The sequence below is a fragment of the Nylanderia fulva genome, unplaced genomic scaffold (assembly GCF_048542155.1).
Source record: "Nylanderia fulva isolate GAGA-0341 unplaced genomic scaffold, ASM4854215v1 Scaffold135, whole genome shotgun sequence".
Lineage (NCBI taxonomy): Eukaryota > Metazoa > Arthropoda > Insecta > Hymenoptera > Formicidae > Nylanderia > Nylanderia fulva.
In genome coordinates, this window is record NW_028189569.1 from 184,026 (window position 1) to 321,848 (window position 137,823).

The 137,823-nt window shown below is 33.0% G+C and overlaps 12 protein-coding genes and 2 long non-coding RNA genes across 23 annotated transcripts; 9 read left to right on the forward strand and 5 right to left on the reverse strand.

Annotated features, from left to right (window-relative positions):
* Positions 1-9,786: 9,786 nt before the first annotated feature.
* On the forward strand, positions 9,787-12,856 carry LOC114928925 (uncharacterized). Of its 2 annotated transcripts, none has more exons than XM_029300289.2 (3): positions 9,787-9,966; positions 11,915-12,256; positions 12,573-12,639. In XM_029300289.2, coding segments are annotated over exons 1-3 (486 nt in total). In that variant the 5' UTR covers positions 9,787-9,824; the 3' UTR covers positions 12,575-12,639. The 2 variants fall into 2 exon arrangements, with proteins under 2 accessions (XP_029156122.2, XP_029156121.1); XM_029300288.2 differs by lacking the exon at positions 9,787-9,966 and adding an exon at positions 11,198-11,301 and having other exon boundaries at positions 12,573-12,856.
* A 2,880-nt stretch (positions 12,857-15,736) lies between these two features.
* On the forward strand, positions 15,737-17,651 carry LOC146724385 (uncharacterized). Its single transcript, XM_085479961.1, is given in 2 exon segments — positions 15,737-16,913; positions 16,915-17,651. Coding segments are annotated over 2 exon segments (1,779 nt in total). The 5' UTR covers positions 15,737-15,761; the 3' UTR covers positions 17,542-17,651.
* Positions 17,652-21,149: 3,498 nt separating this feature from the next.
* On the forward strand, positions 21,150-23,746 carry Xpac (DNA repair protein complementing XP-A cells homolog Xpac). Of its 2 annotated transcripts, none has more exons than XM_029316296.2 (6): positions 21,150-21,323; positions 21,780-21,939; positions 22,153-22,261; positions 22,340-22,464; positions 22,627-22,903; positions 23,050-23,746. In XM_029316296.2, the coding sequence occupies exons 2-6, from the start codon at positions 21,794-21,796 to the stop codon at positions 23,209-23,211; spliced, it is 819 nt and encodes a 272-aa protein (XP_029172129.1). In that variant the 5' UTR covers positions 21,150-21,323; positions 21,780-21,793; the 3' UTR covers positions 23,212-23,746. The 2 variants fall into 2 exon arrangements, with proteins under 2 accessions (XP_029172129.1, XP_029172130.1); XM_029316297.2 differs by lacking the exon at positions 21,150-21,323 and adding an exon at positions 21,333-21,415.
* A 2,172-nt stretch (positions 23,747-25,918) lies between these two features.
* On the reverse strand, positions 25,919-27,719 carry Trmt112 (tRNA methyltransferase subunit 11-2). Its single transcript, XM_029316299.2, has 3 exons — positions 27,501-27,719; positions 26,481-26,582; positions 25,919-26,321 (listed from the first exon to the last, which is right to left on the reverse strand). The coding sequence occupies exons 1-3, from the start codon at positions 27,576-27,578 to the stop codon at positions 26,127-26,129; spliced, it is 375 nt and encodes a 124-aa protein (XP_029172132.1). The 5' UTR covers positions 27,579-27,719; the 3' UTR covers positions 25,919-26,126.
* Positions 27,720-43,437: 15,718 nt separating this feature from the next.
* LOC114934411 (uncharacterized) lies at positions 43,438-44,932 on the reverse strand. The gene is made up of 4 exons (XM_029307087.2): positions 44,921-44,932; positions 44,617-44,822; positions 44,313-44,535; positions 43,438-44,199 (listed from the first exon to the last, which is right to left on the reverse strand). The coding sequence occupies exons 1-4, from the start codon at positions 44,930-44,932 to the stop codon at positions 43,438-43,440; spliced, it is 1,203 nt and encodes a 400-aa protein (XP_029162920.2).
* A 147-nt stretch (positions 44,933-45,079) lies between these two features.
* Positions 45,080-46,039, reverse strand: LOC114934410 (uncharacterized). Its single transcript, XM_029307086.2, has one exon. It carries the CDS (start codon positions 46,037-46,039, stop codon positions 45,080-45,082), a length of 960 nt encoding a protein of 319 aa, XP_029162919.1.
* A 1,168-nt stretch (positions 46,040-47,207) lies between these two features.
* LOC146724386 (uncharacterized) lies at positions 47,208-48,426 on the forward strand. Its single transcript, XR_014924088.1, has 2 exons — positions 47,208-47,638; positions 47,785-48,426. It is a non-coding gene; the product is annotated as an uncharacterized LOC146724386 (long non-coding RNA).
* Positions 48,427-59,088: 10,662 nt separating this feature from the next.
* Positions 59,089-73,915, forward strand: cert (ceramide transfer protein). Of its 2 annotated transcripts, XM_029316439.2 has the most exons (9): positions 59,090-59,515; positions 59,611-59,664; positions 59,795-59,914; positions 61,563-61,800; positions 67,741-68,024; positions 68,596-68,763; positions 70,342-70,773; positions 71,662-71,794; positions 72,824-73,915. In XM_029316439.2, exons 1-9 carry the CDS (start codon positions 59,399-59,401, stop codon positions 72,949-72,951), a joined length of 1,674 nt encoding a protein of 557 aa, XP_029172272.2. In that variant the 5' UTR covers positions 59,090-59,398; the 3' UTR covers positions 72,952-73,915. The 2 variants fall into 2 exon arrangements, with proteins under 2 accessions (XP_029172271.2, XP_029172272.2); XM_029316438.2 differs by having other exon boundaries at positions 59,089-59,664.
* Positions 73,388-80,028, reverse strand: Arp2 (Actin-related protein 2). Of its 7 annotated transcripts, none has more exons than XM_085479966.1 (10): positions 79,932-80,028; positions 79,642-79,805; positions 79,428-79,538; positions 78,836-78,853; positions 78,301-78,318; positions 77,838-77,917; positions 77,616-77,751; positions 77,159-77,518; positions 76,691-76,969; positions 73,388-76,594 (listed from the first exon to the last, which is right to left on the reverse strand). In XM_085479966.1, the coding sequence occupies exons 2-10, from the start codon at positions 79,687-79,689 to the stop codon at positions 76,424-76,426; spliced, it is 1,221 nt and encodes a 406-aa protein (XP_085336092.1). In that variant the 5' UTR covers positions 79,690-79,805; positions 79,932-80,028; the 3' UTR covers positions 73,388-76,423. The 7 variants fall into 7 exon arrangements, with proteins under 7 accessions (XP_085336092.1, XP_085336091.1, XP_085336093.1 ...); XM_085479965.1 differs by having other exon boundaries at positions 79,642-79,772; positions 79,841-80,028; XM_085479967.1 differs by having other exon boundaries at positions 79,944-80,026.
* Positions 80,029-86,141: 6,113 nt separating this feature from the next.
* On the forward strand, positions 86,142-86,837 carry LOC146724387 (uncharacterized). Its single transcript, XR_014924089.1, has 2 exons — positions 86,142-86,684; positions 86,776-86,837. It is a non-coding gene; the product is annotated as an uncharacterized LOC146724387 (long non-coding RNA).
* A 4,899-nt stretch (positions 86,838-91,736) lies between these two features.
* On the forward strand, positions 91,737-92,327 carry LOC114941449 (uncharacterized). The gene has a single exon (XM_029316434.1). The coding sequence runs from the start codon at positions 91,737-91,739 to the stop codon at positions 92,325-92,327; it is 591 nt and encodes a 196-aa protein (XP_029172267.1).
* Positions 92,328-94,247: 1,920 nt separating this feature from the next.
* LOC114941451 (uncharacterized) lies at positions 94,248-96,361 on the forward strand. Its single transcript, XM_029316437.2, has 2 exons — positions 94,248-94,685; positions 94,868-96,361. The coding sequence occupies exons 1-2, from the start codon at positions 94,299-94,301 to the stop codon at positions 95,087-95,089; spliced, it is 609 nt and encodes a 202-aa protein (XP_029172270.1). The 5' UTR covers positions 94,248-94,298; the 3' UTR covers positions 95,090-96,361.
* Positions 96,362-105,209: 8,848 nt separating this feature from the next.
* LOC146724388 (uncharacterized) lies at positions 105,210-108,295 on the reverse strand. The gene is given in 4 exon segments (XM_085479962.1): positions 105,210-105,815; positions 105,818-105,983; positions 105,985-106,852; positions 106,855-108,295. Coding segments are annotated over 4 exon segments (3,081 nt in total).
* Positions 108,296-119,335: 11,040 nt separating this feature from the next.
* LOC114934245 (uncharacterized) lies at positions 119,336-121,685 on the forward strand. Its single transcript, XM_029311563.2, has 3 exons — positions 119,336-119,419; positions 119,714-120,057; positions 121,149-121,685. Exons 1-3 carry the CDS (start codon positions 119,410-119,412, stop codon positions 121,683-121,685), a joined length of 891 nt encoding a protein of 296 aa, XP_029167396.2. The 5' UTR covers positions 119,336-119,409.
* Positions 121,686-137,823: the final 16,138 nt, after the last annotated feature.

Genomic DNA, 137,823 nt, shown 5'->3' on the forward strand with positions numbered 1-137,823 from the left:
CTATTCTTCCTATTTTTTCCTCTAGCTCCTCTTCAATCCCCTCCTTCCACCCCTCTCCCCACTCTATTTCCTCTCTTATTCTTTCTCCTCCCCTCTTTGTCCATCTCCCTCTTTTTCTTATTCCTTTTCCCTCCCCCCTTTTTCCCTTTTCAGCTCCTCCTCTTCTTTCTAGCGTTACAATCAATGGGTGATGGTCCGATTCTATGTTATCTCCCACCTCCATTCTCTTTATCCTTTCCTTTACTCTATCCTCTCCCACCACGTAATCTATTACCGATTCCCCTCTTCCTCCTGTATATGTGTACTCCCCCTTCCTATCCCCTCTTATCCCTCCGTTAAAAATTCCCCATCCCACCTCTTCCAACTCTTTTATCAACTTCTTCCCTTCCTCATTAACTTTCTTGTCCTTTGATCTTCTTTCTTCTTCCTCCTCCCCTCCTATCACCCCCCCCTTTCTACCTGTCCTTGCGTTGAAATCTCCTCCCAAAATCGTCCATTTATTTTCTTCTTTCTCTTCCATCCATTCCTTCATTTCCTCCAATTTCCTTTCCATGTCCCCGTTGATGTATACGCCTATTACCCTCCACTTCTCTCTTCCTACTTCTAAATCCGCCATCATTATTCCCTCCGCCTTTTCTCCCATTCCTGATACTTTTATCTTCCCCCTCTCCTCCCTTACCCCCATGATCATTCCCCCCATCGGTCTTCCTTTCTTCTTTCTCTTCTTTGCTGCTTGCTTCTCCCATCTATATCCTTTCGGTAACCTCCTTTTAATCGCCTCCCACCCCCTTTCCTCTATCCATGTTTCCATCATCACCACCACCTCCCAATCTTCTATTTCCTTCCAGAACTTTTCTTCCTTATTCTTCAGCCCTGCCACATTCCAAAAACCTATCTTCCATTCTTCTCTTACTTCCCCTCCTTTTTCCTTTCTCTCCTGTTCCTTTCTCCTTCCTTCCTCCGTCCCCCTTTCTCCTTCCTCCTTTCTCTTCTTACTATTGTTCTCCCCTCCTCCTTTCCTCCTTTCTTCTCTTCTCCCTTCTTCTATCCCTTTTTTTCCTCCATTCCTGTCTTCATACCCCCTTCTTCCCCCCTCATTTTCTCTATACCTTCTCTAATTTCTCCTTTCCAATTTTTTAGCACACCTTCCTCCTCTTCCCATCTCCACCATACATCATTGATTTTTATCCTTCCATAGCTCGTCCATACATTGTTTCCTGTCCTCCTTTCTATCTCCGCGATCTCCATTAGTCTCCATTTTATCTTTCTCTCTTCCCATGTTAAATCATCTTCTATTCTCACCCTCTTTCCTCTTAATATCTTCTTCCTCTCCATTACCTGTCTTTTCTGTTCTCCACTTCCTAGTTTTACTACCACCATTTCACCTTCCTTTCCCTCCTTTCCTTTCAACATCCTTATCCATTCTATCTCTGCTTTCGCTCCTATCTCTTTCATTAATTTCTCTACTCTTTCCTTTACACCTTCCTTCCCTTTCTCCATTCTTTTTATTATTATGTTGTTTCTTCTCTCTTCTCTTTCCTTCCATTCTAATTTCTTTCCTATGTCCTTCACTTTTCCTATTATTGTCTCGTTTATCCCCTTACTCCCTCCTTCGCCCCCCTCTCTTTCTCTTACCTCCTTTCTTCCTCTTTCCTCTACTCTTGCTTCCAAATCTATAACTCTCTTCTCCAGGCTCTCTATCTCTTTTCTCAATTCTCTTCTTTCTTCTCTCCATTCCCCCTCCTTTTTCCAAATTTCTATCTTCAATTTTCTCATTTCCTCGCCTAACTTCTCTGTTATCTTCTCCCCTATCTCTTCCATCATTCTCCTTAACTCCTCCTTTTCTATCCCCCCTACCTCTCTATTCAGCCTTTCTGTCTTCTTGCTCCTTCTTAGGCTTCTTTCCTTTTCTTCCTTATCCTCCTCTCCCCCTTCTTCTCTTTTCCTTTTCAAAAAATCCTCTATACATCCCATACTGCTCCTCCTCTCCTTCCCTAACTCCTCTACTCTTCTCGGCCTCCCTGCCTTCTTTTTTATTTCTTCCTCATCTCCCTTTTTTCCCCCTTCCTCTAACATCCTATCTCTATTGATCTCTATCCTCCTATCTCTAATATTCTCTTCATTAATCATTTCCCTCTTATCGCTTTCTTTCTTCGATTCACCTACTCTATGCTCCAACTCGCTCCAACTCGCTAGTGAATTACCTAGTGAATTCCTTATCTTTTTACTTTACTGCACCTACTCCCTACACCTACTCTCCTCTACTCTCTTTCTTCCACGTGTCTACGTGTCCACGTGTCTCACCTTTTCCTACTTTCTCCTTTCTAACTCCTTACCCCTTTATCCTCTCCTATCCTTTCAATCTCTCCTCCTCTTTTTTCTACACCCTCTCACCTCTTATCTCCTATTCACCTCACCCCTTTTCTCACTCTTTCCTCACAAATACCTGCCACGCTTTCACACACCTGTCACTCACTCTCTTACCGGAACCGGAAGCCCAAATTATAATATATATTGATGTTATTCTTTGTATAATATTTCCTGAAATATATAATATATATATATATATATATATGTAAAATTATTAATAAAATTACATGCCAACAGGGAGACTCAGGACTCAAAATAAAAATCTGAAAAAATTAGAGATTTTTTTTCTACATTTAGAGCTAATTTACGATCATCCAACATTAAAATTCTGAAAAAATATTAAGTTTTATATATATATATATATATCCAACATTAAAATTCTGAAAAAAGAAAGTTTTATATATATATATATATATATATATATATATATATATATATATAAATGTTGTAGCCAGATTACAAAATTCGTCGTTTTATAAAACGTTTAGCCATTTTATTAAGTGCAGCCACATACATTTTTAAATTATGATTAAAAATGAAATATTTTATAATCTGGCTAAGAATTTTAGTTTTTATATATGAAAAGAAACTCATCGCCACATTGTCAAATTCAATGATTTGTACGTCATTTTAAATTCTGGCTGGTTCACTTCAATCATTTAATATGAACGACGCGTTTTATCCCTATTAATTTTCTATAAACAAACGACTCATATTACTTATCATAAAATCTCAATTGTAATAAATGTGTTAATTAGATTTTATAAAAAGTACTATAACACAGATTAATAGACAGATCGTCAAAGGCCTGTTTAAAGAGGAGACCGTCATTTTTGCCCCTTACCGACACACTTTACCTCTGGTTCGAGTCCAGGCTAATAAAATCCTTTATATTTATCAAAAAACTTTGCCTCTAGTGCGAGTTCAGGCTAAAATCCTTTGATTATACGTGTAAAATAAAAAGATTTTATCCTGAACTTGCACCAAAGGCAAAGATTTTGGTAAAATCAAAGGATTTTATTAGCCTGGACTCGAACCAGGGGCAAAGTGTGTCGATAAAAGGCAAAAATGACGGTCTCCTCTTTAGACAAGCCTTTGGCGATCTGTCTATTAATCTGTGACTATAATTTATAAAATTTATACAAATACTAAAATTTATATAAAATTACTAAAAATAACATTAGTCATGCCGATCATTAAGGGTCGACAGGCGACATGGTGGAGACGCCTATCGGTCGGCTGGGAATTACGGATTCGTTTATCCCAGATATTAGCCAAAATACTTAATAAATCTTATTAAATTTACGATATTCTTAATCAGTAGGATTGTCCGCAGGGAGGCAAAGATTGATTTTTTGGAAAAAAGATGAACATAAAATTTATAATATAACTTGGGGAAATGCGCAGCTAGCAGCGGGTAAGGTTGGGTTAGCCACGAGATCGTATTTAATTTATTATAAATTTTTAAAAGCAATAATGCAAAATTCGACTCTTTGCCTCCTTGCTTTATTATATAAAGAATATATTAAAAAATATTTCACGAAGCTACGTAACTTCTTTTTATGTAATATCTGAGATGAACAAATCTCACTAGATCTATATAAAGAGTAACTCATGGGGAAGTTTCCGTAGTAACATACTGACAGCTTGATAAGGAGAGAATATCATTCTTTGTCTCTCTTGCATCAGAAAATTCGAGTTCAAGTCTATCTGGTATAATAATATAAATGTTTTTTTTCTATCCGGTATAATATTTTTATAATATACAGGGTGTCCGGTAATTGTCGCTTCAACCATCATGTGCAGATAAAGTGAATTAAACCAAATAGGAAAATCTTCTACCGTTTTGCGATTTTTGCAATAATTATTGAGTTATTAAATAAAAAAGATCGTCTAATCCACGCGAATAGAAGCGCGCGACGAGAAGAGACATCCTACTGTAACACGATACACGGCACGTCGCAAAGCGGAAGGAGGAGCAAACGATGACTGTCTACGAATCGTGTTCGAGAAATCTTCGTGTATCGTGTTACAGTAGGACGTCTCTTCTCGTCGCGCGCTTCTATTCGCGTGGATTGGCCGATCTATTTTATTTAATAACTCAATAATTATTGCGAAAATCGCAAAACGGTAGAGGACTTTCCTATTCGGTTTAACTCACTTTACCTGCACACGACGGTTGAGGCGACAATTACCGGACACCCTGTATATTAGAATATATAAAAATTATTTTAAAAAAATATATTTTTATAGGTGAGTCTTAAAAATTTTTTAATATTGAAAATAATTTTATAACTACACACATTGCAAATGCAAAATAATTTCGTAAATAAATTAATTCGTAATTCCGTAAATAAATAGTATTTTCTATATTTTGAGAATTTTTCAGTTAATTATTTTTATCAAAAAAAATATTTTTAATCATTTTTATATATTTCAATATATTATTAAAAAAGAAAAAAGTGTTGATACCGATAAATTTAAACCCGAGTTTTCACGATGACAGACCTTTGCCATTATGCATACATATATTAGTGTATAAATTTACGACATGTTCTACAACAGACTAGAATTAATAGTTGTTCTCTCCTTGTCTCTCTATCGCGTTGACGATATGTAAAGTTGACGAAAAAATACAAAATAAAAAAAGCAATCAATTGCTAATAAGTTTAATAAGCGCCCGTGTCTTACATTCTGTACATTAGTTCACTCTTCGAATTATTATTTTATTATTATTAAGTATCACTGTACAATTTGGAAACATATGTAATTTTTGATATTATTTACATATATATACATACATATGTGTATAAGCATATATAAAATTTGCAAAAAGTGGGTGCTTATTAGCCTTGCTACATTACTGCCTTCTGCTACAGAAGGCCAGTGCGACGTCCTGCCATTGGTCGAAACCCTAATTTTTTCGCGCTAACATCATTTCTTGCGAGAACCTACATAATTAACTGTTTTGAGAATGATCTAACTTAAAATTAGACGTTTTTATCATTTATCGTTAGTAATACCGGCATAGGGAATCTTTTAGTTGTAACTAGTCTAGGGACTAGCGACGCGACCAATCCAACACAACTAGCGCATACCTATAAATTACTAGTCGTCGGCATTTCTTACAACCCTAACGGTATGAACGATAAATGCGAAATATAATCAATGTGTGCAAACCTATTAATCAATGTGTGAACCCTATAATCAACATGTTTGAAATTGAGTAATCTTATTTATGGAATAGTTAAAATGATAAATTGTCTGAATAAATATCTTAATCACACAATGGTGAATAAATTATAAAATTGATAAATTCTAATGACCGACTATTTGTCATAAAATATTTCATAAAATTTTTTTTTTAAATTATAAGATAACGTAAACGATGCGCCTCAATTGTAATTATATTTATGGAACCTTACTATCTTTATCACTATTATCAATGATTGAAACTACTCGGATTCTTGCAACTCAGTATCAGAGATGTTATTCTCCTTTTTCAATATATTCACATAAATAAAGATTTCATGAATATAACAACATTTCACCGTAACTATATAAGAATATACCACGTTGTGAAATCATAACTATACATATAATTTAGCAATCATAATTTTATTTCATTATATTAAATTGCAATAATTAGAATATAGCAGAAAATTATATAGAGAACGATTTCAGAAACGTATAGAAGCTAATAAGCGAACAATAGAACCCCTACGCGCGGCTACCGTTTGAACTTTCTTTGTCGCCCGGACCGCCTCCGATCTTGATACGATAAGCAACCTCGCGCCTTTCGGGATAACATCTGCAAGTCATGAACCTCGAGAACCACCAAATTATAGACTTTTACGACTTATTCTCTCTTAAATTTTCTTGTCGCCTATCACCATATATGGTTATGATAGATCCTCTTGACCATATTTGGTCAAAAGAAAAGCTCACTCGTTGCCTTCTCAGAACCCCCAAACCACCCCCTTCTTTTATAAGAGAATTTATTATGATATCTTTCTAGAAAAGCGGTTTTGTGGGAATCCTCCTACTCAAAAATTCGCACACGACACCAAGATTTTTCATTTTCGAGGGGTATATAAACCCTAGAAAATCTGGCCACACGACGGCATTTCATCATAACAGTAAAATCACGCGACGGCATTTTATCATAGAAAGTTACAGTGTACATTTTAAATTGTCGCTAGCCAAGAAGTGCAGCAACAATTTCGTACCATCCTAAAATCATCATAACGATCCATAACGCAAATCTCGGAATATATATATCTTTGTCAACGACGCCTAATCACTGTAACCCCGCGTAAATTTGTAACTTGATATATTGTTCAAGTCACGGGTTAGCCGTCGACCTCGCTGACTTCTTAATTCGCGCACAATTTGTAACCGGGTCAAAGACGAATAAAGAACTTTAGAGCATCGTACAACCTAGTGTTTGATTCCGCCATAAGCACCCTACGACCGAAGTCCTTGCAAGGGAGCGAAGCTGGCCAGGCACATCACAGGTCTACGAAGAGTTCGTCGTCTTAAAGGTAGGAATCTGTTAAACACACAGATTATCCAACACTCCAGCATTACATAAAAATTCGAATGAGTTTCGAAGGTCGCGCAGATTTCCTTCAATCATTATTCAATCATCTTCCAATTGTCCTATCAATAAGAAAATACATCAATATAAGATATTAGATTCTAACTTAAAGACAGACCTCCTGTTATTATTCTAATAATTCCTTTCATTCTCATTCTCATATTTCCATCGCCCCGAGCACTGAATAACGCACCAAAAGCCATTCTCCCACCAACACCCTTTAACTCCTCCCCCTCAGAGAATGCTGCTGTTTATGTCGCGCACCTCGCTGCCCTGATGTAGACGTTTCCTCCACCTCAGAGATTGCTATTGTCTATGTCGCGCACCTCATCGCTACCCTGATTGTAGACGTTTCCTCAACCTCTCTCTTTCCTAATAAAATGATACCAGGAGATCAATAATTTAACAAATATTATTTTGATGAATTCTTTAGTTAATTGAATTTGGTTCAATAAACGCAATCTCTTTCAGTACATCCTCCTCATTAGTATCCTTATATTAAATTGATAACCATTTTCCTACTATTCCATAACGTATTATAAATGAAAACATTAAAACAGAAGATCGCACGTCGGAATAAAAGTAATCACAGAGCTGGGAAAAGGGTTTGTGCTAACCGCGCCGCATCTACTCTACGTTGGCTCAGGCGACGGTCACCAGATAATAAACCTCGCATCAAAAAAGTGTGAAAAAGTTACCTTTTCTCCGGAGACTATAAGAAGATTGAAGACTTCATCTATTCAACTAAATCTTGACAATAAGTTCGTAGCGAACAAAGAAACTCCCCCTCATATTGAGACCGAACCCTCGATCAACCAACCTCTTAATTCCTTTGAATTCTCAACTCCTGAACTATCAAGTTCAATCGATTCCCTAATAGAAGAAACACTTAATTATTTTGACCTCAGAACTAACTTCTCAGAGTTATCACAAATCTCAGACAAAGGAATTTCCCCTGACTCCGGAATAGAATCCTTGCCAAACGAATCATCATTATTCACAGAACTGTGCGATTTAATGTCGGAAATAGAGGAGAAATCTTCCAGAATCTAATAAAATTCTTAGAAGAACAGTGTCCGAATATCTCATTTAAAATCGATCAATATGCTAGTTATTTAAATATTTGAATCATTTCTTAAATGTCATCAGAATTTACTATTAAAGAAAATCGGTAATTAAATAATTGTTTAATAATAGGACCCCATGAGGGATTCTCAAGACCTTAAATTTGAGAGCTATATAATATTTTCGGTATTAAATTTATTAATTAACAACTATTTAAATGAGGAAATTACAGTCGATCAATTGATAAATTCATTAAATAGTTTAGAAAAAATTGCTAGTAGAAATACTTTTTTCACTAGTAACTAGAATTCTTTATCCCCAACGTCCCAATACTCGGTCCCTAGTTCCACAGTATAGTTCGTGCTCTTGGCGTCCCTGAGATATAGCCGGTGTATGCAGGTTGCCTCATAAAAAATAAAGAGCGCCCTATTCTTTCTAGCTTAGGAATAGAGAGAGTAGGAAGGTCACTAGGACGTGACACCAGAAATTTGTGTCGATTTTTCTCACTTTTCGCACATTCATTTCACGTGAAGAAATACACGCGATTGGCTATGAGCAAGATGAAAATACGATATCCCTAGATTCACGGGAGCACAAACCATAAAGGAACATTCCGTAAAGCGTATATGCATGCATATATGTTTCAGTGATACCAGAGAGAAGAATGAGAGAGGCCACGCCGCCGTTTTTCGTCAAACGCTTTTTCTAGGCTGCTCACTAGCGTCACGTACATCCATTTTACGAGCGTCTGGAACTACATGGCCACATCCACTTTCGATGTCGGTAAAAGAGCCAAATTTAGTTCATGTCCGTGCTACATCCACAATTGATAGACCAGAATACGACGAAGATCAGAGTTCAAGACCATATGTTTTCTTTTTTTTTTTTTTTTTTCAGAATTGTAAATGAATAAAAAATAAGAAATAATAAATCAATTGTATTTATAAAATATTTTCAATAATTTTATATTCATTTACAAAAATAACATCCCTGAAAATTAAATTGATTGCACAAAAAATATAAAAAAAAATAAGAAAATAAATATTGAAAATAAAATAAATATATTTGTATAAAAATAACAAAAAATTAACATAATATTATAAAATAAAAATAATAAAAAAAATAAAACTTATGGAAAATAATTTATCATAAAAAAAAATTTCTATAATAATATATATTTAAATGAAATTAAATGAATAATTAAATATACTTTATACTTTAAATTATACAAAAATTGTTATATAATATAATATATGTATATTAATATTTTTTATTTAATACATATACCACGTGTACAAAAATGTATATATATATATATATATATATATATATATATAAGGTGTCCCGAATTTTGCGAATTAAAGTACCATAGAAAGAAAGTTTCTCGAAAAAGTAAATTATGAAAATTGCATGGCAAATGCTCGTGTACAGATATACACATGCGCATACGCATACACACACTTCGATATTGAGATATCCGTAAGAATCTGTAAGAATTTTCGGAAAGAACATCTGAATGTGTGGTAGGGTAGAGGAGGGAAGAGATCATATTGCGAGCAATTGCGAGTCGACATATCACTCGCTATCTTGATAATCTCGTGAGAGAAGTATACGCGCTGTTTTGTGTTAGTCGTGCTTCGCGATTGTCCGTAAAGGATTTTACACGCAAAATTATCTGTAAAGGATTTTTTGTGTTTGTGTGCGAAGTGCGTTGTTCTGATAAGTGCAAAATTGTTCACGTTTCAATAATATTATAAAAAATAATAATAGTTATAAAAAATAAAGAAAAATGTTTAATCAGTGCCGTTTAGATACTTTTTACGATAAGTGCATGTATAAAAACTGTACGAGTTCAAGATCTTTAGGAAAACGTTTATATAGATTCCCATTGCAGACTGATAACAGATATCATTTATGGATAAGCAACAGCGGTAAATTTTTTATATCATCTTTAATTACATATTCTGCTATATTTTGTACTTGCATTTTTTATTTCTATTCAATTTTGTTTTACTTATATTCAGTTTGTTTTAATAATACAATCATAAGTATCAGAAAATTATAGAACATAAAGTTTATTTTTATATTCTACAAAAAATGTTATATTCTTTTTTTATATATTTTAATAGTTAACTCTAGAATAAATATTTAATTTTTTTATTATTTCGTGATAAATTCCTTTTCTTTCCTTTAAACTGAATAAATAAATAATTGATACTGCTCTTTATATTGCCTACTTTAAAGCTCTTTTGCACTGCCTTTTTACTAAATTTAGACTAAGACAACGATAATAAATAAAAATAAACTAAAATAAATGAAAGTAACCTTAATTAAAATAGATCTCAATAATTAAACATTTAATTATTTCGTGATATAATTATGTGCATTTATTTATTGTACTATTATCTGCAACTCGTGATATCTAATTATTTAAAGGTTTTATATGAAATATTCTACAATATATTTTGTATTAATTGATAAATAAATAATGTATTATTTTATATAATTTATATTAAATATGTTTGAGTAAGATTCATTTTGTTTTTGAGATGATATTTTGTATTTATTCACGAATTTCTGCAATTTATTCACATTAATTGCGTGTGCGTATACGACTTTTATTTTTGATGTTTAATATAAAACAAATATTATTGTACATAATATAGTTATTTAACATCAAACATAAACATTATACAGAATCGATTACTAAATCTATTAACACAGTATCTACATTAATTATACATATGTTACAGAATATTCTTTTTGTAATTTGCCTACAAAATTTGAGATAAGTTTTGGACAAAATTTTCGAATTAATTTCAAATATATAAATTGAATTTTTATGCTCTTGTTTATAATGTTTATGAAAAGTATTAATTTAATTTATTAATATTATTTTATACAATTAATGTTATTATTTTTACAATTATTATTTTACAATATTATTTTATCAAATTAATTTTTTTATTTTTTAATATTTCTATCAAAAGATTTTTAAATAAAATTAAGAACAAAAAAAGTGAAACAATATTGTGTTAAGGCTGTCTTTTTATTGCTCGCGATCTATCGCGCTTGAATTTAATCAGTACTGCGCGTGCGTGACTGACAAAATTATCGGCAACAGTGCGGACATGCTAGCATGCGTAAGTACATGTGCTTCAGTTGTTTAGTTGACGTGAGTCCGTGCCGTCCGTGGTCCGTGTCAGTCCTCAGTCAGTGAGCCTGGTTGGTCTGACAAAATTTGTCTGTTGGGTCATATTGCGATGGTAAGTACGCAACACATATCTAAAAATATTTTTTAATTTTTATGATATAAAAGTTTCACGTCGTGTGGTATAATCTAATGTTAGAATAGTAATTATAGAATTAATATTATAATTTTGAGTAATATTTATAAAAGAAAGCGACAATGAGATGAAAATAAGAGCGAATGAGATAAAACAATATTTTACGAAATCTATTACGTTTCATTCTTTTCGGTTAATAGCCTTCAGATTTGCTTGCTCAAGGAATTACTCGTGATCTTTTATCGAGATACAAGATAATAACATTTTGTAACACTAATTTTTGTAAAACTCTACTAATAGTAATGTTTTAATAAATATATTTAATTTTATATAATAATTGCTCGTCAAAGGCCTTATTTAAGATACTGTTAAGATAATAACGTTAAAATTAGAACTCTTTCGAACGAGCGAGCAAGCTTCGATGAAATTTCTATATTCGGAATCTTTTTTCAGCGAGTAGTGTCTCGATATCGAAACATATCTCCTTCTCTCTCACTTTCTATTTATCTTTTTTTTCATTTTCCGACAACCGGCATCCCTGTTTTAAGTATTTATATACATATACAGTATATTTTTTACAATTTTTTTTCAGGAAACTGGAGAGAGAATATTGGAATTCTCTCCGTTGACAAAACAAGTAACACCGATGATGACATCGTTGATGCCGATATCAACGATGTCGGCAGAAACTGTGTCAACAGTGGCATCGGTGACATCGGCATCAACGATGTCATCAACTATGATGTCGGCGGAGGCATCGACATCGACACCGGCATTGGCACCGGCATCGGCATTGACACCGGCGCTAGCACTGGCACCAGTATCAGCACCAGCACTGACATCGGCACCGGCGTCGACATTAATGGAAATACCGGCACCAGAGAAGGCACCGGTACCAGCGTCAACGGAGGCGTCAACGCTAATAGCATTAAGTGTAAGTTAGACATTTTATATAAATACAATTTATATTAAATATAAAATTAATCATATATACAGAATTGTATTTTACATACAATATTATTAGAAAAAATGCAAAATAATCCTTTTAAAACATTTTTTATTAAGTCATTTTATTATCTTTCCGGTTTTAATATAATTTATTATTAATTAATATAATTGTTATATTTATTTTTGTTATATATATATATAATGTAAAAAAATTAATCTTTTTAAAATAATTATTACAATTATTACAATTTATTACGTTTTTTATTATTATTTACTATATTATATTTACTTTTTTGTTTCAGAGAGAAGATTTAAAAGGTCTTATTGATGCAGCTGTACAATCTGCCATGAGAGGAGGACGAGGAGGAAAAGGACGCGGGATACGAGGAAGCAGAGGAAGAAGAAGGGGAAGAGGAAGAGGACGAGGACATGGATATCAAAGAACAGGGATTAATATTAATAATTATTATACTGCTCCTAAAACATAAAACTATATATATATATATATATACTATACATATAACTCGCTATTTTATCACATATATGTAACTTTATATAAAACACTAATAAAATGTAATAAAATTTACCTTGGTCCATTCTTTAGCTGATTTACACGGCCCACATCCAGTTGTATTTAATATTTCCGTTAATTTTTCCCACAGTTCATCCTAGTTAGAAGTTATTAATCGCAATATCCATTAAATATTATTTTAAGCCATATTACTAAACAAATAAAGTATAAAAAATGTTTAAAACTCATTTAAAACTTATTTTCAAAGATATTTTAAAAATGTGAAAATATTTGGTTCCCCTTTTATTCATTAAAAGAACGTTTATTTTAACGTCAATGTAATATAAATATTTATTTAACGTTTATTAAATATTTATTTTTTGTTAATATTTTTTGTTAATATTTTATTAATAAAATATTAAATATTTAATAAACCTTAAATAAATATTTATATTACAGTAATGTTAAAATAAATGTTTTTTTTTTTAATTTTAAAAGAAGGGACTTAATCAATTTTTTCACATTTTTAAAATATCTGAAAATGAGTTTTAAACATTTTGTTTGCTATATTTGTTTGTTACTTAGGAATATTAGTAAAAATATAATAAGGATAAGATATAATAATGAAAGTAAGCAAAAAATGGTAAGTATTATAAATAGTAATAATTATTTTCAACTATCCGTTAGTCATAATATTTTCCCTTTATTTTCTTTTGCTTAAAATAATTTTTCTTACACAAAACATAAAATACATAAAAAATAGTAAAAAGACATTAATAAATAGGATGGTATTAGAATGGATAAAAAATAGCATTTCGATTTTTTTATCCATTCTAATACCATCCTATTTATCAATGTCTTTTTACTATTTTTTATGTATTTTATGTTTTGTGTAAGAAAAATTATTTTAAGCAAAAGAAAATAAAGGGAAAATATTATGACTAACGGATGGTTGAAAATAATTATTACTATTTATAATACTTACCATTTTTTGCTTACTTTCATTATTATATCTTATCCTTATTATATTTTTACTAATATTCCTAAGTAACAAACAAATATAGCAAACAAAATGTTTAAAACTCATTTTCAGATATTTTAAAAATGTGAAAAAATTGATTAAGTCCCTTCTTTTAAAATTAAAAAAAAAAAACATTTATTTTAACATTACTGTAATATAAATATTTATTTAAGGTTTATTAAATATTTAATATTTTATTAATAAAATATTAACAAAAAATAAATATTTAATAAACGTTAAATAAATATTTATATTACATTGACGTTAAAATAAACGTTCTTTTAATGAATAAAAGGGGAACCAAATATTTTCACATTTTTAAAATATCTTTGAAAATAAGTTTTAAATGAGTTTTAAACATTTTTTATACTTTATTTGTTTACTACAATACTTGGGTTATATTACTTTTTTTCTAATACTTATTTTGATACTTATATTGATATATAAATAGTATGTAAAATGTATATATATTTAAAATTAATAATAATAAATGTATAAAATGTATAAAAAGAAAAATCTAAAAATATTTCTTTGTCTAAATATTTCATTAATTTTATGTAGACAAACATATAAGAAGATATATGCATATCTATACTCATATACATATATGCCGAATAAATTTCGCGTAGTAAATAATATTTTTTACATATACATATAAAATAATACATGTGCATATAAAATTACATGTACATATAAAATAATTTAATATTAAAATATTAATTATTTCTTTTTTTATTGTAAAAAATTAAATTTTAATTCTACAAATTTTTAATACAATTACATGTGTAACATATCGAGTAAATAAATTAGTTTTTAAATTTTCTTTTCTTTTGTTTTTATTACAGGAAATACGAAAATAGAAAAATGGTCTGCCAGTTCTATTCGACGTGCGGGATTGTGTGTGAAGATCATTTTCTTGAAGACTCCTTCACACATAAAACGACAAGAGGATTAAAACGCAGTGCAGTACCGATTCCTTTCGAGTCTCTAAATAACGTAAGTAATGAACACAATGTATTGATTTCTTTAGATTCTCATAATATTAATAAAAATAATGAAAATAAGAAAAGAAAAAGTATGCAAATGGAAGAAGTGCTTTATTTACAAGAAGAACAAAGTATAAAGAATATTGTATCAACATCTACTACATCATCTACGTCTACTGTTGTTAATGAAAATGTAATAGACGAGCATCCAGAATCACAAACTTTTGAACAACGAACAAATTCATTGCGATGCTATCAGCCACGACATTTAGATTTTAATTCTTCCATAGAAAATGAAGATATAATGGAATGGATGCACATTGAGCCATCTATGCATCAAAGAGTTCTTACGCCTCCTCCGTCTAATAATAATAATAATAATAATAATAACAATACAAATATAATAGAATCGGCGCATCTTGAGCCATCAATACATGAAAAAGTTCTTTTTCCTCCGTGCAATAATACAAGAAGTACTAAAAATAGTACAGAAACAAATACAAAAAATGAAATAATACATAAGTTATGTGCAAAAGTTAAATATCTAAAATCTGAAAATATACGATTGCGAAGACAAGTAAGATATCTGAAATATCGTTTACGTCATATTCCACAAAAACGTAAAACGTCAAAAAAAGATAAACAAAAGAAAATAATATTAAACAAATTGGTAGACGAACAAGATCTAAATCCTGTTGCAAAGGCGATGATAAATTTGCAACTGCATAAACGCAATGCAGCATATACAGAAGAAGAGAAAAATCTGTCAAGACAACTATATTATTATTCACCTGCTGCTTTCTGCCGCTTAAGAAAAGCAGGTTGCAATTTTCCAGGGCAACGAACTATTAGAAGATGGCTGGAAGAATATGACGTACGGCCAGGATTTTGTGATTTTATTTTTCAAAAATTAAAGGAAAAGATTTCTTATGTACCAGTAGAGGAAAGAGTGTGTGCCTTAAAATGGGACGAAATGGCCATAAAACCTTATGAAGAATATTCGCAAAAATTAGATGAAATAGAAGGTCTTGTCGATCTTGGTCCTCTAGGAAGAAAATCAGAAAGATCTAAATGCGTATTTGTCTTTTGCCTAGACAGTTTAAATGCGCGTCACCCATGGCGACAGCCTTTAGCATATTTCCTTCCGGGAAAATGCATGAAAGCAGAAGAAATAATAATATTATTAAAAGAATGTTTAGACAGATTGAGTACAACGGGTGCTGATGTGCAACTTTTAACATGTGATCAAGGCACATGTAATCAAAGTGCGTATAGTGAACTCGGTATTGATGCACAGAGGCCATGTTTTATACATAATGGAAAAAAATATAACGCATCTTTTGATTTTCCTCATCTGGTAAAAAGATTGGCAAGTTTTCTTAGAACGCACAAAAACATTTATTGTGATGGAAAAATAATCGCATCGTATTCAGATTTTGAAATGACTTGGTATATTGACAATGCCACAAAAGGAGGCTCAAATTTATTATCCCATATAACAGAAGCACATATTCGTCCAAATAATTTCGAAGCGATGAATGTTAAAAGAGTTTTTCAATTATTTAGTCACACATTTGCAGCTGCAATAAGAACAGCTGGTAATGCAAAAGAATTAAATACGAGTACGTGGGAAGCTACAGCTGACTTTGCAACACGCTTAAATAATATTATTGATGCTTGTAACAGTTACAGCCTTAATATTACATTTGGCGGAAAACGACCATTATCCTTCAGAAATTCAGATATTGAAAATCTGTTAACAGATTCTATCGAATGGTGCTCAAGATGGTCAAAATCGGCGGAAAATCTAGTTCAAATTCCTTGTTTCAAAGGTTTTCCATTAACTATACGAGCTATTCTTGCAACTTATAAAAAACTTGCAAATCAATACGAAGGATTTGAACTTGCGACAGGATTGTGTAATCAGGATTCTGTCGAACATTTGTTTTCTAAATTGAGACAACGCGGAGGTTTTAATCCAAATCCAACCGCAAGAATGATCCGATTATCTATCAGACATATACTTTCCACAGGATATATTCAGACTAGCGACAAGGGCAATGTTCAATGTACAGAAGGTGTAACTCTTATTAATCGACCAAGTCGACTTGTTAAGACAATAGAAAAATGTCATGAATACGAGCAATGCGACTGTAGAATATATTGAACATGAAAGTGAATTGCTTGACGAAGATGTTAGAATTCTTCTCGAAGAATATAATATCGAACAAATTGATAATATAAATCCGATTGATAGCAATTACGATGAAAATGCCATTGCATTTTTTGCCGGATTTGTGGCACGGCGAAGTATTGCTAAAAGTAACTGTGACGATTGCCGCAACGCAATGATGAAAACACCAATGGATGAACCTGCAGCAAATGAAAAATATATAGAATTTCGTGAATATCCAAATACAGATGAAGATGCTCCAACAGTAACAAAATTAGTACGACCAACAACTCTATACACAAATATTACTAAAACGCAATTAATGGCGTTTAATTGTACATGGCAAAGCCATTGGTCATCCACACAGATGCTTGAAAAAATAGTGACGGAATGTGTACATGCAACGAATCAAATTCATCCAGATTGGTTAGATAAAAATAACGAATGTTATAATCATCGGATGCAAGCATTAAAATACATGATTACTGTAAAAATATATTCCCGTACGAGATATAACAATCGTACTGCCAAAGTAGTTAGTGCATCATACAAAAAAGTTAAGAGATTTATAAATAAATAAAAGTATATATAAGAAAAGTAAAAAATAAAGGATACTAAATGTAAGATCATCTTGAGCACTATTATATTAATTACAAATAAGAAAAAAATGATATGAAGAAAGAAAAACCACAAAGGTCTAAAATAATATCATTATTAATAATTCATTAAAAAAAAAAATATTTAAGAATTTTATATAAAATTTATTTAATAAATTTTATAAATATTTTATACATTTATTTATTAAATATTTTATATTTATATTTATTTTATATTATTTTATTATTAATTAATAGTAATTAATATTAATATATACATCTTATATTATTTTATATATATATAATAATATATTAATATTTATTAATTTTAATATTTAAAAAAATTAATGCAAGGAATAGAAAAAACATAAAATAACGTGGAACGTAGTAAAAATTATCTAGAAAAAGAATTATTTTTTAATATGAGTATTTTCTATAAAATAATATAATTTCTTTATTTTGTAATTTTGAAAAAAATTTCTTCATTTTTTTATTGTTATATATATCTTGCATAATTTTGTCATTGAAAAGAAATATTTATACTGTGTATCATGAAATTACATTCATTAAAATATGTTTGCAAATCATGTTACATTTAGTAATGAGTATTATTTTCCTGTAATGAGAAAAATAAGCATGAATTTTTCAATTTCTTAGAAGATTGCAATCACAGTTGAAACAAATTACATAAATCGTTAACTAGCAGGTTTAATCACGGACTAAATAAAATATTTTTATGCAATCATGCTAAGAAATTGTAAAATCATGTATTTTCTGATTACTAATGACATATAACACGAGATATATATAATAATAAAATTTTAAGAAAGTACAGTAACACGGTACAATAAATGAAATCTATCGTATATGTATTTGTTGGCATACGGTATTCTAATATAATCATAGAAGATACATATGAATACCGTTAATAATATAGTATACAGTAAGTGATTTTGACAAATCACTTACAATAATAAGACGCCTTAACAGAAATAGATAACAAAAGACATCAAAATATATAACTGATTCTTTTAGTTATAGAAAATCTATATTATATGTAGATTTCCCGTGATAAGACCTGTTAGTTTGAGCGATTTATGTAATTATTTCAACTGTGATTGCAATCTTTACGTCATGCATATCTAAATGCCAACTAAAATACATATACACATATGTACCTAAATCTTTAATTACAATATATTATTAATTTTTTTAAACATACGTTCCACGTTAACATAGTAAATATGATTAAATACAAATTATTTAACAATATCTTTTTTCACAAAATATATGTTTTATAATAATGAATACTTTTAATTACAGCTTTTTTTTAGAGCGGAGGGTTTTTTAGTGGGTGAGAGTCCCACATACCCCCGTCGGACGGCCGATGGGAAATGCATAATGCATTTTTCCCTTCCTACAAAAAAAAAAAAACTGATATATACAGGATTCCAAAATTCGCGAGTCAAAATAGTATAGCAAAAAAGTTTTTTAAAATAAATTAAAAAGTTTAAGCTATTTCTTATTCTAAACAATAAAATTTTTGAGGTAAAAAAATTTTAAATTGGCCAATTATAGATTACGATTTAATGGACACTTGAAGTGCGTAAAGTGCATGGTCACTACCCAAACAGCACACATATCCTAAAAACGTTCAGAGAACATTCTGAGGATGTTCGAATGTCCTCTGGATATCCTCTGAATATCTTTCGGATATGTTGTGCTATTAGGATATAACATAATCGACTCACGGATAGGCGTCCGTTTAATCGTATTCTGTAATTGGCCAATTTTAAATCTTTTTACCTCAAAAAATACTGTTTGGAATGAAAAATGGTAAAAATTTTTTTAATTTACTTTTTCGAGAAACTTTCTTTTTATGGTACTTTAATTCGCAAAATTCGGGACACCTTATATATATATATATACATTTTTGTACACGTGGTATACGTATTAAATAAAAAATATTAATATACATATATTATATTATATAACAATTTTTGTATAATTTAAAGTTTAAAGTATATTTAATTATTCATTTAATTTTATTTAAATATATATTATTAGAAATTTTTTTTATGATAAATTATTTTCCATAAGTTTTATTTTTTTTATTATTTTTATTTTATAATATTATGTTAATTTTTTGTTATTTTTATACAAATATATTTATTTTATTTTCAATATTTATTTTCTTATTTTTTATATTTTTTGTGCAATCAATTTAATTTTCAGGGATGTTATTTTTGTAAATGAATATAAAATTATTGAAAATATTTTATAAATACAATTGATTTATTATTTCTTATTTTTTATTCATTTACAATTCTGATTAATTAAAAAAAAAAAAAAAGAAAACATATGGTCTTGAACTCTGATCTTCGTCGTATTCTGGTCTATCAATTGTGGATGTAGCACGGACATGAACTAAATTTGGCTCTTTTATCGACATCGAAAGTAGATGTGGCCATGTAGTTCCAGACGCTCGTAAAATGGATGTACGTGACGCTAGTGAGCAGCCTAGAAAAAGCGTTTGACGAAAAACGGCGGCGTGGCCTCTCTCATTCTTCTCTCTGGTGATACCTTTATCTTTATAACCTCTGCAGTTTGAACGGTGTGAATAAGAATGAATGTTACAGAGAAACAAAAAGAAATTATGTTAAATTTTATGAATAAACATTCGGATTTCGGTCGGGGGCAGATACATTTTTGAACATGCTTGAATAAAATTGACGCGGCGTGTTATGAGAATTGATCGATATAAAACAATACATTAATAAAAAAGTAGTGTTTAAAAATCTTTTATTATAAAGTTAAGAAATGTACTGTGATAATCTTAATTATTAATTTATTATAAGATTATGAAATGTACTAATTTTATGTGATACAATTTATGTGATAAATATATATATAAATATATATATATATCCTATTCAAAATACCATCACACAATATTTCTTAATTCGTACTTCTTCTGCTTGCATTATATTTATATCATTAAATGGTATCGGCACTTCTCCTTCTTCCTCCAAATATACTTCATTTACTGGAATTCTCCATTTATAAGCAATGTTATGTAAAACACACCATGCATTTACAATTAGAGCTGTAAAGAATAGATTTAAAAAATACCTTTTCTTATCTCAATTATGCACTATAATTATTTACATACCAGCAAATTCTGGTGTATAATGTAATGTCCTCTCTTTTAATACGTATTTTAATCGCGCTCTACTCTACATAACATATAATGCAGTAGGATATACGACACATTTTGACATTATTCAACACAATAATTCTTGTCGAATAATCTCACGTGAAATATTTTGTGTTTTCACTATAGTGAAAATTAGCCAATCAAGTGAATGCTCACTTTTGTCATTTTCACTAGGTTTTGAGACACACAATCGACCCCCTTGGCACTTTTTACGGTTCTTTGGGTGAGTTTGCTCACGAGGTGAAAATCACAAAAGTGAGAGATTCACTAGGTTGTCTACGCTTCTATTGATCAAAATCTAGTGAATCTCTCATTTTTGTGATTTTCATCTCGTGAGCAAACTCACCCAAATAACCGTAATAGGTACCCTTGTCTCTCTACGGTGCGTCCGCGTGAGCAATGCAATGGCGTATGTACGTGTATATACATGCACCACTACATAAAACCCGAGAATTGGTTTCTCGGCGTTGGCAACACTGAAATCGGAGTTTCGCGTTGTCTCCAACATCAATTCGGAGTCTGGCCGGACGACCTGTCGACCCTTAATCTGTGATTATATTAATTTATATTATCCTATACGATTTGATTCTATAAGTCTAATAAGTAATAACTCAGTATTTAACACAAATATGTGGAGATATGTATGCTAAATAACTTTTACAAGCTAAAAATATTATTTTGTTAATTAAATGAAAGAACATATAACGCCGTTTTCTTATTTTCACACGATAAAATTATGTGACGTTTTTTCTGCATTTATTTACACGTTAAAATTACACATATTACTTAAATATTAAAGCTTTTATTTAAATTTTGTTGACTTTTAATTGTTTATCTGAAAAAGTGTTTACAATTTACAATGTGTTAATACAACTATATGTAATGTCTTTGAATCTTTCCTATGTAAATGTTGGAAAACAATTAGAAATTTTCTTATTTTTAAATAAAAAAATCTTTCTTTCGAAATAATGTAATCGACACAAAGTATATCTATGCAAATTTTAGGATTTTACAAGAGAATGGCTAGCACAACTGCGGAAAATGAGTCTACTAAAAATGGAGGTAATATTGATGTAAAGGAGCAACTTAAAGAAAGGTCTGAAAGGAATCGACAGAAAGCACTTATGTTAAAAAAGCTTAAAGTTGTAACTCATCCATATACAAGGTATGTCAAATATATATTATATATATATATATATATATACACATGTATACATGTATATATGTATACATTTAAGAAAAAAATTATCTTAGAATATAATGAAATTATTATTTCTTTTCAATGATCAACTTTTTGAAAACTTTAAAGTTACCTTTTTATTTATAAAAATATACTTAAATAATATTCTTATTGTAATTAATAATGTGGTTGTTATAGAGGAAATAATGAGTCCACAGTAGGAAGATCGCTAAAAGTTCAAGGGCAGTGTGTTATCGATAGTGGTGGAGGCTTCCTGATAGAAGAAAATGACAAATCAGAGCAACAGGTATAAAAATATATATTTATATTTGTATATGATCATTATTGTTATGATATTTACAATATTACATGTTTATTTTATTAGTTGAAGATCAGAACAGAGCCAGAACTTGTTATTGGTAAATTTAATGAATGTGAGGAATGTCAACAGAAATTTGGAGATTCATATCTTTTACAAACATTTGATCTAGTTGTTTGTGATAAGTGCAGGTACAATAATAGCATTTGAGTTAAACAGTTCTAATATTTATTTATTTTCTGCACATAATTGATTATCATATATATATATATATATATTATATATATATATATATTATATATATATATATTGAAAAATTACAATTATATATAAACTCTTACACATTGTTTTAGAGATAAAGAAGGAAAGCACTCTTTAATCACCAAGACAGAAGCTAAACTAGAGTACTTACTGAAAGATTGTGATCTCGATAAGCGGGAGCCTGCACTGAAATATATCGTGCGAAAGAATCCCCACAATGTGAATTGGGGCGAAATGAAGTTATATCTACATTTGCAGATAGAGCAAAGAGCTTTAGAAGTTTGGGGTTCGGAAGAAAATTTGCTGAAAGAGAAAGAAATTCGCGATATGAAGCGGGAGGGTGCCAAGATTAAAAAATTCAATAAAAAGGTATCTTGTTTCTTATATATATTTTTTTTTATAAATTGTATATATACGTATATATTGTATTTTACATATATTAATATATTTTATAAAATTTTAATAATACATCTGATCTCTTACTATAAGAAATTTTATACTTTATGGGAATAAAGATTAAACAGCTGCGAATGCAAGTAAGAAGTTCGTTATATGATAAAACGATGAAAGCATCACACATCCACGAATTTGGGAAAGATATATATAATGAAGAAGATGATACGTATAAGCATACTTGTACAACGTGCAGTTATGAAGAAACATATGAAAAAATGTGAATATTTGAATGAATAGTAGAGCATATAAATAATTGTACATTTAATATCAATAATTTTATAATTTAATATCAATAATTTTATAAAGATATAATACGAATATTTACAAATAATAAGAGATTAGTTATTCTCTCGCAAACTTGTTAGAGCTATGCATTTGATATCTATATTTCATTGAAAAGTACTTGATTTATACATTTGTTATTTTATTAAATAAATTCAATAAAACGATTTTATATACATAACTGTATATATCGTTACGTCCGTGTTCCGACTATTCGTTTATATGTCCCTGAATTGATCGCCGAATATAGTCTTTTTTTTTAATTCAAGTATATCGCGGATCGAACATCGTCGTCAAGAGGCTGTTTATGAATATCGTCGCGTCTTTGTTATTTAGCGTTGCGTTTGGGTTCTAGTCCAGCTGTCGTGCGGTGAGGACGTTTCTTCTGTCAGCTGACTAACTTCTATTATATATTATATTGTAAATAAATATATACTTCTTGTATTGCATTATCATTAAATATTATTTCTCTTATTTGCGAGTACGTTCTTTGCGGGCGAATAAGTGAGAGTTCGTGCGGGACTTATACGAATCGGTCTCGAGGACGTAACAATATATTTTTCTATTACTACGAACTTTTATTGGGTGCTTTTCAGCAAGCAACACAAGCGACTAAGCGACACAAAGTCACATTGTATGCGACACAAGTGCTTTTCTACTATCACACAATATAACACAATCTTACTCAGCTCTTTAGCTAACAATAAGTCGCTTTGTGCTCAATCGTGTTACACCAGTATTACACAGTGTCTATCTGTGTCTTTCTTGCTGAAAAGCACCCATTGGGTAGTGTGCCGACTTCTTTATTTCATTTCTCTACGTGCTACGCAACGTGCCACAACGTGCTTCATCAGCGTAACCGCTCTTCGTTATAAAACGTATCTTAATAATATATTTTATAAAGGCTGAATTTCGATATTTACTCTGTCAGTACTGAAAATCTATAGTTTACGTCACGCATACTATTGATTTTTAGTATTGGCAGTGAATATCGAAATTTAGCCAAAATATGTCTTTTATAACACATATATAAATATATAAATTGCTTTTTTTATAACATATATATATATATATATAAATTGCTTTATTGAATTTTAAATATTTGCTGAATTTAAATATATATATATATATATATATATATATATATATATTTGAATTCAGCAAATATTTAAAATTCAATAAAGCAATTTATTCTTTCTCATCTGTTAAAAATTGTTAGTCGAAGATTAACGATAGCTATATATGGCAAATTTTATATCAATCAGTATATACAAAATTTGTTTTCTATTGTATTTTTATTGACAAAGAAATGACATTCTATTTTAGAAGTCCTTACAAGAAGTGATCATTTTTCAAAACCACAAATCCCAGAATTTAAGGATGCTATAACAGAAGGCCTTTGCAACGCTAAACAACGCGTGAGAAATAAAGAAACATAGAAATGAGAAGAAAGACAAAGGAAAAAGACAGGCTTTAACAGAAAAATTAAAAGAAAATTTAAACATATTTAAACTAATTAAAGTTCTGGACAATTTTTTGCAATTATTTTGTGCAATGCTAAAATATAACTTTTTTTAACTTTGAAAACTTATTTTTATTATTATTGTTAAATATTGTTTATTTTTATTATTATTGATAATACCAATATTAGCAATATTGTTTATTTTTATTATTAGTGTTAATAAATATAAGTTTATAATAAAAATTTTTAATAATAATAAATTAGAAATATATAATATAATCAATAGTAATACTTAATTGAATATAGTAATAATAATAAGTTTAAGCAATAATAATTTAAGTAATAGAGTTTATAATAATTAATAATAAGTTTATTTTACATGTAAATAATATTAATAATTTAATAAATACAAAATTTATTTAAATATTTAAATGCTACAAGTTATCAAATTTTCTCTCCTTATTTAATTAATTTAAATATTTTATCTAAAAAAATGTAATAAAAATAGAACAAAATATTATAGCATTACTATTGTTCAAATATTGGGAATTGTGATGTTTTTAAATGTTAAAATAGTTGTGCAAAATTTATATTCGAAATTATATTTTACAATATTTTAGCAAATACTATTTAAAAATTTTATTCCCACAAAATCATTGCGTTATGGCGAATCATCTTAATGCAATTATTGTAAAATCCATTTCTCTCCATTTCGTGATGCAAATATTGTATAATATTTAGATAATTTTCCTATATTTTCGGGGAAGAGATTTAAGAAAACAAAATGTTACATTTTATATATGTTAATATACAAGATGTTTGATAATTCGCAATTGCACGTCTTTATGTAAATTAAGTAGAAGTCTTCTATCATTTTGCAATAATTAAAGAGAAATTAATTTAATAAAGCGAATTGACTGATTTTTTAAATTTAATTTCTTATTAATTATTGCAAAAATCACAAAATGATATAGAACTTTTCTACTTATTAGTTTAACACGTTCCATATGCATACGAGAAGTGATTCGCGAATTATCAGACACTCTATATAATCTAGCTAAATGAGCTTATTTTGAAGGTATTCAAACTAAGAAAAACTCTTTTAACTCTGTATAATTTAGCTAAATGAGCTTATTTTGAAGGTATTTAAACTAGGAAAAACTTTTTATACATACGTACATATATAAATTTAATATATTTATTTTACATATGCACACATACAAAAGAAAATCTAATTTGTATCAACTATTACTGAGTTTGTATTAACATAAATAAAAACTTATACTAGGGTAGAAGTATACATAATGTATTTAGATATAATTATTTAATAATTATAATTAAAGAAAGTAACAAATAGTATTCTCTCTCTGAGGAATTATTTGGTTCTGTTATTTAAACTTCATCTTCGTTTAGAAGCATATTTGGAATACCATCATTAATGGGGAATTTCCTACCGGATTCTGGACATAATAAATGCCCATTTATAACTTCAACCTCCAACAGAACATGGTGAGCTTTCTTCAGAAAATCTTCATTCGTCTCAAAGTCTTCTATTAAAACCTGAGGTAATTCACCAACATGCCCTATCTATAACAAAAAACTTGTATTAATATATTAAGAATATTATTAATATCTATTATATGTATATTTATATATATTCATGTATATAAATTCATGAAAAGATTGCATAAAAATATGTAGAAGATATATAGAAGATATATAAAAATATGGAAGATAAACACTTACACTATCTGCAGCTTTCCACAGCACGGTCCAATCCACTTTTGGAATTATTCTAGCGATATATTCTGGACTAAAATCTACTTCAGATACTCTAATGTCTTTGGCCTGTGAATAATTTTTTTATGAAACATTTGTATGACAATTTCATAATAAAAATGTATAAATATATAATAATAATGTGTGTATATATGTATATATGTGTGTGTTAGTTAAAGTTATCAGCTATTAGATTGATTTTACTATTTTTATATTATATGATAATTAATATATGAACATAATTATATAATTACACTTATATCATAGTTATTCTAATATTAAAAATAGTATTTTTAAAGTTTATAAAACATGTTTTATAGTAGTAATACAGATAGATTAATTTAAAAAATATTTGGTAATTGTTTATAACTATCACAGAAAATGATTAATCCAACTATTGAATCATTTGTTGTATAAAAAAATTAGAAAAAATTGCTTTAAAAAATTAACAGCGAATAATAAACAAATCAGTTATATATTATATAGTTATTAAAATAAATATATTTATCAAGTGCAAGGATTTACTAAATGTTAGAAACATCTTAATCTTGTTTACTACATTCATACCATAAACTCAAATATCACAATATAACAATAATGTTCAACATAATAATAATTTAATTTGATTTGATCTAAATAATTCATACTTAAAACATTTTTTAATATTATGCTATCTTTTTCAGTTTTTAAATAATATTGAATTATTTTAGAATGATAATTGTTTATTCAGCAAATGAAGATTTTTATTGAGTTTTTTGCATGTAATAATTAATGTAAAAATTGAAACATCAAAAATTAAAGTTAAAAATTATTTAAAACACTAATAAATTCTTTTATTTTTTTTAGTCTTTTTTTTTAGATTACATCCAATACAATTTTTTTCTTTATTATTAAACATTATCTGAACTATTCCCAGACCAACTTTTTGCAAGTGTAAATTAAAAGAAAAGCAATTTTTTTTATAATACAATTAAAAAAATAACTTACGATTATTCTCAGAGGATAACCAACTGCCACGCCTTTTATAGCCTTGGACGTTAACATATTATGTGTGAGAAGTTTCATTTTTTCTACAATAATTAGTTTTTTGTTGTGTGAAATATCCAATTATTTATTTAATTATTTGTCAGAGAAATAAAATATTGATATAGGAGCTCATGCAATAGCGCGTGTATACAGAAGTTTAGAGATTGGGTTAGGTTTATATAGTATATATAAAGCTCCTTGCACAATGTCAAGCAACAGGCAATAGGAATAAAAAAAAATATCCACCAATAGGAGCAGAGAATAATATCTATCTCTTTTTCCGATTGGTTGATATTTTCTATTTCTTAAGATGCAATGTTACGTGCCGCTAAAACAAGTGATTCAAGCGACAGATTTGTCGCTCGTAATCCAACATCAACAATTTTGTAGTTTGAATCAGTTCAACTACAAAGCATTTACTGCTTAAACCATCGACATATAGAATGGACTGAGCATCGCGATGGGTAAGCGCGCGCCTGCTTTAGAGTGAGAAGTACTACATCTGAGGCCTATGTTTGTCTCTCTTTTTGCAGGGCCGTCTAAAAAAATTGCGGACCATGTGCATTTTTCTATGAAATGTGTAGTCAATAGATTTTTTTAGATTTTATGCATGCATCTGTATATCCTTTTTATTTTTATCATACGTAATTTTGCACACAAAACACCTTAAAACCATTTTTTAATTTTTAAAGATAAAGATAAACGTTTCACGTTATTCCAAAGCGAGTAGGCGAAGGTGAGGTGTCAAAAATTTAATGCTATGTTACTGCTAGAATTCTGGAGGGGGACGAAATAACAAATCAGAAGCTTGCAAGAGAGACAAACATAGGCCTCAGATGTAGTACCTCTCACTCTAAAGCAGGCGCGCGTTTACATATCGCAATGCTCAGTCCATTCTATATGTCGATGGCTTAAACGCTTAACTTTCAATTCTGTCGCGCTGCCTATCCTTTTCATGTACAAAAATGACCACTGTTTAAAGCGGGGAGCACACACTTTTGCATAGGCGCATAAGCGTAAACATAAGAATCTTGATTGGTCTGTGAACATATGCATAAGAAATTCGATTGGTTGAATTCTTATGCATACGTTCATAGACCAATCAAGATTCTTATCTTTACTGTCACGTCCTAGTGACCTTCCTACTCTCTCTATTCCTAGGCTAGAAAGAATGGGGCGCTCTCTATTTTTTAAGAGGCAACCTGGGGGTCGATTGTGTAACTTTTTCTAAAGTGAAAACGTGAAAAGTGAAAAATTTCCACCAATCACGCATTGATTTTAAAATGAAATCGATGTGTGATTGGAAGAAATTTTTCACTTTTCACATTTTCACTTTAGAAAAAATTACACAATCGACCCCCTGCTTACACCAGCTATACCTCAGGATCATTATTCACAGAACTGTGCGATTTAATGTCGGAAATAGAGAAGAAATCTCCCAGGATCTAATAAAATTCTTAAAAGAACAGTGTCTGAATATCTCATTTAAAATCGATCAACATGCTAGTTATTTAAATATTTGAATCATTTCTTAAGGGTCGACAGGCGACATGGTGGAGACGCCTATCGGCCGGCCGGGAATTACGGATTCGTTCATCCCATATATTAGCCAAAATACTTAATGAATCTTATTAAATTTACGATATTCTTAATCAGTAGGATTGTCCGCAGGGAGACAAAGATCGATTTTTTGGAAAAAAGATAAATATAAAATTCATAATATAACTTGGGAAGATGCGCAGCTAGCAGCGGGTAAGGTTGGGTTAGCCACGAGATCGTATTTAATTTATTATAAATTTTTAAAAGCAATAATGCAAAATTTGACTCTTTGTCTCCCTGCTTTATTATATAAAGAATATATTAAAAAATATTTCACGAAGCTACGTAACTTCTTTTTATGTAATATTTGGGATGAACAAATCTCACTAGATCTATACTCATGGGGAAATTTTTGTGGTAACATACTGACAGCTTGACAAGGAGAGAGTATCATTCTATCTTTGTCTCTCTTGCATTTGATATGTGTAAAATCAGTATAAATACAAAAACCAATATATTACGCACACGAATGAGAAATATTTTACATCTGCTCATTATATAAGAAAATATAAAAGTAATGCAAATTAAATTTCACATTTATTTATAATAGTATTGTGAGGTAGTAACACATATGGAAATCTTATAAGATAAATGCTGTACATCGATTAGCGTAATATTATGATTACAAGTCGCAATAAATGATTTTGCTAATATATTATTTTGAATAAAAATTTTATAAAAACAAATAAAAATAAAATGAATAAATTTTATTCATTCTTTGTTTTTTTCTATTATTTTTTCTATTATTTGAATAAAAGGCGTATCGTATGTAATAGATAAATAATAATTTATATATATGTATATATTGAAATTAATATATATATATATATATATATATATATATATAAATTTCAAAACGTATAATTATATATTTATATAAATTATCTATCTATTTAATCTATTACACACGATACATCTTTTATTCAAATAATAGAAAAAATATTTAATAGAAGAAGAAAACAAAGAATGAAGAAAATTTATTAATTTCATTCTTTTTGTTTTTATATTTTTTTAATTTTTATTCAAAATAATATATTAGCAAAATCATTTATTGATTTGTAATCATATTATGCTATTCGATGTATAGAATTCATCTTATATGATTTTCATGTATTAACTACCTCATAATACTAGTATAAATTAATGTAAAATTTAATTTCCATTACTTTTATATTTTTATATGGGATGAGCAAATGTAAAATATTTCTTATCCGTGTGCGTAATTTATATTAAAATATAATTATTATATAAATAATTAAATAAAAATATATATAATAAATAATTTATTATATTTATAAAAAAATTTATGTAATAAATTGTCTGTATAATATTTTACTTATTTATAAAATGTATTTTATAAATAAATAAAAAAATAAATAAATTAGATAAATATGATAAATTAGTGAATGTGGTAGGAAATGTCATATTTATTTTTTAGTCAATATATAAATTAAATGTTTATTAAATTTAATATTAATTTAAATTATATATTGATTAAAAAATAAATGAATTAGATAAATATGATAAATTAGTGAATAAGGTAGGGAAATAATTTTTTTTCTATAAATTAATTATAAAATTTGAATATAAATAAATTTTTATAAAAAAATTTTTAAAAATTTAAATAATTTTTAATGATTTATTAATATTTAAAATACATTATTTTAATAAAAATTATAATAGATAATTTTATTTATATTATTAATAAATTTAGGTGCCAGCAATTGCGGTTAAACTGATGATAAGAATAAATAATTTTAATAATTTAAAGAATATAAAAAGGAGATTTAAATATTTTTTTTTTAATTTTATTTATAGTGAAATGTAATAATTTTAGTTAATAAAAAAAATTTATTTTGGAAAATTTATTTCTAATTAAGTTTAAAAAGAAATTAGGATTAGATACCCTATTATTTAAATAAAAATAAAATTAATTAAATATTAAATGTAAAGCATTAAAAATAAAAAATTTGGCGGTAATTTATTATATTAGAAAAACTTGTTGATTAATTTGATAATCCACAAATGGATTAACTTAATATAAATATTTTATATATTGTTGAAAATTAAATTAAGAGATTTTAATTATAAATTTATATTATAAATTAAATTCAAATCAAAATGTAGAATTATTAAGATTTAGATGAGTTATATTGAAAAATATTTTTTTTGTAAATTATATTTAAATTTATTATTGAAAAAGGATTTAAATGTAAATTTATAAAAATTTATAAGTTGAATTATATTTAAATTATGTACAAATTGCCCGCCGTTCTTATTAATTATGATTTGTAAGAAAAATCGTAACAAAGTAAATATATTGGAAAATGTATTTAAAATAAAAAAAAATTTTAGTTTATTTAAAAATATTTTATTTACATTGAAAAGATTAATGATTTAATATGATTTATTAAAATTAAAAAAAAATTAAATTTAAATATTTATGAAAAATTTAATATGATTTGTGTGTGTGATTATTTTAATTAAATAAAATTATAATAAAAAATTAAATAGAGTTAGTTTTTGAATTGTTGAAGTATTAAAAAAATTAAATAAATATTATAGATATAAGTAATGTAAATGAAAATTTAAAATAAATTAATTAATTAAATAAAAATAAATTTTATTAATTGTACCTATTGTATCAGGGATTATTAAATTTTGTTGTTTATTGGAATAATTTAAATTTCTCGGAATAAAATGAGTTAAATAAAATATTAAAGTTAATGTATAAAAATTATTTTAAATATTTATTTGAAAAAGATATTTTAATCCACTTTTATGATATCTAGTTTTTTTTATATAAATTTAATTTATATATAAATCATTTACAATTAATTAAATTAATAATAAAATTTAATTAGTAAATTTATGTAAAAAATTTATGGGATTAACTATAAATTATAATTAAAATATTTTATGAATATAAATGATTTAAATAGAAAAATATTTTTTATTTTTAAAAATTTTTTATAAAAATTTAATAATTTATTATGGAATAGATTATTCTAATTTAAATATAATAATAATTTGAAAATTTGATTTAATTAAATAAAAAAATATTTTAAATAAATTAAGTATTTTAATAAATAATGATAGTATAAGTATATTTATATTAATTATATAGAAATTTTTAAATTTAAAATATATATGTATATATAATTAAAGAATTAGGCAAATTTATTTTATTAAATTAAAATTTTAATTTACTTGTTTAACAAAAACATGGTTTTTTGATAATTTAAAATTATTTCTGCTCAGTGATTTTTAAATAGCCGCAGTATATTGACTGTGCAAAGGTAGCATAATCAATTGTTTTTTAAATGAAAACTGGAATGAAGGAATTGATGAAATTAAAGCTGTTTCAATTTGTAGATTTAAAATTTAAATTTTAAGTTAAAATTCTTAAAAGAAATTATGGGATGAGAAAACCCTATTGAATTTAATATAATTTTTAAATTTATTTAAGGAAATAAATTTTATTTTAATGATTATATTTTATTGGGAGGATAATTAAATAAAATAAACTTTAATTTAAAGATAATTTTAACATTAATTAATGAAATTTTTATAAAGGATTGATTATTAAATTAAGAAAATTTTTTTTTTTTTATAATAATTATTATAAAAATTAATTACCTTAGGGATAACAGCGTAATATTTTTAGAAAGATTATATTAATAAAAATGATTGCGACCTTGATGTTGAATTAAAATAAAAATTAAATGAAGAAGTTTAATATTTTAGTCTGTTCGACTAATAAAATTTTACATGATTTGAGTTCAGATCGGTGTAAGCCAGATCGGTTTCTATCTATAATAAAATTAAGAAAATTTTGTACGAAAGGACTTTTTTTCAAATTATATTTTTTTTAATGAATAAATTTAATTGATTAAATATATGTAAATAAATAAAATTACTTTGGCAGAATTTAAGTGTATTAAATTTAGAATTTAAATGATGTATAATAGAAAAAAATTATACAAGTAATAATTTGTCAAAATTTAAGATTATATTTTTATAGTGCGTTAAATATATTAAGATTGTTAATTTTGTTATTAATTATATTAGTTGGGGTAGCTTTTTTAACTTTATTGGAACAAAAAATTTTAAGATATGTACAAATTCGTAAAGAACCTAATAAGGTGGGATTTATAAGATTATTTCAATCTTTTAGTGATGCTATTAAATTACTTATAAAGAATTATTTTATGTATATAAATCTAATTATAATTTTTTTTATGTCCTATAATTAGATTTGTTTTAATAATAATATGATTAGTATTTCCTTACATTACTAATATTTATTTTTTAAATTATTCTATTTTATTAATAATTGTTTTATAACTATTAGAGGGTATGTTATAATTTTTATGGGATGATCAGCTAATTCGATTTATTCAAAAATAGGGGCAATACGATCAGTTTCACAAATATTATCATTTAAAGTAAGATTTATTTTAATTGTTTTAGTTATTATATTAATAAGAGAGAGATATTCTTTTTTTGATTTTATTAATTATCAATTTTATTTATGATATATAGTAGTTTTATATCCTTTGTTTATTATATTTTTTATTAGGATTTTAGCTGAATTAAATCGAAGTCCTATAGATTTTATCGAAGGTGAGTCAGAATTAGTTTCAGGGTTTAATATTGAATATTTTAGGGGTGCGTTTACATTAATTTTTTTATCTGAATATCGAATAATTATTTTTTTTAGATTAATTAGAATTTATATATTTAGAAATTTATTAAAATATTCAATAATTTTAACTTTTATTTTAATTAATATTTTATGTAGAATAGTAATTTTTATACATGGAATACTTCCTCGAATACGATATGATGAATTAATATATTTATGTTGGAAAATTATTTTACCAATAATTTTAGTTTATATTTTATTAATTTTTGGATTTAAATTTATATTATAAATAATAATTTAGTAAAAAAAAATTAAATGTTTAAAAGTTAATAAAAAATTAAAATTTCTTTAATATGTTTTCAAAACATAAACTTAAATTCAAGATCATTACCTTAATTTAATAGTAATTTATAAAAAATTTAAGTATTAAATATAATTATTTTTAATATTTTAAATTTATTTATAATGATACATTTTTTAATATTTATTTAAAAATAATTAAATCTCAAATTTTTATTAGGAAAGGTAATAAGATAAAATAAAGAAAGTAACATAATGATAAAATTTGTCTAATAATGATAAAAGGTATTTCAATAGGTTGAGCTCCTGCTCATGTTAATAGAATAAAAATATTAATGAAAATTCAAAATAAATATTGATTTAAAGGATAAAATGTGATAATGAATTAAATTTTATAGAAATTAGAGGTAAAAAGTATAAGATAATAATTGATGATAATAATGCAATTACACTTCCTAATTTGTTAGGGATAGATCGGAGGATAGCATAAGCATATAGAAAATATCATTCAGGTTGAATATGAATTGAAAATGTATTTTATAAATAAATGAAATATTATATATATATAATATATAAGTTTATATATATACATACATATATATATATATATATATATATATATATATATATATATATACACAGATATGACAACCGTTATCTTGATTTTTTCCGATTATTGATGTTACATTGTATAACTCTCATTTCTTTCTCTCTGCTACATAATAACTTATGACGTGAAAGAACTTACGAGTAACGTATGATGGCTCAATGCAAGAATATTTAATCACGTAAAAAACTTGAGTTCATATATATCAATATCAATTTTTTTATAATATATTGGAATATGAAAAATCATAGAAATATATTTGTATATAGGCGATAAACTTAAAAATTTGATATTGAAAATATTTTAATCATATTTTACAATTTACAACTACACACACTATAAATATATAAATGCAAAATAATTCCGTAAATAAATTTCAAGTAATAAATCAATTGCACACATGCACACAGCTGGTATGTAGATTTTTATTAAATTTATTTTTAAATTTATTTTCTGAATTATTTTACACTTATATATATAGTGTATGTAGTAAAAATATTTTCAATATATTAAAAAATTTTTAAATCGCCGAAATATATTTTTTTATCATTTTTCTATATTTTAATATATATATATATATATATATATATATATATATATTATAAAAAAATTGATATTGAAATATTTGAACTCTAATTTACTGGATGATATACTGAACATCCTTGCATTGATTATACATTACTCAACGTTCTTTCACGTTATAAGTATTTGGAGCAAATGATACAATAGCATCAATAATCAAAAAGAAATCAAGAATAATCAACATATCCCTTATATAATATATATATATATATATATATATATATACATATATATATATATATATATATATATATATACGCACATATGTGCATAAGCATATATAAAATTTACAAAAAGTCGGTACTTATTAGCCTTGCTACGCTACTGCCTTCTGCTACGGAAGGCCAGAAAGCATTTTCAGGCCGTATCTCGCGAATACCGGCACGATAGAGGAACAAGGAGAACACGTAATTATCGGTCCTTGTCTCTCTACGGTGCGTCCGCGTGAGCAATGCAATAGTGTATGTACGTGTACAGACATGCACCACTACATAAAACCCGAGAATTGGTTTCTCGGCGTTGGCAACACTGAAATCGGAGTTTCGCGTTGTCACCGCGCGAGGTCTCCAACATCAATTCGGAGTTTGGCCGGCCGACCTGTCGACCCTTAAATGTCATCAGAATTTACTATACGCCGAGAGCACGGACTATACTGTGGAACTAGGGACCGAGTGTTGGGACGTTGGGGATGGGAAATTCTAGTTACTAATGAAAAAAGGACTTCTACTAACAATTCTTTCTAAACTATCTAATGAATTTATCAATTGATCGACTATAATTTCCCCATTTAAATAGTTGTTAATTAATAAATTCAATACCGAAAATATTATATAGCTCTCAAATTTAGGTCTTGAGAATCCCTCATGGGGTCCTATTATTAAACAATTATTTAAATTACACAATTATCGGGTACCGTGAAGTCTCGCATTTATCGTGTGCAATGGATCTGGAATGTTATCTAAACAGACGAGAATTTGGTCTAAATCGATGTTTCCCTCTAAAACGTCTGTTAGTAGGGCGATAATTATACTTATTATTGTATGAATTTCTTCGTTAATTAATTTCCGATTTTCTTTAATAGTAAATTCTGATGACATTTAAGAAATGATTCAAATATTTAAATAACTAGCATATTGATCGATTTTAAATGAGATATTCGGACACTGTTCTTCTAAGAATTTTATTAGATCCTGGGAGATTTCTCCTCTATTTCCGACATTAAATCGCACAATTCTGTGAATAATGATGATTCGTTTGGCAAGGATTCTATTCCGGAGTCAGGGGAAATTCCTTTGTCTGAGATTTGTGATAACTCTGAGAAGTTAGTTCTGAGGTCAAAATAATTAAGTGTTTCTTCTATTAGGGAATCGATTGAACTTGGTAGTTCGGGAGTCGAGAATTCAAAAGAATTAAGAGGTTGGTTGATCGAGGGTTCGGTCTCAATATGAGGGAGAGTTTCTTTGTTCGCTACGAGTTTATTGTCAAGATTTAGTTGAATAGATGAAGTCTTCAATCCTTTTATAGTTTCCGGAGAAAAGGTAACTTTTTCACACGATTTGACACGAGGTTTATTATCTGGTGACCGTCGCCTGAGCCAAAGTAGAGTAGATGCAGCGCGGCTAGCACGAGCCTTTTTTCCAGCTCTGTGATTTCTTTTATTCCGACGTGCGATCTTCCGGTTTTCATTTATGATACGTTATGGAATAGTAGGAAAATAGTTATCAATTTAATATAAGAATACTAAAGAGGAGAGTGTACTGAGGGAGATCGCGTTAATTGAGCCGAGTCTAATTAACTATAGAAAATATCAAAATAATATTCATTAAATTATAGATCTCCTAGTATCGTTTTATTAGAAAGGAGAAGATTGAGAAAAACGATCTACATATATCAGGGCGGCAATGCGCTCGATATAGACAATAGGTTTTTCGGAGGTTGAGGAAACGATTTATATCAGGGCGGCAATGCGCTCAATATAGACAATAGGTTTTTCAGAGGTTGATGGGAGAATGGCTTTTGGAGCGTTATTCAGTGCTAGAGGCGATAGAAATATGAAAATGGGAATAAAGGGAATTATTGGAATAATAACAGGAGATCTGTCTTTATATTAGAATCTATTATCTAATATTGATGTAATTTCTTATTGATAGGATATTTGGAAGGTGATTGGATAATGATTGAAAGAAATCTACGCGACCTTCAAAACTCGTTCGAATTTTTATGTAATGTCGGATGATCTGTGTGTTTAACAGATTCCTACTTTTAAAACGACGAACTCTTCGTAGACCTGTGATGTGCCTGGCCAACTTCGCTCCCTCGCAAGGACCTCGGTCGTGGGGTGCTTATGGCGAAATCAAACGCTCGGTCGTACGATGCTCTGAAGTTCTTTATTCGTCTTTGACCCGGTTACAAATTGTGCGCGAATTAAGAAGTCAGCGAGGTCGACGGCTAACCCGTGACTTGAACAATATATCAAGTTACAAATTTACGCGGGGTTACAGTGATTAGGCGTCGTTGACAAAGATATATATATTCCGAGATTTGCGTTATGGATCGTTATGATGATTTTAGGATGGTACGAAATTGTTGCTGCACTTCTTGGCTAGCGACAATTTAAAATGTACACTGTAACTTTCTATGATAAAATGCCGTCGCGTGATTTTACTGTTATGATGAAATGCCGTCGTCCGACCAGATTTTCTAAGGTTTATATACCCTTCGAAACCGAAAAATCTTGGTGTCGTGTGCGAATTTTTGGGTGGGAGGATTTCCACGAAAACGCTTTTCTAGGAAGATATCATATTAATTCTCTTATAAAAGAAGGGAGTGGTTTGAGGGTCCTGAGAAGGCAACAATTGAGCTCTTCTTATGACCAAATATGGTCAAGAGAATCTATCATGACCATATATGGTGATAGGCGACGAGAAAATCTAAGAAAGAATAAGTCGTAAAAGTCTATGATTTGTTGATTCTCGAGGTTCGTGACGTGCAGGTGTTAGTATCCCGAAAGGCGTGGGGTTGCTTATCGTATCGGGGACGATCGTAAGAGTGCCGTGTAAAGGGCCTTCGTGAGTACGTTTATACGGTATCCTTAATCGGGTTTAATAACATCTGTAGTTGTAAGACTGGCCAATCACAGCCGTTCCATTCTTCAGGAGAATAGCTGTGATTGACCAATTTTACAATTATGGATGTTATTAAACCCAATTAAGGGTGCCGTGTAAACGTACTCATGAACTATGTTTCCACCGAGAGTTCGAATTGGGTCAGAGTCGAGTTTAGAGTCGGGTTATAGTGAGCACCCTTACGGTGGAAACATCAATTACTTTGCCTTATAATTTTATAAGGTAGGGTTATTGGTGTTTCCACCGTAAGAGTGCTCACTATAATTCGACTCTGACTCAATTCAAACTCTCTGTGAAAACATATAGTGTTTTCGAACCTCCATTTATTTAGCAGACAATTTTTATATTTCCCTATTATCAGTTATACCAATCGCTTGGAAATCGTTTGGGCACATTTAGGAATAGATTCTCGTAGTTTAGGAAATAATAGTTTATTTATTATTAATTAAAATATATTGAGCGTATAGTTAGCAGACAATAATTCGAAAAAAAAAATCTTTTTTTTAATTAACGTAAAATTATTTGGGAAACACGTCTGTAATAGTTTCAACGTTTGTAAAATAATTATTTTACTTGGAAATCAAGTTTAAAGGATACTCTTAGTGGACATCGATTGGACAAATTTTATATTTTTTATTATTTATTTTTTATTACTGTTATCGTTTGGAAATTATTAGGGCAAATTTAGGAATATGTTTACATAATTTAGAAACTCATAGTTTATTATATAATCAATTAATTTAATTATAAATATAAACTCATAGTTTATATTTATAATTAGAGAAAATTAATTAAGAGCGAATAGTTAGCAGACAAAACGCACGTGTTGATACACAAAATGCACAATTATTGGCATATTTATAAACTTAATTTTGTCCAAAATCTTTTTTTGTTAATTTGTAGCTTATTTTGATAAAAATTATTTATTATATATTTATTTATCGATATTTTTATCTTATAAATAAATATAATATATATCTAATTTATAATAAATATAATAATTTTTATCAAGATAAGCCACAAATTAACAAAAAAAGATTTTGGACAAAAGTTTATAAATATGCGAATGATTGTGCATTTTATGTATCAAAACGTGCGTTTTATTAATGTAAATGAAAATAAAATAAAAAATACCATTACCAGATAGCTCTCATTATTTCTTATTCATGCGACATTTACATATATAATCTTTTTGCTTTTTATTTTATCGATATTTTTATTTTTTAATTATATTATTTTATTAAAAACGAATTTAACGAAAAAAAGTTATATAATAAATAATTTGTATATATCTTATATATTTATATATATGTATAATTATATACATATATATATATATATTTATTTATTTAAAGATACCAGGGAATCAATTGACCAACACGGGCTAAGATGAAAAATCTTTTATTGAAAAAGACGCAACGTTTCGAATTGGGTCCTCTTCAGGTTACAAATTAAATTATAAATCTCAGTAAAAAAACTGTCCTTTTGTTTATATATTTTTGCTTATAAATTTTTTTACTCGGTCGACTTGTATTTCTCTTTTTAATTGAGTTATTTATTCGAGATATTGTTTTTGTTCGGTTTAATGTAATGTTATATGTCAGAGTGAGCATTTCTGTTCGTGTATTACTGATATCTTGTCATGTTCTGATCGTTGACAAGAAATTGACATTATGATCATTTAGTTTTTACTACTTTCTTGTAACAGGTATTTTTTTACCATTATTATATATATGATTTTCCGTATTCGTTTTGTATTGTCATTTTTTTACTAAGATTTATAATTTAATTTGTAGCCTGAAGAGGACCCAATTCGGGGTCGAAACGTTGCGTCTTTTTCAATAAAAGATTTTTCATCTTAGCCAGTGTTGGTCAATTGATTCCCTGGTATCTTTATTTCAATATTTCAACTGGCAATCGGATCACTTTTTTATTTATTTATTTATTTTTAAAAAATCTTTTAAAGCTGATTTGATTATACTTGCTCTTTTTCGCCAATACTAACATTTAATCAATATATTGTAATATTGGTTCTTATACGAGAAGTATATTTTAATTGATTTTATAATCTTCTATGAAACCATATCTTATATAAAACTAATTTGTGTGAATCTTTTATCCTTATAAAATATTTCTTGGCTGCTTCCGCGACAAAATCAAAATTAAACTATTATTTCTCATTTGTTGAAAACATTATATAGACGCATTTCCCAAATAATTTCATATCAGTTAAAGTAAAAAAAAAAGATTTTTTAAAAGTTCTGTCTGCTAACTATTCGCTTTCAATTAATTTTCTCTAATTATAAATAGACTATGAGTTTTTAAATTATGCAAATATATTCCTAAATTTGCCCTAATAATTTTCAAACGATAGCAGTAATAAAAAATAAATAATAAAAAATATAAAATTTGTCCAATCGATGTCCATTAAGCGTATACTTTAAAATTGATTTCCAAGTGAAATAATTATTTTCCAAACGTTGAAACTATTTCAGACGTGTTTCCCAAATAATTTTACGTTAATTAGTAGTAGTAGTAGTAGAAGGTAGAGTGGGTGGTACCACCAAAAGGGGTCTCTAAAGTCACCTAGATCTATGGGTGCATTCGTTTATGCAGCGATTAGCGCATCCACTGCGTCTATTATCTGCGAGTCACGTGACATCATTTATCGAACGATCACCTGCGTGAATTGACTGCTCAGATTGTAATTGGAGTGCGTAAGTAAAGAAATTTTAAATAAATATGAATTATTATTAGAATAAATATAATAAAATTTTTAAATAGGTTGAAGGTTCTGACATATGACGTGTGCACATAACATTTTCAGACAGTGATGACGGTAGGATTGAAATGTTGCTGAATGTAGACTTCTCAGATTTTTCCAAACTAACTGGGGACGAAGTAGCTTGATAGCTAGGAATGACTGTAACAGAATTGCATCTTTATACAAAGCACATTTTTTTTAAACAGATTACTTTAAATTTATATTCTTGATAAAAGTGCATTTTTAAGTTAATTGGATCGTAAATATAAATTAACAGACATCATAATTTTATTGTATTACTTACCTTGCATTACTTTTAGTTTTGTAGGATCTATTTGGAGGAGTTATTCTCCACCTTCTTTGTTCTGAACTTTTATAACATAACTCATAATTGAAATAATTTTCAGGCAACGTTTCCAAGTTCAATTGGCTTAACAATGGAGAAGACTACATTCGTTTACACAGTAGTCCGCAGTACTGCGAGCAAAGCATCCTGAGCAGGACCTCCGAGATGGCTGCGCAGATAGGCAGCAGCTCTGCTTAAACGAACAACAAACTGCGCTGCAGTCGGTTGCGCAGGTGGAGTAAACGAACGACATCTGCGGCATTCTGCGGCAGTCACTGCATAAACGAATGCACCCTATGAGTTTCATTGTAACTCTCCACTAGTGAAGAAAGGTTATTCCTGTAGGCTTCGACCGGCGTTTATCGCCAGATTGCACAGATCATTGACCTTGTTGTTCTGCAGTTTGTTAGGTTCAAGAAATGTAGACCCTAGGTACCTGTATCTTTTAAAGGCTAAGACAATTAAATTGTTATATTAATATTTCTTATTTTACAGATATTTGACTATGGCTTCATCAGCACGGACCAGAAATATATGCGCATGCGCAGTATATGTGAGCAAATAAAAAATAATTATTTTGTTATAATTAGTAAATAATCGACCAACAATCATTTCTAAAAACATAATTGGGACCAACAATCGATTTCCTATCGATTTGACCTATAATTAATTAAAATCTATTAAAATTGTATATTTAGGTAGACTAACTTCACATTGATATTTATTTTTTTCATAACAATTAAACTAATAACCAACAAAAGCTAAAATGTGACCAACAATAATCAATAAAAGATCAACTATTGATTCCAATTATTGAAACTTCGAAAATCTAATTTTGGTAGCCTAACTTCACAGAACTTGGATGGTGTCTCTTGGTGATTTTGTTCTGTTTCAAAGAAAAGGGAGGTTTGAAGAAGAAGTTCAGCCCTGTATGACCAGGGCCGGCGCACTTTCATTCTTTTTGGCAATAGAGCCTGTAGGTCGTAAGTTTGGCTGCACAGATGATCCTTTGACCGAGTGGAGGAATACAAAAGGCCACCTCCAGCGCCTCCGTTGGTGTGGTTCTTATGGCTCTTACTGCCGACCTCAGGTAACTACCCTGTATGCTTTTCAGCAGGTTTCTTGCCCCCATCTTTTCAACTTTCGGCCACCAGACTATCGCAGCGTACATCAATCTAAGCAACAGGATAGCTTTGAATATCCAGAGGGCAACTTTAGGCCTGATGCCCCAAGTTGCTCCCACAGCCCTCCTGCATGCCCAAAATAAATTGTAAAATTTTTTTCTCTTAGTCTCAAGATGGTAACTCCAGTTCAATTTGGGGTTAAGGTAGACTCCCAAATACTTAATAGAAGTGGCATACTGTATTTCAGTATTCCAGAGCTTTAATGTGCTCTGGTTTATACTTCCTGGTGAAGATAATGGCTTCGGTATTGTTTGGATTAGCTGTAAGCTCTCTGGCCGCGCACCAATTTTGTACCCTTTTGAGTGCTTTGTCCATAAGCTCCTTGAGAATAAAAAGAAAACCACCCCTCAGCATAACCAAACACCCGAAGACTGGTTTTCCTTAAACTGACTAAGAGTTCATCCACCACTAGCCTTCACAAGAGTGGAGACAGGACTCCCCCCTGCGGGCAGCTTTTTGTGGGGAACGCCTGTAAGGTCAAATTTTCTTGATTGACGGTAAGAATTCTTCCTGTTAACATGTTAAGGGTCCAGTCGATAATAGCAACTGGAATGTCATGATCGACCTTGGCTTTCTAAATCACTGGGTAAGAGATGCTATCAAAAGCTCTCTCAATGTCTAGAAAGACTTCCAGGGCGTAGCCTTTGACCGTAAGTTGTGTTTCAATGCTGCCCACAAGGTGATGTAGGACTGTGTCCGTGGATCTTCCCTCTCTGTAGGCGTATTGACATGAAGACAGGGTCTTATGAGCAAGGGGCTCTGTTTTGATAAAACTCAACCAGTTTTTCTAATGTCTTCAATATGAATGAAGTGAGGCTGATGGGTCTGAAGTCTTTTGCCAGAATATGGCCGTTTCTCCCCGGTTTAGGAATGAAGCAGACTTTAATGTCGCTCCACGCCGGTGGAATGTGTCTCAATGCTATGCTTGCCCTGAGAATTTTGGTGAGGGGGCCTATTAGGAGGTCTAGCTTTTTTTGCAGGAGAATGGGATAGATGCCGTCCGGTCCCGGTGCCTTATAGGGGTCAAAGGAACGAATCGCCCATTTTACACCCTCCGGGTACACCACTCTTGCCGCTAGTGCCCATTCCTTAAGTACATAACCTACCCTAGGTGTAGGCATAATGGGCAAAGGGTGTTTTGTCGTAAGAGGTTGAGAACCTGGAAAATAAGTCTCCATAAGGAGAGTGAGAGATTCAGTGAGACTTTCCGTGTAGTGCCCGTCAGGGTGCTTGAGATAGCCCATTGGCGAGCAGCTATCGGAATTCAGAATTTTATTGAGCTTGGACGCTTCAGGAAGACTCTCAATGTTTTCGCAAAAAGTCCTCCAGCAGCGTCTTTTGGCTGAAGTGATGGCCCTGCTGTATTCCTGCTGGGTGATCCTAAACTGCCCAACAGGCCGCAGAGCCAGATTTTCTGGCCTTGTTGAAAAGTTTCCTGGTTCTTGACTTAAAGCTTCGAAAGCTCTTTGTTCCACCATGGAACTCTTGAGAAGGACTGGCTCTTCCTTAACGGACAGTTAGCTTCATAGGCATCTATAATGGCGCCCTTCATAAAAAGTGTCACTGTATCCAGATCACCTTTGTTATTAAATTTATTTGGAACCGATCGAAGATTTGCCGATACAGCGGCCTTATAGCTTTCCCAATCGGTTTTCTTCGGATGTCTCGACCATTTATGTACCGGTAAGTGACGGAAAAATAGGCAAATCTGTCTGTGGTCAGATCCTGAAGGTTCATTTGAGACCCTCCAGTTCGTCACCAGACCAGCCACCCTTTCCGTACACAGCGTGATGTCTATTACCTCCTGTCTTCTGGAGTCCTGGAAGGTAAATTCTGTATCTCTGTTGAGAATGATGAGGTTAGTGCTCATGATGAAATCGTGTAGGCTCTCTCCCCTGGAGTTGACCCCCGAATTCCCTCACCCAACATGATGAGAGTTAGCATTGCAACCAAGTAGAAGTTCGAGCCCACGTTCCTCCGCATATGCAATAAGGTTCTTAACTTCGTTCTGAGGTGGTAGGTCCTCGGAATCGTAGGGCATATAAGCTGAGCCTATTAGAACGTCCAAGGATACCTCCATCGAAAGATCAAGTCTTATCTGGACTACCGTCAGATCCTCGCAGCTAAGCTGTGGCATAAAAATTGCATTTAGACTCTTGACGGCAATACAAGTTCTAGTTTTGCGGTTTGAGTGAGTATAGCAAATTTTACCACAACCACTTAAACCTTTGATAGCATTTTTCAGGAGTCAAGGCTCCCGAATTAGTGCGATACCTGTTTGCATCGCAGCCATGCTTCTGACTAAGATTGCCAAGGCGCACTTGCTATGATGCAAGTTAATCTGAGTTACAGGAACTTCAGGCCCCACTATAGAATAGATGGGGTCTAATTTGACGTCTCTGCAACAGCAGGTCCTTCTCTGTGTTCCTTCCCGAGCAGCTTGACAGTTGCCCGAGTGGAGCCACAAAACGGTTTGAAATTGCAGGCCTTGAGTGCCTCCAGCAATTGCGCAGTCACCAAGCAGGCGAAGTGGGAGCTCGAAGCATCCCTACTTTCTCTCCCGCTTGAGACCACCCAATCCCCAGAGGCAAGGCTCACATTCTGTCTGTCAAGAAGTTCAATTGCTTCCTTGACAAAGAAATCCGGTTCCTGCACGTGTACCACCACCCGATGGCGCTTTGGCAACTCATCGACCGGCAGCACACGGAGGGGAACATTTCTCAGCCTGAGATCGGCGAAGAGGCTTTTCAGCCAGTTTGCCGATTCATCATTGGCGCACGCAAAAATGAGCGCCCCATCCCTGATCCAGGAGTCGGTGAAGGTGGGAGCTTTGGTGCCTTTCTGGAGCGCTATGATGCGACCCCTGATCAGCTTCCTGATCTCCGCCACCTCCCCGTCACCCAGTTTTTTGTGAGGGAAACCGTCTCCAATGACGGCCAACCTGACAATTCCCTTTGTGGTCTGAGCAAAAGACCCCTGATCTTTGATTCGGGGCCTCTTGTCAGGGTGTTTATCTGAGAGGCTAGGAGTATTCGAAAGCACCGGTCTGGGTTGTTTGCTCGCCCTGGCCTGCTCCGATCCTCCTGCCCCCTCGGAATTTGAATTTGAAGCAGCCTCGGAAGGAGTTGCCTTAGTCCCTGGTACCAGCTCCTCTTTCTGAAACTGCTTCTGTTTTTTATAGCATCGTCTGGCGGCGCCGCTATAGCGAGGACGGGTTTTCGGGTGGGTCCTAGAGGAACCCTCCCCCGCAATAAAAACTTCCTCCGGTCGTTCGTTTCCTAAGGAAGCCACGCCCTGGAGGACTTTTTGCATTGTATTATTATTATTGTTTTCATTCGTGTCCATTTTGTTCCCATGAGTGTCGCGGAAGAGCGGTCTCACTCGGTCAGAGCCGCGTTTGCCAGGGCTTGGCTGCCCACTCCCGGATTTCGCCCGACATCCGGGAGGCACCGTTTGAAATGCAGCATCCCCTGCGCCATGCAGTCCTCGGCACGGTTGCTAACACTTTAGCTTGGGGGCTCCCTCTTAGTCGGTTGCCCCCGAAGTCACTCCTGAGGGTGAATCCGGGCGCGACCTTAAGCCCCACTACCACGCCTAGGTGGAGACCCATTCGGGCGGTTATGTTAATTAAAAAAAAAAAGAATGTTTTTTTGTATTATTAATTATACGCTCAATCTATTTTAATTAATAATAAATAAACTATTATTTCCTAAACTACGAGAATCTATTTCTAAATGTGCCCAAACAATTTATAAGCGATTGGTATAACTGATAATAGGGAAATGTAAAATTTGTCTGCTAAATAGATGGAGGTCGTTTTCGAGTGAAGCATGTTTGAGCGATCCATCGATATATATAATGGATAGAACATTGCGACAGCCAAGCGGGCGCCCGCTATCGAAAGAGAAGGACTACATCTGAGGCCTATGTTTGTCTCTTTTGCTAGCATCTCATTGGTTATATTGTCTCCTTCCAGAATTCTTGCAGTCAGCACCCACTCAATAACTCGTTAGAACTTGTTCTGAATTACGCATTGTAAGAGTGCTTCCATTTAATCAGTCTTGTTTTTAAAGTTATATATTTAAAGACAATGGTTTTGAGATGTTGAACTATATAATAATACAAATAAATAATATAAATTGTATAAAAAAATTATTACAAATTGCTGTTTTGTTGCGTAATGTAAATTAATATAAATTTATATATTTTTGCGTAAATATATTAAAAATACATATAATAGAAAATATATAAATATAATAAAAATATATATAAATTTATAAATGCGTAAATATTAAAACAAATATTTTTAAAATAAAACAAAAAAATATGTTAACTATTTCACAGAAAAGTTTTGCGTAGGGCCCGCAACTTCACTTCGACAGCCCTGCAAAGAGAGAGACAGATACAGGCCTCAGATAAAGTCACTAGATTACAAAGTACCGCAATTCATAAGATACATGGGAGTCAAGATGGTGTCGAAAAGTGTAGATAGTGTATACATTGTGTAAATCATCTCTACTTTAAGTGCAGTCTTTATAACCTGTTATAACCTTCTTCGCACATGAAGAGAAATAAGAGGTATCAAGATACCAGGTTGTTGTATTAAAGGGTGCATTCGTTTATGCAGAGACTGCCGCAGAATGCCGCAGATGTCGTTCGTTTACTCCACCTGCGCAACCGACTGCAGCGCAGTTTGTTGTTCGTTTAAGCAGAGCTGCTGCCTATCTGCGCAGCCATCTCGGAGGTCCTGCTCAGGATGCTCTGCTCGCAATACTGCGGACTACTGCGTAAACGAATGTAGTCTTCTCCATTGTTAAGCCAATTGAACTTGGAAACGTTGTCTGAAAATTATTTCAATTATAAGTTATGTTATAAAAGTTCAGAACAAAGAAGGTGGAGAACAACTCCTCCAAATAGATCCTACAAAACTAAAAGTAATGCAAGGTAAGTAATACAATAAAATTATGAAATCTGTTAATTTATATTTACGATCCAATTAACTTAAAAATGCATTTTTATCAAGAATATAAATTTAAAGTAATCTGTTTCAAAAAAATGTGCTTTTGTATAAAGATGCAATTCTGTTACAGTCATTCCTAGCTATCAAGCTACTTCGTCCCCAGTTAGTTTGGAAAAATCTGAGAAGTCTACATTCAGCAACATTTCAATCCTACTGTCATCACTGTCTGAAAATGTTATGTGCACACGTCATATGTCAGAACCTTCAATCTATTTAAAAATTTTATTATATTTATTTAAATAATAATTCATATTTAATATAAATATGATGGTTTCTAAATCGGCCTAAGAGCCATAGCACGAAAAATTACGAAAATTAATTATTCGGAACTGTATCTCTTTGGTACGAGATTACTAAAGTTCCATATATTAATTAACCTCGAACTTACATATGGAGAAATAGGCACGAAAAATATAGATCCGAAAAGTCTGAATAGCTTAGTGGTAAGAGCAGTCGCCCGGAAAGTGAAAGACGCGGGTTTGATTCCCGCTTCAGCGACTTTTCGGACCTATATTTTTCGCGCCTATTTCTCCATATGTAAGTTCGAGGTTAATTAATATATGGAACTTTAGTAATCTCGTACCAAGAAATACAGTTCCGAATAATTAATTTTCGTAATTTTTCGTGCTATGGCTCTTAGGCCAATTTAGAAACCATCATATTTATATTGTTTATATTGAGAGCCAATAAAAAATATTTATTTCTGAGTTAATTCATATTTATTTAAAATTTCTTTACTTACGCACTCCAATTACAATCTGAGCAGTCAATTCACGCAGGTGATCGTTTGGTAAATGATGTCACGTGACTCGCAGATAATAGACGCAGTAGATGCGCAGTGGATGCGCTAATCGCTGCATAAACGAATGCACCCAAAGACTGCAATAATCGCAGCGAAAGAGGATTTCGGTTATTTCGTGTTCCGAAAAATAAAGAAAGAAGGCATGAATGACTTCAATTAATTGGAAGAGATACTTTAGACTTGTTTGTTTATCACAATATCAGGCAAATATTAATCGTAGTAACTATTTTGTTATTGACTCTAATGATCTTATTACTTATTGTAATGAAATAAAACAATTAGATTCTAGAAATTCCTCTGCAGAAGAGAGATGTTTGCAGAGCAATAAAAATTTATGGGATATAAATATATATCAATCATTGCTTGGAAATGAAAAGGAAACTGATTTAAATAATACAGTTCAAGCTGCATTATATTATTTAATAGGTGCATTATTATTTAAAATACAGAAAAATTTTACACATTGCAATAATTGTTTTAATGTTCTTGTGACTACGAATGATTCTAACAACAATTCTAGCTACAATAATCTAAGTTTTTATACAAAGTTAAGAAAATATAAAGAAAATATTTTAATATTTCCAAGCGTGGAGATATATAATTTAATATATAAGTGCAAACTATTATTTCGAAAAAATGAGACTAACTTACTTTTTAATGTATTAAAAATCAATGATTTTATAACAATGTTTTTACAAGAATATTTGATAAACTTTATTCCTTCGTGTCATAATATTGGTTATAAATTTATAAAAAATTTTTTAATAACAAGAATTCATTTTTCATTAAAAAAAGTAAGCAGTGATGTAAAAAAAGCAGCTGGTCATAGCAGTAGAAGTGTTGCGATGAAAATGGCCATAGCAAATGGAAAAAAACATAAATAAAAATTATTTTTATATAATTTACAATTTTATTTTCTTTCGTACGAAAAATTGGATTATACATACAATTATATACAATTGAAACGGCCGCGTTGCGTGGAGTCAAAATGGCAGCTTTTTTCTCCCTAATTGCGGTACTTTGTAATCTAGTGACTTTAGCCTCAGATGTAGTCTCTCTCTTTCTCTCGATAACGAGCGCCCGCTTGGTTGTCGCAATGCTCTATCCATTATATACAGGGTGTCCGGTAATTGTCGCCTCAACCGTCGTGTGCAGGTAAAGTGAGTTAAACCGAATAGAAAAGTACTCTACCGTTTTGCGATTTTTGCAATAATTATTGAGTTATTAAATAAAAAGATCGGCCAATCTACGCGAATAGAAGCGTGCGACGAGAAGAGACGTCTTACTGTAACACGATACACGAAGATTTCTCGAACACGATTCGTAGACAGTCATCGTTCGCTCCTCCTTCCGCTATGCGGCGCGCCGTGTATCGTGTTACAGTAGGACATCTCTTCTCGTCGCGTGCTTCTATTCGCGTGGATTGGCCGATCTTTTTTATTTAATAACTCAATAATTATTGCGAAAATCGCAATAAAGAGGACTTTTCTATTTGGTTTAATTCACTTTATCTGCACACGATGGTTGAGGCGGCAATTACCGGACACCCTGTATATCGATGGAGCGATCCGGGATCGATTAATGACGTCATGAACCAATCACAGCCATTTCTCTGAAGAATAAATAACTGTGATTGGTCAATGACGTCATTAATCGATCCCGGATCGCTCAAACCTGCTTCACTCGAAAACGCTAATAGTCTTAGGGTGCGATTACATGGACGCGCGGAAACGCGGAAACGCGGAAGAGAAAGTAACTAAACTTTACTAGAGTCCCGCATTTCCGCGCGTTCCGTTCCGTCTGTTTTGATTGCCTTATATTACATGGAGCACATTTTGAGCGGAAAAGCGGAACGGGGAATTATAAAATATTAATATTTAACTATATTTATTGATTAAAATGCTTGTATTCAATAGATAAGTTGAAAAGATGAACATATTAAAAGGAATTACAATGAATTAAGTAAATATAAATTTAAAAAATTAATACAAATGTCTATTTGTCACTATACCGTTCCGCTTTTCCGCTCAAAATGTGCTCCATGTAATATAAGGCAATCAAAACAGACGGAACGGAACGCGCGGAAATGCGGGACTCTAGTAAAGTTTAGTTACTTTCTCTTTCGCGTTTCCGCGTTTCCGCGTTTCCGCGCGTCCATGTAATCGCACCCTTAGAGATGTCACGGGTCACGGCCCGTTTTTAGGTGATCCATGAAAGCGATACGCCCTCTGTGGACATAGAAAAACGTGGACATGAACTACATATCCAATATCCATGAATGTCCTAATGGGTATATGTAATGTGCACAATTTCTGATTGTGTTCTGTGCTATGTGCACGAAATGACGCATATATATATATTTATTCTCTAAATATATATATATATTTATATATATATATATTTATATATTAAATAAATATATATAATATGAATGTTTTTTGTAGAGTTATTATTTTAAAAACTAAAATTACAAAAAACCTTTATTGTAACTTATGTAAAAATAATAAATTATTAATATTATTACTATATAAATATATTTATTAGTAAAATAAATTATGAAATTAAATATAATTGAATTTTTAAGTATCTTTTTTTATTTCACAGCTTGTACAAAAAATTAATTTATATTACCTCTGCTCCTCGGTCTCTTATTATATCAGGAGACGCGGTAGTGTCTCCGGCCATGTTCAAACCCTAAAAGACCTTAAAAGACACTACAAGTCTCCTTATCCTGCACCATCAAAGTCCATTTTTTGGGGGTGTAGAACTACTAAAATATAAAAAATTTTGAATTGCGCGTAACATAACCTGAAAGGCGGCATCGCCACGAGTAATTTGAGCCAAGAAAAAATAAAATCGGTCAAGCCGTTCCGGAGATACAAGCGGTCAAAAAGTGACGTTTTTCATGAAAAATTAAGAAACGTCGTCTTCTTCTTCTTCTTCTTCTTCTTCTTCTTCTTCTTCTTCTTCTTCTTCTTCTCTGTCCGCGTATAAATCTCTTCTCACCTTTCACTCACACCTCCCTCAACTTCCACCCACTCCTTTCCCCCCCACATCCCGCCCCCACTTCCACCCCCACCCCACCCCCACCCCCACTCCCATCCCCACTCCCACCCTTCTTTCGCCTTTTTCACCCTCTTTTGTCCTCTCTCACCCTCTTTCACCCTCTTTCGCCCTCTCTCACCCTCTTTTGTCCTCTTTCACTCTCTTTCATTCTCTCTCATCCTTTTTCACCCTCTTTCATTCCCTCTCACCCCCTTCGTCCTCTTTCACCCTCTTTCGTCCTACCTCACCCTCTTTCGTCCTCTTTCGTCCTCTTTCACCCTCTTTCGTCCTCTTTCACCCTCTTTCATTCTCTCTCACCCTCTTTCGTCCTTTCCTCACCCTCTTTCATTCTCTCTCACCCTCTTTCACCCTGTTTTGTCTTCTTTCACCCTCTTTCATTCTCTCTCACCCTCTTTCGTCCTCTTTCACCCTCTTTCGTCCTCTTTCACTCTCTTTCGTCCTCTCTCACCCTCTTTCATTCTTTCTCACCCTCTTTCGCCCTCTCTCATCTTCTTTCGACCTCTTTCACACTCTTTCGTCCTCTCTCACCCTCTTTCGTCCTCTTTCACCCTCTTTCGTTTTCTCTCACCCTCTTTCGATCTCTTTCGTCCTCTTTCACCCTCTTTCGTCCTCTCTCACCCTCTCTCACCTCTTTCACCCTCGTACGTCCTTTCTCACCCTTTTTCGTTCTCTTTCACCCTCTTTCGCCTATCTCGTCTTCTCTTACCCTCATTCGTCCTCTCTCACTCTATCTCCAAAAAATCATAAAAATGAAAAGGTCAAGCCATGTTCAAAAGAAGGTCCTCAAAAATTTAAACCTAGTCTGTACAATGAAAAATAATTACTCGTAATTCCAGAGTTCCAATTTGTTAATATCGAATAATGTATTTGTTTCAAGTAATGGTAGTATGGTCAAATACATACCTACGTATATGCAGTTTTTGCTGTTAATTGTACTTAAACAAAAAAAATAATTAAATGATTTAAATATAGCACATTTTAAATCAAGAAACTTATATAATCAAACTCTGTTTAGGCAAAGGTAGAACATTTCATTTGCCTCTGCCTTTACAAGAAACATTGGATAAGGTATGTCCTCCGGAAGATCCTATAAATTTGAATCACGAGTTGCACATTCTCGTTCGAGGTATACCCAAGAAATCTAAAGTGGTTTGGGAAAATTTGGTAGATATTAATAAAATGTATAAGGCTTTACAATGGTTGAAAGAAAATAATCCTCATTATTCAAAAATTCGTCTTCCAGCGTCATCTGATGATCTATTAAAGAATAAGTTGCAGGAAACAGAATATCGAATTGTCGATGAGGAAAGCGACAATGACGAAATAAATGAGGTGGTTGAGGAATTACCAGCATTGAATTTGTACAATGTACAGCAAAACAAAAATAATAATGATTAAACCGTTTTAAAACGTACGGCTTTTCTCACACAAATCACTGAACATTCGGATATTAACGATCAGTATACAATATACCCAATACACGCGAAAAGAATCGATAACGAATCTGCATTGAAGCTTTATCAAATGGTGAAAATTGAAGATTTTCCAATGGATAATCGTTATAAATATCTGGATGTCATGTGTTTCCCTGATTTATATCCTGATGGTGTCAATGGACAACGAGAAGATAGAAACTTTGCATTGCCGGAATATTTATTTATTAGAACACGATTGATGTCGAAACATAGTAGATTCAGGTTGAATCTGCAGTATCTGTTCTTCCTTCTCAATGATGCTAACTACCGACAGTTGAAAAGTGGTATCTATTATACGATGATGGTTACTAACCCACGAGAGAGATACACTGCTGGTAGATACTTGAATGAATTGAAAGGTTACCAATTAGAATCGAATTTAATGAGTATTTTCGCAAAATTGAGAAATACGGATCAATTTTGGCGACAACCGTCCAATAATGTAAAATGCATGACTTTGCATTACGGTCCAGCGACGTGGTTTTTGACTTTGAGTCCTAGTGAATGGAAATGGTCCGATTTGGGTGAATATTTACGAGATATGAATCCCGATAAAGAGAAGTTAAGCATCAGCGAACTAGTCGCATACGATTCTGTAAGTACTTCTAGATTCATGTGCATAAAATTCAAAGCCATGATTGATTTATTTGTTCGTCCGATAATCCAATAGGAAAGGTTATTCATTACTTCTGACGACTGGAATATCAAAGTAGAGGTATTCAGCACATGCATTGTATGATTTGGATAAAAGATGCTCCAGTAATAGGAAAATCGCCGGATGAAGAAGTTGCTACGTTTATTCGAAAATACGTAACGTGTAAAATTCCAGATGAAAATGTTTCGCCAACGTTGTACGATACGGTAATAAGTGATCAGAATCATAAACATAACTCGTATTGCATGCGTACGAAAAAAACGGAAACTAATATATACAGAAAGTGTCGGTTCGATTTTCCTCGGCCAGTTACTGAGAATTTCGTTTTAAGAGACGTTATCACTTCGATAGTCGGTAGAAAAAATTTACGCAGTAAGAGCAGATTGTACGATCTTCCTCGCAAGGAGTCGGAAAGGTTTATAAATGATTATAATCCGTCTATCAAATTAGCCTGGGAAGGAAATATGGACATACAATTTATTAGAGAAAAATCAGAGTTTTTAAACTCATATTTAACAAAATACACGACAAAGTCGGAAAAATGCAATACAGACTTTGAAGTGATAGATTCGAATAAGTCCTTGGCATCGAAACTGTGGAATTTTGCAATGCGTTCATTAAATAACAGAGAATGCGGTGCTTTAGAAGCTGCGGATACACTATTAGGGAATCCCTTGTACGGTACGGATAATGATACCATGGTCAAATGGATCGATGTTAATGAGGTGAGAAATAGAAAAGTTAAAACATTTAATGAAATTTAAGCTCTCGATGAAAATTCTACGAATATTTACTGTTCGTCACTCATCAATGATTAGTATCCAAATAGACCTCAGGAATTAGAATCATTGAATTTGTACGATTTTGCCAGATTGTGGGAAATTACGAAACAGATGTCAAATAATGACGAAGTCAAGTGTTACAAAGTGGCATCGGGTTTATTTTTAAAAAAACGAAAAAAGGGTTATTTAATTAACCATTATCGATTTAATATAAAAACTGAGCCCGAAAAATACTTTTACTCGCTGCTTCTTCTGTTCAAACCATGGAGAGATTTGAGTGAACTCAAAGGTACATTCGAGACTTACACGGATGCCTTTAAGAATTCAGAGTCTGTTTTAACGAAGGCAATGAAATATCACGAAAGGCTCGAAGAAATACAGAAAGCTTTGGGGAACGTTGCTGAATTAATCGAGAAGCGCGAAAATGATCTGAAAACAGCAGATAGAGACAAATCCGATGACGATGAACTGGATTGTAATCCGATAGAAGCTGACGACGCGATGAAAGATCTGGAAGATTTTGGTAAGATTGACGACCCGATTGATTTATCGCAAATGATGTCGCAATTGAACGAAGACCAGAAAAGAGTCTTTGATGGAGTATGCCAAGTTTTACAAGATAAGAATCAGATTCTGCGACTGTACGTAAGTGGCGAGAGTGGTACAGGGAAAAGTTTTCTAATTGAAACGATTAAACATTGGATCAGAATAAATTTGGAAAAAACGACTGCCATATCTGCTCCCACGGGTATCGCAGCATTCAATATCGATGGCTTGACAATCCATAGAATGTTTCAACTACCGGTTAGTCATAAATCTACACCAAAATATACGCAATTGTCAGACATGGTCTTGAAAACTTTGAGAGACAAATTAAAGAATGTCAAATTATTTATAATCGAAGGAATTACATGTAACAATGCAATGATGGATTTAGGAACGACTGTATTCAGTGATGGTCAAGCCTATGTAGGTTTGTCACGAGTAAGTAAATTGGAAGGCCTACATTTGATAAATTTCAATCCAGCATCAGTTAAAGCAAACTCGAGAGCCATTGTAGAATATAATCGACTGAGATCTATATTCAAATCTGAACTGCCACAAATCAATCCGTCCGAGAAAAAGGTTGTGAAAATGTACGATCGTCGATGGGATATCTCTAATATCATTGATGATATGCAGAATTATGATTGTGAGGAACCAGAAAGTATAGTTACGTGGAAAATATATGGCCTTTGCAATAACGATGCTGTTTCGTGTTACGCTAATGTAATATTACAATGTGCGTTTCATTGCGTACGTATTAGGCAACAAATACTGAAAAATAAAGCATCCAATGCATTGATTGATGCTATCTGCGCGTATGGTGAACGTAAATATTGCAACATTCAAGCGGTTAGAAGATCTGTCGGAAAACGCTTCGAAGAACGAACACAACAAGATGTTTCGGAATTTTTTACGGCTCTAATATCGACGTATTCCGACATCAATGATGTATTAAAACTCGAATTAAAGCACGTAACATGTTGCTCGAATATCAAATGTAATTACAATGTAACTAAGCTGGAAAGCAGTAATTTGTTAATATTACCTATACATTCGACATTAAAAAGGAAAAAAGGTGTCACTCTACAAAGTTTGATTAATGTAGAATTTTCTAAATGGGAAACGATAAACGGCAATTGTAACGAATGTAAGGGCACCGTGTTGAAAAAGAAAACCGTAATCGAATCAACTTTATCCGTCGTAGTAATACAGCTCAATTTATATACTTTTGTAAATGGTGCTTCTAAAAAAATTATCAACAATCGGATTACCGCCGTGCCGACGAGTAATATCACGATTAATAAAAAAAAGTACAAGCTAATAAGCGCTATATTTTACGAAGGTGAAGAAATGAATCGTGGTCACTACACGTGTATGTTGAGAGCTGACACAAAATCGGAATGGTATTACTCTAATGATATGGAAGTGTTGAAGAAAAAATGGCCCAAAGGAGCACAAGGGGCATACATATTGTTCTTAGAACAGATTAAATAATGGCGCTGTATAAAGGCTGCCGTAAACGCTACATTAAAACATCAACTGTTCTAGCGCTGTATAAAAGTTGCCGTAAGCGCCAAAATAAAATATCGGCTGCTCTGGCGCTTTATAAAAGCTGCTGTAAGCGCTGCATTAAAACGAGTGCAATAAGTTTCTAATTTGACCTAGGCTTCATGACATTTCAAAAAGTATCATCCAGAAAAAAATTATCAGACAGAAATATGTATGTCGTGTTAAAATCGGAGAAACGAAGAAAAATATGGTTGCGTTCTCACGAGAATGGGCGATAGAGGGGCCCATTCTTTATTTTCAATATTCATACAAGAATATAAATTCATTCTGTTGCAATTGAAATAAATGTGCAATGTATCGTTAAAAGTTATTACAATTATACAAACATTTACATATATGATTAAATAAAATATATATGTATACTATAATATAATTATATATTTTATATATGTACATATATACCATATATTTCAATTATTTTGAACTGTATTGCATAAATTGTTACTTATACAAAGTTATGTGATAAGAATCGAAAATACATATATTTGTGATACTTGAATTACTAGAAAGCTGCTCTATATATCTGTACTTTAAAAAGTAAGTGATATCCTAAAAAATCATAAAAATGAAAAGGTCAGGCCATGTTCAAAAGAAGGTACTCAAAAATTTAAACGATCTAATAATAAATTATCACGAAAAGTAACTGATATGTTATTCAAGGTGCCAGTTCAAAGTGAACATACGTAAAGTGTATATTATCTAAATTTAGTAATAATATATTACCATGAAAAGTAACTGTGATATTTTATTCAAGGTGCAAGTTCACATTGAACATACATACATATAAGTAAAACTGATTACAATTTGATTCTAGAAAATAAGTGCGATATGTTATTCTTAGTGCACAAAATATAATAGTCGTTTATAGAGATTTGATTTGAAATTTATACTAGCCCGTACAATGAAAAATAATTGCTCGTAATTCCAGAGTACCAATTTGTTAATTACTCAGAAAAATAACATGGCGGCCTGCTCTCAAAAAACTATGATGTTTCTCGATGTCCATTTAGAAATAATGTCGAAGCTCTTACAGAATAATTACTACAACATTTGAAGTACGAAAAGTATTACATTAGAAGAAGATTAGATTAGAATAAGGATTCAACGTATTTTTAAAAGCTCTACACACAACGAAGTGAATATACAAAACTATATACAAATACCTTTTTCTTCTGTGTTTCTGAAGAAAATCTTTTAAATAGAAAATAGTGTCTTGCGATCATGAAGAATAGGTTTTAAATAGCAAGGTTTCATTTGACTTATAATTTTCGATATTATTCACTTAATTAATATGTAATTTTTTATTGTATATTACGACAAATAATCAGTAAACTTTTTAAGCGTATAGCTTTATTGTACTTGACCTGAGAACTGTACATTTATAAATTTTACTTAATATACACCCGTTTCGAGCAACAAGGCAAAGTTTTCTGATCAATAACTTACTCCCTGAAAATACGGTATAACACAAATCGGAAGTTGATACGAAAATTCGAAATTTTACTAAAGAAAGATTGGAGGTTTTTAATTTATACAATTTTCACAACTCTTATTTCAATTATTTATTCTACCCATCGAAAGTTTTTTGAGAGCAGGCCGCCATGTTATTTTTCTGAGTAATTAACAAATTGGTACTCTGGAATTACGAGCAATTATTTTTTATTGTACGGGCTAGTATAAATTTCAAATCAAATCTCTATAAACGACTATTATATTTTGTGCACTAAGAATAACATATCGCACTTATTTTCTAGAATCAAATTGTAATCAGTTTTACTTATATGTATGTATGTTCAATGTGAACTTGCACCTTGAATAAAATATCACACTTACTTTTCATGGTAATATATTATTACTAAATTTAGATAATATACACTTTACGTATGTTCACTTTGAACTGGCACCTTGAATAACATATCAGTTACTTTTCGTGATAATTTATTATTAGATCGTTTAAATTTTTGAGTACCTTCTTTTGAACATGGCCTGACCTTTTCATTTTTATGATTTTTTAGGATATATATATATATATTCCTCTGTCTTGGCCTTTTCTCTGCCTCGATTTCTTCTTCGCGCGCGCACGTACGCACGCTCGCTTGCTCACTCACTCACTCACACTTTCTCTCCCTCTCTCTCTCTTTTTCTCTTTTTCTCAATTGTTCGCATTTTTTTGAAAAAAATTAGGAGAAAAATTGTGTATAAACATTTTTTATTCAGAATAATTCTGAATTTTTTTATAATTACTATGTAATGTCTATACATATATATATATATATAATTACAATGTGAATGCATTATATATTTATTAATTATTTTAGAGAGAAAGAAAATAAATCAAAGTAGATATAGGTGTAGTAAGCTCTAAGCTTTAAGAAACTCACCAATCACAGTCAAGAATGAGGGACTCAAACAATCGGTTTCAGTGCCTTGTGAAAAGGCACCTTTAGCTTTACATAAAAGCATGTTTTCACCCTAGAAACTCTAAACACTTTTTTATGTGCAAACGGCCTTTAGAAGTGTTTTACATATGCGTAGGTTATGTAGAATAGAAAAGTTGTCGCGAATGATGTTTTGAGATATTTTTTATTTTGTCGCGATTATTTTACCAATCATCACGAAACTCCTACCGTGACGAAACTCCAAGTCGATATTTCACGTGGTTGCGTGCAAATTCCAGCCCATCATTTACTTCTTTCCAATGCGATGTCAAGAATCGTAAATCCGTAAATAAACAGTGAATTGTAAAGATATATCGTAAAGTATAATTGAAAGACAGATAAGAATGGCTAATGAGGCGATGGAAACGTTACGGGGCCTCAGTAACGAGGAGACTGAATGCAACGTTGACGCTGAGATTTACGACGACGACGAGGATTCAGACGGGGTCGTGGTTCCAGAACTTCAGGGTACATTATCCAAATGGACAAATTACATACACGGCTGGCAAACTAGATTTATTGTACTCAAAGATGGCACTTTGTCTTATTACAAATCTGAACAGGACAGTGGATTCGGGTGTCGTGGCTCGATTAGTTTGTATAAAGCTAATATCAAGGTAAGAGAGATTGCATGATGCGACAGGGATTCGTCTCGTCGCTTCAAACTTCTGACGAGTTAGCATGCATATACTATTGTATAACTTAAATTAATTTGAATTTGTTTTATTATATTATTTGTTTTACCAGGCGCATCAATTTGACGAATGTAGATTTGACGTGTCTGTAAATGACTGCTTAGTTTGGTATTTAAGAGCGAACAGTCCAGAGGAAAAACAGCGATGGGTGGATATCTTGAAGTCTTATAAGGTAATTATTTTTTATATTTGATAATATATTATGATATATTTTTGCACTTTGAAATATATATGATTTGAAATTAATAGTTGTAATTAATATAATGTATGATAAAATCTCTTCTTTGGTAATACAGGGTATTTCCAGGTTAAATAGCCAAACTTAAAATACGAATTTAGGATCTTAAAACAAACAAATATTTTATCTGGAAATTTACTTTAAATGCTTTTTTGAAGAGATATTGATTTTTGAACTATAGGAATAAATATCAAAATAATTTAGATTTTCTTTAGATCTTTTTTATTGCTTTGCAGTAATCAATTTGATGTAATTATTAAATATTTTGTTCAAAATGATGACATTTTAACATTATTCATTCTTGTAGTTCAAAATTTCAAAAGCCAATATCTCTTCAAGGAACCGTTTACGAATAAACTTCTAGATAAAATATTTGTTTTGTTCCTAAATTCGCACTTTAAATTTGGCTATTTAATCTGGAAATACTGTATATACAGGGTGTTTTGCAATGTGATGTTTACACTGAAATTGTGTATTTTTGTTGTCATTCTAAGTCGAAAAGTCTTGATACACATATGCCCTAAAGTCGATTATTTTAAAATTACAGCAAAAAAAAACAAAATTGCATAAAACAAGAACAGTATTATTTATTGAAAATGATAATATTATTTTGAACAATAATATTAAATGATAATTAACTACTTTATAAATTGTGTAGTAAGGTGTCAAAAGTATTTCTCATACTAGTGCGATACAGTAAGGCTTACATTGAATTGTTGACTAAACCACTTTCTGTACACTAAAAGGCAATCAAAAATCAAACTTTCGTGACTGGTATTACAAAAAACAATTGCAGTAAAAAAATCAATAATAAATAAGTAAATAATAATTAAAAATTATAAATAAATAAATAAATAGTTTTGTATTTTTCGCTATAACTTTAAAACAATCGACTTTAGGGCGTATGTGTATTAAGACTTTTTGACTTAGAACAACATCAAGAATACACAACTTTAGTATGGACATTATGTTGCGGAACATTCTGTACATGATTTGAAATTAATATTTATAATTAATATAATGTATAATAAAATCTCTTCTTTGTAATATATATACAGGGTATCTGAGACCACTCATACATGAAGAAAGTCTCAAGATCAACTATTTCAAAAAGTAGTTTTTATTTCAAATACATGCTAAAGTCATTTTCAGAAAAAAATTTTTCAGACAAAAGGTGTTCCAATTAATTGCTAGAAGAAACTATAAGGCCGAGTCTACAATAGGTGTAGTAAGTTCTAAGCCTTAAGAAATTGATCAATCACAGTCAATTATTCCCCTCACTCTTGACTGTGATTGGTGAATTTCTTAAAGCTTAGAGCTTACTACACCTGTTATAGATCCAGCCTAATAAAAAATGGGAATTTCTATTTAAGATTTTAAAGTTGACCTTGAGACTTTTCATAACTACAGTCAAGGGCAAATATGTATCACCATTTCTTGTGTTTGTTAAAACTATAACTTTTGTTTAAAACATTTTTATCTATCATGCTCAGTTTCCAAAATATTTAACATGCACAGGTGGTCTTAGACATCGTGTATATGTATATATAATAAAATTATTATATGCTTTTATATAAAATAGTCAGAGTCCGGTTATGGGAGTGAAAATAGTCTCAAACGACATGGTAGTGCGATTTCACTGGTGTCAAATACACAGTCGACAACGAGCGCTGGTAGCTTTACTAAGCGTGGCATTAGAGGGCTGAAAGAAAAGTTGGCTGAAATTGAAACCTTCAAAGACATTCTGATCAAGCAGATCGATACTTTGCAGAAATATTTTGATAACTGTGCAGAAAATGTCAAGAATACTTCCAAGAAAGGTAATAATCTTTAACTTGTACAAATATTTTTATTTACTTTTAACAAATTTATAGAAAAAGACACAACTGACATATATTTTGCTTAACTATTAATCCAATTCAAAATTGATGATAAAAATTTATATATATTTATATACATATATTAATACATATATATACACTTGTATATATTTATGTAGGATATATAGATATTTATACAAATTATTTTATACTAGATAACACAAGTGCGCGCTTCGCGCGCGCCAAAGTAATTTTACTTCGCAAGTGTACATAATTTTAATTCGCCGTATTTCAATTACTAACATTACTCTAATTCTCGAATTTATATTATACATATACATAATTTTTATTTGTTGAATTTCTATTACGAACCTAATTTTAATTTGCCGAGTTTTTATTATGCATAATTTTAATTTTTAATTTTTTATTATGTACATAATTTTAATTCTTGAATTTCTATTATGCACATAATTTTAATTCGCCGTATTTCTATTATGTAAATAACTGAAATTGTACCTAATAGAAATTCAGCCAATAAAATTATATACATAATAAAAATTCGACGAATTAAAAGTATAAACATAATTCAAGAATACAAATTACGTACATAATAGAAATTCGGCGAATCAAAATTTAAACATAATGTAAATATAAAAATTAAAATTATGTACACAATAAAAATTTAACAATAAAATTTTTTACATAATATAAGCACGTCTAATTAAAATTATGTACATATAATAGAAATTATGAACATAATAGAAATTTGATGAATTAAAATTATGTATATAATGAAAATAAATTAATTAAATTTAAGTAAGTACATAATAGAAATTCAGCCAATAAAATTATATACATAATAAAAATTCGACGAATTAAAAGTATAAACATAATTCAAGAATACAAATTACGTACATAATAGAAATTCGGCGAATCAAAATTTAAACATAATGTAAATATAAAAATTAAAATTATGTACACAATAAAAATTTAACAATAAAATTTTTTACATAATATAAGCACGTCTAATTAAAATTATGTACATATAATAGAAATTATGAACATAATAGAAATTTGATGAATTAAAATTATGTATATAATGAAAATAAATTAATTAAATTTAAGTAAGTACATAATAGAAATTCAGAGAATTAAAATTATATACATAATAGAAATTTTGCGAATTAAATTATGAACATAATAGAAATTTAAGAATAAAAATTATGTACACAATAGAAATTCAACGAATCAAAATTATGTACATAATGGAAATTCAAGAATTAAAATTATGTACATAATAAAAATTTAGCGAATTAAAATTATTTACATAAAGAAATTCAGCAAATTGAATTTTGCACATAATACAAATTCAACATATTAAAATTATGTACATAGTTTTAATTCTTCAATTTCTGTTATGTTCATAATTTAATTCGCCGAAATTCTATTATGTACATATTTTTAATTCCCCAAATTTCTATTATATATGTACATGATTTTAATTCTTGAATTTCCATTATGATCAAAATTTTAATTTGTTGAGTTTCTATTGTGTACATAACGTTTATTCTGAAATTTCTATTATGTTTAATATTTAATTCGCCGAATTTTTATTATGTACATAATTTTAATTTGCTGAAATTCTATTATGTACATAATTTTAATTATTTATTTTTATTATTTACATAATTTTAATTCATCAAATTTCTATTATATACATAATTATAATTCTCGAATTTCAGTTATGTACATGTATATAATTTTAATTCCCGAATTTCTATTATGAATATAATTTTTATTTGTTGAATTTCTATTATAAACATAATTATAATTCGTCGAATTTATATTATGTACATAATTTTAATTTCTGCTTTTATATTATGTACATAATTTTAATTTCTGCTTTTATATTATGTACATAATGTTAATTTCTGCTTTTATATTATGTACACAATTTTTATTCGTGAATTTTTATTAAATACAATTTCAGTTATTTACATATTAGAATTTCTGCGAATTAAATTATGAACATAATAGAAATTAAAGAGTTAAAACTGCACATAATTTTAATTTGCCGTATTAAATAGAAATTCACGAATAAAAATTATGTATTTAATGGAAATTCGTCGAATTTTTATTTTGTATATAAATGTTCTTTATTTTTATTATGTATATAATTTTAATTTGCCGAATTTCTATTGTGTAAATAATTTTAATTTGTTGCATTTCTATTATGTACATAATTTTAATTCTTGAATTTGGATTATGTACATCATCAAAATTAACTGAATTTCTATATATACATAATTTTAATTCACCGAATTTCTATTTCCCTTTCTAACCGAGAAACTGTAATTGAGTAGGTGAATAAACACCTAGTTATCACATTTTAACAATTATTTACACCAAATTATTTAATATACATAACTATCTCTACACTAAATCCTCAATACATACAATTGTCAAAATATGAATTTATCGAATATTCATTATGTACATAATTTTAATTTGCCAAATTTCTATTATGTATATAATATAAGAACGAGAATTAAAATTATCTACGAAAAAAGAAATTTGAGAATTAATATTATGTCCATAATAGTAATTCGATGAAATAAAATCATATACAAAATAGAAATTCGATGATTTAAAATTGTATATAATAGAAATTCGGTGAATTAAAATTATGTACATAATGCAAACTCGGCGAAATAAAATTATGTATACATATAATGGAAATTTGCTTACTTACATTTTGTTCTGTCCTCTTGGCAATAGCATTAGGTTAAATGACAGCAAATGTACGAATACCCGCACGAATGTAGAACGAAAAATAATTAATATATCATAATATTTATATAAAATTTTGACAACTGTCAAACTGGTAACCTTCTTAACAACTGCTCGATGCTATGAATCTAACGCATAACAACGGCAAATCGAAACAGCCAATCAGAATCGCGGAAAAGCGGCAATAATATCAATAACATGCTTTTTTTAGAATAAAAAAAACTAGCAACACAAGCGTGCGCTTCGGCCGCGCCATTAATATTGTTTTAATTTTTTTATTACACATATCGCGAGATTTCCTGTGCAACTCGACTACCGGTCAGACACACGGAAAAGAGGCAACAATAAACGCGACTCAAAACACAAACTTCACGCGTTTCATGACTTTTTTTATCATAGACTAGATAACACAAGCGCGAACGTTTAACAAATTTCTACTCCGCGAGTGTACGTAATTTTAATTTGCCGAATTTTAATTATGTACATAACTCTAATTCCCGATATTCTATTATACATATACATAATTTTAATTCGCCGTATTTCTATTATGTAAATAACTGAAATTGTACCTAATAGAAATTCGGCCAGTTGAATTTATGTACACAATAAAAATTTGACGAATTGAAATTATAACGCATAACAGAAATTCAAAAATAATGATGTATTGTACATAGTAGATATTTGGCGAATCAAAATTTAAAACGTAATGGAAACTTAAGAATTAAAATTAGATACACAATGAAAATTTAAGAATAAAATTATGTACATATAGAAATTCAGCGAATTACAATTATTTACATAAAAGAAATATGACAAATTAAAATTATATACATAATAGAAATTGGGCAAATTAAAATTATTTAGTTAAAAGGAATACGGTGAATTAAAATTATGTACATAATAAAAATTCGGAAATTAAAATTATGTACATAATAGAAATTCGACAAATTAAAATTATGAACATAATAGAAATTCAAGAATAAAAATCGTGTACATAATAGAAATAAGAGAATTGAAGTTATGTATATAATAATTATTTTTTGCACCGTTGTGGGTTATCGCGACAAAGAAACGTTATTTTATTTTAATTCACAAAAATTTTATTATGTACATAATTTTAATTCTTTATTTTCACTATGTACATAATTTTAATTTGCCGAATTTTCGTAATGTACATAATTTTAATTCACCGAATTTCTAACTGAGAAACTGTAGTCGAAACCACTCAATCATAAAATTAATAAACACTTATTTATCAGATTTTAATTAGTATATACACCAAATCTTTTAATATACATTACTATCACTACACTAACCTCTCGATACATACAACTGTCAAAATATGCAATGACAGCCGCTCACGAAGAAAACGCAATTACGGAATCAATCAGCATCACGGATTAAAGGCAACAATTCTTCGATACATTCGAGAATAAATAACATGCCTTTTTTAGAAAGGGAATCTTGTCTTTCTCTTATATCTCTTCTATTTCTATCTTTTATCTTCTTTATGTTATTCTAAATGATTAACCGCAAACTGTCAAACAATCTTGGTTGTGATTCAAGCCGCGAAACAAACTTCGAGACAACCAATCGCGGAAAAGAGGCTTCAAAACTTCGATACAAATTGAATTCAAACAGTTAACATGCCTTTTTTAGAAAGGGATGGATAGAATGAATGTAATATTTATAACATAATTATTTAATATTTTCATCATATTGATTTAAACTTTTGAAAAAATCTTTCTAAAGCAAAAAATTGAAGTTTTTAAATTTAATCTAAAATCGACATATATATTGTTAAATATAAAATCATACGTAACATAATATTGAAAAAATATTTGTTTACGTTAATGCTATAATAAACAGACAATAATATATAAGAAATAAAACAGATATATTTCACACAATAATATATTTCAATTATAATATAATTTGTATAAAAATTATATGTAGAAAGATATAACAAAAAATAACATAAATGGCGCGCGCGTTAATCTAGTCCACGATAAAAAAATTCATGAAAAGCGTGAAGTTTATGCTTTGAATCGCGTGTATTGTTATCTCCTTTCGGCGTGTCTGATTGGTAGTCGAGTTGCGCAGAGTCTCGCGGTATGTGTGATAAAAAAATTAAAATAATATTAATAGCGCATGAAGCGCGCGCTTGTGTTGCTAGTTAATTTCTAAAAAAGGTATGTTATTTATTATTTATCGAAGTCTCGAAGTGTATTGTTGCTTTTAATCTGCGATGCAGATTGGTTCTGCCCTTGCGTTTACTTCGTGAGCTGCTATTATTGCATATTTTGACAGTTGTATGTATCGAGGGGTTAGTGTATTGAAAGTTATGCATTATAAAGGATTTTGTGTATAATTGTTATTTATTAATTTTGTTATTCAGTGATGTATTAAAATTATATGTATTAGTAATAGAAATTTGGAAATTAAAATTATGTACATAATAGAAATACGGCGAATTAAAATTATGTGCATAATAGAAAGTCAAGAATTAAAATGATATCTATAAGGCTAGGTCTACAATAGGTGTAGCAAGTTCTAAGCCTTAAGAAATTTACCAATCACAGTCAAGCATGAGGGGAATAATCGACTGTTATTGGTGGATTTCTTAAGGCTTAAAGCTTACTACACCTATCGTAGACCCGGCCTAATGAAAAATAAAAAATTAAAATTTTGTACATAATAAAACTTCGGCAAATTAAAATTAGATTTATAATAGAAATTCAGCGAATTAAAATTTTGTATATGTATAATAGAAATTCGAAAATTAGAATTATGTATATAATTGAAATTCGGCTAATTAAAATTATGTATGTACACTCGCGGAGCAAAATTTGTTTGGCGTTTGTGTTATCTAGTAATATTTAAATAAGGAATGTAAACATAAACTATTGGTTTCTTATAAATAAATTAATTCAAGAGAAAGCATTTGCCTCTATTAAAAACTACTGTACTGAATTGATGAGAAATAGAATACATATATTGATTTAGGAGATCTTCATGTGTCGATTTTCATATTTTTTTCTAGTATTTTTAAATATATGTATGTAAACATGAATTGTAGTTATTTTTTTATACAAGATATATAGAAAAAAATTTTTTTAGATAATTTGTTAAGTTCTGTAAAAATTCCAGAAAAGAAAATTGAGACGATGTTTAATCCAGCCGAACAATCAGTGGATTTTAAAGGGGAAGCGATAACGTTTAAAGCCACCAGTGAAGGGGTGTTGGCCACTTTACAACATTGCGTTGAATTAATGGTACAACGAGAGGATGCATGGCGTCGCAGATGGGAAAAGGAAATTGAAAAGAGACGAAAATTACAAGAACTTTATAAAGCTTTAAAGGATCAAGTTGCCATGCATCATAACGACTCTCCCAGACCCAGAGTTCTTATTCACGGAGGTCCTGACTATGAGGTGAATTTTCTTTTTATTATCCCATATATTTACTATATATAATTTCTATTTTATAAAGTTCCTTTAGACTTTAACATCAAATCAAATTAAGCATACATTTTTTAAAAGGGATATTTTATAATTAGAATTTGGCTTTGTTTTAAGTAAAAATTTCAAGATTATTTTTGTTTCCTTAAAAATTATATATTTTTTCGTTTGAAATCTATTGTCATTATTTTTCATTGTTTTACAAACAAAAATATTAAAATGGAATTATAAAGAAATTATTACATTATTGTTTTAATTAATATATCTTATCTATTTTGATATTTTGTAACATAAAATATGTAACTTTTTATAAAGATATTTTATAAGATCTTATATATATGTATATATAAATTACATAAATAAAAATTATTAAATGTAATCAAAATAGCAATGTTTAATGGATGGATTTCTAGAATTTCTCCATTTATTATAATGAATTATTTATTATAAAGTAAGATCCAGAAAAGTAAATACATATTACATACATGTATATATTAATGGTTTTAATAATATTTGAAACTTGTCTTGAAATTGTGTTTTTAAGGAAGGTCCACATAGCACTCTTTGCGATGAAGAATTTTATGATGCTGTTGAGACAGGGCTAGATAAAATCGAAGAGGAAAATCAATTAAGGAATCGTTTAAAACAAAAATCTGCTCCAATTTTGACATCTTCCTCCACAACAGCATCTTCACACAAGCTATGGCCTGAAGTAATTATATCTTTCTTTTATATTTTGCAATTCTTTGGTTCTGTCAAAATTAACTAAAAGTATATTTTACGTAGTATTCTACAAACTTATTCTCTGTATTGGAACTACAGTTTACATTTTTACTTAGCTAAAAATTGACGCTAAAATTGAAAAAAATAAAAGGTAGATATTAATTTACATCTTGTAACTTATATCGATTACTTTCCTTTTGATTATATTCAAAGTATATTTTTTGATACATATTCAAAGTGTAAGAAGACAAAATACAATCTTTGAATACATATTTATATTTTGATTATGTGGCACTCTTTTCTTCTTGAAATATACTGTTTAAAAATTAAGGAAACTTTTGATTTGTTTTTAAAAAATAGGTAAAATATCCAAGCAGTCACTTTGATAAAAATGAGCAAAATTTAAATAAAAAAAGAGTTTTAAAGAATATAAATATGATGTTTTCTAAATCGGCCAACAGAGCCACAGCACGAAAAATTAATTATTCGGAACTGTATCTCTTGGTTTGAGATCACAAGAGTTTTAAAGTTTGAAATCTCTATTTTACAAAAGTCACTACTGAGTTTCTGTGAATTTGGTAACTTTTACATAAAGAAAATCACGAGGGAGAGAGAGAGAGAAAGAGAGAGAGAGACAAAATAAAAAATTTATCTTATCCTATCACGTTCTTAAAAAATAAAAAAATTGCAACAATTTTTGACTTTCCAATGTAAAAGTTTAAAGTTTTTTTTCTACAATATCGTTTTTTAAGAATGTTTCTAAGATTTTATAACTAAATTATATATTGAATTAAGTAAAAAATTAACATTTTGATTTGTATTGTTCATAATTGCGTTGAAAAGCATCGTTTTACGTAAAAAATCATTTTTATATAAATTGATTCTTTACTACAATATTCATTATAAAAAAATTAATGACTATAATTTTTATAATTGTAAGATTGTCAAAAAACGAATAATGAGATTTTATATTTAAAGACATTATTTTATATGAACTAAATATGAAATATCATAAAATTCATTTTTTGTCGATTTTATTTCAATACTTTTGCACAAAATAATGAAAGAAATTAATTGGTGCAAGTAAAACATAGTTGTTTTTAAGAAAAAGTAATTTGCAATTACTAATTTGCAGCTACATACCTCAAATATATTATTATACATATGTAGAAAAAAATTTTTTTTTTACATATATAATTTTGAAGTAAAAATATTTGTCAATTTTTTGTGATTCTCTATTAATAATTTTTTGCAAAGTTACATACATTTGATTGAATTATATTAACATACATACATTGAATTTTATCATACTTTTGAATGATTTCAAAGTAATGCTTTAACTTTGTTGAAGAATGTAATTTTATAAAAAACATTGTTAATTATAGTTGCAATTATGGTTAATTAAATAGTAATATGCAATATTAAAATATTTATATAAAATTATTTTTGATATCAATTAATTTAATTTTTAATTCTTTATGTAATATCAATTGTTAATTATTTATACATCTGAATTTTTTGTTCACGATCGCATCATTTGATAATTTTTTTCATTACCAATTTGGAGATAGAGAAGATCACCATGGGACAACTTCATTATGCCCGACGTGGTGTGGGTGGAGCGGGCGGTTGGCAATTATTCGCTGAAGATGGTGATATGCGAATGTATCGGCGAGAGGAGGAAGCCGATGGATTAGTCGTAGATCCTCTCAAAGCCTGTCATGTCGTTAAGGGAGTGACCGGTCACGAAGTTTGCGAAATATTTTTCAGTCCCGAGTACAGAAGCGGATGGGAGGCTACCTTAGAGGACATGACAATTGTCGAAAACATTTCCAAGGATACACTATTATTCTTGCAAACGCACAAACGTATCTGGCCGGCGAGTCAGCGAGATGCAATGTTTTGGTCGCACATACGTCGAGTGTCGGATGATCAGGATCACGATGCTCACGATCTATGGATAGTTTGCAATCATAGTACTGAACATCCCGATTATCCGGTACATAATATGCTTAGTACAACAAAAATTTTATGAAATAGGTACTGTAAAATTGCCCTTAAAGACAGTGCCGATTTTAGAATCAATTCGCTCTTAGGCAAACTTCGGCTTGTCTCCTGCATTTTTTAATTTAAGATGGGAAGGTATCAAATAAGATAAAAATTATGTATAAAATTTTTACTCACTTCATAAACAAAACTAAGAATAAAATATGAAAAAAATTAAAAATATAAATTTAAATAAACAAAATATTCATTTTTTTGTACGTTTCTTTGGTACGTTCACAAATTAAGAAAAATATTACAACAAAACAAAAAATTAAACAGTTAAAAATAGTATTTGCACGGTTTTAAAGTAGCAAAATCTTTAATTATATTTTTAAATGAAAGAAAAGTAATCAAATCATTTTGGGTCTGGCGCCCCCTTCTGTTGTGGCGCCCCTAGGCAATTGCCTATAATGCCTATATGGTAAAACCGGCACTGGTCAAAGATAATCTAATAGGTAAATGTGTATTATACAATCTTTTAGCTTTCTAAATCTCTTCATTAAGTTATTACACAGGATCTATATTTCATGATTTTAATTAGAAATAAACGAAGGAATTAAATAAATATTATATTTTTTTTAACAATAAGACATGAAGTCATTAGATTATCATGCAAAACACTGATTATAAATGTATAATATTTAATATTTTAAATTAATCCTTAACAAGATCTAAAAAAAAGTTTATAAAGATTAATGCATTTATCTATTATAAATTATTTTTAGATAGAGTACGTTAGATTATCCTCTGGGACAATTTTATATCTTATTGAGATATACTTCTTTAGACGTAGCGTTTTTAAAAATATGTTTACAGTTGCTAAATGAAATTATTATTTTAGCCAAATACAGGTAAATGCGTGAGAGTTTATTTAACGGTTTGTCTCGTATGTCAAACCTTTATCGATCCACCAAAAGATGAAGAAGAAATAAAGAGAGAGAATATTACATGTAAAATAACATACTGTTCAGTTGGTGAGTTTTCAAATTTCTTTTGGCAAGCTATCGCTGTTTTAAGGGGATGCTGGAGTGACTTGAGAAGTCAGTTGTTTTTTTCCTTTCTTATCGACAAAATATGAGGTTAAATAAACTATAAATCTATTTATTAGCTATACGGATTGTTTTTTAAGGTAGTTCTATCGCTACAATATCAACTAAAAGTTTCGCCTCTAATCGATAAGGAAATTCATCGTTTATAATAGTTTATATACAATGTTACCGTAGCAACAATTTTAGTTGAGTCTGTACAGTCTGAACCTCTTCACATAGAAACAGCTCATGTATGAATACACATCATCATCGCAATTTCTCTCCATGTTCCGTTTGGAAAAAAATTCATTTCTTTAAAAAGTAATCTTTGAAACTAAACGGTGGAAAATTTTATTTTTTTTTAAATAATCCCACACTCATATTGTATACTCCACTGGTTTTTTTATTAAAATCATAAGATCCGTTCTATTGTTATATATTAAAATGTGATGAAAATGCCATCCTTTTCACGTGGTGTATAGAAAAAATGCTATTTTTAATTGTAAATAACTGTTAAACTAAATGATGAATCGACTTCAAAATTTCGTAATCGATAGATATTAACTCCGTCTACAACATATTAAAATTTCTAAAAATTCGTAAGAATTGTGAAAAACGATAGAACTACCTTAATTCAGAATTCAGATTTCTTGATTATAGAATCAATTCTGTAATCAAGAAATATGATACTATACAGATTGATAAATTTTTCTCCTGTACAAATTAAAGTATTAATATTAACAAAGGACGAAGCGTTTTCATTTCAAGTAAAAAACAATCCATATAGCCAATAAATAGATTTATAATTTATTTAACCTCATATTTTGTCGATAAGAAAGGAAAAAAAACAACTGACTTCTCAAGTCACTCCAGCATCTTCTTAAGTATTAATATATTCAAAATGTCTAAATATCAAATATAATATTATATTTTTATATATAATATATGTTTATAATTTTTTTATTTGAATTTTAGTAAATCCAGGTGGATGGGCTCCGGCATCTGTTTTACGGGCCGTTTACAAAAGAGAATATCCAAAGTTCCTTAAGCGTTTCACTAATTTTTGTATCGAGCAGTGCAAAAACAAACCAATCACATTCTGAATGTGATTAATAGAAAATGATAATCTTTCATGTTTTCCATCCAATTCTTTATTCACTATCTTAAAATGTCTTCATGTGATTATTGTAAAAAAAAAAAAAAAAAAAAAAAACACAATTTGTGTTATATACATACTGTAAGAATTGCAGAATAGCTATTGCGATGTAAGTGTGAAACAGTTTTGTATATTCCTTTTTTTTATTTGCTTGAGATAATTGACTTATATAATTTAAGCATGGGAAATATAACTAAATATTAAAGGCCATTTATAGAATGTAAATGAGTGTATAATAATTGTATACACTTAAGGTTCCTGGGCTCTTGCCTCACCATGTTGGAATTGTGATGTTAGAGGCGAGAAAGCACACGCTAAAAATTCTTTATTTTTATATAAAAATATATTTCAATAAAACATTACTTTACATGGTTTTAGCACACTTTTAAAATAGTCCGAAAATTATCTAATTATTTTACAATTGTCGATTGACTATCAAGAAAAAAAATAGTTTTTAGACTATTTTAAAAGTGTGCTAAAGCCATCTGAAGTTGTGTTTGATTAAAATATTTTTTATCTAAAAATGACCCAAGGATTTTCAACGTGTATTTTCTCGTCTCTGACGTCACAATTCAACAGTTTCGGCGAATACCAAGAAGCCTTAACAAAGCTACTTCATGAAGCGCTACAATGAAGCACTGTATGGCTAGCACTATTTGCTGATTATCTTTTTTTCTTCCAATAACAGCCTATCATTTGTTACACAGTATTTTATCCAGCTGTGTGTACAAATCTGAACCGAGAATTAAATATAACCACACACATACACTCCAATCTTATTACATATTACATCTAATTAAATGCTGAATTGTATATTACAGATTATATATTGTTATTTTTAGTTATACATAAATATGTGTGTATATTGTTATGCAATATAAAAGTCATTGGGAAAACTTATATATAATAAAGACTGTTCTAGATTTATTGCAAAATAATAATCGCTTGTATACTACTATGCTGTTCATTAATCAATCATTTTCTTTTTTATAATGAGCTGTTTTGGACTATACATGGATAAAATCACATTCTCTTTGTACAATAAATTTATATAAATCAAAATCTAAAAACTTCTATATTATGTATATGTAGAACTTATTATGTATTATATATGTATATATTCTCTTTCTCTTTAAACAGCTGCGTGAATAACTTTTGCTTTAAAGGATTACTGGAGTAGAAAAGAATAGGTACAGACCTTGAGTCATGGGATACTCTGTAAATGCATATTCTTTATAAATTATCTCTTTGCGTTATTTATCAGCTTTTATTTACTTCCTTTTATTAACAATTATACATATATATTTATGAAAAAATAGTAGGATAATGGGGTAATATTTTTTGATAAAATAAATTTTAATTTTTTATCAATTTTTTAAAAGAGGAAATATAGTTGTTACTATCAAAGAAATAACAAAATGGTAATGTAACAAGAAAAAAGTTACAAATATTATTATATTAATACATACTTATGAAAGAAATAGTAAGATTTATACATTGTCATATATGTGTGTATGTGATATTCAATATTACATACATACTTATGTGTAATATATACTATACCATGGTGTAAGTAACATGGTGTAAGTTACTTACACTTTACACCATGTACTATACATTCTTTTCATAATTACTTTTTTGTTATGTTATCATCTTATTATTTCTTTCATAAGTATCTAATTGTTGATATAAAAGGAAGTGAATAAAATTTAATAAATAAAAATAAAGAATGATATTTATTAGCTTCTTTTTATATCAATAATTATATATATATATATATATGTCGGTCAACATTTTTTGATCTTTTTTATGTCACAAAAGTAATGACAGATTATTTCGATAGGATTTTTCCCGTAAATTACGAATCTGAAAAATGACAAATAAATAAAAAATAGGATCGAAAAATTTAAAATTTTGTCGAAATACCCATTTCTAAAATTAATTGTTTTCCTTTTTTATGGTTTTATAATTATGTATAATAAAATATATATATATGTATATATATAACGTAATGGAAAAGTAAAGCCAATTGAGAGCCAGCCAGGCGTGGTAAATAGTTTACGCTAGTATAGTCTGAATAATTATAATCTATCTATTTGTAGTTCAGAATCTTCTTTTTCTTGTCATGTATGTGCCTCGTTCGATGGATGTTTAGGTTCCTTCTCGGCGACTACCGGAAAAAATGGACATTAATCGAACAGGCTACGTTTAAATTTCATAATTTTTTGAAATAATTTGTATCACTATGCTGAAGATGGTCTAAATTATATAGAACTAAAACGTACAAATAGATAAATTCTAATTATTCAGATTATACTAGCGTACTATTTACCACGCTTGGCTCTCAATTGGTCCTCCTTTTCCATTACATTATATTTATTATCTGAGCCACATAGTTATAATATTAAAAACACATAGTTATAATATTAAAAAAAATATTAAAAACACATAGTTATAATATTAAAAAAAATATAGTATTTATATCTTAATAAGACTCCATATAGATAAAAGTTATTTAATTTCGAATATTTTAATTAACAACAGATATTATCTTTCCTTATACGTTACAGTTTACATACAACATGTGATAAGTATAAAATAGCGACTAAATATAATCATACATCGATTACATTTTGGAATTAATTACATTAATTATCATCATAATGAAAAGATAGAGTGATTTATGACTTACTGAATAATAGTTTTTACAATTCTAATAACTTAAAAAAAATTTGACAAATAACAGAAAAGGAATAAACGTCAAATATTGTGTAAAAAATAAAATTAATATATATTTTGAATATTTATCTACGAAATGTATATTAAATGTGATCTTATTTCTTGTTTAACAAAATATTTAAATTTAATACTGTTTGAAATATAATCTAGTTATAAATGCTTAATACATATACAAAGCATATTTTAAATGTGAGCTGCTACTTTAGGAGCACATTTTACTCATCAAAATGAGCAAATATAAAGATACACCTTGTATATATCCAATGTTTCATTGGAGTCTAGAAAAAAACATATATAACAATACAGAGCAAATTAAATATAAAAAAAAATACTAAAAAGGAAAATATATAGATTGATAAATGTGTGGATATGAATAAAAGTTCAGGAATCAGTATGAAAACAAGAAATTAAATAAAAAAATTATTACAATCATAATATTTTATGTATTTGAAGTATTTTAGCTATTTATTTGAAATTGCATCAAATATTAAAAAAAAAAGAAAAAAAATTAATAGGTCTTTTTAAATATTTTTTTTACAAATTATGTAACAAATCATCTGCATAAAGTTGTTCTTATAGATCAGCTCTCACAAATCATAGTTTTTTAAAAATAATTTTAGATATAAAAAACATTTTAATCACTTGTTAAAAAGTTTCTAACCTATATTAAAGGACTTTCTTTATGATTCGTAGGAACCTAATTTCTTTAATACACTGAGACCCTTTTCTTCATATTCTTCCCGTGTTATCCACACAGAATCTCGATCTTTTGTTATTTCTGCTAGCACAGCACCACCCATGAAAACCATGTCTTTACGTCGAGGTGAGTCTTCAATTTTTATTTTAAATTTCTAAAAAAAAAAAAAAAACAAAAAAAAAAAAAACAAATTATTATTTGTATAATATTTGTGTAAATTTAGTATATAAATTCTCAAATATCCACTTACATTTAACTTAGTTGTATCATTTTTTAATACTCTTTGCAGATAAAGTTGTTTAATTTCTCTTTCAAGTCTCGATGGAAGTCCTGGATACATTGTACTACCTCCACTTAGAACAATGTGCTTGTACAGCTCGCTTCTGATATCGATGTCAGCTGCTTGAATTGTACTAAACACTAACTCGGCTATACCTTGTGCTTCGACATTAATTAAATGTGGTTGGAAGAGCGCTTCCGGTGCTGCGAATCTCTCACCACCTACTTTTATTACACGTCCATCAGGAAGCTGAAAATACGATAATTCATATGTCTTAATTCTCAACATACATGTATATAAAATTTCTTCTCTTTCTAAAAAAAAGCATGTAATTGACATTGTTGTTTATAATTGTTTAAAATAAAATTAAATAAAATTATTAAATTAAAAAAATTATTACAATATGTATGTGCATACAATATATAATGATACACTTACAGTATATGATTCTACCAACACGGTGGTTTCCAGAGCTAGCTTTTCTTCAGTTTCTATATTGTAACCGATGTAACATAATTTCTCTTTTAACATTCTAACTGTCTCAAAGTCAGCCGAATGATTAAATGCGTAGCCGCGTAACAGTAGCAATTTAATTAGATACATTGTAATGTCACGTCCGGCTATATCTAGTCGTCTGGTCAAATGTGGCAAAGCGTATTCCTCGAACACAGGGCAAATATGCGTGACACCATCACCAGAGTCTACCACGACACCACTAATCAGTCCTTGAGCATATAATGTCAATACTGCCTGAATCGCAATATATGTCCCAGCGAAACCATACTTTTCAAACATTACCTGAAATAATTGTGTAAACACTATAAGCTGTTCAATCGTACAAGTTTAATTTTCACTGAAATTTTCGTATTATATGTGGTTGTACCTATATATGTACCTCAATCATTTTTTCACGATTTGTGATAGGATTCATCGGTGGCTCAGTTAATAAAATTTTGCATTCTTTAGGATTAATATTCATTTTCTCCTTGCCAAACGTATAATCCCACACATGACACATATCTTCCCAATTTCTATCAATTAATAATTATGCAATGAATCATGTGTCTATTAAACATATTATAATTCATGTTGAAATAGGTCTGATACAAGTATATACCTAACAATTCCATTTTGCATGGGATAACTTATCTCCAACATAGAACGAAGTTTACTCGCTTCATCACCAACCATTAAATTCTGTGACAATATATATAATAATTAGAATTCTATACATATTATATATGTGTATATATATTGTATATATATACTACCTACTATGTCCATTGTTAAAAAAAAAATATTGTTTAGTGTCAATTATTATATATATATATATCTTAGATATATATTATAAAATTAGATATATATTATAATTTATATATATATATATATATATATATATATATATATATAATAAAATTAGATATATATTATAATTTATATACATTGTACATGTGTGTGCGTATGTGTATATAAGTATGTATGTATATATGCATGTCTGTTTATTAATAGTTCAAAACAGTATTAAAACATTAATGTAACAAAAAATGTATGTAACAAAAAAAAAAATACAATAAACTTACAGGCATATTAAGCACATCCTATGAGAGCACATGTAAACATACAACTATGTTAGATATTTAGAGCATGATACATATACATGGTATGTATACGTACAAGTACAAATTGCACATAACTCATATTAAATAAATATATACACATATTATATAAATATATATATATATATATATATATATATATATAATTTTATATATATATGTATATATTGCACTTTATCAAAATAAGTATAATATTCATGTCAAAAAGAACTTTTAAAATCTCTCACTAAAACAAATTATATGATGCATAGATTTCATGTGATATGTAAAAGTAATCATTTAACAAGAATGTTACAAAACAAAACAATTCTATAAATTTATCTTATTTCAAATACTTATATATCTTTTTAAGATTTGTTAATAAACATTATTAGCATTTCATAAACTATCTTATTTACATCAATAGACAAGCATATATGTTATTTTTCATCAAACTTTAACATTCTGAAGCTATATAGAAAATGTACACAATGTAATATTTATTATATAATAGACTTACACGAATGCAATATTTTTGCTGAAAACATAATAGTTCTTATTAATTATATTATATTGCTAAACACACTCTAATTTAAATGCCCCGAAAGATTATATTAATTTTATATAATTCTTAATTAGCATTTAATATTTTTTCCCTATACTTTTTGATAATTTTTGAATATTTAGTTTTTATTTTTCATGTAATTCTATAAATTATAGTTAAAACTGCAATTCACATATTTATTTATGAATTAATTATAGGTAAGTATTATCTGTTATATATATTTTCATAAGAAATTAAACCATATTATTATAATTTATATTTCAGAATAATGTGATGATATAAGAAATAATACAAATATCACAGCTGCTATAATTACTAATTACACAGGATGTAGAATTATACAGATCCCAAAATTAGACCAATAAACTTTAGGCGGTTATAAAGAACATCAAAACAAGTCAATTTTGTCTGTGTCATAAACCCATGTCCGCAAATAAACATTGTTTGACATAAGACATTGTTGGACATAAGCAAAACTGCTGACTTCATATTTTTTCAATATTTTATATTAATGTTAAATTTATAAATAGAAAATTTATTTATATACCTTCACATCAATATCACCAATTTTATTAACAGCTCTGATTATAGGTCGTCCAACGATAGATGGAAATATGTGAGCCGGAAAATTAGCACCAGCATATCCACATTTGACAAACTGTAATTATAAAGATAGTTTTGAAACATAAATTACTATAGTTCGATTATATTAGCATAGAAAATTCTTTTGCGGAAAAAAAGAAGAAAAATGAAAATCTTACCCCGGTACCATTATCGCAAACTATAATCTTTCTTCCCTTGCTGTCCATTTTGTAATATATTATTTCTCCAAATAATGTCTCTTTTCTTTCTTAAATTGTTGTTTCATATCATTTCACGAAGTGATTCATATCTGCGAATATTAGGGCGTTACCGGTGAATGAAACTAAAATAACGAATGCAACTTTTTAATAAAATTACCATTTCGTATCATAATCTGGAATTTATTTTAACAATAAATATGATCTGTGAAACGTATCCAAAAAGGTGCAAAACGAAACAAATTCTTTACTATTGAATTTACTTCGAAAATACAGTTAAGCTGGGTTAAGCTTATCAGAATCCGGAGCATTGACATTGAGCTTGAGCTCTATAATCATGGTTTAACTAGTTACGAGTTACGAAAGTAACAGAGAACAGGATACTAAAATTTAAGTGCGCATGCGCGATGTGACGTCCCGTCTAGTTAAAAATTTTTGCTTTCGGTATTGTAACGTCCCGCCATTGGTCAAAACCCTATTTTTTTCGCGTTAACTCCATTTCCTGAGAGAAATTATTTAATCAACCATTTTACGAATGATAACTTAGAATTAGATGTTTTTATCGTTTATAGGAAATTTTCTAGTCCCAACTAGACTAGGGACTAGTGACGCGACCAATCCGACGCTACAAGCGTGTACCTAGAACTTACTAGCCGTCGTCATAAATGGAAGTTACCCGTTCGCGCGACCCTAATGATATAAACGATAAATGCGAAATATAATCAATGGGTGCTTTTTAGCAAGAAAGACACAGATAAACACTGTGTAATACTGGTGTAACACAATTGAGCACAAAGCGACTTAGCTAAAGAACTGAGTAAGATTGTGTTATATTGTGTGATAATAGAAAAGCACTTGTGTCGCATACAGTGTGACTTTATGTCGCCTGTGTTGCTTGCTGAAAAGCACCCAATGTGTGTGAACCTATTAACTAGAGACCTATAATAAGAGATGCGCCAACCTCTCCCCACTCCTTCTGACAGCCGCCATCTTGCGACCATAAAGCAGAAGATAAATTAACAAAGCGGAGCACGGAGCACTCGGAGCTGCAGAGCAGAGCAGTGAAGCAATGGAGAATGGAGCATATTTTAGAGTTTTCTGTTTATCAACTATCACTGAAATATCAATATTATGCTTGAAAATTAATTTCCTCATGGAAACTTATTTTTCTATAATATCAACCTGCATCTTGCACTCTCATACAACACACAAGTTTGCAGCAATATTGCAACAACATTACAATATTGCACATTGCATAGTAATATTGCAGAAATATTATATTCAATCCGATCATGTACTTAACTCTGTGAAGTTAGCCTACCAAAATTAGATTTTCGAAGTTTCAATAATTAGAATCAATAGTTGGTTTTCTATTGATCATTGTTGGTCATATTTTAGCTTTTGTTGATTATTAGTTTGATTGTTATGAAAAAAATAAATATCAATGTGAAGTTAGCCTACCTAAATATACAATTTTAATAGATTTTAATTAATTATACGTCAAATCGATAGGAAATCGATTGTTGGTCCCAATTATGTCTTTAGAAATGATTGTTGGTCAATTATTTATTAATTATAACAAAATAATTATTTTTTAATCGCTCATATATACTGCGCATGCGCATATATACTATGCATGCTGTTTCCAACCATTAAGTTAGCTCTCTACAAATATATTATTCCGCGATCAAAGAAATGTACAATTAGATAAAACAGGTATTTTATACAAATACGTTTAAATTGACACATTTATAATTAGGCTTAGTGTATTTATTAGAATTTTAAGTAATTGTACTAACAATATAAACTTTGTGTTGAGAAAATCAGTTATTAGAAAATTTATGGTTATTACAGGTAAAAAATAAAAAAAATTAATAAAAATATTATTATTATTATTATTATATTATTATTTATTATAAATGCGTCAATTTAAACGTATTTGTATAAAATATCTGTTTCATTGTACTGTTTGTACTGTTTTGTTCTATTCTGTTCTTCTTGTATGGCTTTCCTCCCGTATGCGATCAATAATTTTATAGCAATGTATCTTCTTTCTCTTTTTCAAATATTAGCTTCCAATTTTTTAACAAATTGGTATAATGTGCAGTAGATTCTTGAGTTATCAGAGAAAGCCAATTTTGGGATATCCAGTTCAATGGTTGGGTCTATAAGAAGGAGAACGGAAATAAGCCAATCGGAGACATCATCAGAATCAGGACAGTCAAAGAAAAAGTGGTTCAAGTCTTGGTAGGGATGACCACAAGGACAATCAAGGTAGGCAATGATATTCTTCTCCCAAAGGTAACTGTTAACAGCAACATGATGTGATCTAATTCTAGAAATCAAAACTATAATCGGTCGGGATAAATTAGTAAACTTATTGTACCATGGAGGAGAAAGTATAGAATCAACCAAACTGAAGTATCTAACACCCTTGCGGCGACTCTGATCACTCAGAGTACCAATTGCTTCATTCTTAGCCATTAATTTAAATCTCGAGTACAGATTAGTATAGTGACATCTACACATAAGAAGAGGATCAAGGGTATGTAAGGATTCCCTGGCAAGCGCATCTACTCGCTCATTGCCGGCAATACTCTTGTGACTGGGTATCCAGATAAGACTCACTACAATATTTCGCTTATGACATTTATACAACAAATCTTTAATTCTCAATATAACACTACGGCTCCCATCCATCATCCTGGTACTGTTTAAGTTATTCAAAACACTAAGTGAGTCAGAGAAAATTGAGGTTCTATCAATAACGTAAACCGGATCCAAAATGATATTAATGATAGCATAAAGAATAGCCATAGCCTTCGCCTCGAAAATGGAACAAAAGTCATTTATGCGGATTTTATACTCCATTCCAATATCCGGAGAGAAAACAGCAAAGCCAACCTACAAGTCGATTTCTCCCTAGAACCGTCCGTATAAAAAACGATACCATCCACATAAAGCCTCAAATATTCCTCAAAAGAAACAAAAATGTTGGCCTTCCTGAGAAGATTATACCCAAAGTTTACATCAATGATAGGCTCAAAACGGCAAATATCATACGAAAATCCCAAAAGACCTGGCAGATGGAACTCCTTTATCTGAGAGTAAAACTATAGGTTTTCAAAGTAAGTTCTCATCAAAGGACCAAACCCAGATCTCTCCCCCTCAGGTAACGTGGAGACAAAATCTATTGTTTTCCTCAGCGGATGAGCACCACGAGCCACAATCTTATAAAGATGCTTTCTCAAAAGAAATTGTTATCTAGAAGAAAGAGGCAATTCACCACTAATATCCAACAAAACATTAGTGGGTTTAGTGCGCATCATTCCATGTATCATTCTCAGAGCAGCAAACTGCAGTCTACTAATTTTTGTATAAATCAGTGAGTCAATCGGCTGAAAGACCTGACAACTCCAATCCAGCACCGAGCGGATAAAGCTCTTATAGACATTAAGAAGGGTAACAGGATGAGCTCCCCATCTGATAACAACAAGAGCCTTTAAGATGTTAATTCTAGAAATGACCCTATTCTTCAAATGGTTGAAGTGAGCTTTCCATGCCAATTCGGGATCCAAACAGACACCCAAATACCTAAATGCCCAAGAAACGGGAATAGATCTACCATCAACCCTGATATTGAACAAATCACGTCCGATTAGCAGTCAAGCGTTTCTAGGCTTCAATGTAGAAAAAAAACATGCTGGAAGATTTTTCCGGGGCTATCCTTAACCCAAGAATCCTGAGGAAAGAGCTCAACTCATCCAGAGCAATGTTAAGCTGATCTCTCAACATCTTAATATCAGAACTCGAATAATATATAGCCAAGTCGTCAGCATACGCTAAAATTTTAACAGTATTAGGTACATATAGATGAATAATAGAAATATACAGGGTGTCCGGTAACTAACGGACCAATGATTAAGGGCGGATTCTTTGGCCAATTTGGAGACGATTTTTCCTTAGCAAAAATGTTAAGAAGTCAATAATTTTCGAGTTATAAGCAATTGAAAAAAATGGGTTTTTTGAAAACTAAACGTTTTAGAGTTAAAAGTCTAACATAATTACATTCTTTAGTTAATTTCAGGTAGAGTTTATTATAATAAAATTTTAATTTGAGGTTTAGTTATAAAGATACATAATGACAAATATTGGAAAGTTGTAAAAAATGATGACCTTTTTTGACATTTTCGCTGAGAAAAAATTGTTCCCAAATTGACCAAAGAATCCATTTGTAATCGTTGGTCCATTAGTTACCGGACACTCTGTATATATATTAAATAAGATAGGACTAAGTATTTGTCATTCTCTTTTGTAGAGCCACTCCACCAGCAAAGCCAGTAAGAAAACGAACAGAGAAGGTACTCTCAATAAACTTAAGAAATTTATGCGGAAGACCAAATTTTTCCAATAAGATAATCAATGCCTCGGGAAAGACATTATCAAATGCACCGATCAAATCAACGAAGACTACCCCAGTAAACGTTCTCTGTTTATTTGCGATATAAATGTCAGTGATAAATGTGGAAATATTATCAATACAAGATAATCCTCTACGAAATCCAAATTGAAAGTTTCTCATAATATGACAGTTCTCCGCCCACTATTCAATCCTCCTATAGATAAGTTTCTCAAACAAGCTTAAACGACTTGACTACGACGTAACTAGCAATTTTATTTGATTATTTCACGACGTTTCGACCATTTGGTTGTGGTCCTTTTCAAGTGAAATTTCTACAACATAATGTTACACAATATTTTTTAACATACGAAAACTCATTTAAGTGTTAAATTAATAAAATAAGTATAAATTTTATAAACATACCATCAATTAAACCGAGGTTAACATAACATCACACCGGTGTTATTTGAAATCGAAAGTTAAACGTTAAAAGAGGAACACGTCCCATCGTTATGATGTTAAAAGTTAAAAATTTAAAGAGGAACACGTCCCATCGTTATGATGTTTCGTCAACGACTAAACTTGAAACGCGCCACTAAACAATCTTTATTATTTTGTCGTAAATGTTTGTCAAATTCTCGGTGTCTTTCTGTAGGTTAACTGTATTGCCATGCTTCTTTATGAAGAACATTTCAGCAATCTCTCTCTTTCTTACATGTTTCTCGTTATGTAAAATTGTCGGTGATTTCCAATCAAAGTTATGCCCAAAATCACATCTGTGTTTGCTCAAAACCGAATGATTAGACTCATGTAATTTAATATTGCTGGCATGTTCCTTCACTCTAGTGCATAAATGTCTTTTTGTTTGTCCAATGTATGATGCATTACAATTTTCACAGTTAATCTTGTAAACTACATTCGTTTTAATATCATTAGTTATTAAATCTTTACCTCGTTTTATCAGCCTATTCAACTTTTTTGGCAAACTATAAACGACATTTATGTTAGCACTATTAAGTGACCTTTTAATACTGTCGCTAACGTCTTTAACGTATGGGAGTGGAATTACATAATTCTTATCTTGAGCCGAATTCACATTAACGTTATTATCTAAATCGTTACTCAAACTGTCGTTATTATCCGCATTGTGACCGTTACCATTCCTGTTGTTCTTCAGTACATTAATTCTTTTATTTACATACTTATTAATAATATGATCCGGAAAACAATTATTAATTAAAATGTTCTTTACAATCTCAATATTCGTATTATGAAATTGTTCGTTAGAAAGTAAAATTGCATGGTCTACTAAATTGTAAATCGTATTAATTTTGTACTTAATAGGATGACTCGAAAGAAAATTGATGTATCTGCCAGAACATGTAGGTTTCCTAAACCAATTAGTTGTCAATTTATTCCCATTGCGGATAACTGTAGAATTTAAAAAATTAATAGAAGAATTGGTCTCTATTTCATGTGTGAATTTTAAACGTTCATGATAATTATTAAATGTACTTAAAATTTCATTTATTTTAGAGTTAGGTAAAATAACAAAAATGTCGTCCACATATCTATAAAAAGTCTGAACTTTAAAACTTAAAGAATTTAAACAATTTGTTTCCAAGTCATCCATTACTAAGTCAGCTAGTATCGGTGATAGAGGGGATCCCATAGGGCTTCCATAAATTTGTTCATAATACTGCTCGTTAAATTGAAAACTCGTTGAAGTAAGTATTACATCAACAGCGTATAGGAACTGTTGCAAATTAAATTTAGTTTTTAGACTTATGTCACTCCAACGACCCTCAATTGCAGAAAAAACTAAATCTTTTGGAATATTTGTAAACAACGAACAAACATCTAAGGAAATCATTACGTCATCGTCATTAACCATTGTATTTTTAATAGTATTCACAAAAGTCCAAACATCCTTAACATTAGAATCCGGTTTCTTAACAGACTTAACTAATATCTCATGAATGTAACTGGCAATATTCTAAAAGGGACTGCCTAACGATGACACAATGATACTCAATGGATACTCAAAAGGTCACTTAATAGTGCTAACATAAATGTCGTTTATAGTTTGCCAAAAAAGTTGAATAGGCTGATAAAACGAGGTAAAGATTTAATAACTAATGATATTAAAACGAATGTAGTTTACAAGATTAACTGTGAAAATTGTAATGCATCATACATTGGACAAACAAAAAGACATTTATGCACTAGAGTGAAGGAACATGCCAGCAATATTAAATTACATGAGTCTAATCATTCGGTTTTGAGCAAACACAGATGTGATTTTGGGCATAACTTTGATTGGAAATCACCGACAATTTTACATAACGAGAAACATGTAAGAAAGAGAGAGATTGCTGAAATGTTCTTCATAAAGAAGCATGGCAATACAGTTAACCTACAGAAAGACACCGAGAATTTGACAAACATTTACGACAAAATAATAAAGATTGTTTAGTGGCGCGTTTCAAGTTTAGTCGTTGACGAAACATCATAACGATGGGACGTGTTCCTCTTTTAACGTTTAACTTTCGATTTCAAATAACACCGGTGTGATGTTATGTTAACCTCGGTTTAATTGATGGTATGTTTATAAAATTTATACTTATTTTATTAATTTAACACTTAAATGAGTTTTCGTATGTTAAAAAATATTGTGTAACATTATGTTGTAGAAATTTCACTTGAAAAGGACCACAACCAAATGGTCGAAACGTCGTGAAATAATCAAATAAAATTGCTAGTTACGTCGTAGTCAAGTCGTTTAAGCTTATTTTCACCACTAGCGACAAATATTAATTTTGATTGATATTAATTTTAATTGATCGTTTCTCAAACAATTTATGGAGATTGTTAGCAAGCGATATGGGTCTTAAGGAATCATTTCTACTAGATTTCAGTATAAACACTGTGAAATATTGTTTCCATTGGTTGGGATAGATACCCTTGTTAAAAAACAGATTGAAAAACCTTAAAATAAGAATATGAAGCTCTTCAGGCAATTTTTTTTATTATTCTGTGAGAAATAAGATCAGGTCTAGAAGATGATTTAATTTTTAAAGAAGACATAGCCTCGTTGTATTCCGTAGAGGAGAAAGAAACCAACATAAATGGCAAGTTAGATCCCTCACGAATGAGGCAGATTGACAAGTACATCCCTGCCCGATTGCGTAGAGCGCAGGTGATTTACGGACAGGACCCGGTGACCGAGAACACTCGGCCCACGCGACGAGCACGCTCGTCGGCCGGGATAGTTTACGGACAGGACCCGGTGACCGAGAACACTCGGCCTACGCGACGAGAACGCTCGTCGGCCGGGATAGTATACGGACAAGACCCGGTGACCGAGAACATTCGGCCTACGCGACGAGAACGTTCGTCGGCCGGGATAGTATACGGACAGGACCCGGTGACCGAGAACACTCGGCCTACGCAACGAGAACGCTCGTCGGCCGGGATAGTTGGGAGTTTAGGGTTCGAGGAGTGATCTCTGAGAACGCTCGAGAGACCGGTGCGGGAGTGGGGCGAAAAGCCTCGACTGGGCCGCCTTTATACCCGTCAGTTAACCCCCTCCAAGTTAGTCTTGGGGGTAGCCCCGGGGGTGGGGCGAAAAGGCGAATTTCCATCGCGTTTATTATATGGTGGCCCCGAAAGGGGTCGTTTGTATGAGCGCGGGCGGTTGGTCGGTCCTGCGCGTGCGCGGCGCCTAGTGACGACCAATCGGGTCGTCACAAGTCTACCGCTTCAGACTGCGACACATCATGATATGCCATGATTCTTTTAATTTCCCTCTGTTAAACAAATATAGGGCAACTATTAGAAGAAGCCTCATGCTCAACCTCATTTAGCTTATGTCTTCGACAATTGATACAAGAGGGTCTACTTTACAAACAGACCCCTCACCATGAGACGATGGATTCAAACCACATCTAGCACACACGGCATTGTTATCCGAAGCACGACACGTCCTGGAAATATGTCCAAATCTCTGACATTTATTGCACCTTTTTACTCTCTGGATATATGAACGCAGAAACAATCTTTTTCCCATATAAATTACACTAGTAAGAACAGCCGAAATCCTGAAACGCACCAAGTATGAGTCTGAGTCAATATAATTAGTGGACGTTGTGCCATCGCTCTGTTTTTTATGAAAAGGTCTCTTAAGCCTAATCACTTCAAAAAGAGGAGTCCACATGATACTCCATTCAGGAGAGGGTCTAAGATTGTCAATAATCTTCTGAGGAGAATCATCATCGTCAATACCTCGGATAATATATTGTTTAATGACCTTAAAATTAAGAACAAAAGGTAGCATCTTTTACTCGGAAATGTAATCGATGCAAATTTATTGAAATTATCAGCAAATCCATTTGCGAAATTACTATCATTAAAAGTAACAAAAAATGTATTTGTTCTGTTACCAATAGTTTTTAAATCGAAAGCATAATTAAAACATTTAATATTTTTAGATATACGTTTTCCAAAAGCGATAATGCCGTAAGTTTCCGGTTTTCACTTAGAATTCTTTAAATTATTATTACTATTATTGTTACCTTGTTTAGTAGAACTCTTATCTGTAGCCTTATATAATGCAGGGAGCTGTTCCATGAGAACCAGAAAAGACGGCTTTAATTTTAGAGAATATTTATTGATAAGACGAGGATCAGTGGATAGTTTTTTTTTAATATTATCAATCGACTTGTTGTGTGATGCTACAGGCAATCTCTTTCTTCCAAGAATAATATGTCTAACTTTCTCTTCCACAGGAACCTGCGAAGTAGAAGCAGGAGTAGAATCATAAGCAGAATTTTTATCATTGTCATTAGATATATCACAATTATTGAGTGGATGATTAATAGTAGAGACACGCTCATTTTCCATGTTGCTGTCAAGACAACCACAAGAAAGGAAAATTCAAAGGACAATGTGAGAACAAGGAGCATGCCAAGATGGCCAAAATATTAACTATGACACGTGGTAAAATCACGTTTAGTCGTAACGTCTATATAAAACGTAGTCAAAGGCAAATAATAATGAGATGTCAAAGTATATATACAATAGAACAGCACTTAAAATTAAGAAATAAGAAAATCGTACTAAGTTCTAAGAGATTATCTATTATCACACTCTCGATTGTCTTCTGCTGGACGGAACGAACGTTTCGATACCGAGGCTCTCCAAACAATCTCCCCATCTAATTGTACATTTCTTTGATCGCGGAATAATATATTTGTAAAGAGCTAACTTAATGGCTGGAAACAGTATGCACAGTATATATGCGCATGCGCAGTATATGTGAGCAATTGAAAAATAATTATTTTCTTATAATTAGTAAATAATCGACCAACAATAATTTCTAAAGACATAATTGGGACCAACAATCAATTTCTTATCGATTTGACGTATAATTAATTAAAATCTATTAAAATTGTATATTTAGGTAGGCTAACTTCACATTGATATTTATTTTTTTAATAACAATCAAACTAATAATCAACAAAAGTATGACCAACAATGATCAATAAAAGATTAACTATTGATTCCAATTATTGAAACTTCGAAAATCTAATTTTGGTAGGCTAACTTCACAAAACTCATGTACTTGGCACATTTCTAATAATCCAATAGTAATATTACATATATTACATTTTATTGCATTATTGCTGCAATGTTATAGAACAATATTTTTGAAGGCGGACATTTTACCGTTGCTGCAACCTTGCACGATTACTGCAACATTTCACAATACGAGGGTCACTATTTATATTTCGGGAATAGGAACAAAAACAAATAGTTAAGCTGCGAATATATTTTTATTGTTTTTCAAAGTACTCGCCACGATGATCGATACACTTTTGCATGCGCTTAAACCAATTTTCAAAGCATTTATTCCATTCCGAATGAGGTATCTCCAAAACATGATTTTTGAACGCTTCAATAGCTTCTTCGGGCGATGAAAATCGTTGACCACGCAGTTTATTCTTCACGGATGGGAACAAAAAGAAATCATTGGGTGCCAAATCAGGGCTGTACGGCGGATGACCCATCAATTCGATGTTTTGAGTGCTCAAATAGTCTCTTGTTTGAGCCGATGTGTGAGAGCTCGCATTGTCATGATGAAGAACAATCCGACGTCTCTTGTTTGTTTTCCTTATTTCACCGAAGATTTCTGGCAAACAGATGGTTGTGTACCACTCAGAATTTACTGTTCTACGATCCTCTAGAGGCACTGTTGCAATATGACTAGTTTTTCCGAAGAAACAGGCCACCATTATCTTTGAAGTGCTTCGTGCACGAACAACTTTTGTTGGATTTGGTTCATCTTGGAACACCCATACAGTCGACTGCTGCTTACTTTCGGGCTCATATGAATATATCCATGATTCGTCACCTGTCACGATTTTATAAACGTCTTTTGAAGCACCGCGATTGTATTTCTTAAGCATTTCTTTGCACCAATCGACACGAGCCTTTTTTTGAGCGATTGTCAAATTATGTGGGATCCAACGCGAACATAACTTTCGCACAGCTAAGTGTTCATGTAAAATCGCATATATGCTGGTGGAACTAATGCTTAGGGATGCCTCAATCTCACAATAGGTTACATGACGATCTTGCTTAATCATTTCGTGCACAGCATCGATGTTTTCTGGCACTACAGTCGATTTTGGACGACCTTCACGAAACTCGTCGGACAACGAACTACGACCACGATTGAATTCACTATACCAGCGATACACAGTGGTTTTTGATGGAGCTTCATCGCCAAAAATCAAATTAAGTTGATTGACGCACTCTTGTTGTGATAATCCACGTCAAAAGTCGTAAAAAATCATCGCACGAAAATGTTCACGATTCAGTTCCATTTTTTGCCGAGACGAAACTTTCAACTAAATATAAAATAAACAAATAGCGTCCGTATGACAAAATGTTCTGAGTACGTATATCGTCAAAAATGTCAAACTTTACGATGGAACCGTCAGATGGACTCACATGACATCAGTGTTGCCAATTCCCGAAATATAAATAGTGACCCTCGTATTTATGCAATGTTGTAATATTGCAATGAAATGTTGCTATAATGCTGCTGCAATCTTGTTGTGCTGTATGGGCCATATTGTGCTTTGCACCAAGTATATTTGTGTCGACGCGCGCTTGCAATGGTCGGAAGATGGCGGAAAAATCACGTAACTACGAAAGCCAATCAAAAACGGAGTTGGCGCAACTTTTATTATAGGTCTCTACTATTAACCAAGGTCTGTAGATGAACGACGGGAGGGGAAGTAAGGTCGTCGCATTCATATTTCAGCATTGGCCCCAATATGGCGTCGCCAATTCAGCCACCGGACAGCTGTTCAACTATAGTTTTTTTTCACTAACATTTCGTACGACACACACCGACATACAACACACATAACTCTGTGGTCCTAAAATGGCGGCTCATGCGACGATCTTTCTTCTCCTCCCGTCATTAATTTACGGACTTTGCTATTAACCAATGTGTGAGTCCTATAATTAAGGCTCTATAGAAGTATTTTCATTCGCCATTTTTTATTCACCACATGGAAGGTTAGGTTAGGTTAGGTTATACGTCGTATTACCGTGGGACCTGCTGGCGGGGACGTACAAAATAATGTACGACCAGAAGACGGACCTCCGCCGGCAGGGTCTCGCACTGTCACCGAAGACGACGGAGGCGGCCCGGCGACAGCTGAAGCAGGCGGCCATTGAGATATGGTCGGAGGATCTCCTCCGACCAAGAGCAGGTGTCAGGGCCGTCCAGGCCATTCAGCCGGTGCTCCAGGATTGGCTGTCGAGAAAGCCCGGACTTTCTTACAGAGTCGTGCAGGTGCTCACCGGGCATGGGTGCTTCGGGGAGTACCTGCACGACAAGGCTCGAAAAGAGCCTTCTAGGAGGTGTCATCATTGCGCGGAGGTCAGGGACACGGCGCAACATACAGTAGAGTTCTGCCCAGCCTGGGCGGACCAGCGCCGTGCCTTGACCTCCGCCATAGGGGGGGATCTCGGGCTCCCCAGCATGGTCAAGGCCATGCTGGAGAGCCAACAGAAGTGGGAGGCGGTCGCCTCCTTTTGCGAAGAGGTACTTACGCGGAAGGAGGCGGCCGAAAGGGAGAGAGAGGCCGACCCTAATGCGCCCCCAATGCGGCGCAGGAGGGTCGGCCCCAGAGGGAGAAGATTCGCCGCCCAAGCGGCGATAAATTGAGGAGACAGAGGAGGAGGCGGGATAGGGGGGAGGGAGCATGTTTTCTCTCCCCCCGATCCCGCCCGATGGAGGTGTGTAGAAGGGCTCCTTCGGGGACCAAGGCCGAATCCCAACCCATTTTGGGAAGGAGGGAGCCTGGTCCCCGAAGGAGAAACATCAACGGGAGAAGCGGAACGGAGGGGACGCGATTCCACCCTAGGACTCCAGCGTCCTCTCCCTTCCGCTGAGGGAGGCTTCCTCCAAGGAGGGAGTCTCCCGGGAGAGGTCCCGGGTGTCTGGCGCCGAATCCTAACCCCCCTTCGGGGGCGGAAGGAGCGTCAACACCCGGGACAGGAGAGCCGCAGAGCTCGAAGGGCGGGGGCCCTTCGAGCTCATTGCACGCGACTTTCCAAGGAGGGGAGAGGAGTGGTGGTGGTCCCCACTCCTCTCTGCCTGGTGGGCTTGCCCGCCAAACGGGAGGGACGCACCCGAAAGGGGTGCGTCACGGCGTTTCGGAGGCCCCGGTTGCATGCGAAAGCGATTCCCGGGGCCTCCGAGTAGCGCCAGGAGGACCACCGTCTTGGGCCTTCTGCCCATTCCCATCCCCGCATAACCCGAAGCCTCCCCCGAGGTGGAGGGTATGTGTTGAACACATTCCTGACGTAAAAAAAAAAAAAAAAAAAAAAAGGTTATACGTCGTATATACATATGTCAAAATGTCAATACATATTGTCGTTGTATGCCTTTCGATCTCGCAGTTAATTAAAAAAGTTATAAAACACGATATACATCTCCTCTTTCTCGGCCATAGAGCTAAACGCAATGTTATTGCAAAAATTAAGGAATCTGAGAATTTGTATCCTATGGTTGGGATCTCAAGAATTCTCCTTGTTCCTCTTTTAACTTCCCCTATAAAGAAATAGGCGAGAAAAATATTGGTCCGAAAGTTAGCTAAATCGGGAATCGAACCCGAGACCTTCCGCTTGCCGAGCGAATGCTCTTCCAACTGACAAGGGAAGTTCGGCAAGTGTAAAATTCAAAAAAATCTGAAACTTTGTATAAGTTTAGAGTAGATGAACCTAATCACAAAACAATTTTTTTTAGCTGCTGATATTCGGTTTTAGGGGTGCAGCATCCCCTTAAATAAAATCGGTGTTTACGTTTTCAAGCGAATATCGCCGAAATAATGAGAAATATAAAAAAATGTTTCCAGCAAAAGTTTTATGGTTTCGAAAGCTCTTTATAATGGCATGATCATATTTTGCAAAAATGTTTAATTTTTCAAAATACCCCCACCACGTATCTTTTTTTTTTCATATTTAAATTTTTCTTGCAACTAAAATTAAAGTTTATTTCACGCCAAATTCAACCATATATAATAAAGTTGCGATCCGTAAACGTGTTTTTGAGAAATAAACTGAAAACATCCTTACAGGGTATGCTGTCAATTTTATCGGCCCGCTAATTTTGGCTACGACTTCTCTTTCTCCCCTTCTCTCTGTAATTTTTCGCAATACAAGATAACGATAAAACAGATGTTCGTAATAAATCTAATCACGTAACTGATTTTTGTATATTACACATTTTATAAATAATATAGTAGTCAAAATATATCGTAAGAAAAAAATCAAAGTTATCGATAAAGTAATTTCTGATTTAGACCTTTGGTAAAAAAAATTAAAGATTATCGTCTAGAATGAAATAAACACGGATGCACTAACGTATATGTAATATTTCCTGTTATGTACGTCATTATATTTATGAGAACGTTATCAACTTTGAATAGTTGAAAGGTTGAAGGATTATCGAGATTGATGTGATGCAATAAAAGGGAAGGTTATGGGAAGGCTATCTTTAATGTTCGTTTTCCTTATACAATTAGTATAAAAGCCATCCGCTTCTGCATTTCATTCATGTTATTTAATATATTGTACGTGTCATACTTTCTGTGGGAAAATTTCATATAACATTTATTCAAGCATTTATGTCAAAATGTTGGCCATAAATACGGCGAACGTTATAAATTTGTTAATTACAACGTTTCACATTGCAAATCTCGCTGTCACTCCTGTTAATCATCGTGAAGTAGAACTCCACGATGCAATTTCAAATTTAATAAGGGATTCTCTAAAAGACGATATTACGATTGAATATGATTGGGGACTTGATTTTGATGATCCATCGGAACCTCAAGCTGTACAGTTTGTAGATTTGTATGATCCTCATGCTGAAGAAGATAACTATGAAGATGAAGTTTGTATTGTAGATGACGAAGGTGGAAGTGTAGATTTAAATTATAAAAGAAAAGCGGTTGAATATTGGAACAGTGGAAAAAAAAGACGTTTATCCGTTTCTGTTGTACAGAATCGTTTTAGAAAGGTAAATTCTCATTAAAAAATAAGTACAATACTAACTAAATATAGATAAACGTGTATGAATATCATAGTGGATAATAAACAGAAGTCAGGAACAACGTTTCATGTCGCATGTTCATCTGCATTCGATTAATTTTCTTGTGTTTGATATAATCTTTTAAATATTGGATCTTTTTTCTCTTTTAGGTAAAACATGTTTCGCAATTGTACAGATGGCAGGAGTATATAATGCGTGTAGGGACAAACAGAGACAAATTGATATTCATTGCCGAATATGTATTAATAAAATTTCAAGAAACTATTGATAGAGGATCTATTATTCATGACATCGATTTGCGAAGGTGGGCGCTAGAAGCAAAGGAGCAAGTGAATTTTGCTACATTTAAAGCAGGACATTGGTGGATATGAAATTTTAAAAAAGCTCATCGCATTACATCACGTAAAATAACGAAATTTAAAACGCAATCTAATTTACAAGCTGATGCACTGATACATCAAAATGCAGAAGAATTTGTGACAAATGTAAAACCACATATTGCTATAACTGGTGAAGGATCAACTTATAATGCAGATGAAAGCGGTTTTAATCTAGAAATACATTCTGGAAGAACATTAACTAATATGGGAGTAAAGACAGTCGAAGCTACTGTTCAATCTTTATCTTCTATAAGTCATAGTTATACTATTATGCCAATTATATCTGCGGACGGGTATCTTCTTTCGCCTCTATATATAGTCTTAAAAGAAACTACTGGGTCGTTTGAACCACGAGTAGAAGAAACTCTTTTTCGACCTGCTAATGTTTACATTGCGGCTTCAAAATCCGGAAAACTCACAACCCAACACTTTAAAAATTGGTTTTTAGAGGTATAACTTCCGAATACTAAAGAGAAAAGTTTGCTGTTGCTAGATTCATGGACAGGCCATTGCCCGGAACAGTTAATAGAACTTGTACCAAAAGACAAACAAGTAAATATTTTAACAATACCAAAAAAAACAACTGCTTTTATACAACCTTTAGATGTTTTTGGCTTTAGAATCTGGAAAAATTTTATTCGAAGCTTCTCTGATAATGTTATTTTAAATAATTACGATATAAATTTACATTTACGCAATAACATTATAAAATTACAGTCTTTGGCACACAATCAACTTTCTTCTCCAAGATTTCGAAATTTATTTAAATATAGTTGGTATAAAAGTGGCTATTTATCAACACGGCCTGAAAAGTTTGAAAATCCAATCAATTACTGTTCTTTTAAAGAAGAAAAACATATACCGAAATGTAGCATTTGTGATAAAATGGCTTTTATACGTTGTGCATGGTGCAAAAAATACTTCTGTTTTGAACACTTCTTTGAACAATACCATTATTGTAACAATTATATAGAATAAATAATATCTTATTTTTGTAAAAACTACTATATTATTTATAAAATGTGTAATATACAAAAATCAATTACGTGATTAGATTTATTACGAACATCTGTTTCATCGTTATCTTGTATTGCGAAAAATTACAGAGAGAAGGGGAGAAAGAGAAGTCGTAGCCAAAATTAGCGGGCCGATAAAATTGACAGCATACCCTGTAAGGATGTTTTCAGTTTATTTCTCAAAAACACGTTTACGGATCGCAACTTTATTATATATGGTTGAATTTGGCGTGAAATAAACTTTAATTTTAGTTGCAAGAAAAATTTAAATATGAAAAAAAAAAGATACGTGGTGGGGGTATTTTGAAAAATTAAACATTTTTGCAAAATATGATCATGCCATTATAAAGAGCTTTCGAAACCATAAAACTTTTGCTGGAAACATTTTTTTATATTTCTCATTATTTCGGCGATATTCGCTTGAAAACGTAAACACCGATTTTATTTAAGGGGATGCTGCACCCCTAAAACCGAATATCAGCAGCTAAAAAAAATTGTTTCGTGATTAGGTTCATCTACTCTAAACTTATACAAAGTTTCAGATTTTTTTGAATTTTACACTTGCCGAACTTCCCTTGCAGACACGAAACAATATTTTTCTCAATGCTTTCACCCCTCAAAGCGTCGCAATTAGGCCCAGACGCGAATAAACAATAATAAGAATTACTGATCGACAAAAACAACAATAGTATTAACAATAACATTTCCACTGAAAAATCACCTCACTCATATTTTACCATTCCATATTTACCAACCATATCTGAACAATTTAAAAATATTACAAAGAATCTTAATACAAAACTCTCTTACTTCAGCTTAAATAAGTTAAATAAATACATTAAAGTGCATAAGGATAAGGTTCAAACTTTTTCCAATACCAATGTTGTTTATAAAATTGACTGTGCAGACTGTAATGCATCATATGTGGGCCAAACGGGACGTAAATTAAGTACTAGGATTTCGGAACACAAACTTGATATAAATAGAAATACAATAAATAAATCTGTTATAACTAACCATAGGCTTGATTTCAATCACGAATTTAAATGGAATAAAGTAAAAATTCTTGATAAAGAAAATTTCCTCGGAAAAAGATTAATCTCCGAGATGATTTATATTAAAAGACAAACAAATAGTTTGAACTTGCAAACGGACACAGAATGTTTACCTGATACATATATAAGCAGTATTGATAAACTACCGAAACTCTGAAAATAGATACACAAATATAATAAGCTAACACCGCTCGTTTTCACCTTTCGATCACTTTGTCTGTAACATTATAAGTGTGCGGATCTCAGGAATCGATGTTCCTCCTACACTACTGTTTTCACGTTGAAATCTAATTGTATGTAAGTCTATAAACATCTTCATTTTTGTACAACCTATCAAGCTTAATTATTAAATAAATCAATAAATATTTAATAACATTATAGGATTTAAATTATTATGTGTCTATCGGGTCTAATAACCGGAGTAGAAACACAATTTACGAATTTTAATTATCACATTATGACTATGTTGGAGGAATATTGCTTTTTATTTTTACATCATGTTCTCTTTTTCTATTACGATAATATTTGTCAATCATTATATATATCATTGTATTTTTAATGCGTTACATACTCTATGACGTTTATGACTATTCTTGATGTATATATTACCGTTATGACACCGTTCATTAGTTTGTAAATTTAGAATTTAATCAGCGTTGATAATGGTCAAAATATTGACCGAAACGTTCGTTTTGTATTTATATTTAAAGAGTACTTATGTTTTAATTATTTTTTGTCACCTTTTATTGTAATTCATTATTAGACATTACATTAAAGAATATTATTTTTTTATATATGACTTCACTATTTAACATAATTTGAATTTTTATATTTACTGCTCTTAACAGCCTTTTACCAAATTTATTATAATTTAATAAGAGCCTTAAATTATTACGAAATAATAAGAATATTAGATCGGCTCTTTTTGATATAAAACACGATATACATCTTCTCCTTCTCGGCCATAGAGCCAAACGCGATGTTATTGCGAAAATTAAGGAATAATTTCTCGGGTTCGATTCCCGATTTAGTCAACTTTCGGACCAATATATTTTTCTCGCCTATTTCTTTACAGGGGAAGTTAAAAGAGGAACAAAGAGAATTCTTAAGATCTCTACCATAGGATACAAATTCTCAGATTCCTTTGAATCCTATGGTTGGAAACAAGAAGATGGATAGTTGCTGAAGTTCAGTAAACATCAAAACCGCGAAATCGGTATATAATAAAGTTTTATAGTTGCGTTAGGTTAAATCCGTTGACGAACTATTGTGCGGGACAATAACTGTACCTGATAGCGTTATCCTGAAAAGGAAAATAAAACATTTCGTAAAGTGAAATAACCGGCTCAGTGTACTTACCTGCATCTTGATCTCCCACGACGATCCTTTCCGGACAGTCAGAAGTCGACGGCGATCCAACGGCGAAGTCCACAGCATCCCTTGATGACTTGGAATAAAAAGGAAACCATTAATAAAGTCGAAACCCATTGTGGTCGTGACAACAAAGCGTTGCGTCACTCAGCAGGTACGAACCTGTTGCGGCGGCCATCTTAGAAGTCCTTTGAGCGGCGAGCCGACAAAGCAGCGACGGGGATCCACACATCCTGGCGAGCTGAAACAAAGAGGGAGGGTCAATCGGCAAACTACCTTGACACTTATTCAGGTCAAAGTGTCTGGTGACCACTATTAAGGCGAAAGCGGTGCGTTCTGTGCCGATAAGTCAAGTATTTTATATTTGTTCGGTCACAGTAAAATAAAGCAGCCGTGAGTTTTGTCAGGTGCGAGCCTGTGCGGTGTCGTAGCTTTGCGAAAGTTAATGTAGCATATAAAGCACGGCATTTAGCCAAATCTCTATGATCTCTTGAAAAATATAATTTTCGCAATAACATCGTGTTTGGCTCTATGGCCGAGAAGGAGGAGGTGTATATCGTGTTTTATATCAAAAAGAGCCGATCTAATATTCTTATTATTTTAAAAAAGTTATGTGAAATATCGAGTCTATTAAACTTAAAATAATTGTTACAACAATCAACACATCATGTTTTCGGTGTCGCATAAAATATGATGCTTCCAAAATGCCTGGCTGCGTTGTTATGAACTGCAGTAATAGATCTGAAAAAAAGTTTAAACTTATTTTGAGTTTAATAGACTCGATATTTAAGATAACATAATTAACTGCGAGATCATATGTATATACGGCGTATAACCAACGGAGGTAAAGGAGGGAACATTAGGGCCAGCTTGTTGATGCGGGGGTGAAGCACTGGCGGGGAGGGGGATTCGATCGTCGGCCATGTTTTTATGGGCCACTCATGCTGCTATCTATCGGACAATGCCAGCATCATTTGGCGTATCTAGGTGGAGGGTGAAGTATCGGAGCGTTATAAAAATATGTTTTTTAACATGTTACAAAACGCAATTAACAAAAAGCATTAGAATTAAATATATTCAATTCAATTCAAGTTTATTCCGAACTCCCCTAGAGGCTGCCAGGGCGTTTTCAAGGGACCGCCAAACCCCTTACATCCTCCTTCTCGTTACAATATGTTATTATTAAATATATTAATATTCCTTATTTTTATATTGCAAAGCAAATAAATACTAGCGGTGTTAGTCAAAGGCATCTTTTCAATAAGTTAATATTATTTAAAAGAAATTATATATGTACATATTATGTTTTATATTTGTTTCTTATATTATTGTATATGTTCTTATATTATATAATAAATTTTTCTGCATTATCAAAATTACACAGATAATACAGCTAAGTATTGATAGATAGCAGCACGAGTGGCCCATATATAGGGTATTGCCCCTATAAAGAAGTAAGGGAGATAAGGAGTGAAGGAGGAACCGGATGAAATCACTGTACAACTTATCTATCGTCTAACACTTAATATAATTGAAATAATCGCAAAATACAGGGTGAGTCATTTTAATCTATGGACCCGAATATCTTCCAAATTACGGTATCTACGAAAAAATGGTTTAGATAAAAGTTGACCAGGACAGAGAGGGTCATTCAATTGTACCATTGGTTTTGACCTTGAGGTCAATTTTGAAGTTTATTTCAAGGTCACGATGGTTTTTTTAAATAGGACACCCTATTTTTGACTGCGGATTTTGAAAGAGCGGAAACTTTTACATCAAACTTGTCTTATAAAAAAATTGTTTTTGCGACCTTGGAAAGGTCAAAAATAAAGATGAAATGCCTGAAAAACGATCTGGTGTATTTTTCTGAAATGACGTGGTTTTCTGGGTAACACAAATGTGCATAATGCTTAAACAAAGTCAATGAATTGTAAAAGTGTAAATCACTTTGACTAGCTTGACCTTGAGGTCAATTTTCAAGGTTGTTTGAGGTTTATAACGCATTTTTTTATTAGTAAACCCTATTTTTGACCGCAGAATCCGTTTCTTGACAATGGACTCTTAAACAATGGCACATTTTACATGAGCATAAGGATTTTTTAGTTTTTCGACCTGACCTTTTGAAGGTCATATCAAGGTCAAAAGCACTTTCATCTTACTTTTAGCGTTACCCGGAAACGACGACGTGGACGTAGTAAGTTTTGTTTCCTTTAGGGTGCTTGATTATTGCGAGTCCCCTTGCCTCTCACGTCGGGATGCTTGATTATTGTGAGTCCCCTTGCCTCTCACGTCGGGGTGCCTGATTATCGTGAGTCCCCTTGCCTCTCACGTCGGGGTGTTTGATTATCGTGAGTCCCCTTGCCTCTCACGTCGGGGTGCTTGATTATCGTGAGTCCCCTTGCCTCTCACGTCGAGGTGCCTGATTATCGTGAGTCCCCTTGCCTCTCACGTCGGGGTGCTTGATTATTGTATTTCCCCTTGCCTCTCACGTCGGGGTGCTTGATTATTGTATTTCCCCTTGCCTCTCACGTCGGGGTGCTTGATTATTGTATTTCCTCTTGCCTCTCACGTCGGGGTGCTTAATTATCGTGAGTCCCCTTGCCTCTCACGTCGGGGTGCTTGATTATTGTATGTCCCCTTGCCTCTCACGTCGGGGTGCCTGATTATCGTGAGTCCCCTTGCCTCTCACGTCGCGGTGCTTGATTATCGTGAGTCCCTTTGCCTCTCACGTCGGGGTGCTTCATTATTGTATGTCCTCTTGCCTCTCACGTCGGGGTGCTTAATTATTGTATGTCCCCTTGCCTCTCACGTCGGGGTGCTTGATTATCGTGAGTCCCCTTGCCTCTCACGTCGGGGTGCTTGATTATTGTATGTCCCCTTGTCTCTCACGTCGGGGTGCCTGATTATCGTGAGTCCCTTTGCCTCTCACGTCGGGGTGCTTGATTATCGTGAGTCCTCTTGCCTCTCACTTCGGGGTGCTTGATTATTGTAAGTCCCCTTACCTCTCACGTCGGGGTGCCTGATTGTCGTGAGTCCCCTTGCCTCTCACGTTGGGGTGCTTGATTATCGTGATTCCCCTTGCCTCTCACTGACACTGTAATTCAAATGAACTACCCACGGAGTAATTGTTCAAAATTACCTCCGTTGACTTCAAGACATAACTGCAATCTATTTTGAAAACTATCCACAGTTCTAAGCAGGGTAGCTCTAGGAATGGCTGCACAAGCTCTACGAATGCGGTCCATAAAATCAGGTCTTGTGGTAGGTCGTTTAGCAAAAACAACATTTTTCAAGTATCCCCATAAAAAGAAATCGGGCGACGTCAGATCTGGTGAGCAAGGAGGCCATTCAACTGGACCCCTTCGTCCAATCCATCTGTCATTGTAACTGGCATTTAAAAAGGCACGTATAATGAGTGCATAATGCGGTGCAACACCATCTTGTTGAAGCCACATTCTTGCTCTTGTTGCTAAGTCAACATCTTCTAATAAGCCTGGTAAGTGATCTCTTAGCAACGATAAGTAACTGTGTCTATCAATGTTTTCTTCAAAAAAATAAGGTCCAATCAAATAACCATTTACAATGCCGCACCACACCATAACACTCCATCGATTTTGATGATCTATTGGCTTATACCAGTGGGGATTAACATCTGACCAATAATGGCAGTTGTGTCTATTAAGTTGTCCGTCACTATAAAATTTAGCCTCATCTGAGAAAAGCACATACTAAAAAAATTAGGATCATCGTGTAACATTTGTAAAGCCCACTGGCAAAAAGCAATACGCATCAGATGATGATTATGCTGTAAAGCCTGCGTAAGAGTTATGTGGAAAGGGTGATAATTTAGAGCTCTTAAAATTCTAACAACAGTTCTTTGTGGTATACCTATTTCCCTTTCAATCTGGCGAGTACTAACATGAGGATTAAGGTGAACTATTGCTAAAATAGTTACAGCTCGCGCATCATTTTCGTCATATTTATGATGTTGACGTTGACGAACAAGATGTCCATTGCGAGTTCTTTGGACTAAACTACGTATTGTCATATCAGTTGGATGTCGTCTTTCAGGAAAGGTATCGGATACCTTTCGACCTGACTTTTTGAAGGTCATATCAAGGATAAATGGAAATCCATTTTTACTACGAGAGCAGCGGATGTAAGGTATCCGATACCTAATGCTAATAATCAACGATTGAAAAAAACTAAACAATTACGTTTAATTTAAGATTTATAATTATTGTTATAATAGTTTTATTCCTTTTTTTTCTTACTCACTTCTGCATAATTGAAAAATTTACTATTTAAAGTTGCTTAAATTTAAAAATTCCAAACATACATACAGGGTATGTAGGTAATTACATTCACAAGTTACCTTTCCAGAATGGCTGATTATAGTTCTAATGAGATTGTTGATATTATATTAGTTTTAGGGGAGTGTCATAGCAATTACAATGCAGCATCAAGGCTTTATGCTCAACGTTTTCCTGAAAGGCGACATCCAACTGATATGACAATACGTAGTTTAGTCCAAAGAACTCGCAATGAACATCTTGTTCGTCAACGTCAACATCATGAATATGACGAAAATGATGCGCGAGCTGTAATTATTTTAGCAATAGTTCACCTTAATCCTCATGTTAGTACTCGCCAGATTGAAAGGGAAATAGGTATACCACAAAGAACTGTTGTTAGAATTTTAAGAGCTCTAAATTATCACCCTTTCCACATAACTCTTACGCAGGCTTTACAGCCTAATCATCATCTGATGCGTATTGCATTTGCCAGTGAGCTTTACAAATGTTACACGATGATCCTAATTTTTTTAGGTATGTGCTTTTCTCAGATGAGGCTAAATTTTATAGTGACGGACAACTTAATAGACACAACTGCCATTATTGGTCAGATGTTAATCCCCACTGGTATAGGCCAATAGATCATCAAAATCGATGGAGTATTATGGTGTGGTGCGGCATTGTAAATGGTTATTTGATTGGACCTTATTTTTTTGAAGAGAACATTGATAGACACAGTTACTTATCGTTGCTAAGAGATCACTTACCAGGCTTATTAGAAGATGTTGACTTAGCAACAAGAGCAAGAATGTGGCTTCAACAAGATGGTGCTGCACCGCATTATGCACTCATTGTACGTGCCTTTTTAAATGCCAGTTACAATGACAGATGGATTGGACGAAGGGGTCCAGTTGAATGGCCTTCTTGCTCACCAGATCTGACGTGAGAGGCAAGGGGACTCACGATAATTAAGCACCCCGACGTGAGAAGCAAGGGGACATACAATAATTAAGCACCCCGACGTGAGAGGCAAGGGGGCATACGATAATCAAGCACCCCGACGTGAGAGGCAAGGGGACTCACGATAATCAAGCACCCCGACGTGAGAGTCAAGGAAACATACAATAATCAAGCACCCCGACGTGAGAGGCAAGGGGACATACAATAATCAAGCACCCCGACGTGAGAGGCAAAGGGACTCACGATAATCAGGCACCCCGACGTGAGAGGCAAGGGGACTCACGATAATCAGGCACCCCGACGTGAGAGGCAAGGGGACTCACGATAATCAAGCACCCCGACGTGAGAGGCAAGGGGACTCACGATAATCAAGCACCCCGACGTGAGAGGCAAGGGGACTCACCATAATCAAGCACCCCGACGTGAGAGGCAAGGGGACTCACAATAATCAAGCACCCCGACGTGAGAGGCAAGGGGACTCGCAATAATCAAGCACCCTAAAGGAAACAGAACTTACTACATCCACGTCGTTGTTTCCGGGTAACGCTAAAAGTAAGATAAAAATGCTTTTGACCTTGATATGACCTTCAAAAGGTCAGATCAAAAAACTAAAAAATCCTTATGCTCATGTAAAAAGTGCCATTGTTTAAGGGGATGCTGAAGTCAGAGCCGAACTCCAACGGGATAGCGCCCTCATCTTAGAGCAATTAAAATTGTCGGTAATTACCGACAATTCTACTTCCGCTCTTACCGACAATAATCTATATAATATAATTTCTACTTTATTGTGCCCTGTGCACAATAAATTGATAGAAAAAATATTAGGAATATAAATATTATTAGGAATAAGAATTATTTAAAAAAAAAATAAAAGATTCTAGTAAAAATACCAATTTGGGTATAAAGGATTAGTAAAAGCTAATAAGCTCTTTATACTCGAATTTGTATTGTATATCAGTATTTTTTCAATTTTATTATTTAAAAATAATTTCTATTCTAATATTTATCATTTATTCCTAATATTTTCTCTATTGTGCGCAGAGACTAACAGACACGTGGTTTGTTGATAGAAGTGTCGTCGTATGTAAAGAAACGACACACTTATTTTTCTTTTTTCTTTTTTATTGTAGTTTTATAAAAAGAAAGAATAGAATGAGCCCCGTTCGCCGCCCATTCTCGTGAGATGCAACCAACAAATTTAGTTTTCGTCTCTCCGTGTATATTTTAGTTTATGCACTACGCATGTAAATAAATTTTTTTCTTTAGAAAAAAATGCTACTTTTTGCATACATACAGTATGCAAAAATGAGCGCAGTAATGAGTGCACTATATTTTATCTATCAAATTTATCACATCACATAATATCAATTATAATTTAAAAAATTTAATAATTGATTTATTTATAATGTATCATTTATTTTCTTGGGAAAAGCGACAACGTATCATTTTCTATAATAGTGAGAAAATGACGTCTCATGCGCACTACGTCACGAGAATATGTTTCCTCACAAGGATTTTTTCCCAAAACTATATCTGTGACAAAGGCCGCAGCGTAAATTCCACAACACAAAGCATCTGGTTGTGTTTGCACTTTTTCAAAAATTATATCACCTACGTTTATTTTAGGAAAACGTTTATGAATATAATTTTTTTCCTTCGCTGCCAATTTTTCGTATGTGCAGTTGGGTATGCTGTCATACACGCGAAGTTTTGTGCCGTCGAAGAAAATGCATCGCCAGTGATCAGTACAATTCCCTCCAATGATTTGTAAGCTTTTGCAAGTATCATTGGCTGTAATCAGTTCTGAGAATTCTATGTACTGAACGCTTTGCGTTTCGAAACAAGAAGTTTCTCTAACGATGCGTAAGAATCTATCTAACGATTTATCGTTGAGTTTGGTCTGTGCAGGCAAAACATTCTTTTCCACCAAATAAAAAGGAGCAATTGTATCATCCAAAACTTTTTTACGTTTCGCTATTTCATCTTTAGTCAGTTCTCGTTTATTTTTTGAATAACTGACTAAAATGCACAATCGTTATCTTGCTCTGTATCAGTCAAAATAGTGTTTGTCACATCTGTTAGCAAAACGTTATTTTTTAATTGTTTGCTTTCTTGTTCAATATCTTTTTTTTCTATATCATTTGTTTTTACAGTTTCCAGCTGGCTAATTTTCCTTTTAGACGCTTTTTTGAGCATCTATTATATATTCTGGATTTCTAATAGGCATATGCCTATTATGACGGCTATCCAAGATTTCTGGAAGCATACAGTCATAATAAAAACGTGTTAGGAAAGGCAGCATTTGATTTTCCCAAAAGTCTTTATCTGTATTGACTATTATAGTTTTGAAGCTTTTGGGGGTCCATATAGTGAATATACAATAATTTCGCTGCGTTATATTCAACTGCCCCTGAATTTGATAAAAGAATCGATGATTTCGATTTATTTTATCATTGTTTTTTTTGTCAAATATACCTTTTAGTAAAGGCAATTTTTGTACTGCCTCATCAGCTGTAAAATTCTCAGCTGATAGAGGACATTTTATCTCCACCAGACCATCATCATCAATAAGTCCATCGGGAGAAGCACCCAAGCATGGATTGTCATTATCAATAAACAATCCACATGGTTTAATTATTTTATTAATTTTTGCAGCCAACTCTGTCCTGGCAACTTCCTCCTTATCGCGACCATATTTAATGGCGGCCGTATCAATGTGTGGAGGATATAAAATGCTTTTCACAGTCGCTGCACAAGACGTTGTTGGTCTCATGCGACATATGGTTCCAAAATTGGATGCTGTTAGCATTTCTCTTCTCAGTGAATGCCACAACTCACAATTACTTTGGCCTCTTGTCTCGTGTTCAATTTTTTGCCTGTTTGCTGCATTTTCCACCAACTTTTCTAAGTGATTTATTTCAAGTTGTTTGTATGCATCTAATGGAATATCAGGCTTTTGTGATTGTGGACCATAATAAAGATCTGTTCCGATCTCTCTTTTGAATTTTTTTGGTCTGCTATGCATTTTTCGAGACTCTTTAGTTTTCACAACCTTTTTTTTCGTCGGTTTTCTAAATTTTCGACAATCAGAGGAACATTCTTGTCCATGCTTTTATATACTTGCGAAAGAACTTGTTGATTATTATGTTGCACAACAGATCCCGCAATTCTAGCATTATAAGAACCTCGTAGGCCGAAATTTATGCGCTTTCCACCTATTTCTTTGCAGATTATCGAATTAAACGCTTCTGCAGGATTGTTTGTCAAATTTAATAACAAACTGTCGGAATAAGCGCTCAAGTACATGACAGCATTCTCAACTTTTTGATATAAACCGTGCAATTTCAAATACGGCACATAATTTTTCTCACAATTTTCTTTGCATATACGGCCGCGTTCTTTGCATCTTTTATGTTCACCAAAAATATGGCTAGGAATGTTCAAAATATCATTTTGTAATTCCGTAGCTTTGCTATGCTGAGGCAGATTTTCTTGCTGTCGTAGAGCAGCTGCCTCTAACACTTCTTTCCGTATTTTTAAAATGTTTTTTACAACATTTCGTGGCTCTACAAAGCCACGTTTTCTATTCTGTTTTGGCTGAACTGTCTCTGCAACAATTTTCAGTTTTTTGCACAAATTACGAAGCAAATGATTAGTGCATTCTATTTTTTTTACAGTTATCATTTGTTCGCGATACGGTGCATTATTTTTTATAGACTGATATACATTGCTGTCGCCATCAGCAATAACTGTTTTATATATCAATCCATGCATTTCAAGACTGCTATTAAAGCCTTCTACTATGGCATCGCTTTCCATTTCTGTAGAACTAGCATTGCGGTCAAAATTTTTATAACATTTATGATTATTTGGCTCCAAACCATTTCGCTCCGCTCTGTCACATACCGTACAAAATTTATTGCGGATACCAATAAAGAGAACTTTTCTTGTACGGTAACCAATTATGGCACCAACACCAGAAAGTGAATCGTAGGCGTTACCGTACGACCTCTTCATCCAACTACCATCCGCTACAACGGTAATATATGGAATGCCATTTATAACTTCATTCCTCTCGAGAGCGAGTTGCTTTTCGAGCTCGCCCGCCATTTTCATACTTTCCATGGCGGTTTTTTGAAAATCATCAACTATATTTTCTCGATTTTCTATATACATTTTTTCAGTCATGCAAGGAATATTTATACCCGCACAGAATTCTTCCAGTTGGGCATAACCAATTCCAGCTGTTATAGTTGTAACTACAGCAGCTTTATTAAGATCCAAATTTTGAATTTCTTTTGTGGGTTCTGACCATATGTTGTTTTCATAGCCGCACATTTGGCATTTGAAGTACAACTGCGTCAATAATCCAAGCTTACGAGTCTTTATGAGTTTCCAATCTTTAAATTGGCACTCTATTCCTCGCGCATGATTATCAAATACTCTGTGGATCTCATTCAATATAAAAGAAATGTCGACAATGCGACGACCTTCAAGCATGCATTCCTGGATACGATTTGTATCCAGAGGGCTATTATCGATAACAAAATAATTGTCATCTTTGCTTTCGATATTTTCATTACACATACCTGTTTCTGAAACTGACTCCAGGCATTGCACTGTTTGAGTACTAATTTCTGAATTCATCGCATCGGGAAGTGATTCTACCAATTTCAGAAAATCGATGGATTCATTGTCAGTACTTTTGTTAACAATTTGCACTGTTTGAATACTAATTTCTGAATCCATCTCATCGGGAAGTGATTCTACCGATTTCTGAAAATCGATGGATTCATTGTCAGTACTTTTGTTAACAATTTGCATTATTTGAGTACTAATTTCTGAATCCATCGCATCGGGAAGTGATTCTACCGATTTTTGAAAATCGATGAATTCATAGTCAGTACCTTTATTGCTCCTGGAGTCATTTGATTGTTGCGCCTTTATCTGTTGTCGTCTGCAAAGAAAAATAAATGTATTATATTTTGTAAAATATAATATATTATAAAAATAAGATATTTATTTCATTATTTTATAATGTTGAAAAAAAGATAAATCTGAAAAATAACTGCAGTCTTTTGCTTATAAATCTTTGTCTAATAAAGAAAATTACATACTACAATACATAATGTTTTGACAACATAAATGCTTTTATTTTTTATAATAATCAAAGCACATATGTAATCTGCTTCTGGTATAAAATATTTTTTCAAACAACCAGCACACGAGTAGATCGCCTCTGGGATAAAAAATAACCAAAGCATACATGCAATCTGCTTCTGCTATAAAATATTTCTTCAGACAACCAGCACACGAGTAGATCGCCTCTGGGATAAAAAATAACCAAAGCATACATGCAATCTGCTTCTGGTATAAAATATTTTTTCAGACAACCAGCACACGAGTAGATCGCTTCTGGGATAAAAAATAACCAAAGCATACATGCAATCTGCTTCTGGTATAAAATATTTTTTCAAACAACCAGCACACGAGTAGATCGCCTCTGGGATAAAAAATAACCAAAGCATACATGCAATCTGCTTCTGGTATAAAATATTTTTTCAGACAAATCATCACACGAGTAGATCGTTTTTGGACCTACCTATGTATATACTAAAACTACATAATGGTTACTTTTTATAGATAAAAAGAAGCAAAAGACCGTTATCTTTTTTAGAAATTGTTTATAATTTTACTAATTTATTCTTATATGTATAATCTGTCTACGATTATTTATATGAAACTCAAATTATTTGTATTCAATTATTTTTAATTATAATTATAAATATACTTATAAAGTATAATCAGAGATATACTTAAATAATTATATCTCTTATTATAATTAAAAAATATATCTCTAATTATAATAAAAAATAATTGAATATGAATAATTTGATTTATAAATGGATATTTTTTAGACAGGTTATATAAAAGTAAATTAGTAAACTTAAATAATAATAATAGGATGTGCAAATATTAATTTATTGATAAAATATCAAAATATTTTTTAAATATTTAAAAAATTATCAACACACACACACACACACACACACACACACACACACACACACACACACACACACACACACACATATATATATATATATACACACATATACATATATACAGAGTTTAAAAAAAAGACCCCTGAATAACTCTAAAAATATGCTACATAGAAAAAATGTTACAGAAGTTGCAGGATTTCAAGTGACGCATACGTAGCAATACCAGTATGACCTTGAACAGCGTTGTCAAAGTCACGTAAAGATCACCTTGAAATTTTTTAATGGGAACCCTCATTTTTTATTGCATATTCTTCTAGCTTATCTCGAAAGCTTTTCAAAACACTATAATAAAGTATTCTTTCATTCACTTTTTAAATTATGCTTGAAGTTTACAGTATTTTGACATATAATACAAAATATCTTGTAAAACCTTAAATTTTCGATATTTTTACCTACTTTTATACACACAAAATAAGACCAAATTGATATAAAAAAAAATACATAGTTGCTTTAAAAAAAAGTATGTAATTTGCAACCAGGAGCTACATACTTTTTTATTTTAAACAACTATTTTCTTTACACTAGTTGGTTTTATTTTTCTGTGCATAAAAATATAAGGTAAGATTATGGAAAACTGAATGTAACAAGATATTGAAAATACTGAATGAAAAAATAATGTTTTGAAAAGCTTTCGGGATATGCCACAAGAACATGCAATAAAAAATGGGAGTACCATGGTGATCTTTATTACGTGACGTTGACAACGTTGTTCAAGGTCAGACTGATATTGCTATATAATGCACAACTTGAATCCTGTAACTTTTGTGCAAAATTTTTTTTATCTTGCATATTTTTGAAGATATTCAGGTGTCTCCTGTTCGTTGTAATTAAGTTGATACATATATATATATATATATATATTAATATAATTTGTCAATAAAGATAATATTTTATTATTTTTATTAATATTTTTATTAGAGTGCCTGCTTTAGAAAGCTAAAAATAACGTGGTTAATTTTTTTGTAAAAATTGTACCACAGATTATTCTAAAATAATTATTTATGAACATTTATAAGTATAAAAAATTTTTTAGTTAAAAATATTTACTGTAGAGGTGGCCAATCTTCTTACAGCCTCACCGCCGGAGTTGGAAATTGGTAAACATTCTCGTATTTCCAAATCTCGTCTAAATTAAAAACCTAAAATTTAAAAAATAATTAAAAAACTAAAAATTTTATTATTATAATGAAATTAGATCGTCGATGAATCTCTAACATTTATAAAAAAAATTAATTTTAATATTTGCATGAAAAAGTAAGAAAATAAGTCTTTATTTTCTAAACTTCATAATTTTGTCAACTTTGCACTTTTTGATAAATATTAGAAATTCATCGACGATCTAATTTTATAAATAATAAAAAAATTTTTGGTTTTTTAATTTTGAGACGAGATTTGGAGATACGAGAATGCTTGCTAATTTTCAACTCCGGCGGCGAGGCTGTAAAATTTTTAGGGCTACCTCTATAGTCAATATTTAGAACTAAAAAATTTTTTATACTTATAAATGTTTAATAATAAATGCCTAAAAGTTTTACAATAATTTGATACAATTTTTATTACAAAAATTCTCAAAAAAACACGTTATTAAACTTTCTAAAGCTGACGCCCCTCTTATTTTTTTAATAATTAATTTGTGTATTTATTAATTTTTTTTATAAAATTAAAAATTCAAAAAATAAATAAATAAAAAATAAATAAATTTTAAATAGCAATAATTATTAATTTTTTATGTACATATTTTATTTTTGTTAATTTTAGGCTTATATATATATATATATATACATATATGTATTGTATATATACAGGGTGTATCACAAGTCACGCTCCATCTTTGGAGCATGAATTGATGAAGTCAATATAAATCTAAAATAAAAAATTACAAAATTACATTTGAGACTTTTGAGAATTTGTTTATCCTCCTGCTAGGAATATAATGTTTCGAAGCATCTGTAATGTCTCCTTGACCGCGCGACTAGAATTTTCAGATAGACATTTGAAACGCACTATTTTGATTATAACTCTAAAGGCTCAAACATAATTTTGTCATTCTTTAGTTTTGACTTCCCCCCGATGGGTTCCCACCTTGACGAAGTCCCGCGGCTGATGGGGGGGGGGGGGGGGTCCGGGGCGGAAGGATATCACCCGTTCAGGGGTGTGACCGACTGGCCTGGGCCCCCTTGGCTCGTCCGGCTGCTGGGGCGGGTGGAGGGGCTTGAGGGGGCGCGCGGGGGCCGCTCTCTCAGGAGATGGCAACCGTGTGCGCCGGACAAAGAGGAACCTCCCCAAGCTAAAGTGTGTGCAACCGTGCTGAGGGCTGCATGGCGTAAGGGGAGTTACGTCACAAACGGTGCCTCTCGGATACCGGGCGACCTTCGAGAGTATCGAGCCAAGCCCTGGGCATTCGCGGCTCTGCCCAGGTGATACCGCGCGGCCGCGGTACTCGTGGGATCAAATATAAGTACAAGCCAAAATCAAAATGAAAACTTTTCGGAAGTCCTACAGGGCGTGGCCACCTTAGGTGACGAACGACCTGGAGGAGAAAGCCCGAGCAATTCGGGGGCGGAGCCAAATAAGGCCCAGCCACCAATCGCTAGGGTTCGTTATAGCGGAGCGGCAAGGCGACGCTATAAAAAACAGAAGCAGATGGAGGCGAAGGGGGAAGCTGAAAAGCCCACCTCGGAACTGACATTTGTTTCGACAGTTACTCCCAGGACGGGGGAGCGAGCTTCTTCTGGGGCGGTAAAGCGACTCAGATCGGAGCATAGCACACCCAGTCCTGCCAGTAACACTCAGTTGGGCAAAAGGCCGAAAGTCATAACTGATCAAAGGACTTTTGCCCAATTGACCTCCGGTCTTGTGAGGGTTGCCCTGGTTCCCTTGGCTTACCCTGACAAAAGACTGGAAAAAGACGAGGCATCGCTTCTGAAAGAAACGGTCAGAAGGCGTATCCTTTGCTTAGCAAGGGGTACCAAAGCGCCTACTTTCAGAGGCACCTCGGATAGGGACGGGGCAGTTGTTTTTAACTGCACGAACAGGGAAACTGAGGAGTGGCTTAGAAGCCTAACCTCAGAAATCAAGATCAATGGGATCGAACTGCGTGCACTGCGAGTCGATGAGCTCCCTAAGAGACATCGAATCGTAGTGCATGTTGAGGATCCCACAATACCTGTCAAGGAAGCGTTGGAGCTACTTGACAGGCAGAACGTAGGCATCCAGTCACCGGACTGGGTGATCGCGAAGGGTAGCGAAAGCAGGGACGCCACGAGCACCCACTTCGCTGCCCTTGTTGGGGATGGGGCTTTGAGGGCGCTAAGAGCTCTCAATTTTAAACCCTACTGTGGACTTGGGCAGGCAACGATCAGGTTGCCTGCTGGAGAAAGCAGTAAGGAAGGCGCAAAGGAGAAATTACCGGACCCGTCAGCATAAATATGGCGGACCGGATTCACTTTACGCAGATTAACTTGCATCACAGCAAAAGCGCCTCGGCTGTACTAGCCAGGTGCGCAGCTGTGATGCACACAAGTAAATATATATTTTTAATACAGGAACCATGGATCATCAAGGGACACATAAGAGGACTTGGCAGCTGTGGAAAACTATTCTGGGCCGGAAACACGGACCGACCGAGAGCGTGCATTATAGCGAAAGGAATAGACGCCTGTCTACTGCCACAATTTAGCGATGGTGACTTTGTTGCCATCAGACTGAAGATAAAGACGACCGGTGGAATAGCCAGGGATCTAATTATAGGGTCAGTGTACATGCCCTACGATTTGGAAAACCTGCCCCCACACGAAAACATGATGAAACTCACGACTTATGCAAGGCAGAGAGGGCTAGAAATACTCCTGGAATGCGATGCCAACTCGCACCACCTGGTGTGGGGGAGCACCGACATAAATCCCAGGGGTGAGAGCCTATTCAACTTTGTGGTAGGTATGGAGCTACACATCCTGAATAGAGGAACAGAACCTACCTTCCTGGACTCTAGAAGACAGGAAGTGATAGATATAACCATATGCTCAGGCGGAATACTGGACCTGTTGAGGGGATGGAGGGTCTCTGATAAGCCCTCAGGATCAGACCACAGGCAGGTCCGTTTCACCATGGAGCAAGTACAGAGCCAAGGGTTATGGAAGAGAAATCCTAGGAAAACAAATTGGAGGGCGTACGAGGAAGACCTTAGGAGTTGATTCAAGGAAGCACCCACTAAATTCCACACCAAAGAAAATTTGGAAACAGCGGCAGACTACTTGAATGATGCCATTAAATACTCATACGAGATGAACTGCCCATTAGAGTCAAAGAATCCTTCAGCCAAAGCACCATGGTGGAATAAAGAGCTAGCTAAGCTAAGGGCTGAGGGGAGAAGACTCTTTAATAGGGCTAGAAATGTAAATACACCGAGATCCTGGGAGGAGTACAGGAAATCTCAGAGAATTTACAAAAAGGCCATAGTAAAAGCTAAAAGAAAAGGATGGAGAAGTTTTTGCTCAAGTATAGAGAGTGCTCCTGAAGCATCTAGACTGAGTAGAATACTCTGCAAGGAAAACCAAACACAATGGGGCTGCCTTAAGCGTCCCAATGGAGGGTACACAGAAACTGCGGAGGAGACCCTACGGCACCTTATGGAAATTCATTTCCCAGGCTTTAGGGAGGACTCAGCAGACAACAACAACAGGCAGAGACCCATGACCGTGCACAAATCAAGGGCATGGGGACTGGCAGCTAAGGTGGTCTATCCACAAGCAGTGGAATGGGCGGTCGGTTCCTTCGAGCCTTTAAAGGTTCCAGGACCTGATGGAATATACCCGATCCTGCTGCAGAAAGGGCTGAGCATCTTGCTAGGCCCAATGACAAAAATCTACAGGGCAAGTATTGCCCTTAGACATGTCCCCCAGAAGTGGAGAGAAACCAAGGTGGTTTTCATACCTAAACCTGGCAAGAACGGTCACGTCAGGGCAAAGGACTATAGATCAATTAGCCTTATGTCCTTTGTATTGAAGACCTTAGAGAGACTGGTGGACAGATTTCTCAAGTCCAACTCTCTAATACAACAACCTCTAGCCGACTCTCAGTATGCCTACAGGGAGGGCAGGTCTACCGAAACCGCCCTACATCACCTGATAGGCAAAGTTGAGAGTCAGCTGGAGGCAAAGGGCTATGCGATCGGAATCTTCCTGGACATCGAGGGCGCTTTCGATAGCACTTCACACGAGGTGGTAGGGGAGGCACTGATCAAACATGGAGTTCAAGAACCACTGGTGGACTGGATAGGAAATATGCTAGTGGACAGACGCTTGACGGTGGAGTGCCAAGACATCTCCATCAGAGGAAAACCAACGAGAGGCTGCCCACAGGGGGGAGTTTTATCTCCTCTGTTGTGGTGTCTAGTGATAGACGACCTGCTAAAGGAGCTACAGAGGAAAGGTTTCTCGACCTTTGGCTATGCTGATGACGTGGCCATAGTGGTTAGAGGACCATTTCTCAACACACTAAGGGACCAAGCAAAGGATACCTTAAGGATTGTGCAAAACTGGTGTGAGAACAGATGTCTAACGGTTAATCCGAGCAAGACAAATATTATGGTCTTCACCAGAAAATATAAACCTAAACCCATAGAGACGTTAAAACTCTGGGGAGAGGAAATACCGTTTACAGACTCGGTGAAATACTTGGGACTGTTTCTAGATCCTAAGCTTAGCTGGGGAAAACATCTCATAGAGCAAAGGAAAAAGTTCTATGCATCCATGTGGATGTGCAGAAGGGCAATGAGCAAGTCGTGGGGCATCAGCGCTGGTGCAGCTTTGTGGCTGTACAGGGCGGTCCTGCTACCGCGGCTGCTATACGCGTCAGTCGTCTGGTGGACGAGAATAAATAAAGGGGAGGTAGAGAAACTACTTAGAAGCCTGCAAGGTAACTACCTAAAGGCTGCAGTAGGGGCCATGAGAACCACACCCACAGAGGCGCTTGAAATAGCACTCAGTGTTACGCCAATAGGCTTGGCCGTGATAAAATCAGCCAATACCACGGCATACCGTCTGAAATGTCAGGGTGAATGGAGAAACACAGGACTGGGACACACCAGGCTTGGTCTTCTCCAAAAGTACCCTATTGAGGGAATACAAGACAGAACTACAAGAAAGTATCAACTGGTAAAACACTTTAAGATATGGATACTTGATAGAAACGAGTGGCTGAAACCGGGCGGAATCATGGACACAAAGGTGGACATGTGGTTCACGGACGGATCAGGCATAAACAACTGCTTTGGAGCAGGAGTATATGGACCTGGGGAAAACCATAGGGAGAGTATTCCAATGGGAGGCGACTGCACGGTCTTTATGGCAGAGATGCTCGCCATCCTCAGATGTGCCGAACTGAACCTAACCAAAGGAACAAATTGCAGGAAAATATATATCTGCACAGACAGTAGGGCGGCCCTTCTGGCGTTGGCGGGTGCGACCACCGAGTCTTGCTTGGTATGGGACTGCATGCTGGCGCTGGAGGAGCTGTGTGGAACAAATAAAGTAACGTTAGTCTGGGTGCCCGGGCATCAGGGCATACCGGGTAACGAAATAGCAGACTCACTGGCTAGAGAAGGGGCTAGCAAAGCACCAGATAGTCGGGAGATGGGAGTGCCCTTTACGATGGGTAAGAACTTCATCAGGGAAAGTATAGACAAACAACATAAGGCCAAGTGGGATAATCTGAAATCCTGCCGACAGGCCAAATTCCTGATGAAAGACATAAATGGTAACAGAACCAAGGAACTGCTCACATTGAATAGGCAGAAATTGAGGATGGGGATAGGACTGCTGACAGGGCATTCACCAATACTCAAAGCCCACCTATTCAATATCAGACTCGCAGACAGGAAGGAGTGTCGACTATGCGGGGAGGAAAAAGAGGACAGCATACATATTCTGTGCCAATGTCCGACTCTGGCTAGAAAGAGATTCAGGATCTGGGGATAAAGTTTTCTTAAATCCCAAGAATTAGACAAAACAAGGGTGGTGGAACTCATAAGCCTAGTGGAGAACTCTGGGCTGAGTACACATCACTCAGTTTAAAGACAAGAGTGAGGAGACACAATGGATCTCGCTGGATCTAGGTGCCGTCGGGGGCCAAGTTATGGAACCACTCACTACCAATCTACTACTACTACTACTACTAGTTTTGACTTATTTTGACTTCGTCATTTCATTCTCAAGAGATGGGACGTGACTTTTATAATACACCCTTTATATATATTAGACATATACATATTATGTATGCACATACAGCACATAGGTACATGATAAACAGAGAGATTAGGATAAACAAAGAAATAGAAAGAGAGAATAAATGAGTAAATGAGCGATTGAACAAGCAAATAGCTGTATAATTGTCATAAAGCGATATATTGATTGATAGTATGCATACAGCATTACTAAATACTGAGCATAAAGATCAATAGAAATAGATACAACTATTTTTTCTTCTTTTCTTCATTTTCAGCATTTAGTGACACTCAACGAGAACAATCAAACGTATTACTTTGATTTATTTATATAGATTTTTCGTAACTGAATTATACTCTCTTTTCATCTTTATTTATTATACATCTCTTATCTCTTTATACATCTGTTTGTTACTGTATAAGTTGAATGTCTATCATATATAATCTGCATGTGTGTGTATATCTGTATATATATCAGTATAAAAATATTCAAACGAAAAGATAAAAAAATTAATTCTATATACAGATACATACACACATGCAGATAATATTTGATAGACATACAACACATACAGTAACAAACAGATATATAAACAGACAACGATGAGCAAAGATAAGAAGAGAGTATATAAATGAGTAACGAAAAATCTATATGAAATAAGGCAATACATTTGATTGTATCTATTTCTATTGATACTTTAGATCCAATATTTGTGACGTTATATATACATACTATCAATCATAGTATTTCATTTTACGACATTTATGCAGCCATTCGCTTGTTCAATCGATCGCTCACTAATATATTTTCTCTCTCTCTCTTTGTTTATCCTAGTTTCTGTTTAATATATATGTTATGTGTGCATATACATAATTTTATAATAATGTATATATAAATGGAAATACACAAACCTTTTCCTCCAGCCTTTCTTCAAGGAAAGTCTTGGCCGATTGAGAGGCAAATATTTATTATAATTACGTCCCATTATGTGGACACACTACAAAAATATATAATATAATAATTCTTCGCTTCACTTTACTACACGTTATTACACGCTATAACGGCTTTCGTCACTGTTGTTACGCGTACGAAACCGCGCACGAAAGTGAATATTGATACGCGCAATGGATCACCGCATGCGCGCATGTATGTGTGCGCGCGCGGCTTATTCTGTGATGAAAAAGAAATACCGCATAAATATAAAAAACCAATTACGTACAGGATCATTGACTTTTATAATTTTTAAAAAATTTTTGTACTTATGAATGGTAAATGTAAAAACATGTATATACCTCTATCTTTAGATGAAGTTCATAACTTAAATTTTTTTACATTTGGAATATTCAAAATATGGAATGTAAGAATTAAAAAAAATGTTCGTAATACTTATACATAATTGATAATAATAGAGGTAATTTTTTATATTGGCACTATTGAATTATTCAATCAATTATACATTCTCTCTATCCGAAAAAAATTAATTTTATATGTAATAACGTTTTCTCTCTCTCTCTCTCTCTCTCTCTCTCTCTCTTTTGGCATTTACTAATTATATTCTTTTATTCATATGCTTTGTTCTGTTCTCGTTTATCTACACAAAAATAAATTCATACATTTTTATTTTATAACATAGATGCAAAATGACATATGAGTTACATTCTCTTCTTATTTTGCTATTTTCTAAATACATTAGTATAATATAATGTATATACATATATTTAAAAATTAGCTATAAAAAGAATTTTTATGACAAATGATTACAGCTATTTGTTTATTTATGAATGGAAAAAACTGATATATTTTATCCATTTATGTTTTCAAACTCTAAAAAAGATTTATTTGTATATCATCTTTGAATTTGATATAATGGATTAATGAGAATTTTGCGATTAAAATGGCACTAAACACGACATATATCGGATAATTTTTAATTAAATATAGAATTATAATTTGATTCTATATTTAATTAAAAATTATCCAATATATGTCGTGTTTGGTGTCATTTTAATCGCAAAATTCTCATTATAATTATTTTTAGATCGATAAAATGCGAAATACATAAATTTTTATTTTTTACAGTAACATGATATATGATATGAATGATTATAGATAAAGACCCTCGCGAGCGAGAGAATTCGGAACTCTTTGATGTTTGTCATCTTGCTTCCTCTTCTTTCGTTCTCGCTCTTGCTTTTGATAGTAAACCACGTGGCAACAGCGCACGTGCTCGGAATCGGTCGAAGAAAATCGTCATTTGTCGTAGGACTGTGGAGTGTGCCGGTGGAGTGTGGCGAAAGAAGTGTTCGGAAAATTTTGAACTTGAACGATGCCGAGACGTAAGTACTTTCTCTTATATCTCTTTTATTCTCTTATATATATGCATATAAATATATATATACATATATATACGTATATATAAATTAACTTTATACATTTTCAATACGTTAAATTTATGGAACTCGTATATATTACGCAACATAAATTATAAAAATGTATTAGCTGATAAATGTATAATCTCTTTTTCTTCTCTCTTGTTCTCTCTTATTCTCATTCTTTTTGTAAAAGATTGTTGACAAAAAATTGAGAATATGTAGAAATATAGTATATTTTCTAATATACTTTTTTTACAGCTCGAAGCGAAGGCAATTTGCCTGAAGTAACAAAGGCGACAAGGGCGACGACAACGACCGTAAGGAGGGCGAGGGCGGCGATGGCATCGACATCGACATCGCCATCAACATCACCATCACCATCAATAACGTCGTCGTTACCCCTAGCGGTGGCGTCGTCCAGGAGAGTGTCCACGGCGACGTCACCGCTAGTGATAGCATCGTCCAACAAAGTGTCAACGGCGACGTCGATGGATAAAGATACGGCGACAGCGGAAACGGCGACAGCGGAAACGGCGACGGCGGTAACGGCGACGGCGGTAACGGCGACGGCAAGACCAACCTCAACGAGGCAAGTAAAAAAGGTTAGTAGTTTTTAATTTTTTAAATTGCATTTTTAATTAAAGAGAAAATAAGATGTATACAACATAACATTGGTGCGGATCAAATATTCAGGGTGTCCCAGACTTTTACCGTATCACCTGTTATGGGAGATTCCTGAGATTATTTGGAGATGATTTTTACTTGGCAAAAATGTCGAGGTCATTATTCCCAATTTTTGTCATCATGTACTTAGTAACTAAGAAATTCTATTAAAATAATTTCAGCTGAAGAATGTAGTTTTGTTTATTTTATTTCCACAGAAGACTTAGTTTGCAAAAAAGCCATTATTTTCAATCATTTATTACTCGAAAATTATTAGTGCCTCGACATTTTTGCTGAGGGAAAATCGTCTTCAAATAATCTCAGAAATCCCCCATACAGGTGATATGGTAAGTCTGGAACATCCAGTAAAATACGAATATATTTCATGCGACGCTGATAATGTCAATAAAATCCGACCATAATGTTGTATACTTTTTTTATCAATATATAAAAATAAATAAATTTACTTGTTTACATACATGGTTACATAGGTATATATATGTATAAAAAACGTGTTACAATGCGATTTTCGTAGAAATATAATTTCTTTTATTCCAATTTTATCTAAAACTAGATTTATAAAATAGTAACTGATGCTTGGTTAATATAATATATTATATCATTTGTAAATCGCACATATAAATATATGTATTGCAAATAATAATATGAATTAGGCGTCAGTATGTGTATATATGTGTGTGCGCGCGCGCGCACGCACGCACGCACACTAACACCTAGTTTATTATATTATTATTCTCTGCAATGCATATATTTATGTGTGATTTACAAATAATATAATATATTGAATCACACATCAGTTACTATTTCATAAATCTAGTTTTAAATAAAAAACTGGAATAAAAGAAAGAATATTTCTACGAAAACCGCATTGTAACCCGTTTTTTCATACACATATACATACATGTATGTAACATATGCAAACGAGCAACAAAAGTCTAATTGGAATATGAATGTTAACATACTAACTATATATAATTGTAAAAAAACTAACATAAACTATCTTTTTCAGCGTATAAATGCAGCGGTAAAACAGGCGGTGAACCGCGAGAGACGACGAAAGATACAGGCAAGATACAGGCCTGCATCATCCGTATATGTGCCAACACAATATGTGCACACATCGCCCGCACCGTCTCTGTATATGGCCGCATCGCCAGCATCGGTATATATACCCGCACCATCCGCACCGCTCGCCCCATCAACACAATTAGGATACGGGCCGGCACCATATGGATATGTGCCCGCACCATCCGCACCGCCCGTACTACCTACACAAGTTGGATACGAGCCGGCACCGTATAGATATGTGCCCGCACCACCCGCACCGCCTGCACCATCAGTACAATTAGGATACGGGCCGGCACTGTATGGATATGTGCCCGCATCATCCACACCACCTGCATCGTCCGCCCCATCAGGACAATTAGGATACGGGTTGGTATCATATAGATATATGCCCGCACCATCAGGACCGCCTGCACCACCTACACAAGTTAGATACGGGCCGGCACCACCCGGATATGCGCCCGCGCCAGGATACATATAATAATATATAATAAAAAGAGTGTAGGGGATTAGGAACCATGCAAGAAAATTTATTTGATTTTCCGTGTAGTCACATTAATGAATTTCTATTGTCACATCGAATTATACGTGATAAACGTTTCGATGTTTAGATCATCTTCAGTATTGGTAAAAAGTCAAGTAATAACTTTGAAATTGTGACGGATGTGCGATTTGAAAACTTATTGTATGATTGAATACAGTATTTAGCCAACCATGCGATAAGTTTTCAAATCACACATCTGTCAAAATTTCAAAGTTATCACTTGATTTCTTACCAATATTGAAGATGATCTAAACATCGAAACGTTTATCACATATAATTCGATGTGACAATAGAATGTGACTACACAGAAAATCAAATAAATTTGCTATAATTCTGGTGTGGCTCTCTCCTACACTCTCGATTTTGATTTTTTACTTTGATTTTGATTTAATATTAATTTATAATTATTTGATAAAATATATAACTTTAAGTTTGATATATAATATTATGTATGATATTTATATATAATATTAATTTATAAAAATATAAAAAGAAATGTATACAAACACAAACATATATATATATTTTATATATATAAATATATATATAGATATATATATTTCTAAATAAAGTAAAAGTTTTATTGTATTCTTATATTTATTTATTTATATATCCTCTCTTCTTTCTCTTTCTGTTTTGCTCGTTATTATATTTTTTTATTTGCAATTATGTCACTGTCACTTTTCTTGTCTTTTCTCTATATGAAAATAAATAAGTTTTTTACATATATACATCTGTATTTTATAATAAAAATATAACATTCTCTCTCTCTCTCTCTCTCTTTCTCTTATTTTCTTAGGTTTTATTTTAAATGCACCTCTATATATATATATATATATATATATATCTCTCTCCCCCTGCTTGATTGTTCTATTTTCTTTCATTCCTATTTGTTAGTCATATTCCTTCTTTTCTCTCTACATGAAGATAAATTATAATATTTCTGACAATTGATCGCAATTTACAACTATTTATGAATAAAATTAGAAATCGAAAAAAAATTCGATAATTATATTATAATACATATATACTTTATCAATTTGTATATATATTAAATAAATATTATGTTATATATATTTAAAATTTGTTTGTATTTTTTTATTTGCAGTAATAATAATCTTTCTGACAATAGGTATATATAAATCAATAAAAAGATTCATTACATTTCAATATACTTTTTATTATTACATCTATATCAATAAAAAGATTCATTACATTTCAATATACTTTTTATTATTATTATATATATATATATATATATATATATATAATTGGTATGTATTTTTTACATTTATAGTAAGAATAATCTTTATAACAATTGATCAATTTATTGCTCTTTACGAACTAAGAATAAAATTCAGTAAAATCAAATATGCATGCTAGTAAAATCATTACTTATACGAATTATTTCGAATTACATATGATGTAATAATAAAAAGTATATTGAAATGTAATTAATCTTTTTATTGATTTATATATAGCTATTGTCAGAAAGATTATTATTACTGCAAATAAAAAAATACAAACAAATTTTAAATATATATAACATAATATTTATTTAATATATATACAAATTGATCAAGTATATATGTATTATAATATAATTATCGAACTTTTTTTCGATTTCTAATTTTATTCATAAATAGTTGTAAATTGCGATCAATTGTCAGAAATATTATAATTTATCTTCATGTAGAGAGAAAAGAAGGAATATGACTAACAAATAGGAATGAAAGAAAATAGAACAATCAAGCAGGGGGGAGAGAGAGAGAGAGAGAGAGAGAGAGAGAGAACGAGAGAGAGATAATATGACAGACTACAATATAGTGTGTACATACTGTACATTACTCGCACACGCATGAGAGACAAAGATAGTACGATTATGTCAGTCCTTGTCAGCTCAACAGATTGCAGCTCCATCTATCACGACATCACACGACTAATATATTGCTCTACTTTATTCATAAAGCTCGATTTCGCACACACACATATGCACGAAAATGTTAGACAAGCTATTCTTTTTTATTAGGCTTCCAAATTGATATCTAAACATTCATTTATATTCCTTTGTCCAATGCCAAATTCGCCCTGGTATAATTTTGCATATACAAACTGCCAAATTTGTATATTAAGTAAGTAATGTTACGAGCTGACGCCAGAAGCCGATAAAAAATCTGTAATTTCCTAAATTTTTTTGTTTTTTGACATCAAATCGGGCAGGACGAATTTTGTTTTTACGTGTACTTTAATCGTGGAAAAGCATTTTATGTTATATTCAATCAATAAAAAGAATACCTTGTCTAAAAAAAATAATCGTTCGGTCGGTCAAACAGACCAAAGCAGCATCCCCTTAAGAGTCCATTGTCAAGAAACGGATTCTGCGGTCAAAAATAGGGTTTACTAATAAAAAAATGCGTTATAAACCTCAAACAACCTTGAAAATTGACCTCAAGGTCAAGCTAGTCAAAGTGATTTACACTTTTACAATTCATTGACTTTGTTTAAGCATTATGCACATTTGTGTTACCCAGAAAACCACGTCATTTCAGAAAAAGTACACCAGATCGTTTTTCAGGCATTTCACCTTTATTTTTGACCTTTCCAAGGTCGCAAAAACAATTTTTTCATAAGACAAGTTTGATGTAAAATTTTCCGCTGTTATAGTCCGAATGACTATAACTATATTATATTATATTATATTAACATAGTTTTAATAATAAATTAGTAAGTCAGCTATTATATAATCATTTGAGAAACGTTCTCACGCTCTCGCGAAGCGCTTATCGCGAAAAGACGCAAACGCGATGAAACATAAGCGTTACGCCGAAACCCGCGGACCGCAAGCGAAGAATCAACCTGCTTCGCTTGCACCTAGATAAAAAGCGTGTGAATAAAAATTAGCCAATGAAAGAGCTTCTCTACATCTTCCCCCGAAAGATGTAGAAAAGGGCAGGAGACCACCGCGAACGGAAAGCGAGGCGACGAAGTCAGTCGCTAACGAAAATCCAAAAGGTCGAGTCGCTAATTAGAACCTAACTAGGAGTCAAAGACAAGCCGCAGAATATAACTATCACCTGTAATCTGATTATCGAGAGCGAGCACACCTAACTAATCACCCAGGTGGGATTATACATAATTAATCCAACTCAAGAAATAAGCGAAATAAAAGATTTATTCAAATACACAAGCGAAGTTAATCAAAGTGGAGACGCCCGCCGATCCTAGGATCCTCATCCTTCAGTCGACTGAGACCCCAAAATTTTCCGTGCCTTCCCGGAGGCACAACAATTTGGTGGCAGCGGTGGGATCTCAGCCGCAGGGCCGACGTCGTCTCCAAAATTTTCACAGCGGCGAAGACCTGTAAAAACACATACAATTATAACAAGTGTTAGACGGGCACGTCAGTAACTCTGACGGAAACAAGCAGAAGCCACGACTAGGAGAGAACGAGAGAGCGGACAACATAAACAGTGCAACGAGTGATAAGCAGCAGAGAATCGAAAAGGATCGCTGACATCCAAGGACAACGCCGACCTACGACAACCTCACGGGCAGCGCATCAACACGAGCGACGACCCGCCGTATCTATCACCAACACGGAGCCGCCGTTATCAGCCCACGAGCGATCAAGTTGCAGCAGCAGCAGCCGACCCGTATAGAGCGTAACGATGCGAGCCGTTATACTGTAAGTCCGAATTTATTTGATTGCGTGAATGTCGGAAGGTGACGAAACACCCCGACAAGCGATTAAAAACCAATCGTGGTTGCATAGTACACCTGTACGGTTAACGACGCGAGTATTGCCTTTAACTGCGCAAAATCTCGAAAGCGTTCGTAGAAATTTAGACAGCGACTTGACAAACGAAAATAATACCGAGTTACCTCCGAACGTAATAAACGAACGAGAATTTCCGTTTACTAGTTTTGACGCGAGTATATTCGCAAATAATCCAAGCGACTCCGTTCAAGTAACTCAAAACAAACCGCGTCGATTGCGACCGTATATCAGCCGAACTCCGAGTAGAGTATCTTCGCGAAGAGAATTTTCATTAACGTCATACGACAGCGAAATATTCGATCCCGAAGAAATTTATAGCGAAATAAATATGGCAGAAAATACAAACGCGAACGCAACTATTCCGCCAACCGCGATAGATGCCGAAATAAGCATACTCCGACAAACCCTTGCACAAATGGGACAGAATTTAGACGTCACGTCACAACAACCCTCCGTCGTAGCGCCCGGAGAAACTTCACAAATGCTTAATATAATACAAGCTATACATGCAGAGCTACATACACTAAACACACGTATGAATAGGATAGAAGCCGTACAGGCATACACACACACAGACGAACAGCGGGAGTCCGATTACGAGCCTCGTATGACTTACGGACGGACTGAGCGCGACGTACGAAATCGACGGAGTACTGCACGACAATATATGTCTCTAAAAGAAGCGCGAATGATGATACCCGAATTCGACGGTACATCGCGACACCGCCTTCAGGAATTTCTAAACGCATGCACATATACAATGCAAAACATACATCCCGGAGACGAAGAGTCTCTGATACAGGGCATACTATTTACTAAATTAAAAGGTAAAGCCATGCAAGTTTTCGAAACGCGAGACATACAAACGTTTGAAGAATTAAAGCAACAACTAGAGACCGCATACCAATGCAAGCAAAGTACTGCCCACTTGCAATTAGAATTTAATTCGCTAAAGCAGAAATATAATGAGACAGCACAAAATTTCGGGCAACGCGTCGACCAGCTCGCTATGAATTTATACGATTCAATGATAGAGGGAGAAAACCAAACGAGCTCAGAGAAACGCACTATCTTACAAACGATCCAAACCCAAGCATTATTAAATTTTCAATTAGGGCTACGAAGCGACTTAAAGGTACTCGTACGCTCACAACGATATACGACGCTTCAAGAAGCGATAGCCGGCGCGAGCGCGGAAGAGAGATTTATCGGACCTAGCACGTCACGGGCAACAAATTCCTCGCTAAATAAGCCTGAATCAACGCGGTCAGGACAGCGAACGACGGGACAATGTTATAGATGCGGAAAACCCGGACATTACGGACGAGACTGTCGTAGCAAAGTCAACGTTCTACCGAAACCGGAAAAATCCTCGCGCGTATCCGCCATCGAAAAATTTTGCAATCATTGCAAAAAGGGTGGACATAACCGCGAAGAATGTTGGGAATTAAACGGACGACCAAAAAATAATACGCCTCCACGGAACAAGCCAGAGGATCGAAAAAAACCGCGAAGTATTAATAAAATAGATAATCAAAGAATCCGGCAGGAGAGAAATTCCGAGTCCGAACGTAGCAACGATGAAGACGGAGAGCGCGGAGATAAGATTAAGAAGACTCGCGCGCTCGAATATCAGGTGACACACCTGCGCCGAACGCCGAGAGAAAGAGCGAGTTTAAATATAATTACTCTGCCTATGCGAGAGGCAAAACGCGGAAGAGTAAATATGCTTTACGATTCGGGAGCTACGATTTCATTGATAAAAGTGAAACACTTGAAGGGCGAGACCGAAATTTACAATAATAAAATAACCCTCGTTGGAATAACCGGTCATAAAGCAAAGACGATCGGAAAAATATACGCGACAATTGAGCTAAACGGAAACAAGATAAAACACGCGATTTACGTCGTGAAAGATGATTTCCCAATGGAATATGACGGGATCATAGGAATCGACTTCCTCCAGAAGCAGCAAGTCACGTGCGATTACAAAAAACGCGAATTACAAATCGGAAACGCCGTCCTAAAATTGCAACCGTACAACAAAATTATCTTAAAACCGCGTAGTGAAACAATTATACACGCAATAACAAATGATAATAAAACAGGGATCATTCGAGCCAAAGAAACCGCCCCAGGAATCTATATCGGACGATGTTTGGTAGAACCGAAGAATTACCAATGTCCCATCAGTGTAATTAATACAACTGATAAGCCGGTCGAGATACACACACCCCTCGTAACCGTAGAAGACGCTTGCGAAGATAACGCGCACGAATTGTACACGATACACATAGACGAGACTCCGAATCAATTAACGCGTGACGAACGAATTTGACAATTGTTACACACAAAGCATTTAAACGAGGAAGAAAGGAAAGCGATACAGAAAATATGCGAAGAATATAGCGACGTGTTTTATTTAAGCGGAGAACCACTGTCATGCACAGCAATGTTAAAACACGAGATAAGCACGCGCGCCGATACCTCACCCGTCAATGTGAGACCGTATCGCTTTCCCGAAAAACACAAATCAGAAGTGAACAAACAAGTACAAGAAATGCTAAAAGACGGAATTATTAGTACAAGCATTAGCCAGTGGAATGCACCGTTATTAGTAGTGCCAAAAAAGACTGACGCAACAGGCAAACCGCGATTAAGAGTAGTAGTCGATTTCCGAAAGTTAAATGAATTGACTATAGGCGACTCATTCCCACTGCCGAATATTACCGATATTTTGGATCAGCTGGGAAACGCGAAGTATTTTACGACGCTCGACCTTGCATCTGGATATCACCAGATACCGATGGCCGAGCGCGACAAAAATAAAACAGCCTTCTCGACTCCCTACGGACACTACGAGTTTAATAGAATGCCGTTTGGACTTAAAAACGCGCCTGCGACTTTCCAACGACTTATGAACTCAGTGCTAACCGGGATACAAGGACTCCGATGTCTCGTTTATCTCGACGACATCGTTATATACGGATCCAGTTTAGAGGATCACAACAGAAGACTCGCGGAAGTATTACAACGCCTACGGAAACATAGTCTCAAACTACAGCCTGACAAATGCGAATTTTTACGAAAAGAGGTAATATACCTTGGACATATTATTTCCGAAAACGGTATACTGCCAGATCCGTCGAAATTAGAGGCGGTAAAAAATTTTCCGACACCACGGAAAGTAAAAGACGTACAATCGTTTATCGGACTAGCGGGTTATTACCGGAAATTTATAGAAAATTTTTCGCGAATCGCAAAACCGTTAACAAAATTAACGAAGAAAACGGAAACGTTCGAATGGAAAAACGAACAACAAATCGCGTTTGAAAAATTGAAGGAAAAATTAACGACAGCGCCAGTGCTAAAGTATCCGGATTTCAATGAAGAATTCAACGTGACTACCGATGCCTCGGACTGCAATCGGAGCCGTACTATCACAAGGAACGGTAGGCAAGGATAGACCTATCGCATACGCCAGCCGAGTATTATCTTGCGCGGAACAAAATTATAATACTACGGAGAAGGAACTATTGGCAATTGTATGGGCTGTTAAACATTTTCGACCATACATTTATGGCACAAAGTTTAAAATAATTACCGATCATAAACCCTTGATATGGCTATTCAATGTAACTGACCCCGGGTCTAGATTAATCCGTTGGAGACTGAAACTCGAGGAATATGATTATGAAATCATACACAAGGCCGGACGAGCAAACGCGAATGCCGACGCGCTAAGCCGACAAGTAACCCGAGATATCAACGAGGAGACAAAAAATAGAATCTTCACGTTAGAAGAAGACGAAGAAGAAAAAGAGGAGGAAGAATTCGCAGATAATACAAGGAAATATTCTGAAGAGGAAAAGAAACAAATACTCTATGAATATCACGATGCACCCACAGGAGGGCATCAAGGAATCGAACGAACAATCAAAAGAATTCGATTAAACTATAACTGGCCAGGATTGACAAAAGATGTCGAACAATATATCGCAAAATGCAAATCCTGCCAAAAAAATAAATTATCGCGCCGAATAAAAGCACCCCTCGTAATCACAGATACTCCGAATAAACCATTTGAAAAATGTGCATTAGATATCGTCGGACCGTTAACAGTTACCACTAACGGAAACAAATATTTACTAACATTTCAGGATAGCCTGACGAAACTCAGTAAAGCGATACCGATCGCGAATCAGGAAGCAAATACCGTCGCGAAAGAGTTCGTTACGAAAATAATTTTCGAACACGGCATTCCCGAAAAAATTTTAACAGACCAAGGCACAAATGTTATGAGAGAAATATTTAAAAATATATGCAAATTATTAAGAATAAAAAAGATACAAACAACCGCGTATCACCCCGAGAGTAATGGAGCATTAGAAAGATCGCACCGCACATTAGCCGAATATTTGTGACAATATATAAATGCTGACCAAACCGACTGGGATGAATGGGTACCATACGCAATGTTTACATATAATACCACTCCTCATTCAGCTACGGAATATACCCCCTTTGAATTAATATAGGGACGACAAGTCGAACTACCGACGGCACTAACAAAACCGCCTAAACTGACGTATAATTACGATGACTATCTACAGGAACTAAGGGAAAGAATACGTGCCTCAAATCAACTTGCAAAAGAAAATATTAAAGAGGAAAAAATAAAATCGAAAGAATACTTTGATAAATCCGCGAAAGAAACCGAATTTAAAATAGGCGACAAAGTACTCGTATACGACGAGACACTCCGACGCGGACGATCCAAGAAATTAGACGCATTATGGGCAGGACCGTATACAATAATAGAAAAAAATTCAAGCGTAAATTACACAGTAAAAAAAGGAAGAAGAGCGATACGCATACACACAAATAGATTAAAATTATTTATTGAAAATTAGGACTTACCTAATTGTCTGCTTCGTCCTCGCGACATAAACGCCCATAAGGAAGAGGCCGCCCCTCTTGCAAAGCCCTCAAAGTCTGCATGGCCGGAATCATAAATCCCTCCTCGGGAGGCACCAAAGCAACTTCGCGCACAACGCGCACACCAGACCTCGCATTTACACTTACGTGTAAAGAAAATGGAAAAGAGCTAGCCGCATATCTTGCGACAGCCCCCAAAGCCCGTTCGAAACGGCCGGTCGGCAATGCGGGCCCCACAACTGGGCCCACACATCGAAGAAATCTCAAACACGAGAAGCATAGCGGTTCCCACCAGGGCACAAACTCCACATGGCATCGCGAACAATCGAACCACATGTCGGAACCAACCATTTTTTTTTGAAGACGCAACGATAGTAATAAATCAAAGGTTGTCATAAGACTAAAGGGACGACAGGAGACATATAGACCGAACGCCCCTCTTGCTTGATAAAAAATTGCAAACGAAAGCATATTCAAGATCAAGGACAAAGTAGTAAGAAGAATTATATGTATATCATTACAGGGCACTCTCACTCTTAGCCTGCAACGCTGCAGTACTCGGAAAGGAAAGTGAGAAGAATCAACTGTATAAGATAACAGAGTTCGAGCACAGTCCAGGGATATATTTCGAGCAAATCGGACAACTACACTTTTCCAAGAAAACATGGAAACTAGTGATAAAATTAAACCTTGCACCTTTAAAATTTAGACATGAACAAATTGTCAATTACATGAAACAGACAGAAATGATGTGCGATGAAACAGAAAGTTCATGCGTAAATTCGGTTCGTATTATAAAACAGAAATTAAAATACCTAAACAACATAAAAAATCAAATTGATACCCTATACAAAGGACCGACAAACAAACGTCGAGGACTAATAGACGGTATAGGATCGATAACAAAAACATTATTCGGAATCATGGACGCAGACGACAAAAAATAAATAAACGAACAGCTAGAATTAATAGCAAATAAGCAACGGGTATCCGAACACGCGATTCGAAACCAACTAAAAATAATAAAACGCTACAGTAGCACATTTAGATAGATTAGAAAACATAATCGACCATAATGAGAAACTGCTAAAACAAACTATGGCCGAAACTCTTACCTTCGAAAAAATAAACAAACATTTAGGGCGATAGAAGCAATTATAAACGAACTAATAAAAGATACAGAAAACGTATTAGAATACTTAACATATATACGAAAGGGCAAAATGCATCCCAGATTAATACCAATAGACGAGATTATAAATAATTTAAAAGATGCAGCAGCACAACTTCCCGAAGGATTGTATTTCCCCTTTAAAATTCGTACAGACGACTGGTTATCGATAGAAGAAAACATTGCGATAACAGCATACCACGAATCAGATACAATATATACAATTTTGCGTTTTCCTTTAATTGTACAGCCGACATACGACATTATAAAAGCGATAGAATTTCCTACGCCATACATAAAGAATGTATACAATTATATTAAAATAAACAACCCAATTATTGTAGTAGATAAGGAAAAATTAACATACGCCATAATAACAGAAAAGAAGTTAGAACAATGTAGTAAAATAAATACACAATATGTTTGCAAACAAAATACACCCATATATCGCATAGATGTAGACGCACCGTGCGAAATTCAAATGTATACACTGCGACAACGTTATCAGGACAAATGTAATGTTAGACAATATACCTCGTCCCGCACGATATGGATAACCTTACACCAAGAAGGACACTTGGCTATACTCGACCTCCGCTGAACAGACAATAACTATACGATGCGACGGACGATCAGAAAGTAAAGTAATCAAAAACACAGGCGAGATTACATTAAACGAAAATTGTAAACTGTGTTATATCCCCCAAAGATATACAATAGATATAACTGTTAAAAGAGTAACTAATATTAAGAAATGGGTACTCGTATTGCATCTGCAATTACGACAGACACTGACCGCGTTAAAAAACGCATACGATGCGAGGTATACGCGGAATCGGAATTACGACAGCTTAATGACCGCGTTAAAAAACGCATACGATGCGAGGTATACGCGAAATCAGAATTACGACAGATAATGACCGCGTTAAAAACGCATACAATGCGAGATATACGCGGAACAGAAATTGGTCAACGTGCAAGCAAAGCAGAAGGACTTTGAATCTGCTTCGCTTGCACCTAGATTCTCGACCGGGGAAACCTGTTGCCAGGCACCCCTTCCGATCGGGAAAACTCCAAAAACAACGATATAAAAAGAGAGTAGAGACGCGACAACTCGCTCAGTCGCAGACACAAATAATCGCTCTAACCACGATCTCGCTAACCGCGCGCGCACTTAGCATCGACTCGCAGTTGTGCGCGATACGCGGAGTATAATATAAAAGTCAGTGCCGCACACTCGTAAAGCTTCAGTGTATTGATAGTAAAATAAAATAAAGACCAAGTGGTTGAAGTTGAATAAAGAATTTTAATACAAAAAGTGTAGTGCATTTCTCTACAAACACCCGACAAGTCCTGACGCCCCGGATTCCCATCCCAATTTGGCGCGACCCTTAAGTGTCTCTCCCGAGGCACACAACAATTTGGTGGCAGCGCCGAAGGACCGTCAGGAACTACTCGGAGAAAGACCTGAAAAATACAGCAGTATTAATAAGCAGGCACGTCGAACATAATAATCGACGGGAAACAAACAAAACAGAAGCCGACGTATAAGCAGCAGCGTGCCGTACGTACAAAAAGACACACACACACGGACAACGCATCAGCCGTCGGGAAGTAGGCCATCACCTAAGGACGCGACCTACGACAACACGGACAACGCATCGCACCGTACAGCGACCCGCAGGATCACCTTACGACACCGGACCGCCAGCCGTATCAACACTGCCGATCGATGATCTGCAGCGTCAGCAAGCGAGCGATAGTAACATTAATGTAAGTCCGAACCAAACTTTTATACATACTGCATGAATGTCGGAGGAAAGCGAAACACCCCGACAAGCAATAGCGAATAATTCGTGGTTACATAGCGACTCAGCCGCACGATCAATCAAAGCACTACCGATAACCTTAGAAAACCTCGGGAAAGTGCGGATAAAATTAGAAGCATATTATTCAGGAGAGAGCGACTCCGAATCATATACTCACGGGAAGCCGAACGCGAATTTCCGTTTAACATTTTTGACGAAAGTTTATTTGAAGAAGGGGAAACCAACACCGGTAAAAATTTAAGAAAAGAAAGTAACGAACGCGTGAGACGAACTCCTAGCAACGGGTCACAACACGGGGAATCTTTGCTTACATCATACGATAGTAGTATTTTCGATCCGAGTGAGTATCAGGACATGCTGCGAACACCGCCTAACGGTGGCATGGATGTGTCCGAGGGTGCCATCGACCGCGAGATTGACCGTCTACACGGTACAATAGCTCGCGACAACACTCGACTGGTGAAGCCGACGTACATGCACCACCCCCTAATAGCGAAATAAGAACAACTAACCCCCGCGATACCAGACGATACATAGATAGACGCATTGACGAAATCGAGGTGCGCGAAACTCCTAATTATAGGGAGGCCGGAATAGATAACCCTATGCTACGTGAGATAATGAGAGGCATGCGAGAACTACGTAGGGAAATGCTCACGGAAATAGACATATTACGCGAACAAATTCGTGATATTAGCACATACGCGGACGAACGAGGTCGAATCCGCCGGGACACACACACCCGCGAGAGAGAAACGCGAGACCCCGACAATGACGACAAAAAATATAACGTTGTGTACGGACGAACAGAGAGTGACGCTAGACATCGACAAGGCCCGCAGGAGCCTTTTTTATCGTTAAAAGAAGCACGGCAAATGATTCCGGAATTTGACGGGACGGCCCAACATAAATTACAGGAATTCCTAAGCACATGCACGTACGCCATGACAAACATACACCCTGCTAACGAAAGAGGATTGGTGGGAGCTATCCTATGCACGAAACTCAAAGGCAAAGCAATGCTTAGATTTTCAAACGCGAGATCATACAGGACAGTACTGACGAACTCAAGCGAACAGTTGGAATGTACGTATCAGAGTAGGCGAAGTACTACGTACTTTGCAGATAGAGTTCAATTCCTTAAAACAAAAGGCAAATGAAGGCGCGCAAGCTTTCGGAACGCGCGTCGATACCTTAGCTATGGAGTTATATGAATCCTATGACGGAGGGAGAAGATCACTCCCCCATTGCAAAGCGGATCATACTAAGTACTATACAAAAACAAGCCTTGCAAAATTTCCAAATAGGACTACGCGACGAGATACAACTACTTATTCGTTCTCGAAATTACCAAACACTGCAGGAGGCAATAACGGCCGCAACCGCCGAAGAAAAAAGTAAAGGGCACAACTACAACGCGATCTAGCAATTACACAAATCCGAAAATCGTTACGAGGGGGCGCCGTCGCGATCATCAAAGAATGCCGTACAATGCTATAAATGCGGAACAATCGGGGCACTACGAGCGAGAATGCCGTAACAGTAAATACGCGCTTCCGAAACCCGAGAAGTCAGATCGCGTAATCACAGCAGAAAAGTTTTGCAACCACTGCAAAAAACGTGGACACAGCCGTGAAGAATGCTGGACAATAAACGGACGGCTAAAAAACGACATCAAATCGCGACAGAATGAATGAGGAAAAAAAAAGCGTAATGTTAATCTAACCAAGAGCCGAAAGAAGCCGAAAACGAAAAGGGTGATACGGATTCCGAGCAAAGCAGTAGCAGTTACGAACGCGACAGCAACGAGGGAGATTCGGAAGGAGAGACCCCGGCACGCGCCGTCGAGTATCGCGTATCACATCCTACGACCTACACTACAAGAGAGCGCGGGTTTAGATTTAATTACACTACCGATGCGTGAAGCTAAGAATGGCGCAGTTAAAATGCTATTCGATTCAGGGGCAACTATTTCGTTAATAAAACTGAAACATCTAAAGGATGACGCACTTAATTTATAAAGGAAAAATAACGCTCATTGGCATTACGGGACACAAAGCGCGAACAATAGGAAAGACGGCAGGCGACAATTGACATAGGAGGTCGGAAAATAAAGCACACAACATACGTCGTCAAAGACGATTTCCCCATGGAATACGAAGGAATTCTCGGGATAGATTTTTTGCGGAAACAGGGAGTTAACTGTAATTTCAAAAAACGGGAGCTCACCATAGGAGATGCCGTGTTAAATTTGCAACCATACGAAAGGATCCGATTACAGCCGCGCAGCGAAACAATTATCCGAGCCGCCACAAATAAAAATAGCGCAGGAATCGTAAGAGCCGAACAAACTGCACCCGGTGTGTATATAGGACGATGCCTCGTGCAGCCAGAGGGACTACGTGTGTCCAGTCAGTGTCATAAATACAACCGACAAAGTTGTCGAGTTAAGAACGCTGCTAATAACTATAGACGAAATAGAGGGGGAAATGAAGCATGAAATAACCCTCATACGAAAGAAATTCCAAAGTATTCGAGCAAAAGAAATCGGGAAGTATGACAATCATTACGGACGGACCATCTAAACGTAGAAAGAACGACAGGCTATACACAGGATATGCGAAGACTATTGCGATTTATTTCTCTTGAATGGAGAACAACTGAGCTGTACCGCGACCGTGGAACATGAAATAACCACGCGCGGCCGATCAGCACCGGTCAACGTACGACCGTACCGCTGCCGGAGAAGCATAAGGCGGAGGGGTAAATAACAAGTTAAAGAGATGCTAGATGCTGGCATTATCAGGTCAAGCATTAGCCAATGGAAACGCTCCACTGTTAGTAGTGCCGAAAAAAAAGCTGACGCATCCGGAAACCCAAGACTAAGGGTAGTTGTAGATTTTAGAAAGGTGAATGACCTACAGTAGGCGACTCGTTTCCCGCTACCAAACATCACAGACATTTTGGACCAGCTGGGAAACGCTAAATACTTTACAACGCTCGATTTAGCATCAGGTATCACCAGATACCGATGGCTGGAATACGATAAAGAAGAAAACGGCTTTCTCAACTCCTTTGGGACATTATGAGTTCAACAGAATGCCATTTGGGACTAAAGAATGCACCCGCGACCTTCCAACGACTAATGAATTCAGTACTGACTGGAATTCAAGGGCTCAAATGTCTCGTATATCTCGACGACATTGTCATATATGGGTCAAGTTTAGAGGATCATAATAAGAGGCTCAGGGAAGTGCTACAGAGATTACGGACGCACAACATGAAATTGCAGCCAAATAATGTGAATTTTTACGAAAAGAAGTTATATACTTAGGACACATAATCTCGGAAAACGGTATATTACCGGACCCATCAAATTAGAGGCGGTAAAAAAATTTCCGACGCCGAAAAAAGTTAAAGATGTACAGGCATTTATACGGACTCGCCGGTTATTATAGGAAGTTCATTCAGGATTTCTCAAAGATCGCAAAACCCTGACTAGATTGACAAAAAAGGGCGAAACCTTCGGATGGAACAGCGAGCAACAAATTGCGTTCGATATTTTAAAAGATAAGTTAATAACGGCACCGATATTACAATATCCAGATTTTAATAAGGAATTTAATGTAACTACAGACGCGTCCGATTATACCCTAAAAAAAAATTATTAGCAATTTTTGGGCCGTAAAACTTTTAGGCCCCTACGTGTCGGGGCCAAATTCAAAATCAAAAACGGATCATAAACCATTGGTATGGGTATTTAACGTGAATGACCCCCGGGTCCTTTTTTTCGCTTGGGGATTAAAATTAAAGAAAACGTTACGAAATTTTACATAAGGCCGGACAGGGGAACGCAAACGCTGTGCCCTTAAGTCGGAACTTTAAACCAAACGCTGACTCAACGAAAGGAACCCGGGGGTATATTCAAATGAAAAAGAAGAGGTAAACGATGCTAAATGAAAAGGGCGTCACCGAAGAGGAAAAAAAACAATACTATAAAGAAAATCACGATGCGGGCCCCTTGGAGGGCTCAGGGGAAAGAAAGAACAATTAAAAGAAAATTTTTTTAGATCATGATTGGCCCGGGGTTTTAAAAAAAGACTTTGGAAATACATCGCCCAAAAGCGAGTCATGTTTAAAAAAAAAAATTATCGCGGAAAAATAAACACCATTAAAATTACAGATACGCCTGATAGCCATTTGAAAAATGTGCTTGGACATTGTAGGGCCGTAAAAATAACTACAAAGGGAGTAAATATTTTTTAAAATTCCAAGACACCCTAACAAATTTAGTAAAGGGGAATTTTCCCAAAAACCCAACCAGGAAACTTGGGACAACGCAAAAAAGGGGTTCTTTAA

What these genes read in the sequence shown, in the direction of transcription:
- LOC114928925 (XM_029300288.2), top strand. An exon ending in CAACGCTAATAGCATTAAGT is followed by an intron (nt 12,257 to 12,572) that starts GTAAGTTAGACA and finishes TTTTTGTTTCAG; the next exon opens with AGAGAAGATTTAAAAGGTCT.
- Xpac (XM_029316296.2), top strand. Translation starts at nt 21,794, where the DNA reads ATGGCTAGCACAACTGCGGAAAATGAGTCTACTAAAAATGGAGGTAAT. An exon ending in GTAACTCATCCATATACAAG is followed by an intron (nt 21,940 to 22,152) that starts GTATGTCAAATA and finishes TGGTTGTTATAG; the next exon opens with AGGAAATAATGAGTCCACAG. An exon ending in GTTGTTTGTGATAAGTGCAG is followed by an intron (nt 22,465 to 22,626) that starts GTACAATAATAG and finishes ACATTGTTTTAG; the next exon opens with AGATAAAGAAGGAAAGCACT.
- Trmt112 (XM_029316299.2), bottom strand. Translation starts at nt 27,578, where the DNA reads ATGAAACTTCTCACACATAATATGTTAACGTCCAAGGCTATAAAAGGC. An exon ending in GTTATCCTCTGAGAATAATC is followed by an intron (nt 26,583 to 27,500) that starts GTAAGTTATTTT and finishes AATTATTCACAG; the next exon opens with GCCAAAGACATTAGAGTATC. An exon ending in TGTGGAAAGCTGCAGATAGT is followed by an intron (nt 26,322 to 26,480) that starts GTAAGTGTTTAT and finishes TTTTTGTTATAG; the next exon opens with ATAGGGCATGTTGGTGAATT.
- LOC114934411 (XM_029307087.2), bottom strand. An exon ending in GCTAACTCTCATCATGTTGG is followed by an intron (nt 44,536 to 44,616) that starts GTGAGGGAATTC and finishes CATTCTCAACAG; the next exon opens with AGATACAGAATTTACCTTCC. An exon ending in GCTATAAGGCCGCTGTATCG is followed by an intron (nt 44,200 to 44,312) that starts GCAAATCTTCGA and finishes CTGTCCGTTAAG; the next exon opens with GAAGAGCCAGTCCTTCTCAA.
- LOC114934410 (XM_029307086.2), bottom strand. Translation starts at nt 46,039, where the DNA reads ATGGACACGAATGAAAACAATAATAATAATACAATGCAAAAAGTCCTC.
- cert (XM_029316438.2), top strand. Translation starts at nt 59,392, where the DNA reads ATGGCTAATGAGGCGATGGAAACGTTACGGGGCCTCAGTAACGAGGAG. An exon ending in TGTATAAAGCTAATATCAAG is followed by an intron (nt 59,665 to 59,794) that starts GTAAGAGAGATT and finishes TTGTTTTACCAG; the next exon opens with GCGCATCAATTTGACGAATG. An exon ending in AATAACATACTGTTCAGTTG is followed by an intron (nt 71,795 to 72,823) that starts GTGAGTTTTCAA and finishes TTTGAATTTTAG; the next exon opens with TAAATCCAGGTGGATGGGCT.
- Arp2 (XM_085479966.1), bottom strand. Translation starts at nt 79,689, where the DNA reads ATGGACAGCAAGGGAAGAAAGATTATAGTTTGCGATAATGGTACCGGG. An exon ending in TTTGCGATAATGGTACCGGG is followed by an intron (nt 79,539 to 79,641) that starts GTAAGATTTTCA and finishes TTATAATTACAG; the next exon opens with TTTGTCAAATGTGGATATGC. An exon ending in TGTTGGTAGAATCATATACT is followed by an intron (nt 76,970 to 77,158) that starts GTAAGTGTATCA and finishes TCGTATTTTCAG; the next exon opens with CTTCCTGATGGACGTGTAAT.
- LOC114941449 (XM_029316434.1), top strand. Translation starts at nt 91,737, where the DNA reads ATGTACGACCAGAAGACGGACCTCCGCCGGCAGGGTCTCGCACTGTCA.
- LOC114941451 (XM_029316437.2), top strand. Translation starts at nt 94,299, where the DNA reads ATGTTGGCCATAAATACGGCGAACGTTATAAATTTGTTAATTACAACG. An exon ending in TACAGAATCGTTTTAGAAAG is followed by an intron (nt 94,686 to 94,867) that starts GTAAATTCTCAT and finishes TTTCTCTTTTAG; the next exon opens with GTAAAACATGTTTCGCAATT.
- LOC114934245 (XM_029311563.2), top strand. An exon ending in CAACGAGGCAAGTAAAAAAG is followed by an intron (nt 120,058 to 121,148) that starts GTTAGTAGTTTT and finishes TATCTTTTTCAG; the next exon opens with CGTATAAATGCAGCGGTAAA.